The sequence below is a fragment of the Myotis yumanensis genome, unplaced genomic scaffold (genome assembly GCF_028538775.1).
Source record: "Myotis yumanensis isolate MYYU_CA2020_CCGP unplaced genomic scaffold, mMyoYum1.0.hap1 SCAF_2, whole genome shotgun sequence".
NCBI classification, from domain to species: domain Eukaryota; kingdom Metazoa; phylum Chordata; class Mammalia; order Chiroptera; family Vespertilionidae; genus Myotis; species Myotis yumanensis.
The window spans coordinates 175,152,677-175,274,572 of NW_027223753.1; the positions used below are offsets into that span (position 1 = coordinate 175,152,677).

General features: G+C 46.0%; 3 protein-coding genes, 1 non-coding gene and 2 pseudogenes across 5 annotated transcripts in view; 3 read left to right on the plus strand and 3 right to left on the minus strand.

Annotated features, from left to right (window-relative positions):
- The window catches only part of LOC139002666 (5-hydroxytryptamine receptor 3C-like), a 5,886-nt gene extending 5,484 nt beyond the window's left edge, over nucleotides 1-402 (minus strand). The window contains exon 1 of the mRNA XM_070403780.1: nucleotides 336-402. Coding sequence (XP_070259881.1) covers nucleotides 336-402 — 67 coding nt within the window. The remainder of the gene's footprint in view (nucleotides 1-335) is intronic.
- Nucleotides 403-4,308: 3,906 nt separating this feature from the next.
- On the plus strand, nucleotides 4,309-4,698 carry LOC139002238 (small ribosomal subunit protein eS24 pseudogene; annotated as a pseudogene).
- Nucleotides 4,699-10,754: 6,056 nt separating this feature from the next.
- LOC139002239 (5-hydroxytryptamine receptor 3C-like) lies at nucleotides 10,755-16,888 on the minus strand. The gene is made up of 9 exons (XM_070403616.1): nucleotides 16,822-16,888; nucleotides 14,941-15,107; nucleotides 14,533-14,577; nucleotides 13,975-14,084; nucleotides 13,539-13,708; nucleotides 13,184-13,344; nucleotides 11,725-11,929; nucleotides 11,328-11,543; nucleotides 10,755-11,197 (listed from the first exon to the last, which is right to left on the minus strand). The coding sequence occupies exons 1-9, from the start codon at nucleotides 16,886-16,888 to the stop codon at nucleotides 10,968-10,970; spliced, it is 1,371 nt and encodes a 456-aa protein (XP_070259717.1). The 3' UTR covers nucleotides 10,755-10,967.
- Nucleotides 16,889-23,266: 6,378 nt separating this feature from the next.
- LOC139002667 (spindlin-2-like) lies at nucleotides 23,267-27,086 on the minus strand (annotated as a pseudogene).
- Nucleotides 27,087-29,194: 2,108 nt separating this feature from the next.
- Nucleotides 29,195-120,419, plus strand: ABCC5 (ATP binding cassette subfamily C member 5). 2 transcript variants are annotated; one of them, XM_070406703.1, is made up of 30 exons: nucleotides 29,195-29,291; nucleotides 32,004-32,181; nucleotides 60,842-60,999; nucleotides 61,190-61,345; nucleotides 62,024-62,171; nucleotides 66,932-67,165; nucleotides 67,300-67,473; nucleotides 70,004-70,151; nucleotides 72,309-72,457; nucleotides 72,913-73,020; nucleotides 79,425-79,781; nucleotides 84,257-84,328; nucleotides 85,538-85,662; nucleotides 85,782-85,854; nucleotides 87,674-87,877; nucleotides 88,717-88,860; nucleotides 92,336-92,438; nucleotides 95,080-95,264; nucleotides 95,657-95,803; nucleotides 96,087-96,216; nucleotides 97,913-98,066; nucleotides 98,156-98,284; nucleotides 100,643-100,829; nucleotides 102,674-102,763; nucleotides 106,582-106,771; nucleotides 110,044-110,203; nucleotides 115,289-115,367; nucleotides 116,615-116,728; nucleotides 117,114-117,278; nucleotides 119,009-120,419. In XM_070406703.1, the coding sequence occupies exons 2-30, from the start codon at nucleotides 32,059-32,061 to the stop codon at nucleotides 119,108-119,110; spliced, it is 4,308 nt and encodes a 1,435-aa protein (XP_070262804.1). In that variant the 5' UTR covers nucleotides 29,195-29,291; nucleotides 32,004-32,058; the 3' UTR covers nucleotides 119,111-120,419. The 2 variants fall into 2 exon arrangements, with proteins under 2 accessions (XP_070262804.1, XP_070262805.1); XM_070406704.1 differs by lacking the exon at nucleotides 29,195-29,291 and adding an exon at nucleotides 30,828-30,931.
- LOC139004705 (small Cajal body-specific RNA 24) lies at nucleotides 48,637-48,767 on the plus strand. The gene has a single exon (XR_011470545.1). It is a non-coding gene; the product is annotated as a small Cajal body-specific RNA 24 (non-coding RNA).
- Nucleotides 120,420-121,896: the final 1,477 nt, after the last annotated feature.

Sequence of the window (121,896 nt, forward strand, 5' to 3'; positions counted from 1 at the left end):
CATCCTCTCTTTTCATAGATACCATATCAAAGGAAAAAGAGATAGGGAGAGTGCGATGACACACGGTGGAAGGAGCTCTGGGGTCAGTGAGAAGATGGAATTGGAGAGATGGTGAAATGGGACAACTTGGTAGATCCTTATGCAGGTAGGAATAGAGGAAGGCTGTTCTCTGATCAGTGGATTGTCTTTCTGTCACCAAAAGGAAATCAAAACACAGACATTATGGAAGAAATATTTAACATCTTAATTCTGAATGTCCTCCAAATACTAGAGGGGAATTCTTAGATATCCTTCAGAACCACACTCTGGTCTTCCCTGTTTATGCCCCGTCTTACCTTGAAGCAGAAGGCTGACCGTGAGGTAGAAGAGGAGTTGCCCTCCAGGGGGCCACTCCCCTTCCATCTTCTCTTCTGGACTCTTCTCTGGGGACTCACCAGGAGCTCCCAAATCCCTTGGGCTTAAAGGAGCTCAGACCACACCTTGGATCCTGGTTTTGAATACTGCTTATGACCACTCCCTGGTGAGAGGCTGTGCCCAGAGAGGTCACAACAGTGTTCTGCTTTGCCCTTGTCCAGGTATGCCTTCCGGGCTCCAGGCAGGGAGGAAGTTGGGCCAAAACTAAGGGAGAAGGGCCTGTGTGGCTACTCTGTGCTGAGATCAGTAACAAAATAACTTGCCATAGTGAGGAGTGTGGGCTGGGGAAATAAGAATTATGTTCTTGTAAGACCAAGTAATCTGCAGATTTGGAAAGGTGACAATATTTAAGGATTTGATTATGTATTCACCAGGTTTAAGTGCAAATACCAAATTATAATTTTGACTCATATCTTCATCATTGATTATCTTTCCCCAAGACCCCTTATCTAGGTTTTCTCTTTCCAATCTCTCTGCCTCCCTGATTCATTCTCCCCCAAATCAATGTCCCGAATACATTTTTTTACTCTATGCATTAATTACATGATAATAGAAGTCATAAAATTAACAGATAGCAGAGCTGTTTTTAATGTTTTATGTTGTTAATAGTGTTATACATTATCATAAACTAGTAATCTCAGATGATACTCATATTAATGGCATGTATCAATATTATATCTTATGTCACACCTCTATAAAAAACAATCAGAGAGTGAAAGAGTGAATTGAAGCATTGTTATGTTACATTAGTTACATTTCCAGAAAGACTTGGAAATTTTTTTCTTGCAGAAGGGTAAAGTTTCTTTTAGAATACAAAAGAGACTTTGTTCAGAATGAAAGATCATGACAGCCCTAACTAGAAAGTGCTGAGGAAGGTAGGAACGAACGACTTAGGGGCCCAGAATAGGAAAGTACAGGAGAGAGGGGTGTAATAGCTTCCATTTGAGATTTGCCACATGCGTAGTCTTTCAGCCCACAAACTCTCTACATCATTTCTTTCCTTCCTTAGAAACTTGGTCAAAAGATTGGGCCATCGTGTCATTTGGACCAAAGTCCTGCTATGTCTGTATCCACATGGACACATACATGTGGCACACTGGACTCCTGGACTGGCTAAGAGAGGAGAACTTTTAAAAAATTAGTTTATTTATTTTTCTATTACAGTTTGCACTCAACACTATTTTTTAAAAACATTTTTTAAATGATTTTTAGAGAGAGAGGAAGGGAGAGGGATAGAGAGATAGAAACATCATCCCTCAGCTGCCTCCTGCACGCCCCCTACTGGGGATCGGACCCCAAACCGGGTATGTGCCCTGATCAGGAATGGAACCATGACCTTCACGGCTGAGCCACACGAGGCAGGCAAGAGTGAAGGACTTTCAAGGGGTGCTTGAGTTCTGCAGGTAGGCTAGGCTACCAGATTTTGGATCCAGGAAAGGAAGCTTAACATCAAGCCCTGCTGGAAGTGCCTGAAGATGGTTGATGCACATCTTGTTTTTATCAAGGTTGGCTGAAAAACTGCACCTAAGTCTATGGGTTGGATTCTAAAGTAAATTTAGCTGCCAGGGGATGGAGATGATAGGGGCAGGAGAAATAAAGTAGTAAGGCCTGGATTTATCCTACCTGGGGAGTTAGAGTTGCACCTCTGGGATCTGGAAATCTCAGGTAATACTGGGCTGGTGGTAGTAATGATAGCGAACATTGGGTACCTTACCGTATGCCAGGCATTGTGATGTCTTTCTTACCTACCTTATTTTATGTATGCCTCCCAACAATCCTATAGCACAGATATTAGGCAGGAGTATGCGGTAAAAGCAATGCAGCCAAGGAAAGAGATGGCTATTGGACCTTATATTTTCTGACCATATTTTAAAACAGTAAATTTGAGAAAAAATAAATCTTATCATTAACAAAAAAAATGAACACCCCCAATTAATTGATCATCTTTTATAAGAAACACCTAAAATGATGAGTGAGAGACCATATTCAAGTAAAGCAAGAAAAATGGTAGTACTTAAAATAACCAGGGTTGCAGGTTTTCTACTGCTTACAGCGTATAGCAAGCCATATAAGACTCACATATAAGTCTCGGCATGGACATGGGATCTCTTTCTACCTTCAGAGTTCTTTGGGTGTACGACGTACTTCCCACACTGGCCAGCCCTCCGGCTCAGTCAAATAATTAAGCACCTGGAATGCTTGTTTGGGAGGCCAGCTCTCAGAGTTCATCCCAGGACAGAGTTCCTTGTTAAAAATGTGCTTTGGACATTCCTCCTGGGTGTGCCTGCCTCCTCCTTCCCTTCTCCAGTCGGCTCTGATATTTAGACAGAGGTTCAGTAGCTGGGTTATCATTTTCTAAGGCCATTAGGAATAGCTTTACCCTACATTCCCAGGAATATCCTGGGGAGTCCCTAAAATTCCCATTTTAGCTCCAGGCACATGTCTGTCCTAAGCCAAGCCGTGGGCTTTTATGGTGACCTGGAATTAGGAGGTGGTTCTGAAACTCTCAGCTGATTCAGGGGTCATTGTGTGAGGGTCAGGGACTTCCTCCACACGCCCTGCTTTCTCTGGGCGTCTTTGGAGTCTCCATCTTGGTTCACATATCTCTAGGATTCTTAGGCACTCAGCTGGGACAGCTATAGACAGAGGCTTTGAATTTGGACTGTAACTGCCTCCTTGGGCCAGTTAAGGGCTCCTGTGAGCCTGGGATTGCCCAGAGCAGAGATTCCCATCCTTGGTACTGTTGACATTTGGGCTGCATAATTCTTTGTTTGGGGGGCCGTCCTAGGATTGTAGAATGTTTAGCAGCATCTCTGGCCCACCAGATGCCAGTAACATCCCCTATCCCAGTTGCAATCATTAATAATATCTGCAAATATTGCCAAAGGTCCAGCTGGGGGTAAAATTGCCCACTATTGAAAACCACTGGCAACTTGGATTCCTAGGGATTTAACACCTTTCTTTATCCCAAACAATTATAGGATGGCCACCATGTCCTCTCTTCTTATTCCTTGTTCTGACTGGCAGGACAACTTCTGCTCTGTCTCCATGGAACTTCCAGGATGTACAGTGAGCAGCCACCTGAGCATCCTTTCCAAGCTTCTTGGTATTAGTATCTGATGTCTCCATGGCTGTGCTCTGGGGATTCAGGAAAAGTGAGGTTGGGCAAGAGAGTCCCTGAGGCTTCAGGCTACTGAGGCCAGAGGCACAGACACTGGATTTAGGAGCCCAGGTGAGCTACGGTGTCTGAGGTCCAGGGGCAGGGGCCCAGTGTCCAGGCCAGCCAGCAGGGGCTGTGGAAGGAGGCTGGAGAGCTTGCTCCCCTCTGAGAGGTGGGCAAGTGTCATCTTGTCCAGTTACGTAGGCCCTGTGGAGGCACCAGATGGGTATTGTCCTTGCCCGGGGCACACATCTTGTTCTGGCTGAGGGCTACTCAGGGTGTCTGAGCAGAAAGGACCACGGAGCTGCAGAGGGGCCAGAGGCTGGGCATAAAGCACTGGGCCCGGAGCACTGGGCATGCCTTCAGGCGTTAAGGGAAGTCGGCAGTGGTTTGAGTCAGTGCTGAGGACACGGCTGGGTTTCTGAGTCCTTCCTGTTTGGGAGCAGTCTTAGATCTATTGGAGGATACCATCAGCCTAGAGGGCAGGGGGTTCCTAGGAATCTTTGTTTTCCCCTGGGGTTTCCGTCACTTCAGTTGCAGCTCAGCAATGGGCACCCCGCCTGGAAAAGCATATCCTTCATCCTTGTGCAGCAGCCTCATGCAGCATAAGCCAGCCTTCCCAGGAGCATAGAAAGCCAAAGTAAAGAATCTCTCGTTCCGTACGCGTTGACATGATTGGCCAAGGAAGAGTGGCTCTCTTTTCCTCCCTGGCTGCTTGAAGATCAGCCTTCATTATGAATGACACAGTAACTATCCGGACCAGGAAGTTCATGACCAACAGACTACGTCAGCGGAAGCAAATGGTCATTGACGTCCTTCACTCTGGGAAGGCAACAGTACCCAAGACAGAAATTTGGGGAAAACTAGCCAAAATGTATGAGACCACACCTGATGTCATCTTTGTGTTTGGATTCAGAACCCACTTTGATGGTGGCAAGACCACTGGCTTTGGCATGATTTATGATTCCCCGGGTTACGCAAAGAAAAACGAACCCAAACACAGACTTGCAAGACACGGCCTAGATGAGAAGAAGACCTCAAGAAAACAGAGACAGGAACGCAAGAACAGAATGAAGAACGTCAGGGGGACTGCAAAGGCCAATGTTGGTGCTGGCCAAAAGTGAGCTGGAGATCGAACAACAGAAGGAGTGAAGATTCTTCAGTGACTTTATCTGTGGTGATTGTGCAGATTGTTCATGAGAGGATTAATGAGCTAAACTTTCATGTGAAAAAAAATCTCTCTAGAAACTATGTGGTACCGTCAGTGCCCTCTGGCTTCACACCTGGTCACCTCCTTCGTGATCTCACTCCCAGTCTGGCTTCTTCTAAATTAGCCGCCACTGTGCAGCCTGTGCGATTTGTTTGAAATGCAGATGTGACTGTACCCTTCTTATGTTTGAAATCTTTCCATGGGTTCCATTGTCTTTAGAGTTATGTTAAGAACGCCTAGGCTGAAAATTTCTGGGTGATGCTGTGGCCCCATGTCCTGGAACCACATTCAGAAAACCCCTGGCCCACAGGATGAAATCTAGCTCCTTAGCTTGACTAAAAGGCTCTTTGTGACTTAACTCCCACCTCTCTTTCAATTATTTTTGCCTTGGATTTTATATTCTAAAAGAATTGTTCTTTAAAAAAAAAAAAGGAATTTTTCTTATCTTTAGTATGTATAAGGGTTAGCTTACACATGTGACCCTCACCTCTTTGGCCCTAAATCAGAATCTTAGCCCCATATCAGAATTGCAGGCAGTAGTGATCAAGAATTTACAGTTTTAACTAGATCCACAGCTGATTCGAATGCTCAGGGGCCTTGGACTAACATGAAAAAACACTTCGTATTACATAGCACCCCAATACTCAATATGTGATTTTACTCCTCCATGTTCCCTCAACCTAAAATATATCTTCTACCATTGATCACTTGTTCCACTAATAAATTCTTTTTTTTTTAAAATATATTTTATTGATTTTTTACAGAGAGGAAGGGAGAGAGATAGAGAGTTAGAAACATCGATGAGAGAGAAACATCGATTAGCTGCCTCCTGCACATCTCCTACTGGGGATGTGCCCGCAACCCAGGTACATGCCCTTGACCAGAATCGAACCCGGGACCCTTCAGTCCGCAGGCCGACGCTCTATCCACTGAGACAAACCGGTTCGGCACCACTAATAAATTCTTAAAGATTCAGCTCAACTCAAGCTTCTAGTCATCTGTGAATCTCTCTCTCTCTCTCTCTCTCTCTTTCTCTCTTTCTCTCTCTCTCACACACACACACACACACACACTGCTGAAGTCTGTTGTGATCCTTCTATTGGAAACATCTCTTTATATGTGCACCTTCCCTCTTGCTCTGGAACCTCACTGAGAGCAGAAAGCATATTTTGTTCCACCCCCACCTTCCCTCAGTGTGTGGCATACAGTGGTGTGTAGTCAATAAATGTCAAATACCTGGTTGTCAGTTCACCATGGATGCGGAAAGAACACAGGCACCTTGGACAGAGGTAAGAAAGGTGGTTGGGAACCTCAGGGGAGCCCTGAGGCCAAATCAGAGAAGTCACTTGCTGTTCCCCCGGTGTGGCTGAGGTGTGGGCCTCCATCCTGGTGCAGGTAGGTGGAGGTGGGGGCTGGCAGAAGCACAGCAGTCTGAAGCAGGTAGGATCCAGAGGGCAGGAGCCAGGGCCCAGCCCTTTCTTTCTGACTGCTCCCTCTAAGTTTCCAATCAAGGGCAGGCTCAGAATAACTTAACCAGAGCTACCATTTATCGAGTTTGTGCTATGTGCTCTATAGTATGTTAGGCATTTTATTTATAGTACTCATAGCTTCACAACTGCTTTGAGAGGTAAGCACTGTTACTCCCATTTTACAGATTAGGAAACTGAGGTGCGGAGAAGTCAAGAAATCTTGCTCAATGTCCACCTATGTGGGAATTGGTAGAATCCAGATTCAAATCCAGGCCAATCTGATTCCATTGCTCTCTCCTTGCTATTTTCATTGCTCTATAGCTGGGAAGTCTGATGGACTGGATCAGTAGACCTTCAGGTTTCCCAATGAAATCCGCAGGCCTAGACAATGCCTGAACCCAAAGTTCAACAGTAGGGTCAGGAGCTATACTTTTGCAAGTCACAGACAGCAACACTTTTCTCCTTAGCTTATTCTAAGGTGGTGGTGGTGTGTGTGGGGGGGTGGGGGGTGGGGAGAGACGGATCATACTGCATGGCTCTCTGGTGGCCCCATTCACCTGAGACCCTGGGGGATCAGGTTGGGAAAATAGCTGTAAACTGGCAAGGACAGAATTAGTTGATAGACAGGGGAAGTGAGAATCATTTTTTTGCAGCCCAAATGTATGGCAATCACATGCAGAGACTGTTGGCCAGGGCTCAGGACTTAGGAGTCCAGGAGGCAGCCAAAACATCCTGCAGGATGGGGTAGTAGTTGAGGTCAGACTGACTATGGTGCCTGGAGCAGGAGAGACGGAGGGTCTTGAAACTCTTGAAAGGCACCTGGGAAAAGAGTCCCACAGACAAGCACTCACCAGGGCTGCTACTCTGACAGGCACAGCCTCTGATCCCAGGTTCTCTTTAAGCATGGCAACCCATTATTTATCATTTTACTTTTCTCCACTTCACTTTTCTCATCTAAAAAATGAGAGGATTGAACTATAAAGTCTGTAATTCTTTATGTCTATTACCTCCCACCTAGAAGTCAATTTTGCTCTTTAGGTGTCAGCCTGCATGATAAATAGGTGTTCTTTAGTGCGTCACATTTGGCTTTCTAGTTTCTGTACACTTAGCAATGATTTATAAAAAGTATTTTATTGCTGTCCAGCCAGCGTAGCCCAGTGGTTGAGTGTCGACCTATGAACCAGGAGGTCACAGTTCAATTCCCGGTCAGGGCACATGCCTGGGTTGTGGGCTCAATCCCTAGTGTGGGGCATGCAGGAGGCAGCCGATCAGTGATTCTCTCTCATCATTGATATTTCTATCTTTCTCCCTCTCCCTTATTCTTTGAACAATAAAATATTGATAGTATTACAGATATCTCCCATTCCCCCCTTTTCCTCCTCCCAGTCCTTACCCACCCCCCAGGTCTGTGGGCTATGCATATAAGTATATAAGTTTTGTGGTTTATCTCTTCTTGTCCCCTCAACCTCACATCAAGGTATGTCAGTCTGTTCCATGCCTCCATGCTTCATGTCTTATTTTGTTGGACAATTGATTTTGTTCACTAGATTCCACAAATAAGTGAAGTCATGTGATAGTCTCAGTGTGGCTTATTTCACTTAACATAATATTTTCCAAGTTCATTCATGCTGTCCCAAAGGGTAAGAGAACCTTCTTTTTTATAGCTGCATAATATTCCATAGTGTAAATGTTCTATAGCTTTTTTATACATTAATCTACTGATAGGCACCTGGGCTGTTTCCAAATATTAGCTATCGTAAATAATGCTGCTATGAACATAGGGGTGCACATGTTCTTTCTGATCGGTGTTTTGGGTTTTTTTTTAGGATATATTCCCAGAAGTGGGATCGCTGGGTCAAATGGGAGTTCCATTTTTAATTTTTTGAGGAAACTCCATACTGTTTTCCACAGTGGCTGCACCAGTCTGCATTCCCACCAGCAGTGAACTAGTGTTCCCTTTTTTCCACATCCTTGCCAGCATGTGTTGCTGTTGATTTTTTTAATGATAACCATTCTGACAGGTGTGAGGTGATATCTCATTGTGGTTTTGATTTGCATTTCTTCAATGATTAGAGACTTTGAGCATGTGTTCATATGTCTCTTGACCATTTGTATGTCCTCTTTGGAGAAATGTCTATTCAGGTCTTCTGCCAATGATTTTTGTTGTTGTTGTTTTGTTAATCCTCACTCAAGGATATTTTTTAAAAATATGTTTTTATTGATTTTAGAGAGGAAGGGAGGGGGAGAAGGAGAGAGAGAAACATCAATTAGAGAGGAAGGGAGAGGTAGAGGGAGAGGGAGAGAGAAACAACAATGATGAGAGAAAATCATTGATTGGCTGCCTCTTACACGCCCCCTACTGGGGATGGAGCCCACAACTCGGGCATATGCCTTAACGGAATAGAACCGTGACCTCCTGGTTCATAGGTCAAAACTCAACCACTGAGGCACACTAGCCGGACCCCTTCACTGCAGAAATATTAATGTTGGATTATAGAGTGCTGTACCATATCCTACTTGGGTGTTTGAAATACACAGCACATGCACAATTGTTACCTTTTTAGAACCTGAAAATATTTGAACTCCAAAACATTTGACTCCAAGGGTTTGTGGATCTGTAGTACTCATTTCATTGGGTAACTGTAAGGATTAAATGCCACATATTAATAACTTAATAAATGTTGGTGACTAGTATTACTAGTATTACTGTGTCCTTTCTAAAGGCCCACTTTGTAGAAAGCTGTGAGTTGAGGAAGTGCCAAAATAATCACAGGTAGACTAATTTATGTAGGTGAATGTCAGGGCTCCTGATTTGAGCCTAGATTGTATGCACTGGGTCTTGGTCATGCCTGGAGGACTGGTGATGGTCAGGGGAATACTTGACAGGGTTCTGGAAACTGAGGAGCCAACACCTTCTTGGAAAAACAATGCAGAGAGGGGAACAGGGGGCATTAAGGGATACAAGTTTAAGGGAAGACCAGGGGCTTGAGTGAAAGGAGAGATTCAGAATACAGAAGAGTATTTCTGCCTCCATACTGCAATTCCCAAGGACTTCTGCCTGCAGAAGGGGACTGCAAGGCAAGAGCAAGTAACAACTGGTCCTGGCAACTCAGCATCCAGCTGGGAACATCTGCACTCCAGGATTCTGCCCTCCAGTGGCTTGGGCTCTGGGAGGGCAGGTGCTCCTGCAGAGAACACTGGGGTAGGACTGTAGGCCCACACCACCACAGCAGCACTTCTAGTGGACGTGGGTGTCCTTGCCACTTCTGGTCATCTACAGCGACTGGAGGGAGCCCAAGGCGTTTGAGGAAGAATAGTGAAGAGGAGGAGTCAGGAAAATACTGTTTAATGAACAATATTATGACTCTCTTTTTACTCCTAGCTGGTTGTGATCTGGGAAATTTAGGCTTCAGATAGAGAATAGAATAAACGAAAGAAAGGACAAGAAATGGTTGTAAAAAGTAAAGATCATGTTTGAGTTGTAATTAAGTTGCTCTCAAATCTGTCCTTTTCTGAACCTGGGGTGTCCAGCAAATTATGCCACAGTTCTCATGTACAGCGACACAGTGGGGTCTCTACTTTCCCAGGCAGCTAGTGGGAGTGATGGCCAATAGACAAAGACTCTCAAAATCATAAGGCAAGTGCTAGGAAGGGAAATTTTCCAGTTTCATTTGTATAACTCCCAAATAAAGCAGATGACATTTTCAAATGTGCTTTTCTTGGTCTAATGTTCTTTTTTTCTTTTTCTTTTTTAGCACGATTAAGGGCAGATCAACTCATTGCAGCATAGTTAACGTTAATTTGAGATTATGTTAGCACTCTAAGTGCTTAATGATGAATGACTCATATGTCAGGCTGTGACAAAAGCTTCACTCTTCAAGTAAGAGATGTCTGGTTCTAGCACATTATTAATTTCTGAAGCTTAAATCCAGGATAAATGGATTTAGGAGGTTAATTCCTCTTCTATTATAATTCCTTGTAATAAATTTGGTCTCTTCTCTCCCTTCTTCCACTTCCACATATTGTCTCATATAGGAGAGAGAGAGAGAGAGAGAGAGAGAGAGAGAGAAAGAGAGAGAGAGAGAGAGAGAAGAAAAACACTATTTTTGTAATGAGAAGTTTCTTTTTTTTCTATATATAGATTGATTTTTTTACAGAGAGGAAGGGAGAGGGATAGAGAGTTAGAAACATAGATGAGAAAGAAACATGGATCAGCTGCCTCTTGCACACCCCCTACTGGGGATGTGCCCACAACCAAGGTACATGCCCTTGACTGGAATCGAACCTGGGACCCTTCAGTCCGCAGATCGACGCTCTATCTACTGAGCCAAACCAGTTAGGGCTGTAATGAGAAGTTTCTTCAAGAAGACTCATGTTTAGTCAAGAAGACTAATCCCAAGATTTTTTTTATACTATAATATAATTCAGGGAAGAACCAGTGCTTTATGCAAAGGGGTTTATTGGGGTGATTCAATCAATGAAGTATTCCTGAAAAGTCAGGCAGGCAAGACTTATGGGAAGGCTGAGGGGGTTGATGGCATGCAGGAGCAAAGACCTAACTCTGGGAGGGTATAGGAAACCACCCAGGACTGGCCTGACTGCACAGAAGGACTAGATTAAAAATAAGGTGAGGCTGGGGTATGGATGGGCCTGAGAGCCTCTGGTTTCAGAGGCCAGAGAAGCTCCAGGTTGGAGCTTGCAGATGGGCATCTGCCTAGGTGCTCCAGAGGACAATGACCGTGGTGAGGGAGGTGGCCATGAAGAGCAGGTAGAGGCGGAACAGCAGGGTGTCCATCATGTAGCTAAACTGCACCCACAGGCTGACCAAGTGCTGCTTCTGAGCCTCATCTTCCTGTTGGCCCCTTGTTGACTCAGGGCACCCATTTAACTCTGCCTCTCTGGGACCTGGCACCTTCCAAACCAATTCCACAGGCTCCTTCAGACCTAAGGAGAGACAGAGACTCAGACATGGGCTGCAAAGGTCATTTGAGGATGGAGAGGAACAGGGAAGGAGGCAGGAGCAGAGAAGTGGAGGTGTTGCAAGAAGAAGTGAGGACAGTGCAGACTTCGTTACCAGGCAGTTGGATGGGGGTGAGACGCAGGCCCTTGTTTCCCTTCTGGGGTGCAGTGAGACAGCGTTCCCTTGGGCTGGTGCAGTGCAGAAGCAGAGAATGGAGCCATCGGGGCATGGGTGGGGGCTGGGTGGTGACCAGGTGCAGCAGGTAGGTGATGAAGACGGTCTCCAGCAGGCTGAGCACCATCAGGGAGAGACACAGGGCAAAGTAGACACCTGGAGGGAAGGCAAGCCTATGTGAGAGCCAGTGGCAAGTCCCAGTACTTCTTGTTTCCTATTTTCTTAAAATACCCTTTTTAAAGATTCCTTTTCACTCTGAACTGGTTCCACCGGTCTCTCTCCCCGCCCCATCCCCCCAGCCTTGCTTTTACTCTCCTGAAAGAGGGAGGGGCCATACTGATGAGGGGGGTGCCAGTGTCCGGGAGTAAGTCATTCATCATGAGCAGGAAGACATTGTAGCCCAGCAGAAGGGTCATCTTGAATGGGGCACGGCTCTCGCTTTCTGCAGGCAGGAAGAAGCTGAGGGCATCAATGGCCATCAGAAAACCACTGGGCACCAGAAGGTTTATGATGTAGAGGAAGGGCCTGCGCCTGATGGCCACCTGGTAAGGAGAGAGGTAGCAAGTGAAGCGTAGGCTGCGAGGCTGCCAAGCAAGTTAAGAGCAAGAGTTGAGATTTGACCTGGTCAGTGTGGCTCAGTGATTGAGCACGGACCCATGAATCAGGAGGCCACAGTTCAATTCCCAGTCAGGGCACATGCCCGGGTTGCAGTCTCGATCCCCAGTACAGGAGGCAGCTGATCAATGATTCTCTGTCATCATTGAGGTTTCTATCTCTCTCTCCCTCTCCCTTCCTCTCTCTTTGAAAATGAATAAAAAAAGTGTTTTGTTTTTTTAAAGAGTTGAGATTTGTCCCAGCACAAACTGTCTAGTAAGGAAAATTCACATTCACTGTCTCTTCAACAAAGTCATCTTCATCACCACAGCCTGCCTTCCCAGGGCTTGATTTTTCCATACTGGTTACTACTGAAACATATCTCATTCCTTCTTGGCTCAAAGTGTCAACTTTTTCCACTTACATTTTTGTCCCTACCAATGTGCTCTTGGCAAGATTGAGGGACCAGATTCTTAGATTATCATGTGCATTTTATCCTTGTTTTTCTGCTTGCTCTCCTCATCAAGGTTTAATACCAAGTGAATTTGCTAATAGAATTTAAGACCAATGGGAGGGAAAGTAAGACAGTGGCAGATTATTTTGGGGTCACTAGGATTTGGAATCATATCCCCAAGACAGTGTTTCATAACTTTCCCACCCTCTCTTTTTATTTTTAAAAAAATTTTATTGACTTTATTGGCTTGACATAAAATTATATAGGTTTCAGGTGTACAATTCTACAGTACATCATCTGTGTGTTGTATTGGTTGTTCATCAACCCCAAGTTAACTCTCCTTTCATCACCATTTACCCTCCCCCGCTTTACTCGCTTTTACCTCCCCTCTCCACTTTCCCTCTGGTAATCACCAAACTGTTGCCTGTGTCTTCCACCATCTCTTTAAAAAGGTGAACATAAAAATTCCAGCCCTCCAAAAAGTTCTGATGTCCCTAGGGGTGGGACACTCACTCTCACTGCAATCACTGTCTTAGGAGCTTTGTTTCTTCGTCAGGGAGGATTTATTCCATCAATATTTGCTGAGTGCTAGATACTGGGCTAGGTACTGGAGATTTATCAGTAAAAAAAAGTGATAAAAATCTCTGCCCTCATAGAGTTTATTTTCCAGTGGGAGAGCTTAAGCTCTAGTGAGGGACGTAAGCTATGCATCTTAGGAGAAAATCACAACCGGGGCCCCTGAGCTCACATAGAAAGTGATTTGGTCGTACTGGCTGTCATCCACAGCCATCCTCATCATGGTCTGGCGGATATCCAGAAGTATCCACTCCCCCTTGTTCTGCATGAGGTTCTGTGATATGTTAGAAATCTCCTGCACATCCTTCTCCAGGCCCAGGACCATGGTCTCCACTGCAAAGAGATCCAGACAACTCAGCCTCCCCAAATGCTCCCAGCCTCTTTGCCCAGACTGTTGGATTTCTTGTCACTTAGCTTCCACATCACTTTCGGTGAGATTCCCTTACTGCTCCCAGCTTTCGGTCCTCTCCTCTTCCAAAACCCTTTCTCTGCCTCTCAACAGACTACTGTATATGAGCCTCACTCACCTGTGTACAAGAAAGAGGTGAAGCTGAGCGTGCAGTTTTGTTCATCAAAGGGGAAATAGAAGATGTCCATGTTACAGATGCTGGTCACCTTCATTGGTTTATCATATCTGATCTGCCCTTGACTGGTGACATAAGCCATGAGCCCTGTAGGTGTTTGATCCACATCCATGCTGTACATGAGGAAGAGGAGGAGGTGGGTGCTGTGGGTTCCCCATTAGACGTGGCCTTCTTTCTCAGGTCCCCTCATTCCTGTACTCCAGCCCACTTGTCTGGTTCCCCCCTTCTACCGATCTCCATGTTCTGGGGATTTTGTAAGCTCCTCAGTTCAGATTCTGCTCCTTTCTAAATTGAGTCTTTGGGTGGCCCCTATGAACTACATTATGCTCCTCTGTGGAGATATGGTTTCCTTCTTGCCTTTTTCATCCCTGGTACTCACAACTCATTGATGAAGATATCTGGAAGCCACAGGTTCTCAGTTGCAATGCTGAGCTTACTGATGCCCCCACATTCCTCCGGGTTCCACCTGATGAATGGATTGTACCAGATCTAAAGGAAACCAGGACATGGGCAAATGGGATGGGAACTAGTTTTAGTCTTGCTCTATCTCCTGCACTTTACATTCCTTTTTCCACTTTCCCACCCCCTCTCTAGTGAAGCTGTCACAATGTCACTAACAAAGCCTTACTTACGTCCACTTCTTTCTTAGAGCTTTCAAGGAAGACCTTGAGCTTGGCTCTGGATTCCGTTGGGTGGAGCCATTTAAATCTTGGCTTCCATGACCTTGGTTTATTCTACCTTCTCCCTGTGCCCCATCTCTTCCCTCCTAAACTGGCAGAATAGTCAGAAAGCTTTGTGCTTTCATTGTTGGTCTTGCTCTGTTTGAACTTTCTAATTCATGGGTATTCTTGGCTTAATACATTGTAATCTGCAAAGTTGGACCAAGGAGTAGAAAAAGGAAGGTACTATAATAAAGAGGAAGCTTAGAATATCATACCAGATTTAGCCACAGGAATGATGTCATCAGTTGAAGCTGTGCATCCTGGAAAGACAATTTTCATCCAGGATCATTAGATCTATGAAGTCAGGTCCAATGCCACCACTCACCTCCTACTCATTTCCAAGGCTGTTCTGTGTGGCAATTATGATTTTTCAATTATAAGCCACTGAGAAATGTAGGTTAAATAATCCAGGGCACATGGGAAACATAAGTAAAAAAAGCAGTATGAGGCCATTGGAATTATGTTTCTTGTGGAGTATTCCAAAAAGGGACAGACTTTACCTGCAGTAATATTGTATGTCATGTCCCTCTACCCATAGCAGAATGAGCTCTTAATTTTACAAAATACAATCAGGAGACCCACAACTTATCACTAGATTATTGCAGTGTTGGGTCAGGACTTACCACTTCCAGGATGGCAGACAGGGTGAAGGAGATGTTGACTTGAGTGGGAATGCTGTAGTTGATGACTGGACGAAAGGCCTTTCTGTCAAACACTGCTTGGAAGGCAGCAGGATCCACCCCATGCTGGTCAAACCCTGAGCAATTGATGGTAAAAATGTCGGCTCTTCCTATAGAGAGCAGAGACTCTGTGAGAGAAGTGCCAGGGCTGGGGCCTGGGAGTGTTTCTGCACAGTGAAAAAATAGGAGGCATGGGAGAAGCATATGAGCTCCTCCTTCCTGAGCAGGGAACATGGGCTGAGCTAGTAGGCAAATGGTGGAAGTTGATGAGGTGAGCTGAGTCAGGGCTCCATCCTTAATTCCATTGTTTCTGTCTCCATGCAAAACTTATCCAAAGGTGCATGCAAATTCAGCCCTGACCACTGCTTTTCAGTGTCCTGCTATGTTCTTAACAATATCACCACCAACCTTCCCACCTTCACGCAATTTCCTTCCACTGCTCATCTCTGTCCTTGAGCCATCTGGGTGATGTCAGTGACAAATTTTGCAACCACAGTTCTCTTCCTCACTATATTAATAAGGCATAGATGATGATAAATTAATGAAAAGGAGAGTAATCAGATAGGTGGTGTGAGATCAGGCACGTTCAGGGTGGTATGGCCTTACACATGTTGGCATCAGGTAGGTAGTATGAGATATGCAGGACCTTAAGGAAGGAACCCAATTTTTCAATTTAATGAATATTTAAATGAGTTTCTACTATGTGCTGTGATTGTTCTCTTCTAAAACTCAGTAGTCATCACCACTGAGACTACTTTTGTATTTTTTGTTAATCCTCACCTGAGGATATTTTTTCCATTGATTTTTGGAGAGAAAGAAAGAGAGAGGAAGAGAGAGAGAGAAAGAGAGAGAGAGAGAGAGACATTTGAGAGAGACACATTGATTGGTTGCTTCCAGCACGGGGGATTGAATCTGCAACACAGGTATGTGCCCTTGATTGAGGATCGAACCCAAGACCCTTTGGTGTGAGGACCGTCACTCTAATCACCGGCCAGGGCACCACTAAGACTATCTTTTTTTAAAATATATATTTTTTATTGATTTCAGAGAGGAAGGAAGAGGAAGAAAGAGATTGAAACATCAATGATAAGAGAGAGTATCATTGATTGGCTGCCTCCTGCACTCCCCACACTGAGGATTGAGCCTGCAACCCGGGCATGTGCCCTGACCGGGAATCGGACCATGACCTCCAGGTTCATAGGTCAATGCTCAACCACTGAGCCACGCTGCCTGGGCTGAGACTATCTTAAAGAGAGTTCCTTGATACCAATCTTATCCCCAACCCCTTCCTAGTCATACTTTGTGGAGTAGAAACAGAGAATGATGTGGTAACATCTATATTTATTTATCTCTGATGTTGTACTATTCCTGGTTGCTCATTTTCAATAATGAGCAGAAAAAATACTCTAGACTGGGAAAAATTATACTGGAAAAGTTTCCCTCTTCATGATGTGTTATTCACATTCTTTCCCTTAGCTTCCTTCCTGTTCCATTTCATTTGTTTCAAGAGAGCTAAAAGGAATTCTCTTCTTAACATTACCTGATATCCAGAAACCATGGGGATGGATTATATGCTTGGAAAGAGAAAGACGCAGGGAAGAAGAGGCCAGTTGAAGAAGGAGAGTGATGAAGTAACTAAAGAGAAGAGTGAGCTAACTTTTAGGATCCTAGAAAGAGGTACAAAGCTGTCAGTGTTATAAGTTTCTGTTTTTACCAAAATGAATATCCAATCATTGGCTGCCTTGGAATAACAAGAATTAGCCTGGTTTCTCTGTTCCCCAAAAGCTATATGTCTGCTTTGCTCCTGCCCTTGTCCCATCTTACCTTGAAGCAGCAGGTGGAGAATGAGGCAGAAGAGGAATCCCTCCCCATGGAGCCAACCTCTTTCCATCCTCCTCTTCTTGGCTCTTCTCTGGAGACAGTGGTGATGTTGACCTTAAAAGACCAGAGGCCACACCTTGAGCCCTAGCTTTGAATAATACAGGTGTCGGGTGGCATTAGCCACCCCTCTAACAAGCACCCTTAGTGCGAAAAGAATGTCATGGAGGACTACCCACCCTGTGACCTAATTGGACCTGAATCTAGTCTCCAAAATTAATCTGGGAAATCAGTTTGGAGAGGAGGAAGCAAAAATATTTGGTCACTGGAGCAGTGCCAATGACTTCCTCATACTGAGGAGTCACTTTGGCATACAATGCATCCCACAGAAGAAACACAATGACCGCCACTGTCTTCAAGTGACACATGCACTTATTTTAACCCTCTTGCCATCTTTAAAAAAAAAGGGGGGGTCTCCTTGTTTTTATAACCAACTTTAGACTCTAAGGTTTTAAACATGACTCCAGTACTGACAGGTCTTAACTTTTAATTTTTTTGAGTGTATCAAAAACAATGTGGACCCAGGTCTACTGGATGGAGGGAGTGATCAGTGGGGTAGAGGGGAGGTGGCAGAAGTAATATTGTTTTTAGTAGAAGTTGACTTATGAGATTATGAGCGATCAGCCTGCAATTTTATGTTGTTTTGGGCAGTGCCAAAGTTTCAATGAAATTAGTTGTTGCCCTGCCAGTGTGGCTCAGTGGTTGAGCATCAACCTATGAACCAGGAGGTCAAGGTTTGATTCCCAGTCAGGGCACGTGCCTGGGTTGCGAGCTCGATCCCCAATAGGGGGAATGCAGGAGGCAGCTGATCAATGAATCTCATCACTGATGTTTCCATTTCTCTCTCCCTCTCCCTTCCTCTCTGAAATCAATAAAAATATATTTTAAAAAAAGAAATTAGTTGTCAACATTTGGGAGATTTCACATAAAAACTGTGTTTCCGGATTCATTTGAAAAATATACAATAAATAAACAATACTGGGCTCACGTTTCTGCTTGACAACAATGTGCCAAAGCTAAGAAACAGTTAAGCCCTTTGGTGGAGCAATCACAGTTTGTCACCAACTGTTGTCTTGTTCCTGACCAGCTCCCCTCCTTCATGTTATCTGCTTGGCCTCTACAGGTGTTTGAGTTGGTTTTGACTGTTAAGATTGATTTTCATGTGTGATTCTTTAAAACAAAAAAAAATCTTTTTTTTATTGAGGAAAAGAGAGATAGAAACATCAATGATGAGAGAGAATCATTGATTGGCTGCCTCCTGCAAGCCCCACAGTGGGGATCGAGCCCGCAACTTGGGCATGTGTCCTGACCAGGAATCGAACTGTGACCTCCTGGTTCATAGGTCAATGCTCAACCACTGAGCCACACTGGCTGGGCTTGTGTGATTCTTAAAGAGCCTCGAGAAGTAATTTCAAAATACCATTTCATGCCTAGGTAACCAGAGGTCTCGTCAGATTTAGAATGTGCAAATATTTGGTTCATAGAGGAAAGCAGACATGGTATAGTAAGTGGCCAAAATAATCAGTGGTTTAACCTGTTTTCTCTAGAATTATTTCTGTTAGGGAAGACTCCAGAGAGGGTAATCAGTGACTTGGAGAACAAAGGGAGAGCAGTGGCGTCAATGAAGAAGCTTCAGACTGAGCTGGTATGGTGCAGTAAGATGGGTCTAAGACCAAATCCTGTTTCTGCTGGGATAATTTCACTTTTTCTCAGCCTCAGATTCCTTATCTCTAAAATTTGGAGGATGCTCCAGCCAGCGTGGCTCAGTGGTTGAGCGTCGACCTATGAACCAGGAGGTCAGTGTGGGGCATGCAGGAGGCAGCTTGATCCTCAGTGTGGGGCATGCAGGAGGCAGCTGATCAATGATTCTCTCTCATCATTGATGTTTTTATCTCTCTCTCCCTCCTCCTTCCTCTCTGAAATCAATAATTTTTAAAAAAGTAATTGTTAAAAATAAATAAATAAATACAAATAAATAAAATGGGATGAAACCTACCTTGCAGGAGTTTTATAAGGTTAGAGATAATGTATGTATAGTGCCTTCCATCCTGAGCAATTAACAAATTGAAGCAGAAATAATGGCAGTAACAGTTGTTACTGTTATCCTGGCTCATCTGAGATTGCTTGGGTCACTTCAGCCGGATCAGAATCTTCTGGACTTAAGCTGTCAGTTTGACTGAAGCCACCCTGTTCCTATGAGCCCTTTTCAGTCAGCCTCACTCAAGTAGGTACTGATAACGTTCATCCCTCTGCTCTTCACAGCAGGCGTCCCCTTCCCTTTGTTATTTCACATTCAAATAAGTCTGAGAAATACTGGATTAAACGAGGCTAAATAGGGTTTTTTTGTGTGTGTGCTTTCGGTTTTTATTTTTTGGTTAATCCTCACCAGAGGATACTTTTTTCCATTGATTTGTAAAAAATATATATTTTTACTGATTTCAGAGAGATAGAAACATCAATGATGAGAGAGAATCATTGATCGGCTGCCTCCTGCACGTCCCCAACTGGGGACCGAGCCCACAAGCCAGGCATGATCCCTTGACCAGAATTGAACCCAGGACCCTTCAATCATGGGCCGACGCTCTATCCACTGAACCAAAGTGGCTAGGTCTAACTAAATAGGCTGTATTTCTCAGAGTATTTATCTAAAATTTTCATGTGAATTGAATACCATATACATAATTTTCCACTTAGTTGACTTTGAAAATTTCTGCTTCTCAGAATATCTTGCAGGACTAGCACTCCCTTGATTATTTGGGGAAAAAAATTGCATTAGTTAAACAGAATAAATCCAGAAGAAAATAAAATTACTACAATTTTGAAAAAATTGTCTTAAACTTACTACAGATAGAATAGAGCATGCAAGTTGCATATGTATAAATAAATAACTAAAAAATAGATAAGTATTTTATTATTATTACTAGAGGCCTGATGCACAAAAAAGTCATGCAAGAGTAGGCCTTCCTTCCCCCAACTGCTGGCACTAGCTTCCCTCCGGCACCCGGGACCCAGGCTGCTTTGCTCCGGCCACCATTGCCAGGCACCCGGGACCGGACCAGGGGCTGCTTCGTTCCAGCTGCTGCCGCCGCCACCCACCTGAAACCAAGCTGCTTCTTTCTGGCTGCCGTTGCTACCCACCCGGTTCCCTGTGGTTCCCCGTTTGCCATGCTGCGATCGGAGCCTGCGGGCTGATGGGGAGGGACCGAGAGGTGGTCAATGCACCTCACAGCGACTGGTCGCGTGGTCATTCCAGTCGTTATGGTTGCTGGCCTTTTATTATGTAGGATTATTTGTTAATCTCACCCAAGGCTATTTATCATTGGTTTTTAGGGAGAGTGAAAGAGAGAGGGAAAGACAGAAACATCCATGTGAGAGAAACACATGGATGGGTTGTCTCCTGCATGAGCCCCAACCAGAGCCTTGGCCAGGAAGGAGCCTGCAACCAAGGTACATGCCCTTGACTGGAATCAAACTCAGGACCCTTTGGTCCACAGGCCGATGTTCTATCCACTGAGTCAAACCAGCTAGGGCTAAATAAGTATTTTAAAAGCTGAAATTTTATTTGAGCTATAAAAATCTACAAGCAAATACAAAGTAAAATATTAATTAAAAGCTGTTTCTGAATCCCTAGGCAATATAAACTTAGACTGACTCAAGGAGAAATATTTTCTCTTTTCTTTTCCTTTAGATCAACAGGCTGTCAGCTGCAGGCCACATATCATCCACCTAGATCCACATCTAATTTTAGGATAAGAGTTTTAAAAGATGCTTGGGTATTGTTACTTCTCAAATGTACTCAGTAATATTTTAGTAGCTGAAAAGTAACGGGAATTTTTCTCATTAGTGGTCTTCGAATCAATAAAGCAATTTTTGTTTTAAGAATACATATTATTTCAGCCTGGGACTCCATAAATGAACTATTTTGAATGAAAATTAAATGCAGCTTGCATAGATTTTTAATTTTTCTGAACTGACATTTATGCCCAAAAGGTTATCACCAATGTAGACCAAAGTTGTTTATCTCTTCTTCTGATAAAAAGCCAGTATTTATAAAGCAAAACATTTGGGAAGTGCCTAGTCCTGTTTTGGGCAGAAGGTTCCATCTTGGCTGGATTACTGCCTCCCTTAGTGTGACCCTATTGCATCCCATGTTGTGGCCTTACAGGTGTCCAGCCGTACTTTTCAATAATGGAGGAGAGTCCTCATGCGCCTGTGACCATTAGAGATGCTAGACATACTGTATCATTTTATTCATTTGGGTAAATAATCCTTAATTATCACTCTGGGAGGATTAAAATCCCAACACAATGTCTATGGGCTGTGATGCTTGTTGTTTTAGCTGAGTAGATTTAGATGGCTTGTTCTGGGTGGAGGGAACAGCTAGGGTAAAAACATGGAAATTACAGTGTTGTCAGGACCTCAGATTTGAGTAGGAGAGTGGCAGGAAATGAAGCTGTGGTATTATGTGGGGCCAGATCACGGAAGGTCTTGTAGACCAAACTAAAGTTGGTTTAATGCCCAGTGTCTCCCAAACTTGCATAAGGTTCAGACCTATTTGAAGGGAAATAATTATCCTAAAGCCCTGATGTTTATTTAAATTTATATTATAATATTACTCGAATATGTACTTTCATGAATCCATGTATAAAGTCCTTCTACTTACAGCTCTTATACTACTATAAAGTTAACTTTAATGTACAAATTATGTACATACAAGACTACAGAATCAGCACAACACTAATTTAATGTGGTGGATAATATTATTTTGTTAAAATTAGATAATTGCTATAAATTATTTTCTTCTTTTTAATAAGTAACTAAGTCTTGAACACCTCTGTTATATTTGGGGCCAATTTGATAGTGCATCTCAATATAAGTACTTCAAAAAATTTTTAAAGCAATACTACCTTTTATTCTAACTATCAACTTTACTGCTAATGAGCTTGGAAAGTTATTATTACAAAGATGGTAAGTGTGTAATACTTTCCTTCATAAAATGAATGTGTGATGTGACTTGTAATGTAACCATACTACTGTGTAATGCACGAACACCCAGCTAATCCCACTGCAGTTCTCTACTAATACTGTGAAACCTTTGTGTGCAAAACATGATATGATGTTTCCTAGCTGGTTTGGCTCAGTGGATAGGGTGTCAGCCTGCAGACTGAAGGGTCCCAGGTTCCATTCCAGGCAGGAGCACATGCCTGGGTTGCAGGCTTAATCCCCACCAGGGGACATTCAGGAGACGGCCAATCTATGATTCTCTCTCATCATTGGTGTATCTCCCTCTTCCTCTCTCCCTTCCTCTCTGAAATCAATAAAAATATTTTTTTAAAAAAAAACACGGTATGATGTCATTTGGCCTTTATTTGGCATTGTTTACATCATAAATACTCTTCTAATTTTCCTGAGACCATTGAAAAGGTACCTTATTCTGTCACACTATACTGTTTCCATGACGTCAAATAAAAGATTTAATTAATTATTTTTTTAAAGCCTTATTTCATGAAAATTACTTTCATGGCAAAATTGATCTTCAAAAGAGACATTTTGTCTTTATAACTGGCAGAAGAATTCAATGTGAGTACCACAGCAGATGTGGGGTGACGGTTACCACTTGACATTAATTAGCTCCTGACAAGCTGGGTAGAGGAGGGTGTCAGAAGGCTATTGTAGTAAGAGCTTCTCAATGGACATAGCACCAGAAACCTAAGTGTTTTCCTTGACACCTCTCTTTCTCAGCCATTACATCTGATTCATCAACAAGGTCTGTGATTTTATTCCTTAAATTGCTCTCAAGTCCACTTTTCTCCCTTTTTTCCACCACAATCTTAGTCCAAGCCAGCACCCTCTTTCCTGGATAACAATCACTTCTAGCTAGACTCTTCTCTTCCATTCTAGCTGCCTTATTCTTTCTCCAGTCTCCCAGTGTCTCCCAAACTTGCATAAGGTTCATATAAATTGAAGTGAAATAATTATCCTAATGCAAATTTGATTTCTGAATGCTTAACTAAGCATTCACCTTTAAAAAAAATATTCTGTTAAATTGCACGTATCTCCATTGAGAGGAGAAATGTTTGTTTCTATTATATTAAAACTTTTTTCTATGATACTAGCTGAACTTTACTCAGCTTGAATTTACAGCTGTACCTTTCTTTCATGCCCCACCCACCAAACACACCCAATCTGTTCAACATGATAAAGTCCTTACACACAACATGTCATGTTCACATACATTTGTTTTTGTTTTGTTTGTTTTTTTTTCAAAATAAAACAACAGTTATGCTGGCAAGGGTGTTGAAATAAAGGGGACCCTTATGTTCCCAAAGCAACATTATTTTTCATGTCTACAAAGTATACATTTATTTTCACAAATGTGGCAAATTGTACCCTAACAGGACTTTTTCACCAAATCATAGACATAGATATGGAAATCATCATCGAACTTGATGAAATACACAGAGGGTTTGGCTTCCACTTGGTGAATGGTCATGCCAATCCATTTGGAACCATCTTCTTTGGTAGATTCCACATGCTTGCCTATCAGGCCATCTACAGCTCCTCCTGGCTCCAACTCTGCTGGAGGAGACTCACTGGCATGATACGGAGGTCTCCTTTTTTATACTCATCTGAAAGCTGACACAAGACAGGTGCATGTACAAGACAGGAGCCTTATCACTGGTGATATAAAACCAGGCTTTCATTATTGGTGCTTGGGCTAAGACCACCCCTCTCTATCCACCCTTAGAACCATGCTAGTCCTCAACCATATGTTCCACAGCTTTACCAATTATGGTATTTGCAAGGTTTGCATCACTGAGTTGAGATGATGCCACCCTGTCAGAAAGAATTTTAGGAGACAAAACTCTTTCATCTTTGTGAAGTTCCAGTCCATAGACACAGTCAATTCCATCATATTTTTGTGAGATAAAGAGAGGAATTTATAGGCACCTGATCCAGAATGGCTCCTTTCCACTGGGTGAGGTGATAGGTTCATTGCCTTCCTTCCATCTGTGCGAAATTCTGTAGCCCATGATGTGCCTGTGGGGCTGGGATGAAGGTCTGCCCCTATGTTTCTTTTGGAGGTTTTTTGTTGTTGTTTTTTAAATCGTGTTTGCAGACCCAGTGGCCCATCCTGCTGGTGACCTGGATTGTTTCTCTTTGGCTACCTGTAGGTTGGGGGTCTTTATGTCTCTGTGACTTATTTGTGGTCATTTCTTCTTCTTTTTCGATATTAAAACTTTAAAATTATGAAATACTTAAAGGCTATCCAACACACAGCAAATGATATTTGAAGCACTCATATACCCACCTCCAAGCTTTGTTAAATTTTAATATTTATAAGTCATTTTAAAAAGAAATAAAATAAAATATTACAGAAGCAGGTGATGTCCTTGCATGTCCCTCTTTTATCTTAGGCTCCTTCCTCCAATGGTAGAGTTAACTATCTATACATTGAAAGTGTTGTTTAGCATGCCCAATACATGTGCGTATCCTTAAACAATGTATCACATGTTTATAAAATTAATACAAATGGAGTCACACAATTTGAGTCTTTTTGTAACTTATTTTTACTCAACATTGTTCTTGAGATTCATTCATATCTACACTAATAAGAGAGAAACATGGTAATTAGCGTACGACCGCTACCCTTCCCATTGGCTAATCAGCATATCCTTATGCAAATTAACTGTCAGCCAAGATGGCAGCCGGCAGCTGTGCACTGAAGCAAACAGGGAGGCTTTCTAGGTCCAGTGACTGCGGACTCCAACGTTCCCCGCCTGACTTGCCGACCTCTCAGCTGCAACTCTAAGCAACTATGTTGCAAATATAGAAGCTAAACAAAACCCTAGAAACCGGCTTTCAGTCAGCCAGGCCTCAGCCAGCCTGACTGCAACATTGTATCAATGTTTTCAGCAGCGAGGGCTCAGAGCTAAAGCTGGCCCAGAATAAAAAAAAAAGAAAGAAAGAAAAAAAGGAGCAGTTGGGAGCTTCAGTCACCCGCCAGCTGGAAAACAGCCCTCAGCCCCTCAGCCAGCCTGGCCAGGCACTCCAGTGGAGACCCCCACCCTGATCCAGGACACCCTTCAGGGCAAACCAGCTAGCCCCCACCCATGCACCAGGCCTCTATCCTACATAGTAAAAGGGTAATATGCCTCCTGGCACCGGGATCAGCCTGACAGGGGGCAGCGCCCGAACCCCCAATCGCCCTGTGGCTCTGTGTGTGACAGGGGAAGGCGCCCCCAACCCCCTGATCGGGCCTGCTCTGTGCCTGATAGGGGGGAGCTCCCCAACCCCCTGATTGCCCTGCGACTCTGTGTGTGACAGGGTGCAGCGCCCCAACTCCCTGATCGGCCCTGCTCTGTGGGTGATAAAGCATGGCGCCCCAACCCCCCTCCAAGGGCCTTGCTCTGTGTGTGACAGGGGAGAGCCATAACCTCCCCATTGGCCCTGCCCTGAGTGTGACAGGGTGCAGCGCCCCAACCTCCTGATCCGCCCTGCTCTGTGTGTGACAGGGGGCGGTGCCCTAACTCCCCTATCGGCCCTACTCTGTGCGTGACAGGGGGGAGCTCCCTAACCCCCTGATTGGCCCTGCTCTGTGACAGGGTGCAGCGCCCCAACCCCCTGATCTGCCCTGCTCTGTGCATGACAGGAGGTGGCGCCGCAACCTCCCCATCGACCCTGCCTTGAGTGTGACAGGGGGCGGTCCCCCAACCACCCAATCGGCCCTACCCTGAGTGTGACTGAGGGTGGCATCGCAACCTCCCGATCTGCCCTGCTCTGTGCATGACGGGGCGGTGCCCCAACTCCCCAATCGGCCCTGCTCTAAGCCTGACCAGGGGCTGCACCTAGGGATTGGGCCTGCCCTCTGCCACCTGGGAGCAGGCCTAAGCCAGCAGGTCATTATCTCTCGAGGATCCCAGACTGCGAGAGGGCACAGGCCGGGCTGGGGGACACCCCCCCCCCCCCCGAGTGCACAAATTTTTGTGCACCGGGCCTCTAGTCTATATATATATAAAAGCCCAGTGACCAGAACGGCAGAACGACCAGAACGACCAGAATGACCTGTGGCTATGATGTGCACTGTGGCAGCCAACCAGCCTGATCCAGTCCCTGTCGGCCCCCAGTACGCCGATCAGGGGTGGGGCTGGCTGACCAACTGCCTGTGGCCCCTCCCTGCCCCTGCCGGCCTGCCCGATGAGCCCCCACGAGGGCAGGCTGGATAGACCCCACCATGCACAAATTCATGCACCGGGCCTCTAGTTGATACATAATAGACCTTGTCCTTTGACTGCTATATAATGTCCCATTGTACAAATACCATAACTAGTTATCTATTCCTTTATTAGTGAAATTTATATTCTTTCTACTATTACAGACCATGCACAATGAAAGTATCTCCTTGTGCAGATGTGTGAGAGACCCTTTGGGTCACCTTTTCTCAGCTAATTGCATTAAGCCCTAATGTCCTAAGGTATTCATTGTTTGTAATGAATTCACTTCTCCCCTGGGCATCTAGAATGATACGAGCTATATGCTATCCTTGGGAGAAATAAGAAAATAGTCACTCAAATAATTTTGTGTAGGGTTCAATTCAATTGCAGAAGCTCCTGCTGATAAAGGTTAGTCTAGAGCCGTGGTCTGCAAACCGCGGCTCGCGAGCCACATGCAGCTCTTTGGCCCCTTGAGTGTGGCTCTTCCACAAAATACCACATGCGGGCGCGCACCCACAGTGCGATTGAAACTTCGTGGCTCATGTGCAGAAGTCGGTATTTTGTGGAAGAGCCACACTCAAGGGGCCAAAGAGCTGCATTTGGCTTGCGAGCCACGGTTTGCTGAGCCACGGTTTGCCAACCACTGGTCCAGAGCATATATGCAAAAGTGGAATTGCTGGGTTTAAGAATGGGCATTAAAATCCATTAGCTTTTACCAAAATCTCTTCTTTTCTTCTGTCATTTTAATAGAGTTGTAGATGGCTCATACCTGCCCTGCTGAGCATTGCATCCCCCAGTTTTTTCTCAGATGTGACCATCTGACTGAATTGTCACCCATAGAATGTGATTAGAAATGAAGTATGCAGCTTCCTGGCTGGTGCCTGAAGACCAGCTCACACCTCCACACTCCCTTTTCCCCTCCTCCCACCTGGGTGACTGGTGGTAGCAATGAGCGGAGCAATGTAGGAAGCCAAATGTTGAACCTGAGAGAGCCATGTTCACCTTGGGTCTCTGACGGACTGCAAGAAGCAGAATTGCACTGCTGATCTGGCACCCTCACCTAGAAATGAACTCCTAGCACGAGAGACATAAACTTCTTGAGTTCAAGCCACTGAATGTTAGGGAGCTACTTGAGGTCTAACAATGCATCCCACTTCCATCCCACTAAATTTGCCAAATTGTTCCTTAATGTGGTTCTATCAATGGATACGAACTCTACCAGCAAGGTGTGAAATATCCTGTCTCTCCAGATCCTTGACAACACTTGGTGGTGTCAGATTTTTGGTTTCCCAGTCAGATGGGCATAAAATGGCATCTCAGCACTATTTTAATTTCCATTTCCCTGATTATTAGTGAGATTGGGTGTCTTTTCAAACATATTTGAATGGCTGTTCTTGTTTCCTTTCTGTGAACAGCTTGTTCACATCATTTCCCTGTTTTCCTATTGGGTTATTTGCCACTGCTTGCTGATCCGTAGAAATTATTTGTATATTGTACATTTAAGAATGTTGTCAGTTATAACTTGTGCTTTGTCTTCACTTATGGCATCTTGTACAGAAAGTTAAATTTTAATACAGTAAAAATTTATCAATCTTTCCTTTCTTATTTGTTTTTGTATTGTAAGACATTCTTCTCTACTCTCAAGTTCACATGGATATTTCACCTTTTCTTCTAAATGTGTTAAAGTTTTCTCGTTCACAGTTTAGGTCTTTGATCTACCTGAAATAGATTTTTCTGTGTGGTATGTATGAAGTAGTCATCACTGAGTATTTTAAAAATACGGATAACTATTATCCCAGCACTGTTTATGGAATCTTCTTTCTCTCCCTACTGATTTGTAATGGTTGTTTCTTTCCTGTTACAGATCAAGTTTACATATATGCATTAATCTGCTTCTAGGCTCTTCATTCTATTGTACTTGTCTATCAATCCATCTTTGCCTAAGCACACTATATTAATTACTTTAGCTTTATGACACCTTAGTGTCTTCAAGTCACTTTACCTTCATTTATTTTATATATAAACCGCGACCTCCCCTTCATAGGTCTATGCTCAACCACTGAGTCCCGCATGCCCGAGGGGCTTCATTTTTTAAAAAAATTTAAATCAGCCCTAACCGGTTTGGCTCAGTGGATAGAGCGTCAGCCTGCGGACTCAAGGATCCCGGGTTCAGATCCGGTCAAGGGCAGGTACCTTGGTTTCGGGCACGTCCCCAGTGGGGTGTGTGCAGGAGGCATCTGATCAATGTCTCTCTCACCGATGTTTCTAACTCTCTATCCCTCCCCCTTCCTCTCTGTAAAAAGTCAATAAAATATATTTAAAAATATTTAAATCTCTTAAATGGATCATCATAGTACCTACACACAGGGTTGTTATGGAGAGTAAAAGAAAGAAGAATCACATGTAAAGCACCAGATAGAGTAGGTAGGCACTCAAGAGTAGTTATGTTATGATCCTGTTGAAGGTACAGATGAAACAGAGGTAAAGTGATCGATCTTTTTGGGAACCTGTTTCATGTGTAAAAAGAAGGGGATGAGTTGGCCGACTGTGCCTATGGCTCTTGCCACTCTAAAAACGGTGATCCTGGCATTTTATTATCTAGAAACAGGCAGCACACACTACGCGTTGGGCAGTGGGATAAAAGAAAGAAAGGCGGTATCAGAATGCAGGGTGGATTCCCGAACGAGCGCTCGTAAAATGCCAAGTGCACGGCAGATAAGGTTTGGGACTGGCTGGCGACCAGGGCAGAGAAGCTGCGGTGACCTTCACCGTGTTGCTGGTGCACACACGACCGCACACCGTCCGGATCACCTGCCTGCAAACCCTGGGCTGCCGGACCCCACGGGGCTCCCGTCCACCCTCCCCGCCGCCCGCCAGGGCACTGGGCTTCAGGGAGGACTGCAGACCGGGTCGCAGGAGCACGGGGAGCGATGGTGCAGCGCTAGGAGCGCGGTGGAAAAGCACCCTGCACCTCCCCCAGGGCGACTGCAGTGCTTCTGGGAAAGAGAGTCCTTCGCCGCGTGCCCAGCCTGGGGCTCCTGGCAGGGGGACTACAATTCCCTTCAGTCTTGGAGATTCTTTGTGCAGCACGCCTGCGCAGTCTGGCAGCCAATGCCGCTATAAAGGCTTGTTTTGCCCCGGAGCTGATGCTCGGGAGCGTGGTCGAGTGGCCGGCGCGGCGGTCTGGGACCTGGGGCACAGGTAAGTCGCGGCCGCCGCCGCCCCCCTTCCTTCTCCCTCGGTTGTCACTTGGATCCCTCCCCTGTGTTTCCTCCGGGGCCGGTGGGCTGTGATCGGGATACGGGCAGTTCGGGAGAAGCCAGACACCTGAGAAACGGGGCCTGGCCTTCCTCAGGTCTCCCGCCGCCCCCTCCTTGGGACGCGACCCCTCGGGGCACGTGGGGAGGTGCAGGCCTGGGAAGGCATGTAGGGTGGGATGAGTGGTCGAGTGCTGGCTACACTCCCTGCTGCGGCCACCAGGGGGTGCTGCGCCCGCAGCCCGTGGGTGTGGGTCGCTATCGGCTCGCCAGGCCCCTACTGGACATGGGAACGCCCTAGAGTCCAGGGCATCCCAGGCGAAGCTGGCCAGAGAGAAGCCCCCATCCTCAAGTTGTGGGGAGGACGGCCTGGGACACTCCGGCTCAAGCCACACACCTGACACTCTGAGCTGCCAGCGACCTGAGAAGCCATCCTCTCGGGTTTTTGGTGTTTTTTTGTTTTGTTTTTGTTTTTGCAAATGGGCAAATGAGGTTCGTGACTTAAGCACGCACAGCAAACCCTGGGCAGAGCCCAGAATGGAACCCCGATCTCTTGACTTTCATCTGTGCCCTTTCCACTTCCACCACACAGAGCTGCATGATGCTTTGTATTTATTACACAGGGCCCTTTTGGTTTCTGCACAGACGTGGGGAGGCAGGAGGCACGGGAATGGTTGGCAAAGTTTCAGGTTTTGATGGAGGAGATGGGTAGGTTATACTGGGGTCCAGAGTAAGTAAAAGGTGCAGAAGGTTGGCAACACAACAAGTGGATTGGAAGAGGGTGGTACATCGGAATCCTCCTTGTAGCCTCAGGTCGGGTTCTCTTATGCAGTTTTAGGGCCTGGAACCAGATTTCCTGAGATGTTGGAAACCTAAGTTATGAAGGCAATTTGGAAACCCCAGTCTGGCTAATTGAAGTTCTTAATCCTGTGCAATCCCCATCCCCCGGGCAGTGTCATCTGTTTCACTGTACACTTGTATCACTGGAAGGAGAGTCTTGATACAAAACCAAGAGTGTCAGAGGTGATGGGAAACTGCTCCCCACGTCCTTCCTATGTAGAATGAATTGAAATAAAGCGACTGAAAGAAACTTTGGTTATTGTGAGTTCTTATACAACTGAGGTGGTCTTCATGTTCCTCTTGACATGGCATTTGATCATATAAATGAGTTCCTTTGGCCTCCTCCCTCCCCTCCTCCTGCCTTTTTTTCAAAGTAGGACTAATCTTTTCAGCTTCCAGAAATTAGCTCGGCTCCGGAACCTTTGGAGGGGAAGGTTGGACTTTTGTGACCCTGGTAACAAGAAGGATTTACTATTATCTGCATCCAGACACTGGGGACGCTGGCAGGTGCCAGGTCTGTTTATAGTTTAGGCTTAATGAGGTCTCAGTGACGTGATTGCTTATCGTGCAATTTGTCATTGGACAAGGTGACCTTTTTTTTTTTTTTTTAAGATAAGGAAATAAGTAGTATCAACTCCGAGTACTCAGATCAGACCTCTGAAAGGCAAGAAGTCAAGCTTTTTTTTTTTGTGCTGGAAGCACTTACCGATGGAGGAAATTTAGTCCTTCTTGTTTAGAGGATTAGTAAGTATCCTCCTTTTTTCTGATACCTTAAAAATGAATTGTAGCTGTCAGAATTTGTCAGAGTAGTACTTTTAAGTTGCAGTGATTGCTAGCAGGAGTTGATGGAATTTAAAAGGCAACATGGCTACACTTCTTTAATTTCTAGTGAGGCTGGTATGAATGGGGTTTTCTCAGCTTGTATCTGGGAAGGTTTGAACCATCATAGGGTGGGAGAAATGTTTCAGAGAGGTGTGTATGTGTTTTATTTTTTCAAAAGTAATGGAAGTTGATAACTGGTTATTGATTAGAATTAGGACAGTTTCAGGTCATAGTAGGTAAGCCTTCACAGGGCAGGGTGGGCAGTTTGCTTTGGTTATTGTTTTTTAATAACAGCTTTGTTGAGATGTATTATCATTTATAAACCATGCATGGAAATTCAGCCTTTTGAAGTGTTTTGTTAGTATAGTCACAGAATTGTGCATCACTACTATCTGATTTTAGAACACTTTCATATCCCAAGGGGCATTTGTTTTTTAAAGTGAAGGCATAATATTGTTTTGTATGTTAGCTATGTAACTCTATGGTACTTTAATATCAGCTTCTTCACTATCTAATTATAAAAATGCAAAGATGGAATAGATCATTGGTAGAATAAGTGTTTTGTAAGTTTTCATTTAGTAAAACTTAGTAGGAGGAATAATGCCCATTTTTAAATTGCGAAGTTTATAATCCTTAGAACAAACTTAAATTGCTTCCAGAAAGTCTTTTTTTTTTTTTTTTTTTTTTTAAAGACCTATAAATACTCAGGTTTGAACCTAGGTGAAGAAGTTGGGTGTCTCTTTACCAGTGTGTCTATTTTTCTTATCTTTTTTGTTTTCCTTAGCAGTGGGAGGACATAATTCTTGATCCTATTACATTGATTTTTTTTTTTCTCTTGAAAACATGAAGTACTTGAAAAAGATTTTAAATATTTTTTATAGATATAAGGGTAGAAAATCTCAGTGCTTTGGCCTTTTTCCCTATTTAAAACATTTTTGCATATTATTAAGCACAATTTAGGAAATGTCTGTTCTTGGTGAATTTTTAATTTCAGAAATTCTCAAGTAGAACCAGGAGTCTGTGAGCCCTGGCGTCTCCAATCAGAGAAGATGAAGGACATCGACATAGGAAAAGAGTATATCATCCCCAGTCCTGGTTATAGAAACGTGCGAGAGAGAAGCAGTACTTCCAGACAGGACAGAGAGGACTCCAAATACAAGAGAACGGGGCTGGTCAGTATGTCCTTTCTGAGTTCCTTGTCTTAGCTGCTTGTTATACTAGACCACACCTTCTTTTTTCATGTAATGCATAGTTTAAAAGAAGTTTCTTTTTCTTTATTGGCTTTAGATCACTGTTAAGAATTTATGGGGAGCATTTGAGATCTTGTACCCTGGCATGTCAATTTGGCACAGATAAACTCATTTTAAAAAGAATTTATGGTTCCTTACGAAAGAGGAGAGTTTGGCTCTCCGCCTTCCACCTATTTCTCCCTTTGCCTTCTCTCTGCCACTTATGCTCACCTTTGGTGCCTTCTGCAAAGGCTTTGCTTAAGAGAAGACAACTTATGGGAGGGGAGTGGGAATGGAGCATAGGAAATCTGAACCATTAAGCTTCCTTCATGGGCTTAAAATTATTTTCTTCCCCTCTGCTTCTGTTGTCTGTGTTTAAAATGACTCCTTTGGAGAGACTCATTCAGAATTTAGACAGTACTTGGGACAATTCTAGATTGTTGTAGGATAATTAGTAAGCTTTTCGAGTAAATCCATGTAATCACGTCGTTTCTCCTAAGGGAAATAATGAATATACATTTTAAACAGGAGAAGAGATAATGCCTTTTCGTGACTTGCAAAACTACCGAAAAGGGGATGTGGGGGATAACTGGGTTTAAGAAGTCATGTAATTGTGTTTGTGTATTTGTTTTGTGAAAACTTGAGAAAGATGTGGGCTTTGCAGCTGACACTGGAGTTTCATTAGCCTAACATTAGCTGTCTCTTTGGCTGTCTGATTAATGAACATTTTCTCACTAATGGGTGTTTTCTGTCCCCGCTATAATCTATACAATACTTTCCCACTCAAGCTTAACTTTGGAGAAGCAGAGATTCAGTGTAATCAGTGTCAAGTCCTTAAGGTGTCAGCTTTATAACTTTTTTGTGTCCTTTTGTGTAGACCTTGTTAAACATTTTTTAATATCTTCTGAGTTTTTGACACTGTTAGTATAGCACTTACATCTAGAAGAAGTCACAAAGGTAACATTGGAGCAGGGCTTGAAGGATGATTGGTTGGTGATGCTATCAAGCTACTTACATCATCTGTGCCTTAATGGTTTATGAATAAAATAGCATTGACAGGCCTTGGCCAGTGTGGCTCAGTTGGTTGGGTATGTATGGAAAGGTTGCCAGTTCGATTCCCGGTCAGGGCACATGCCTGAGTTGTGGGCTTGATCCCTGGTAAGGGGTGTGCCGATTGATGTTTCACTCTCACATCGATGTTTCTCTCTCTCTCTTCCTCTCAAAAAATCAGTTTTAAAAAATCTTTGTAAAAAATTTTTTAAAATAGCATTGATGGTAGAATTGAACTTGTGGGATCATCGAAGATTAAATGAGATAATACATATAAAATGCTTAGAATGGTGCCTGCCACATAGCCTGTGCTCAATAGATGTCAGCTCTTGGAACTAGTTGTCTCAGTTGTAGGATGTGTAAGGGAAATTCTGCATGCCATGCTTTACTACGGGTATTAGGGAGCTATTAGATGTCATTGAGGAGGGTTTTTCCATCTTTCAACTTTTTATTTTGAGATAACTGTAGAGACACATGCTGTTGTAAAAAATAATGTAGAGAGACCCATATGCACTTTATCCAGCTTCCCCCAATGGTAACTTCTTGAGTAACTATAGTAGAATATCACAATAGGAGATTGATTGACATTAATACAGTCTATCCACCTGATTAAGACTTCACCAACTTTACATGCACTCATTTACGTATGTGTGTGTATTCTGTGCAGTTTTTTCACATGTATAGATTTGTAAGAACCTCTACCACAGTCAAAATATAAAACACCTCCATCCCATGCTACCCTTTTATAACCACAGCCATCTCCCTATCCTCTCCCCTAAGCTCTGGCAACCATGATTCTGTTCTCCATCTCTATTTGTCATTTTAAGTATTGTATATAAATGGAATCTATACTATGGAATCTTAGAGATTGGCTTTTTTCATTCAGCATTAGTCCCTTAACATCCATCTAATTTGTCGTGTTTCAATATTTCTTCCCTTTTAATTGTGAGCAGTATTCCATGTTATAGATAAACCATAGTTTGTTTAACCATTTACCTGTTGAAGGACATTAGAATTACTTCTAATTTTTCACTATTACAAATTCAGCTGCTTTGAATATTTGTGTGTGGGCTTTTGTGTGGGTAAGCTTCATTTCTCTGGAATGCCCATGAATGCGATTGCTGGGTCATATGATAAGTACATGTTTAGTTTCGCAAGAAACATCAATACCCTTTTTCATAGTAGCTGCACAGTTTTACATTCCCACCAATAATGTATGCATCCAGTTTCTCTGCATTCCTACCAATATTTGGTGTTATCATTATCTTCATTTTTTTTTTAATTTACATGGGTTACGTTGGTTAATAAAATTATATAGGCACAATTCTACAATACATCATTTGCACATTGCATTGTGTACTCGCCATCCAGAGTCTAGTCTCTTTCTGTCACCATTTATCTGGTTTACCTTCTTCCAGCTGACTGCCCCCCCACCCCATAAACTTTATTTTAGCCATTCTGATAGGTATGTCTGCTATCTCACTGTAGTCTTAATATGTGTGACCTAATGACTAATGAGGTTGAGCTGATAAGGGATTTTTAAGACTTGATTTTATCTTAGGAAGATTAGTTTTGAGGCAGTTAAGGAAAAAATAGCTGTACAAGGAGAGGGAGAAAATACAGGGAGCAGTCGGGAGGCTCTTGTGCTAGCCCACGTGAGAGAGGCCCCGGGTCTGTTTTCAGCGTAATAATGAGGTGGAGGAGATGGGAGAAATTTAGGGGCATTTCTGGAAGGGGAGGGACACATTGGGGTGCCTAGGATTACTGGTAAGAATGAGTTTGCTTTTAAGCATGTTGAGTTTGAAGTGCATCCAGGTAAAATGATCAGTAGATGGATAGAGCAGGGCAAGAAGGAGAACAGGAAACAAATTTAGAGTCATTAGTGCGTCCATGTAGATCAGGGGTGGGGAACCTTTTCTCTGCCAAGGGCCATTTGGATATTTATAACATTCATGGGCCATATAAAACTATCAACTTAAAAATTAGCCTGCTGCCCAGCCAGTGTAGCTCAGTGGTTGAGCATTGACCTATGAACCAGGGAGTCATGGTTTGATTCCGGTCAGAGCATATGCCCAGGTTGCAGTCTCAACCCCCAGTGGGGGCATGTGGGAGGCGGCCGATCAATGATTCTCTCTCATCATTGATGTTTCTATCTCTCTCCTTTCCTCTCTGAAATCAATAAAAGTATATTTTTTAAAAATTAGCCTGCTTGCCCTGACCGGTTTGGCTCAGTGGATAGAGCGTCGGCCTGTGGACTGAAAGGTCCCGGGTTCGATTCCGGTCAAGGGCATGTACCTTGGTTGCGGGAGGCAGCTTTTCGATGTTTCTCTCTCATCGATGTTTCTAACTCTCTATCCCTCTCCCTTCCTCTCTGTAAAAAAATCAATAAGACATATATTTTTTTAAAAAATTAGCCTGCTATATTTGGTCAAATATTTGGTGATGTTCCCCACCCCTGATGTAGATGAGGCCTTGGGAGTGTGCAGGCTTGTCCAAGGATGGTTTGTTGAGCAGGAAGAGGTCGAACCTGGGAAGCTGGGGTGTGGTCCTGTGAAATTTCTGGGGACAGGGTCCCTCCCAACTGAGTAGAGAAGCATTGACATTGGGATGTGCAGTAAGCTTTTTCTTTGTAAGTGGAGAACTGGAAATAGAGTCACTGTTGTACCTTTTGTCCCCAAAATTAAAGTTAGGCATCAGACAACAAGTTTACTTTATGTGATTGAGCCTTATCTTAAAGAAACAGGAAGGCTAATACCACTTTTATAAAATTTCAGGAGTCTCTATGAATTTCATTTTTGTTATCCTTTTATCTTTCTTAAACTTTTAAATTTGAATCCTGTGGGTTTTTTTTTTTTAGTTTGTTGTGTGTGGTTTTTTCGTGTTTTTTTTTTTTTAGTTTTTACCACATCCTTGTACCCTCTGAACTTTTATTACTTAAAATATTTTTCATTAGTTTTTTTTTTTCTTTTTGCTTAGCCTTGACCTAAGCAATGAAATCATAGGTTTATGCAACCAATAATTTTATACACACTAAAGTGAATACATCAAATGTTTTTACAAGTTTACATACCACCTAGAATGCTCTTGCATTTAACCTGTCAAAAGCCAAATTTTCTTAAGATTTATTGATCTTGAATTTGTCTACTCTGTTTAACAGTTTGCTGATAGATGGAACCAAAAAGATGACAAAAGATTTCTGGTTCAGAGATGATATAAAAAATGGATACTTTAAGTAGTTGGGAAGCAAAATGGCTATGTACAGCGTATCGCTTTTTAAAATGTAAGCTGGTAATTAGAGATTAAAATTTCATGTCATATAATCATAACCATCATTTCTATATTAGTTGTTAGAGAAGAAATCTGGGACCAGACATTCCAGTTGCCAGGTATAGTTACTGTCCCTCAGAAAGAAAAAAACTACTCCAAGTAACAAAAGATCAGAATACATCTGTGACTCTTAATTGAAAAACAAGGTTTTGCTCACCTCCATTAGCCTTTGATAGGCCCAGCTGACCTGAAACTGTGTTAAACAGAAGTCAGAAGCAAAGCGCCAAGGAACAGATTCTGATTTTAAACAGGCTGGTGATTTTTTTTCCACTCTGTAAGCAAAGTTGCAGAGTGCACAGTTTGCCCATTCCTCAGTATTGTGGTCAAATCTTTCCTTTGAAATACTCTTTGGGAAAATTGCTCTAATCAGTCACATCTCCAGATATCTGTATCACATCTGCTTAGAGATAATGAAGGTAAAATAATGTTAGTCACCCTAAAGGTAGGGTGACTAACACCTACTTTTGTTTAGGACTATTGAGTTAATGCTGTGGCCACACACAATTCCATGCTTAGCAGACATGCTTTAATCCTGAAGTGCTAATAGGGTGCCTTCTGTTGCTGTTAGTTCTTTGGGCCTAAGTACTAACATTGGCTGGCATTATTTCAATAAACATGAAGATTTATGACTAGACCACTCCTTAACACTGTTTCTGTGTCTGAGGCATGGTTCAGGCACAGCTGCTTTTCTTACGATTGCACTCATATATATATATATGCATATGTACATAACATAACTCCATGAGCCCTGGTTTGTTTGTTTATTTTAAGATGTGATGCTTATTCATTTTCTTAATTCAGTGAACATCTGAGCACTCTCCAAGATACATGCACAACACGGAATGAAGTGGTCTGATGCAGATAAAGATAAATTGATGCTGGGCTTGCCTGTCCTCCAATAGAAGCTTAAACTCGGAAGCGTGTACATAGATGACTGTAATTTAGATGCTATGGAAATTAATATGAAAAAGAGAGTTCAGTCTTTGAGGTCAGGGAAGACTTCAGGAGGAGGTAACATTTGATTGGAGATTTGAGGAATGGGTAGAATTTGAGAAAGGAAGGGCATGCCTGGCAGAAGAAAGGGTTGTGGATAGGGCCAACTAGGACTCCGTTGGCTTTGAGCATAAAGTGTGAAGTCACAGATGTAGAGGGATAGGTTGGTGAGTTTCAGATGCTGTGTGTGTTCTTCAGTAATAGGCCAGGGAATTTGGATTTTAGTTGCTTTAAATTAAAATTTAAGCGAAAGCAAGACAAAGCTACTTAATGCTTTATACACTTTTTTATTATGTAGTTGTTTTCTTACTGCTCCCAGACCAGAGTTTAGGGTGACTTGTTTTTCATTAGCATGTCTAATCTAGAAAAGGAGGAAGAATGGAAAATAAGCAGAAGTCAACCCAAGTTCATGTGCCCTTATGACTGCTCTCTTTTCCCCCTTCGCTCAAAAGTGTTCCATTGGTGGAATTTTCTTTCTACCGTGTTAGACTGTTCTGCCGCTAGGAAGATGAGAAAGCAAGCATTCACAAAGCCCAGTGACCGTCACCTAGTATTTCCTTTAGTTTTGTGTTGGGCTGACCCTTTAACCTTGGTTGGAGTTTTCATAATTAGTGAGTTGAAATATTCTGAAGCTATACCCTAGAAATCACCCTTATCCCCTCTACCCAGAGACAGTTATTGTTATGAAGTAGTTTTGTTTAGTGCCTTACATTTTTGAGAGTTTGACTCTGAAAGCTTTTCTTTAGAGACTAAGGGTGTGTGAATTTGTCCATGCCCTAGTGTGTTCAGAGTTAAGAGTATTACCTGTGAGTCTTCTTGCTGTTAGAAAGGCGGAGGGCAGGGTGAAGGAGATTCATATTTGCAGTCTCTGCATTATTTTACTCTTGATTGGTACTCAGTGATTCAGCACATTTTCTCAACAACCAGTGACAGGATGAGTAAGAACACCTGCTCTCTGCGGCCCCCTCTCACCCCCCACATCCGTAAAGCTGTATAGAGCTCGGTGTGTATGATACGGGTATCTGGCCTGGTGCCAGGTGTCGGTCTCCAATAGCAGTCCAGAGCTCTCTGGTAGAGATGACAACAGTGCTGCTATTGGTGCAGAGCCCAAGTGGCTTTGCTGGGTGGTGACTGAACCTGCAGCGCATGGGTCTCCTGAGGTTGTCGGCCTTGATCATGAGCTCTTTTACGCCATCTGCAGCAGGGCTGCTGCTGCTCTGCTAGGAAATGCTGCCTAAGGGAAATAAATATAGCCTGTTGGCATGAGTAGTTAAAGGAGCTTCTGTTAAAAAGGAAGAAAAGTATTGGAACTAGCTTCCTGTTTCTTTTTTTTTGTTTTGTTTTTTAATATGTTTTTATTGATTTCAGAGAGAGGAAGGGAGAGGAAGAAGGGGATAAGAACATTAAAGATAAGAATCATTGATCGGGCCCAGCCAGTGTTGCTCAGTGGTTGAGCGTTGACCTATGAACAAGGAGGTCACGGTTCCTGGTCAGGGCACATGCCCAGGTTGTGGGCTTGATCTCCAGTGTGGGCATGCAGGAGGTGGTTGATCAATGATTCTCTCTCATCGATGTTTCTATCTCTCTCCCTCTCCCTTCCTCTCTATAATCAATTAAAAAAATATTTTTTTTTTTTTTTTTTTTTTTTTTTTTTTTTTTATAATTTTTATTTCTTAAAGTATTACAAAGAGTATTACATATGTCTCCTTTTTCCCCCCCATGACATTCCCCCGGCCCCTACCCCCCGCCCCCCCCCCGCCCCGTGTCCTGTGTCCATTGGTCAATCCTATATGCATGCATATAAGTCCTTCAGTTGGTCTCTTAATCCCCCCCCCCCCAACCCTCCCCAGGCTCCCCATTGTAGTTTAACATTCTGTTCAATGTTGCTCTGCTTCTGTATCTACACCTGTTCATCAGTCCATACTGGTCCCCTTTATTTGTCCCAACCTCACTGGAGTAGTCTCAACCTCACCAGGGCCGTCTGAGCCTCACCAGGGCCATTTCAACCTCACCGGGGTCGTCCCTACCTCACGGGGGCCGTTTCAACCTCACCGGGGTCGTCCCTACCACACCAGGGCCGTTTCAACCTGACTGGGGTTGTCTCTACCACACCGGGGCTGTTTCAACCTGACCGGGGTTGTCCCTACCACACCGGGGCCGTTTCGACCTGACTGGGGTCGTCCCTACCTCACGGGGGCCGTTTCAACCTGACCGGGGTTGTCCCTACCACGCCGGGGCCGTTTCGACCTGACTGGGGTCGTCCCTACCTCACGGGGGCCGTTTCAACCTGACCCGGGTTGTCCCTACCACGCCGGGGCCGTTTCGACCTCACCGGGGTCTTCCCTACCTCACGGGGGCCGTTTCAACCTGACCGGGGTTGTCCCTACCACGCCGGAGCCGTTTCGACCTGACTGGGGTCGTCCCTACCTCACGGGGGCTGTTTCAACCTCACCGGGGTCGTCCCTACCTCACGGGGGCCGTTTCAACCTGACCCGGGTTGTCCCTACCACGCCGGGGCCGTTTCGACCTGACTGGGGTCGTCCCTACCTCACAGGGGCCGTTTCAACCTGACCGGGGTTGTCCCTACCACGCCGGGGCCGTTTCGACCTGACTGGGGTCGTCCCTACCTCGCGGGGGCTGTTTCAACCTCACCGGGGTCGTCCCTACCTCACGGGGGCCGTTTCAACCTGACCGGGGTTGTCCCTACCACGCCGGGGCCGTTTCGACCTGACTGGGGTCGTCCCTACCTCTCGGGGGCCGTTTCAACCTGACCGGGGTTGTCCCTACCACGCCGGGGCCGTTTCGACCTGACTGGGGTCGTCCCTACCTCACGGGGGCCGTTTCAACCTCACCGGGGTTGTCCCTACCACACCGGGGCTGTTACAACCTGACCGGGGTTGTCCCTACCACACCGGGGCCGTTTCAACCTGACCGGGGTTGTCCCTACCACGCCGGGGCCGTTTCGACCTGACTGGGGTCGTCCCTACCTCACGGGGGCTGTTTCAACCTCACCGGGGTCGTCCCTACCACACCGGGGCCGTTTCGACCTGACTGGGGTCGTCCCTACCTCACGGGGGCCGTTTCAACCTCACCGGGGTTGTCCCTACCACACCGGGGCTGTTTCAACCTGACCGGGGTTGTCCCTACCACGCCGGGGCCGTTTCGACCTGACTGGGGTCGTCCCTACCTCACGGGGGCTGTTTCAACCTCACCGGGGTCGTCCCTACCTCACGGGGGCCGTTTCAACCTGACCAGGGTTGTCCCTACCACGCCGGGGCCGTTTCGACCTGACTGGGGTCGTCCCTACCTCACGGGGGCCGTTTCAACCTGACCGGGGTTGTCCCTACCACACCGGGGCCGTTTCGACCTGACTGGGGTCGTCCCTACCTCACGGGGGCCGTTTCAACCTCACCGGGGTTGTCCCTACCACACCGGGGCTGTTACAACCTGACCGGGGTTGTCCCTACCACACCGGGGCCGTTTCAACCTGACCGGGGTTGTCCCTACCACGCCGGGGCCGTTTCGACCTGACTGGGGTCGTCCCTACCTCACGGGGGCTGTTTCAACCTCGCCGGGGTCGTCCCTACCTCACGGGGGCCGTTTCAACCTGACCGGGGTTGTCCCTACCACGCCGGGGCCGTTTCGACCTGACTGGGGTCGTCCCTACCTCACGGGGGCCGTTTCAACCTGACCGGGGTTGTCCCTACCACGCCGGGGCCGTTTCGACCTGACCGGGGTTGTCCCTACCACGCCGGGGCCGTTTCGACCTGACTGGGGTCGTCCCTACCTCTCGGGGGCCGTTTCAACCTGACCGGGGTTGTCCCTACCACGCCGGGGCCGTTTCGACCTGACTGGGGTCGTCCCTACCTCACGGGGGCCGTTTCAACCTCACCGGGGTCGTCCCTACCACACCGGGGCCGTTTCGACCTGACTGGGGTCGTCCCTACCTCACGGGGGCCGTTTCAACCTGACCGGGGTTGTCCCTACCACGCCGGGGCCGTTTCGACCTGACTGGGGTCGTCCCTACCTCACGGGGGCCGTTTCAACCTGACCGGGGTTGTCCCTACCACGCCGGGGCCGTTTCGACCTGACCGGGGTTGTCCCTACCACGCCGGGGCCGTTTCGACCTGACTGGGGTCGTCCCTACCTCTCGGGGGCCGTTTCAACCTGACCGGGGTTGTCCCTACCACGCCGGGGCCGTTTCGACCTGACTGGGGTCGTCCCTACCTCACGGGGGCCGTTTCAACCTCACCGGGGTTGTCCCTACCACACCGGGGCTGTTTCAACCTGACCGGGGTTGTCCCTACCACGCCGGGGCCGTTTCGACCTGACTGGGGTCGTCCCTACCTCACGGGGGCTGTTTCAACCTCACCGGGGTCGTCCCTACCTCACGGGGGCCGTTTCAACCTGACCGGGGTTGTCCCTACCACGCCGGGGCCGTTTCGACCTGACTGGGGTCGTCCCTACCTCACGGGGGCCGTTTCAACCTGACCGGGGTTGTCCCTACCACACCGGAGCCGTTTCGACCTGACTGGGGTCGTCCCTACCTCACGGGGGCCGTTTCAACCTCACCGGGGTTGTCCCTACCACACCGGGGCTGTTTCAACCTGACCGGGGTTGTCCCTACCACACCGGGGCCGTTTCAACCTGACCGGGGTTGTCCCTACCACGCCGGGGCCGTTTCGACCTGACTGGGGTCGTCCCTACCTCACGGGGGCTGTTTCAACCTTGCCGGGGTCGTCCCTACCACACCGGGACCGTTTCAACCTCACCGGGGCCATCCCAGCCTTACCAGGGAAACAGGATGTTTGGTCCTCTGTCCCCTGCCGGCGGCTCCCCACTAGACAAAATCTCCAGGCATTCCTGGTGGTTGCACATCCAGCGCTCCTGCCCTCCACCAAGTGCACAGACTGCCTGTCTGCTGTCCCGCAGTGCCCCACCAGAGACTGGGACCAGTGGGCATGTTTGTGCGCTTGCTGGTACAGCAGTTCCACAGTGCCAGCCGAGTCAGGCCCAGCCCTGGCCGGCCCCGGACCCGACTCTGCCCCCCCGATTGCATCCCTCCCAGATGCAAGGAGCTGAAATCTGCAGCCTGCTGGGATGGGCTCTGTACTTGGTGCTTCAGCACATCCTACTCAGTCTCTATGCGCTTCTTTCTATGCGAGGAGTTGAAATCTGCAGTTTGTTGGGTTGGGCTCTGTACTTGGTGTCACATCCTACTCAGTCTCAATGTTCTTTCTCTCCTTCCAGTTGTAGAGCTACCACTGGGCCAAGTTTCCCATGGTTCTGTATGATAGGTGTTTATCTGATATTTGGTAGTTTCGATGTTGTTGTGCGAGGTAGCACGCACAGGTCTCTTCCTTATGCCGCCATCCTGGTTCTCCTGGGTCTGCTTCTTGAGTGTGTCTCTCATGGCTGCGAGCAGTTGAAGTCTGCAATTTGTTGGGACAGGCTGCAAAAGCGCATGTGGGTCTTTTTGTGCACCTGGCACAGCTTGGATGGGGATGTAAATTGATTAGGGCTGAGACTCAGGGAGTCGCCATGGCGGAGCAAATAGCACTGGCTGAGTCTCCGCGGCCCCTTGACTCTCTGCCAGGGCTTTGTGTCCCCCAGTGCCGGCGAGCAGCTGTGCAACAGAGTCTCCCTCGCTTTCTGATGGCTGCAAGGCCGTGCTGCCTCTCCCCGTAGGGTCTGGTGCTTCATGATCCCGCCTGAACCAGCTCAGTGGATTTGAAAGTTTGCAGAAGAAAAGGCGCTTCTACTTGTGGGTCTGGCCCAGCCCAGATGGGAATGTAAATTGCGTAGGGCGGGGTCACAGGGAGTCGCCGGGGCGGAGACTCAGCGGCCCCTTGCCTATCCAGGACTCCAGGACTTTGTGTCCCCCAGTGCCGGCGAGCAGCCGAACGCCAGAGCCTCCCTCGCTTCCTGACCGCTGGAAGGCCGTGCCGTCTCTCGCCTTGGGGCCTGGGGCCTCAGAGACCCGCCCGAACCAGCTCAGTGGATTTGAGAGTTTGTAAAAGCACAGTCATTCCCTCTTGTGCCTCTGGCACAGCCCTGAGGGTAGGGCGGGGTCACAGGGAGTCACCAGCATGGATGAAATAGCGATGGCGGCGTCTCCGCGCCCCTCGCCTCCCCGGGACACCAGGACTTCTTGTCCCTCGGTGCCGGTGAGCAGCCGCGTATCAGAGCTTCCCTCGCTCTCCGACCACTGCAAGGCCGTGGCCGCCTCTCCCTGTGGGATCTGGGGCCTCAGAGACCCGCCCCGAGCAAGCCCAGAGGATTCGAGGGTTCGTAAAAAACCGAGAATCCATTTGCAGCCCGCGTGGCGTGTGACTGCGTACCTCTGGTTTTGGTGCCTCCGTAGCTCCCACTCAGTCTCACTGCGCTTCTTTCTTTTCCTCCAGTTGTAGATCTCCCACTGGGCCAACTTCCCCATGGTTCTGAGTGGCGGTTGTTTACTTCATAGTTGATAGTTTCAATGATGCTGTGAGAGAGCAGCACACACAGGTCCGCTCCCTACGCCGCCATCTTGGTTCTACCAAAAAAAATATTTTTAAAAAAAAGAAGAATCATTGATCGATTGCCTCCTGCATACTCCCCCCACTGGGGATTGAGCCCGCAACCCAGCATGTACCCTGACCGGGAATTTGAACCTTGACCTTCTGGTACATGGGTAGATGCTCAAGCTTTCTGTTTCTTAAGCAGTTTTAAATACCTCAGTCATTATTTTGTTGAGATAGATAACTTGGAAGTTACAAATGGTTAATGAAAACTTTTTCAATGACATCTTGGTTCTGCTTTTAGGTAGCCTTCTGCGAATTTTTCTTTAATGCCTCACTATTCATTTCCTCTCTCTTAATCAAAAATAAAAGGTCGATGCCGGAACAGGAAACCAGCCTGCAGAAGGTTTTGCAATGGTTGAACCTGTTAATATCAAAATTACAGACTAATGTGTGCCCTGGCCGGTGTGGCTCAGTTGGAACATTATGCCGAGCACTGGAAGGTCTCAGGTTCGATTCCCGGTCCGGGCTCTTACCTAGGTGGTGGGTTTCATCCCCAGTTGGGGTGAGAGGCAACCAATCAATGTCTCTTTCTTTCTCCCTTCCTCCTCTCTAAAATTCAATTAAAAAAGAATTGCAGCCCTAGCCGGTTTTGCTCAGTGGATAGAGCGACGGCCTGTAGACTGAAGGGTTCTGGGTTCGATTCCCTGGCCCTGGTCATGCATGCAAGAGGCAACCAACCAATGTGTGTCTCTCACATTGATGTTTCTCTCTCTCCCTCTTCTTTCCACTCTCTCTAAAAATCAATGGATCAAAAATATGATTAACAAAAAACCAAAAAAATTTGCAGACTAATGTTAAGTTAATTTGCCACAATGAAGCTCACTGATTAGCAGAATTAAGCTTCTCTCTCCCTTTGTTTTCCACCCCCTTTTTAGGGAGTTAGCCTATTTAGATAAGTTGATGTTATATACATTTAAATTATAAGATTATTTTTTAAATTAGCTGTTCAAAGAATCAATTTAACTCTGTTATATCAGATGAAAACTTCTGTTTGCCAAAGCAGACATGCTGTTTAGTGATCACTTAGTTTTCTTAAATGTTGTCGTCTCACAGTAGAAAAATAGCCAAACTGCTCATACCTCCACCTTTGTGGTTGCTTCTCACCATTGTCAGCAGTTCCAGCCTGCTCTGCAGTCCCACGGTCACATGATGGAACCACATGTCTTATACTAAGCATTTAACATGAGCATACACATGACACTAGGCACTGAAGAAAGTTTCATTTATAAATTTTTTTTTTTTAAGCCAAAGCCTGAACTTAAGGGATTTTTGTCAAATGCAAAAGACCAGTATTCATCTATCTAAATCTGTGGTTCTCAGCCCAGGCTGCATATTAAAGTCATTTGAAGAGCCTTTGAAAAAAATACCGATGCAGGACCCTATCCCAGACCAATTAATCCAGTCTCTGGGGTTGGAGTCGGGCTTCAGCGTTGCTTTAACGCTCCCCTGGTTATTCTGTTGTGTAGGCAGCTCTGAGAACCTCTGCCCTGAATCCCTTGGGATAAAATCTCTTCCCCTCAACCAATGGGGCTCCAAGTGTTCCCTGTAAGGTTTTTTCCCCTGTGACTCAGGTTCAGTGTAATCTTTTGAAACCTTATCATTGTAATAACAAAGTTAATCTCACGCACCAGTGTAATAGGAACTTTGAATAAGTTCCTTGGAAGTTAGCGTATTTATAAAACAACTAAAAGCCCTCAAATTTCTGCTGATTATAGAGTAATACCAGATTATGAACTGTGGGAAAACACCTGTTTTGCTATGGTGATGTTGTGCAGTTATATCCATTGGTATATTAATAGCTGATCCTCAGCACCAGGCACTACAACATAAGGAGTGAACAGGTAGTTACCGATGAGATGCATGAGTTATTCATAGCTGCTAAGTCGGAGAATTTTGCTGTCTCTTTTGATTGAAGTGGTCACTATTTGGAAGTTCTTAAGGGAAGAGCTTGAGATGGTCAGGATCATATAAATACTCATTGGAGAAAGGATGTGTTGAGAATTGGGAGAGGAAATGTCCTTGGTAGTTTCTTTAACTTGGGGATAGGGACGATGGGAAAGCCTGATGTCAGCTTGGGAGGACATCATCTTTTTTAATTTAAAAGAAAATTTTAATTTAGTTTTTAATATTTTGAGTCTCCTGAAACCTGTATCTAAAATTGTACAGCAGTTCCCCTTAAAAAGATGTCTCCCAAGATGTTCGTCATAAAGGCAGCTATGGGACTGGAACATGTACAGAAAAGCTTTGACTTGGGCCAGAAAGGTTGATGAGAAGAGGCTGCCCGTTCCGTGTCTGTGTTAAGACCTGGTGATTACGGAGAGGGGAGGGGAATACCCTGTAGGATCTGAGGCCTGTACTTTCTGGTCATGCCCCAGGGGGTGTGCCAGTCAGGAGAATTGCAGCTTTCAATCTGCCTGCCATCTCTGCATCCATAAGAACTTGGATGAATCCTCAGTCTTCAGGTTTAGGAAGGCCACCCTGCTGTTGTCCTGCTGTCAGGCAGGGGCTGTTCAGCCCGGAGAATGATTTCTGGCCCCTGTTATCTTGTCCCAGAGGCCTCCATGCAGGGGAAAGCCCATGTCGCCCTGTCAGCAGACATTCCGCTCTGGCAGCCTGAGAAAATGAGATGGGACAAAGCAGACAAGCGGTGGCCCGCGGTGTGGTGGGTGCACCAATGAGCACAGCCACGGGGGTGGTGTGAATGCACGCAGCAGGGAAGCCTCTTGCGCAAGCATGGCTGTTTGCTCCTGGATCGAATGTTCCTTGTTTCCCTCACCAGATGGGCACGTAGGTGACTGTGTGCTTCCCTGACCTTGGTGTGAACCGTAGCAGAACCTGAATTTCATTGTCCCCTATTAGCTCTCCAGGTGTCCCCACCCTGCCCCACCTGTGTCACTTTGGTAGGAAAAAAAAATACTCAGTGTCTCCTAGCCATATAGTCCTCAGGAAAATATAAATAGCAACAGTATTTCCTTGTTTAATGTTTTCTCAGCTCTGGATCAAACAGTATTTCCCCTTTGGAAAGAATGAACTGCTGCGGACACCTCTCCCTGTGTGTGTCTGTGTCATCTGGCCACGGAGAGGCATTCAGTCTGTAGATAGTGCCCCTTGAGAGAAATAAAGAGAGATGGGGGCCCTCCTCCCTTCTCAGGAGAGGCTTTAAAAAGTTACTTCTCACAAGAATTTAAAGCACCATAGCTTACAGAACAGGCCTCCTAAAATACATCACCTAGACCAGCGTACAAGCACTGTCTTAGCTGTGTAGCTAGCTAGAGCTACCTTAGCACGACTGACGTTTGGCCACAGACACTCCTCTGTTCCGGGGGCTGTCCTGTGCGTCCTGGGATGTTCAGCAGTGTCCCTGGCCTCTACCCACTAAACCAGTGACGGCGAACCTATGACACGCGTGTCAGAGGTGACAGGCGAACTCATTATTTTGGTTGATTTTTCTTTGTTAAATGGCATTTAAATATATAAAATAAATATCAAAAATATAAATCTTTGTTTTACTATGGTTGCAAATATCAAAAAATTTCTATATGTGACACGGCACCAGAGTTAAGTTATGGTTTTTCAAAACGCTGACACGCCGAGCTCAAAAGGTTCGCCATCACTGCACTAAATGCTGGAAGTGACAAACGTCTCTAAACGTTGCCAGATGTGCCCTGGGCAAGCAAAATCGCCCTCCCTTCAGAACTGCTGGGCTACGCTGTCCAGGACTTTAGCCGTGAGCCACATTAGCTATCAAGCATTGGGAACGTGGCCAGTCCGAATTGAGATGTGGTGTATATATCAAATACACACCGGATTTCCCCTGATGATCCTATTGTGTAGCCAGCCAGACTTAGTTTTAAAAAAAAGTGTAAAATAGCTCATTAATAAGTTTTTATTGATTACATGTCAAAAAGATAAGATTTTGTATAGGTTGGGATAAATATACAGGGTGTCCCAAAAAATGTATACACACTTTAATAGCTGATAGCACAATTTTGAAAGTGAAATGTATTTTAATAAACACTGCCTTTATCATTATTTAAAGTGTATGTATACACTTTTTTGGGACACTCTATATTATTAAAATTAATTCCACTCAGAGGCAGGGGTGGGGTGGGGACTGGGGGGCGGTGGGTAAAAGGAGGGAGAATGGGGGACATCTATAATAGTGTCAACAATAAAAAAATTAATTTCACCTGTATCTTTTTCTTTCTTAATGTGCATACTAGAAAAATTTAAATGACATTTGTGGCTTGCGTTATACTTACATTGGGCAGCACTGAGGTGTAGTTAAACCATTAATCTTGTTTGAGGCATTTAGTTCCCAGTAAAATACTGGATTTAAATTCTTTTTTGTCTTTGGAAAATTTTCCTTCATATAGTGGAGTTATGGAGACAGTATTTAAAATGTTACATCTCACCAGTTGGTTTTTCTGAGTACCCACTAGTGGCATATTACAAATTGGGGCAATGGACATTTACTTTTTATTCAGTTTCTTCTCAAAGTGGAGAAAACTCTTTGTAAATGTCCTAAAGAAATATAGTAGCTTTCTGTTCACCCTTTGCAAGTAAAAAGGGTGGATCGTTCCACTACTGACATACACACATCCTTAATAAAAGCGTAGCCCTAGCCCGTTTGGCTCAGTGGATAGATCGTCGGCCTTCGAACTGAAAGGTCCCAGGTTCGATTCCAGTCAAGGGCACATGCCCGGGTTGTGGGCTCGATCCCCAGTGGGGGACTTGCAGGAGGCAGCTGATCCATGATTCTCTCTCAACATGGATGTTTCTATCTCTCTCTCCCTCTTCCTTCCTCTCTGAAATCAGTAAAAATGTATTAAAACAAACAAAAAATACGAACAATAATAAAAGCATAATATGCTAATTAGACCAGACAGCTGAACGACCTTCCGGAGGTCCTTCCAGATAAAGCTGCGGTGGCGGGGGTTGAGGCAGAGGCAATTTGGGGTGATCAGGCAGGCAGGCAGAGTGGTTAGAGGCGATCAGGCAGGCAGGCAGGTGAGCCGTTAGGAGCCAGCGGTCCCAGATTATGAGAAGGATGTCCGACTGCCAGTTTAGGCCCGATCCCTGAGGGGTCCCGGATTGCGAGAGGGTGCAGGCCGGGCTGAGGGACCCCCTTCCCCTGTGCACAAATTTCATGCCCTGGGCCTCTAGTATATATATAATTGGTGCAGTGTTCAGATGATTTTATGTTTGTCTTACCTTTTCTCCTTCATGTATTAGATTTTATCTCTATTTTTATTAAGGTATATTTAATTTAATTTTTAAATTTAACATATTTCTTGGTTGGTAACATTGAATTGAGAGTTTGAGGGAACCAATTTAGAAGGTTATTCTGGATTTTGACCTTTTAGAAATACTAGAATGTACTCAGCATTAAGGCGGTGATTTTGAGGTGGGGGTCTGTTTGTTTACTCCTGCATCCCCAGCACCTGCAGCAGAGCCTGGTCCTGAGCCCCTCAACAAATACTCATTGAGTGATGGACTATAAAATCATGTCTTTTTCAGAAAAGCTAGCTGTTCAAAATATATTATATAACCTGGTCATTTCTTTAGCTTTATCCCCCTTCCTTTTAATGCTAATTTCATTATACAAAAAGTTTTCCTCTTTATATTTAAACTCATCCATCTTACCTTTAACAGTTCCTGGCTTTGGGGGAAAATGGAGGCGATCCCCCTTCCATAGCGGGATTAAATATGCCATTTAATTTTCTCTGTCCTATTTATTTGATCATTTTTACGTAACTTTTTGGGGTTAATTCCAAATGGATTAATGTATGTGTGAAACCTGGATATCAATGAGTTCATCTCCAGTCAGTATTTATTGGTCCCCAAAATAGTCTCTGACTCACGTTTCTCTACCCTGTCACGTTATTCATGTCTTTCTATGGTATAGCTTGAATAAATTACGTAAGTCTTTTCTTTTGGTTCATTTCTATTTTTAATTCATTCACCCTTAGCATATTGATAACTCACTTTACAAAATGTTAATGTGGTAGGATACATTTATTTTTACCTTTAAACAGGAATCCTTTTTTTTTCTGGCATGCTTGGCCAGGTAAGCTTTTTTAGGAAGCCTTAGAGAGGAAGAGAAATTAGGCATCCAACCAGATAGTTACAAGCGTGGGACATCTGTGCAGTTGCTGATGTTTTATGCTTTGCTTGCTTCTATTTTATGTTTAAATTCCAGTCTATAATGTATCTATCTTTTAGCATCTGCTCATCTTTGGCTTAAAAACTATCAGGAAGTACATTTTTGTAATTAAGTAAAAATAGTTCATTTACATCCTAGTGTTCTAGTCATGTACTTGTGACTTTGACTCTGGAAACTACCATTTGCTTATAATGAGATTAGTTAGGAGAGTCAGAGATAGAGAGCCATAGTTTACTTTCATCTGATACCCGCCCCAGGGAGGAGAGGAGAGCGGTCTAAAAGGGTGCATATGAGGTCATTGTGTACAGTCATGATTTGTTTGCTTATCTTTTTCTTTTAAAGGCACATAACTAATGGTTAGGAGCCTCAGCTGTGGAGCCTGGATTCAGACCCCTGCTGTTGTGTAACATGTGTGCCTCAGTGTCCTCAGCTGTAAGATGGGGGTGATAATAGTACCTGCCTCATAGGGTTGTAATGAGGATTAAGTGGGTTAGTGTCTGTAAAGCATTTAAAACAATGCCTGGTGCATAGTAAATGCCATGCCGGTTTGTTACAAATTCGCTGTCATCTTCGAGGAAGCAGTTTACCTTTACAGTTTACCTTTACATGATAGTCATGAGATCTGGCTATAAACAAGGAAGATTGCCCTTGTGGCGGGGTGGGGTCTCAGGGAGTCAGCAGAGTTCATCAGGCCAAGCCAACCGAGATGTGGCCGCGTGAAGGGAGAGCGCTGCATTGAAATGGTAGCAGCAGTCGAGGGTGCAGGAGAAAATGGCCCCACCTCAGAGCCACACAACTCAGTCTCTCCCTCCTGGAGAGACCTTCAAGAGCGTCAGTACCAAGGGCCTGCGCTGGCCACAGCCAGCTGACTGCTCCGTAGGGGCCGCTGGGGGGTAGGGAAAGGGGGGCCTGGTGGATCTCCCATGTGCGGCTGCACTGGGCCAGGTGCTTGCAGAGGGAGGCATGGCCCCTGTCCAGAGCCTGTATCCAGCTCAGTCTCTGACACCTCCGAATTCACCCTCAAGGGCCTTCCAAGAAAGTCTACCCCGTGGGCCCAGGAAGCTGACTCCCTTGCAGAGCGTGAGCTCAGCAGGGTGATGACAGGGAGTTGGGAGTATGGGCTGATGCCGTATGGAGGGGAGTGCTCAGCTCAGGTAAGATGGCGAGTGTGGGAGGGAAACAGCACAGGGACCCTGGCAGCTGTCCCTTCAGCTCTTTCCCTGGAGCCACACAGCCCGATCTGTCCTCACAGAACGCCAGTCCACTCCAAGCCATCCTCCCTCTGCTGGAGCCCAGGGTGAGTGGCCGCAAAGGAGATTTGGTGCAGTGGCCCTTTAAGAGGGCGCCTGGGTTTCTAGCAGACTCGTCTCTCCCTGAGAATCCCTGCTGACTTTCACAGCCAGATGTCTGTGGGCTCCTCTCTGGCTCTGGTGCTCTAGTCTGGGGAGCCCGCATGGAGCTGCGATCCCACGCTCCCCACGGGGACCTTTGCAGCCGAGCTATCCCTCTGGATTCTGGATTCGCAGCTGCCACATGTGGGGTGGGGCCAGCCCTTTCTGCCTCTCCGCCTTCCTACCAGACTCCATGTGGTTTCTTTTGTAAATTCTTGGTTACAAGACTTATGTTCAGCCTTCACTTGGTTATTCAGGTTGATTGTTCTGTATTTTAGCTGTGATTCCAGTTTGGACCTGGGAGGAGGTGAGTGTAACTTCCACCTTACTCTGCCGCCATCTTGGATCTCCAGGCTAAGCACTTAAAAAAAAAAATATATATATATATATATATATATATATATATATATATATATTCTTTTATTGATTTTAGAGAGGGAGGGAAGGAGGGAGGAAGAGAGACAGAGAGAGAGAGAAGGAGAGGAACATCAATGATGAGAGAGATCATTGATTGGCTGCCTCTTGCACGCCCCACACTGGGGATCAAGCCCACAGCCCAGGCACATGCCCTGACTGGGAATCAAAGGGGCTCATAGGTCGACGCCCAACCACTGAGCGTTTGAATTTCGCATTCTCCAATACAGGAAGTGACTTACTACCTGGGGATGGCAGAACATGGCATTGTTATATAGAGTCAAAGAAACAAACTTAGGCAATAAGAAGATTTCGTTGTTGTTAAGTTTGTTCACTTTTTTGTTCCTGGGGTTCTTGTTTGTTTTTATGGCCATTAGTAGTCTTTATTTTACTTTTGTACTTTGTTTTTCGGAAGAATGTACCAAGAATGCTTTAGTCTCCCCCTCATAATGTGTTTGTGTTGTTTATCTCTGACATATACTCGCTCACCACAAACCTCAGTGCCGGGGAGCCCTATGTGGGAGCTGGCCCTTCAGTCTCCCTGCTTCCCCAGCTGCCTCTTCAGGCTCCACCTAGAGCCCCTGGCCTGCCTTCAGACAGGCCCTGGAGGGTGGGTTCCCGCTCCAGGCACTAGAGCCTCTGCCCTGGGGTAGGGGCACAGCTCCTAGATAGCCACTGAGGTTTCTTGCAAGAAACTGGCTGGGGGCCCAGTTGGAGCGTCGTTCCGTACACCCAAAGGTGGCAGGTTCGATTCCGGGTCAGAGCACCTACCCAGGTTATGGATTTGATCTCTGGTTGGAGTTGGGGTGCATGTGGGAAGCAGCCAATCGATGTTTCACTCTCATGTTGATGTTTCTCTCCTTCTCCCTTCCTCTCTAAAATCAACAAAAGCATTTCCTCAAGTGAGGATATATAGATGATAGATAGATAGATGATAGACAAATTGCTTTTAAAAAAAGAAAGGAACTGGATGCTTTGGAGCCACGCGCCATCATTGTGTGTGTTGGGATGGGCTCGAGCCATCCAGGCGTTATCCAGGTGGGGTGCCCTGAGTCTCTTTCACACCACTGTATTCTGGTGGGTTTGATTTCCTTAGCAGTTGGGCTCCCAAGATCTTGGCCTGGTTTGCAAGTCAGGCTTGGGTGTGTGGGGACGATTCTGGAAGAAGGAGCTGGGCCAGCCACTCATTGCTGTGAGATAGGCCCAGTTAGGTTTTTCAAAACAGGAGGCGCAGGCAGGGCAGGGCTGGGCGCCACGCAGCCCTCAGGAAGACAGGGTGAGGGAGCAGAGGAGCCGTAGGCCTGCCCTTTGGCCCCAGAGTGAAGGAAGGGTGGACTCTGCACTGGATCTGCCAGCAGGACCGAGTGCAGGAAGGGAGGAGAGGCCACCTGGGAGCCAGGCCATGGAGATAGCTGGTGGTGAGGGCTCAGGTACTTCACAGGAGCCCCGGTCCGGTGTGATCCCCTGGTGGGTTTCCGTCTGCAATGCCCAGGCTGTCAGAGCCACCACGGGGCCTTTGCAGCCAGAGACCCTGAGTCCTTCCCCTTGGTGCTTCTGCCTGAGGGGGAGTGGTTCCCACCTGTTTCCATCTCTAGTTGATTTTCTAATGTTTGCGGTTTTATGTTAAACACCCACTCTCTCACCAGCAAGATAAGTAATGTGACATCTGTAGGGGATTTATGTGCATCTGCACCTGGATGTCTCTAGGGGGGAAGTACCTGAGAAATTTGGGCAGATAGATGTCCCTTTGCCTCGTGACATAATTTTACACTTAAAAATGGCAAATTTTATGCGATATATATTTGCCACGATTTTAAAAATGCCATTTAATTCAGCCATTCAGTAGCTTCCACCCAACTTTCAATTAGAAATGATTAATCTGCAATGTAATCCTATATCATAAAAGCCTAATATGCAAATCCACCGAATGGAAAGACCGGTGGGGGGGGGTGGGCAGGGCCTGCGATCGGGCGGATGCCAGGCCAGCCAAGGCGGGTGCCAGAGGGCAGAGAAAGGCAACCAGGCACTGCCGCGCGTTCCCCCCCCACCCCACCCCACCCCCCCCCCCCCCCCCCCATCGCCCGCCGATGGCCTCCCGTAGAGGTTTATTCAGCTCGGCTGTGCTGGCCTTTCTACTTTATATTCCAGTTCAACCACAGCATTTGTAAGATGGGGTTGTGGGGAGCAAGTGCCCTTCCCGCTGGACGCAGGGACTTGAGTGCCGGCCTCATGTGCGTCCCCAGGTCGCCAGCAGAGTCCCCAGGTCAGCAGAGTCGCCAGCAGACCTCGGCCACGACGGGTGCCCTGCGCCCTCCCCTCCACCTTCCCCCTCGGAGCCGGAGCCGGAGCCGGTGTCCCTGACCGCAAAGCGGGCTCCCGAACCCCCCCCCCCCCCCCCCCGCCCCTGCCAGGTCCCTCTCCCTGGCCGGCCCCCACCCCCCCTCCCATCAGCCCGCCAGGGACCCTGACAGGAGGAAGGAGGGAGCCCGATTCCTCCTGGCCGATTCCTCCTGGCCGGCGTCGGTGACAGAATATGTCTGAAGACCAAATGATATATGTAAATTTGATTTATTTGCAAAGTAATAGCTAAAATTCATGTCATTGAATTTCAGACACACTGACTGCCTCATGCTCACATATTATTGATATTAGATAGCGAATCCAAATTACGAACGGAAGATGACATTGACCATATAGTTAAGGCAGAAATTCCGGATGTAGACCAGTGTCCTCGACTTTTTCAAATTGTAAAATCAAATATGGTACATGGGCCATGTGGAATACAAAATCCAAATAGTCCATGTATGGAAAATGAAAAATGTTCAAAGGGCTATCTGAAAGAATTTCAAAATGCAACCATTGGAAATATTGATGGGTATCCCAAATACAAACGAAGATCTGGTAGCACCATGTCTATTGGAAATAAAGTTGTCGATAACACTGGGATTGTCCCTTATAACCCATATTTGTGCCTTAAATATAACTGTCATATAAACATTGAAATCTGCGCATCAATTAAAAGTGTCAAATATTTCTTTAAATGCATCTATAAAGGGCACGATTGTGCAAATATTTAAATTTCTGAAAAAAATACTATCAATCATGACAAAGTACAGGATTTCATTGACTCCAGGTATGTGAGCGCTCCTGAGGCTGTTCGGAGACTTTTTGCAGTGTGAATGTGTGACCAATCTCATGCAATCACAAGATTAGCTATTCATTTGCCAAATGATCAGAATTTGTATTTTGATACCGATGATTTTGCTGAAGTTATAGATAGGGCTAAGAGGCATAACTTGACTTGGATGGTTTGGTTCTTATTGAGTAGAGAAGATTCCGACGTGCGTAATTATTATTATTATTAGGAGATTCCACAGCATTATGTGTTTAATAATTCTTCTTGAAGAAAATGCCACAAGGGTGGGAATAAAGTATTAGGTAGACTGTTCACCGTGAGCTTTAAAGAACCAGAACAATATTACCTTAGACTTTTGCTTCTGCATGTAAAAGGTGCGGTAAGTTTTGATGATCTGCGAACTGTAGGAGGTGTAATTTATGATACATTTCGTGAAGCTGCTAAACATCGAGGATTATTAATCGACGACACTGTCTGGAAAGATACGATTGACGGAGCGATCATCCTTAATATGCCCAAACAACTATGGCAACTTTTTGCACATATATGTATGTGTGGATGTCCTTCTGATGCAGACAAATTATGGGATGAGAATAAATCTCATTTTATTGAAGATTTTTGTTGGAAATTACACTGAAGAGAAGGTGCCTGTATGAACTGTGAAATGCATGTCCATAATGAAATTCAAGAGGTATTCACATTGCATGGAATGAAATGTTAGCATTTCAAACTTCCGGACTATCCTATATCAGCGGTTCTCAACCTGTGGGTCGCGAACAATGAAAATACATCCTGCATATCAGATATTTACATTACGATTCATAACAGTAGCAAAATTACAGTTATGAAGTAGCAACGAAAATAATTTTATGGTTGGGGATCACCACAACATGAGGAACTGTATTAAAGGGTCGAGGTATTAGGAAGGTTGAGAACCACTGTCTATATAAACAAATACAAATACATGTGATGAATCGTACTAGCGACAACAGGCAGAGGTTTTGATAATTTCTCTGAATGATGAACAGTTGGCAGCCTTTCAGACTATAACTTCAGCCATCGAAGATCAAACTGTACACCCCAAATGCTTTTTCTTGGATGTTCCAGGTGGTAGTGGAAAAACATATTTGTATAAAGTTTTAATACATTATATTAGAGGTCGTGGTGGTACTGTTTTATCCACAGCATCTACAGGAATTGCTGCAGATTTACTTCTCGGTGGAAGAACCTTTCATTTCCAATATAAATTACCAATTCCATTAAATAAAACTTCGATTTCTAGACTCGATATAAAGAGTGAAGTTGCTAAAACCATTAAAAAGGCCCAACTTCTCATTATTGATGAATGCACTATGGCATCCAGTCATGCTATAAACGCCATAGATAGAATACTAAGAGAAATTATGAATTTGAATGGTGCATTTGGTGGGAAAGTTCTCCTTGGAGGGGATTTTCAATAATGTCTCAGTCGTGTGCCACATGCTATGTCATCAGCCATAGTACAAACAAGTTTAAAGCACTGTAGTGTTTGGGGATGTTTCAGAAAGTTGTCTCTTAAAACAAATATGAGATCAGAGGATTCTGCTTATAGCCAATGGTTAGTAAAACTTGGAGATGGCAAACTTGATAGCAGTTTTCCTTTAGGAATGAATATTATTGAAATCCCCTGTGAAATGATTTGTAACGGATCTATTATTGAAGCTACCTTTGGAAATAATATATCTATAGATAATATTAAAAATATATCTAAATGTGTGATATTTTTGTCCAAAAAATGAGCATGTTTAAAAATTAAATGAAGTAAATTTGGATATACTCGATGGAGATTTTCACACATATTTGAGTGATGATTCCATCGATTCAACGGATGATGCCGAAAAGGAAAATTTTCCCATCGAATTTCTTAATAGTATTACTCCTTCGGGTGCAATCATCATGCTACTGAGAAATCTGAATAGTAAATGGGGTCTTTGTAATGGTACTAGATTTATTATCAAAAGATTACAACCTAACATAATCAAAGCTGAAGTATTAACAGGATCTGCGGAAGGAGTGGTGTTCTGATTCAAAAATAGATTTGTCCCTGTCTAACACTGGCCTCCCATTTAAATTAATTTGAAGACAGTTTCCTGTGATGCCAGCATTTGCGATGACTATTAATAAATCACAAGGACAAACTCTAGATAGAGTAGGAATATTCCTACCTGAACCCGTTTTTGGACATGGTCAGTTGTATGTTGTTTTCTCAAGTTCAAAGAGCGTTTGACGTTAAAGTTAAAGTTGTAAATACTTCATCACAAGGGAAATTAGTCAAGCACTCTGAAAGTGTTTTTACTCTTAATGTGGTATACAAGGAGATATTAGAATAAGTTTAATCAATTTATCAGTCATTGTTTGTATCAATGTTGTTTTTGTATAATGTTTTTATAGCATGTTTTATATCAATGTTGTTTTTATATCATGTCTTTGTTATATCATGTTGTTATTGTTTATTTATTAATAAATTTATTACTTTCATATACATTTTACTAATTTTCTTTCATCTCTGACACTTCTATTATAGAGAAAGGGCAAATAGCAATATTAAAATATGTCTTCTAATTAATTCACTTTCAATGTGCATGAATTCATGCACAGGGCCACTAGTGTCATGATAAAAGCAGATGTCAAGAGAAAGATCTAATAGAATTCTATAATGCCTTCCAAGAGGTAAATATGTTCAATTAAAGTCATATACTCATGGGTTGCTTTTCAGTATTTGGCAGTACTTATCTGTGTGAAAAGACATTTTCAAAGATGAAATTGTAAAATCTTGTCACAAATCAACATTAACAGGATGATTTGTAACTGATTTTGATGAAAAGGAAAACCATTTTAAACTCCAGTTAAGTGGCTGCTTCCCTGTGTTTGTTTCAGTGTATTAGGTAGAGCTGCTATGTCTCCTGGAATTGATAGAGTGGCCTTGTGTAGTAGGTGTCTTGTAGCGCCCAGTGGCTCAGCCTCCCCGTCACCTGAGCTGGGCCCTCTAGGTGGGCTGTATGCACAGTCTTGTTGTAGTTGAGCCTTGATTGCTGTTGGCATCACTGGGAGGAATTGACCTTCAGGCCAATGGGAGAGCTGCTGTGCAGGAGGCACCCCTGTGGAGCAGGACTTGCTTCAGTGGGGCTTTGGTGCTCACTGAGTCTGCCCCCTTGAGTGTGTCACCTGTGGATGTGTACAGTTGTCATCTGGTATGGACTGAAGCTGTCCACTTGGTGCACTGGCTCTGGAGTCTCCTGGGAGGTGTAAAGTCAGCCACTGCCTGAGGCCACCCAGCAGGAGCTACAGAGAGATCAACAGATGGCTGCTATTTGTATTGGGTTGGAAGTGCCCAGGCGAGGCGGGGCTGTGAAGCAGGGCAGGCTGGTGCTAGTGCGAGGTCTTGGGCCTCTTATTGATAGGTTTGGAGCATGCTGATGCCAGCTACTGCTTGTTTGAAAGGTTTTAGAAAAGTCTGAAGTCTGAGCCAGGATGTCCATTCATATGCAAAAGCTGCTGCAAACAGCTCGGGTGAGGCTGAAAATTGGATGGGATGGGGTCTCGGGAAATCACCAGGGTGGAGCAAACTGTGGGTCATGCTGATGGAAACTCAGATATGGCTGCCAGTCAGCCCTAGGATGGGAGAGGTCCCAGCACAGGAACAATGATCCCTATGAGCACCCCCATCTGGGAAAAAGGTGCCCCCAAGTTCCTGCCCCATGCCTTTATTTAGTTCATTATTAGGTTCTATAGTCCATACCCACTAAATAAGTGTTCACCTTATGCCTAAGGACTTGGTAGAGTGATTAATTCTTTTCTTGGTGTTGACTCATTTGTCATTGTGTTGTTACTCTCTTGAGATTGATCTGCCTTGCCTTTGACAAAGGAAAAAATGTGCTTCCCTTTTGCCTGGACTGTGTAGTTTCCTGATACTAAGCAGCAGCACCTCGCCTGTGAATTAAAGCTATTGTATTTGAGGAACAATCCACTGAGGCGCCCACGCCTGTGATCCCTCTGCATGAATCCGGCTCTCTCAGTTCAGCTAATATTTGGCATCTGTTCTGTGTGGAAAGGAGTTGGGGGTGTAACAATACTTTGTGTAAAGCGCAGTGTGTTAGGTGCTGCAGCCCTTAACTCTCGATTTGGGGAAATATTTGTGATGATGTGAGAAAAGGATGATGTACTTAAAATCCTCTCTTGAGGAAAAATGCTCTGATTCTGCAACAGGAAGGCATGCGCTTTCGTTCCTTTTAGAGAAAATGGGGATAGCTTCTTGGCCACCCTCTTCTGCCACAGTCAGACATTGAACTTCATGCATTTCTGTTCATCCGATTAATTGATATTTATAAGCTTTATAGCAAATATGTATAACTTTGTATTTCAACTCCTGAGACCCTCGGCTTCATGCTGCAGAAATTTGGGTATGGAGCTCTTTAGCTGTGCAGCCAGGGCGAAAACCCTGTCCTGCTCTCCCTGTTGCTGATAAGAGGGAAGGACAGGAGGCATGTGTCCATCTTCTTTCTGCGTGACGGGGCTGCCTAATTGGGGGTGATCTTTAATTTTTTGTCATAGAAAATGAGCAAAAGAATTTGCAGTTATTAGTGAAGTAATTGTCTCTCAGCCCATATTGGGAAATGAAAGATAAAGCATTTTGGTGACAAAAATATAAATTTTAGAATGTACAACACAAAGAGTGAATTCTAATGTAAACCATGGGCTTCAGTTCAGAGTAATTGTGTCAGTATTGGCCCATCAGTAGCACATGAGCCACACTAATGCAAGAAATGGATGGGAAGGAGAGAGGGCAGATGAGAAGGTACATGGGAACCCTGTACTTTCTGTTCAATGTTTCTGAACCTAAAAGTGCTCAGAAAAATAAAATGAAGTCTATTAGTTTAGAACAGCGGTTCTCAACCTGTGGGTCGCGACCCCTTTGGGGGTTGAACGACCCTTTCACAGGGTTCGCCTAAGACCATCAGAAAACACATATATAATTACATATTGTTTTTGTGATTAATCCCTATGCTTTAATTATGTTCAAGTTGTAACATTGAAATTGGGGGTCACCACAGCATGAGGAACTGTATTAAAGGGTCACGGCATTAGGAAGGTTGAGAACCACTGGTTTAGAAGTTTTAGGTGTCTGGTTTTTAATGCTCCTAAACAGGTTCATACCATACAAGATGTTTTACCCATGGACCTTTTTTTTTTTTTTTTTTTTTTTAATATATTTTTTATTGATTTTTTACAGAGAGGAAGGGAGAGAGATAGAGAGCTAGAAACATCGATGAGAGAGAAACATCGATCAGCTGCCTCCTGCACATCTCCTACTGGGGGATATGCCGGCAACCCAGGTACATGCCCCCCGACGGGAATCGAACCTGGGACCCTTCAGTCCACAGGCCAACGCTCTATCCACTGAGCCAAACTGGTTTCGGCGAACCCACGGACCTTTGGAATGTCTCAGTTGAGATGCATCTGGCCTGCAGTTTGATCTGTTATGTTCCGATGTTGTGATGTCTTCTCTCCCTATCTGCTCACACAGTTGGAATGCCAGGATGCCTTGGAAACCGCAGCCCGAGCTGAGGGCCTTTCCCTGGATGCCTGCACGCGTTCTCAGCTCAGAATCCTGGATGAGGAACATCCCAAGGGGAAGTACCATCACGGCTTAAGTGCTCTGAAGCCCATTCGGACCACCTCCAAGTAAGACGTTCTCCTGGTGACTTCTCTGTGAAGCACCAAAAGCAGTGCTGAAAATGCGGGCGAAGACTAGACCACTTGGGGAGCCCCGTTTCTAGTCCAGAGCTCTGTTTACTAAACAGCGTTATTATAAGTGCCGGCTGGCCTCTCGGTGTGTGTTGACAGTTTTGTGCTTTGGGTTTTCTCTCCTTAGACACCAGCACCCAGTGGACAATGCTGGGCTCTTCTCCTGTATGACTTTTTCCTGGCTTTCTCCCCTGGCCCGCCTGGCCCACAAGAAGGGAGAGCTCTCCATGGAGAACGTGTGGTCTTTGTCCAAGTACGAGTCTTCCGATGTGAACTGCAGAAGGTAGGCGTCTCTGGTCCACCCCGGTGTCCCACGTACTGGATGCGTAGGGCCTGAGTTAGGGGTGTGGGTCCAGCAGTGTGAAGTCCTCAGCTCTGTCCTTTTAAGATCGGGGCTAGTGGGTGGTGGGAGGGTAGCTGGGATGACTTCCTCTTTGCTCTTCTGCTTTATCTCCTATTTGACCTTTCATCCTGTTTTAACCACGGGCTTTCTCTCTCTCTCTCAGCCCCGCTTCTCTTCCTGAGTCTACAGGGAGATAATGTTGCTGCCTTGTGACAGAATACATTTTTATGGTAGCTGATTGTCATGATTAAAATCTAGTTTACAACTCTACATCTTACCACAGGATCCTTCAGAAAGCGTTAGTGATCCCTGAGAAAGGAAGTTCTTATCCACAAACAAAGGCTATGCAGGGATAGTCTTTCTGGGTGGAAGGAAAGACTTTTGTTCTCATCTGTATTTTCTGTATCCCGAGAGGCTCCCTGTGCAGGGTAAAAATATAGGCACCGAGGAAGGGTACTTTTTTTTTCCCAGAAGGTGAAGGCTAGGTGCATAATTTGAAAGGAAAGACTCCTGTGAGTGGTGTCAAAGCCTGGAGACAAAAAGTGATGGCAGGAGGGAAGCGAGGGTGTGTCTGTTCCCTGGGGAGATGTGTAACGGAGGACATGTGCCCTTGTTAAGACTAGAGAGACTGTGGCAAGAAGAGCTGAATGAAGTTGGGCCAGAAGCTGCCTCCCTCGGAAGGGTTGTGTGGATCTTCTGCCGCACCAGGCTCATCCTCTCCATCGTGTGCCTGATGATCACGCAGCTGGCTGGCTTCAGTGGACCAGTAAGTTCTAACCATCCTTTCCGACAGTGCCCAGGGGCCCGGCCACGGCCAGCTCTAACACTCTTGTTCTGTTGCAGGGGTTGTGCTCACCTTTGGGCTAGTTAGCAGCCTTAGAGATGCCTCCAGTTCTAAGGAAAGGGAACAATTGCTTTTGGAGTGAGTGGCTTGTCAGCAGCTGGAAGGATGTGGGGGCCGAGTTGCCAGATAAGAAACAGAACTGGTTTGCTGTCCTGGGGCGGAGGGGAAACTGAATGAGTCCAGCTCCGCACAGGACTGTGCTGCTTTGCTGTGTGTCGACATGGAATGACAGTCTTGGTTTGGGAAGGTGTGTCTCTCAGTGCCGTGTGTGGGCGAGAGCAGCTGGTATGGCATAGGCTGTTGAGCTAGTGCCGGTGGACGCACCAGACACCTGGAGGCAGAGTTGTCACATGTTTGATGGTTCCGTAGCAAATGAGTCCTGAAGAAACTAGAGGACTGTGGGGGATTTTTAGAGTGTAATCTGGAGTCCATTCTCAGTTTGGTCTATATTGTAAACTGCGGCAAATGTCGGGGTGGCAACTGTGGGTTTTTTCCTGGTGTATACTGAAGCAGAGTAGGTAAGAGTGACGTTCACCTGTCTTCTGAACACCTGTTTCTTACACCTGCTGTGCTGCCTTACACTTGAGCCTTTGATTAAATCTATTCTCTACATATTTGCCTTGAGGCATCGGAGCAGTAGTGCTACTATACTGTGCATTTTCCGTGTGTGGGTAAGCTGGAGGTTCATGGGTTGGGTAAGTATGTGCCTAAGATGCATGGTGATTAGGTAAAGCTAATTTACAGTTTTTCTGCTTTTTTAAAAAAAATGTTTGATGCCTTTTAAAAAAAAGTTTTGACCTCATTTCTGAAGCAAAAAACACTACTTTTCTGGTATTGGGTTTCTCCGTTTATTGACCAACTAACACATTTTTGTGTAAGTTTTAAGTAAGAGGGACTGTGTAACTGAATATTATGTTATTGACCAGAATGGCAAACGTTTTCGTAGGGCCAGCTTCCCCCAAGAAGAGCTTCTGTCATTGTTTCACTACAGGGCTGGTGGCTGCTCTGATCCTTCATAGAATTCTTTCAACTGGGTAGCACGCTCTTCAGGCTTTATTGATTACATTTGGCCAATGCAAGAACTTCTTTGGTTCCTCTCACCAAAAACTATTATTCCACAGATGGTTGGGATTTTCACTTTTTACTTGGGAAAAAAATTACCTATGCATGTTCACTTTGGGGGCCTACAGTCACTCCCTTGAGCATCTGAGTATTCCTTAATCTCTCTTTCAAAGCACAGCTCACTGAAACACTAATCTTTAGTAAATTCTCCTAGGTGCCAGGGAAAGCTGAGAGAGTCTTCCTAAAATAGGAGAACAGCAGCATGCTTTCCTTCTCTCTACCCTTGGGGAAGAGCACCATAAGGCCTGTCTTAGTTCATGGGATTCGTCCTAGAACAGTTGAGAAAGCAATGGTCCCGACCACAGTCTCTCCCATTGACAAAAAGATTAAAAATTGTAAACAATGCAAACTTCTTTTTTTTGGAGCGCCAATTCTAATAACTTCCTTTTCAATTGGAAATTGAAGAAACAGGCTGGCTTTGGGATTAGTACCAACCAGGCTTAAATCCTTTTGAGGAACATCTGTTTTAGATTTTTGCACATTTGCTAATATGACACAACTTTCAAACTGAATTAGTCTGTTCTTACAGAAATCTACGTAAGAACCCCCTCTCCAAATATGGCATATTTCGTATCTCCCCTCAGGCCTCACTGACCCTTGCTGGCCGTATGCAGAGCAGGTGAAACACAATCACGTTATTGCGTTTTGTTTTTAAACTGCTGGCCAGCCAGGACTGGACATCTGTGATCGAGATGATCCAAGGATTCAGTGATGCCAGTGGACCAGCACTCTGTGCAGGGTGTGTCCAAGGGTCGCCATAACATTAATGGAATACCAGAATCTATAAGGATATGGTCCCCTCCTAAGATGAGGGGCCAACTGGCTGAATTTACAGAGCTGATTTGTGTGGCCTTCTTGGATTAAGAGTTTAAAAGACCAGGCCTGACCTATGATGCGTGTGTAAAGAATTAGCATCCTCCCTGTAGATCTGCAAGAGAAGGCTACCTCCTGCAGAGCTATCTCTTGGTGAATGCTAACTCAGCTCAAGGGCCTTTTGGGGAAAGGACAGTGAAAAGCCTCTAGAGAGGTAAGTTTTCCACCCTTCCGACCTCTCTCCAGCTGCAGCTTGCTTGGTGCTGTCAGAATCTGGATTTGGGGGGAGTCTCTCTGTAGTGGAACCAGTGACAGAAGCTGTTCTTTAGAATTTTCAGGATTGGCTGTATTCTGCGGTCAGAATGAGAGAGTCAAGCTGGGCAGAATCTCTCGCCAAGAGTTCAGGTAAGGTAATGTTTATTCACTGGGAATGTTTTCCACAGCCAGACAGCTATGCTGACAATCTCACATTTTCTCCCAGTTTGTTTAAATTTACATGATAAATGTGTAACTCTTTTTAAACATAATTTTGGTTGGATTTGCCATGAAAAACTTTTTTTTTCTTTACCCCATACAAAATGGCTTGAAATGTAATTGTTTTTTAAAAACCGTATTGTTGGAAATGCTTTAATCTGCTCTGCTGTTTCCTCTCCTCCCCTCCCCCTTTGAAAGCTTTGCATAGTGTAAGCATTCATTATGTCTCTTACCTTCCCTGGCTCCTCCGTGTGGGAGGTAGTAACGCTATTACCGGTGCTGAACATGGCACTCTAAAGGGATGGGAAAGAAAGAACCCCAAACTGCAACCTGCTGTCTTTTCACGCCTTCCTTTGGAGACTGTTCCTTCGGGTGCCAAGGTGTATGAGAAAATGCTTTACTGCATCGCCATCTTGCTGAGTTGCTTCACGTGAGGAAAATGGGGTTCTGACCCTGCCACTCAGCGACTCAGTTCCACATTTTGGATTGCATACTGGAAAAGAAGCCAATCTTCTTGCTAGTAAACCAGCAAACCAGCTGTATGCAGTGGTGACCCACACAATGGATCTAAACCTAAAAATGAGGGAGGGGAAGGGTGGAATACGATAGTTCTTGCAATCTGAAATCTCCTACTTATTAAATCAGGTTATTTACTGAGACTTGACGTAAATCTGATCGGTGGGGGATCTCTTAGGATCTAGTGGACATCTGGTATTATTTTCCTCTCAGGAAAAATGAGAAATGCCAATTAACCCAGAGAGAGTCTGCGTTCTGGGATCAGCGTTAGCTTCTCAGGACAGTGGTGCCTGGCCTCCATTTTTGTCTGTCGTTCAGAGCTGGTTTCCAGCTAGAGCCCCCTTCGCTGGAAGGATCTGGGGTAGGTGGGTGGATGGGTTTCTTGTTAAATGTTTTTTTTTCGTCCTTCTGGGTGGGGGATTGGTTTGGCTTTCTTTTGCTGTGGCTTTGTTTTGTTTCATTTTGGGCAAGATCAATTTTAGCCGCAAGGATCTGAAAAGACGGAAGGATGCCACCCGTTTTTCCTTGAGGCCTAGATTTTGTATTCTGTCCTGAGCAGAAGTCATTCCTCATAGCCTAGCGAACCAATAGTGTCAGCGATTTTAAGTGGAGTTGCCTCTTTGGGGAGGTTGGGGCTTTGTTTTGTTTTAATTCTCTTTCCTTAGCAGCAAGGTCTTTATTCCTGGAGAATCTACTCCATTGCAGACTCCCTGCAGCGTCAGGAGCACTGGTCGATTAAGTGCTGTCAGCTTGATGTTCTACTCCGGACTCTGGAAGCAGATAATGGTTCTATTCTGTATTTCCACCGTGTGTGGCTAAAACAGCGGCCAGTGGCCAGATGACCTGTTAGATGGCTAGCCTTGTATACCTCGACTCTGTATGTTCCCATGTATGTTACCGCAATGCTCCTCCTGTTGTACAGTGTCTGTGAGATGCTCTTTGAAGATGGTACTTTTTTTTTTTTTCCTTTTTCAATAAAAGTACATTACCTCCCACTTCCTGGTATTTAATCCTGTTGCTGAATGTGCCTTGTGTGAGTGTGTGCTCCGGCGTTGCAGGACCTCAGAGCTGGAGGTGGCACTCGGTGGTCTTGGGGGCTGGCTGCCTTCCTCACTGCAGGTGGTGTTAGACATGTGCTACCTGAGGTAACATGTTTTTGTTTTCGGGAGGGAGCTGGGAGCGGGGAGGGCCCGCGGGAGGGTCTCTGGATTTGTGAAAAGTCTGCTTTGTTTGCTCCCTTCTGTGCTATTAAACTGCGGATGTTTATTTTCAGGAATGTTTTGCAAATGCACTTCTCACTCTTCCCCAGTCCAACTGTAGGTACACTGTTCCTTTTTATCAAATAAGCACGTTTGAACCGATTTCCCCCCCCCAAAAAAGGTCTTCATTTCATTTAAAGAAATGTATCAATGTGTGGAGCTGCTGGAATAAGGTCAAATATATACTTTTTAATGACTGTGTGTTGAGAATTAATTTCAGCTCATGGACAGGTTTATGTTACATTAGAAAGAGTAACAGTTGTGGTGCTGTCCTTAAGGAAGAACTTTTCAAATTAGAACTCCCTCCTGCAAGACGCCCTGAGGAAATTACTGCAGGCAGGCGTCAGTGATGTTTGGGCCTCCGAGGAGGTATTTCCCTGCCTCTACGCTGGCCACTGAACAGTGGAGCGGCCTCCTCTTTCTAACTTAACATAAAGCTGTGGCGTGGTGTGTGGGTGCTGTGCAGGTGCTGACGGCGGTGTGTGTTTCTCCCTGTAGGCCTTCATGGTGAAACACCTCTTGGAGTACTCCCAGGGCACAGATTCTAACCTCAAGTACAGCTTGCTATTAGTCCTGGGCCTCCTCCTGACAGAAATCGTGCGCTCCTGGTCACTTGCAATGACTTGGGCATTGAATTACCGAACTGCCGTCCGCTTGCGGGGGGCCATCCTCACCATGGCATTTAAGAAGATCCTTAAGTTAAAGAGCATTAAGGAGAAGTCCGTGGGGGAGGTGAGTAAGGGTTCTTGGCTTCAGGGCAGAGAGAAAGCTCCCTGCTTGAGCTGTTTCGTTCCTTTAGGTCCCCACTTTGTCCTGTAACCTCCTCCTGAGACAAGAGGGCACTCACTGCTCTCCATGTCTCCTAGCTCATCAACCTGTGCTCCAACGACGGGCAGAGGATGTTTGAGGCCGCCGCCGTGGGCAGCCTGCTGGCCGGAGGACCCATTGTCGCCATATTGGGCATGATTTATAATGTAATTATTCTGGGACCAACAGGCTTCCTGGGATCAGCTGTTTTTATCCTCTTTTATCCAGCAATGGTGAGTAAGCCTCCTTGCTGTATTTTGGCAGCGTCTTGTTAGATAAGTTACTTCCATTGGGTTATGTATAGCAGGCACCACTGAAGTTTCACATCTCTTATTGGAAATTTCCTCAAAGCTGTTCCTACGTTGGAAAAGTTTAGGAGGAGCTAGACAGTGCTCAGTCCACACAGGCAGAATCTGGACTTTGAATAGGAGCCTCATTAGCAGTGGCTCCTAATGAGATTTTTTTTTTTTTATTAGTTAAGGTATTACAAATGTGTCCTCATCCCCCCCGTTAACCCCCATCCTTCCCCCCCTCCTAATGAGGTTTTAAAGAGAGAATTTGAGTGAAGCAGAAAACCAGCAGGTGAACCCTGCCCCCAGGTAACACAAGAGTGTTTGAGTCACTCCGTCTCACGTTGGTACTGATAGGGTCCTCCTCCTTCCGTTTGGCAGCACTCAGTATCTGTGATTACTGTGAGAACAAATATTTGTCTTAGCTTCCTTACAAAGGGATAAGACTTAAATATTTGATTCTAATTTAAAGGGTCACTTTTATTGAAGATAGTATAACTACATGACCCTCATTTCATTTATAATAATCTTTTTTTTTTTTAAATTAAATCTTTATTGTTCTGATTACATTTGTTCCTCTTTTTTTCCCATAACTCCCCTTCTCCCAGTTCCCGCCCCACCCTCCGCCGTCACTCCCCACCCACTGTCCTCATCCATAGGTGCACGATTTTTGTCCATTCTCTTCCCGCATCTCCCATTCCCCTTCCCCCCCCCCGCAAGAATAGTCAGTCCATTCCCCTTCTATGTCCCTGATTCATTGTAATCACCAGTTCATTCTGTACATCAGATTATTTATTCACTTGATTCTTAGATTCACTTGTTGATAGATGCATGTTTGTTGTTCACAATTTGTATCTTTACCTTTTTCTTCTTCCTCTTCTTAAAGGAAACCTTTCAGCATTTCGTATAATACTGGTTTAGTGGTGATGAACTCCTTTAGCTTTTCCTTATCTGTGAAGCTCTTTATCTGACCTTCAATTCTGAATGATAGCTTTGCTGGATAAAGTAATCTTGGTTGTAGGTTCTTGGTATTCATCACTTTGAATATTTCTTGCCATTCCCTTCTGGCCTGCAAAGTTTCTGTTGAGAAATCAGCTGACAGTCGTATGGGTATTCCCTTGTAGGTAATTGAGTCTCTTTCTCTTGCTGCTTTTAAGATTCTCTCTTTGTCTTTTGCTCTTGGCATTTTAATGATGATGTGTCTTGGTGTGGTCCTCTTTGGATTCCTTTTGTTTGGGGTTCTCTTCGCTTCTTGGACCTGTAAGTCCATTTCTTTCACCAGGTGGGGGAAGTTTTCTGCCATTATTTCTTCAAATAGGTTTTCAATATCTTGCTGTCTCTCATCTTCTGGCACCCCTATTATTCTGATATTAGTGCACTTGAAGCTGTCCCAGAGGCTCCTTGCACTATCTTCACACTTTCGGATTCTTTTTTCATTTTGCTTTTCCAGTTGGGTGTTTTTTGTCGAATCTTTGGTTTGATTCTTGTGCTCCTCTGGTCTGCTATTTGGTATAATATTCTTTATTTCAGTCCGTGTATGCTTACTTTCTAATTTCTTTATCGTAGCATCGAGGGTCTCATTAGTTTTCGTGAGGCTCTGCTCAAGTTTATAGCAAGCCCTCAAAATTGCGATTCTTAGCTCCATATCCTCCATTTCTGTCATGTTTTTTTGTCTCCGCATCTTTTATGCTTTCTTGGTGCACCCCCTTGTGGTCTTTGTGCACAGTCTTGTTCTAGCCAAGCCTTAATTGTTGTAGTTAACACTAGAGGGATTTGACCACCAGGCCGACTGGCTGTAGGAATCAGCTGTGTGGAAAACGTCTGTCTTCTGGGGAGGCGCTAATCCAGCCTTTGCCTGAGGCAATCGGCAAATGGCTGTGTGCAGGGTTTGGGCGGGGCGGGATCAACAGGGCTGGCGGAGGGAGCAGTTATGGCCACTCTCAGTCCCGTTCCCAGAGGCTCTGCTTCTCAGAACCCCGACAGCCGCTGCAAACCTCGGAGAGAAAGCTGCCCTCAGGTTCCAACTGATGCCGGATAATCCCGCTTCTCCCGTTTGAGTCTGAGTCCCTAGAGACTCGCCCGGATCTGGAGCCCAGAGTCTGAGACTCCCTCCCGACCGAAAACGACAGCCGCGCCCTCAGCCACCAGCCCGCTTTCGTGCGCACCTCGGTACCTTTGTATTTTCCACACTGCGCCTCCTCTGAGCCTCGGTTTGCTGTTCTCTTTCCTTTTAGTTGTAGAGTCTCTCTTCAGCCAGCCTTCCTGTGGTTCTGGGTGATGTCCGTTCCGTCTTTTAGTTGTATTTTTGAAATGGTTGTTTGCGGCAGCGGTCTCCGGTGTTTACCTACGCCGCCATCTTGGTCTCTTCTCTCTATTTATAATAATCTTAAACAGATTTATTCCCCAGAGAGACTAGACAGCTCTTAAATTGGATAAGCTCTGATTTTGGCATAACATCTCTTTTTTCTTTCAGATGTTTGTGTCGCGGATCACTGCATATTTCAGGAGAAAATGTGTAACTACTACAGATGACCGTGTTCAGAAAATGAGTGAAGTCCTCACCTACATTAAATTTATTAAAATGTATGCCTGGGTCAAGGCATTTTCTCAAAGTGTTCAAAGTGAGTTTACAGACTTCATATGTGCATGTGGTAGGAATACTCCGGCTTCTCTGCTTCCAGATCACTTGAGCTACTAGGAACCTTAAAGTCATAGGATCACAGTAACTTAAGTTCTTATAGTACCTTATGAACTTACACTGATAGGGATCTTGGCAACTTGTACCCATGACTTCATCTCACCAATGAGGAAATTGAGACCTGAAAAACTATGATTTCCCCCCACCCACGAGGTAATTCAGCTAGTTATATGTATTTCATTCAGTTTCAAAGATCCCCGTCTGTACTCTCATCCTGCCCGTAATTTTCGGGTCGGGTCATGGGCACATCACAGAAAACAGTATGCAGTGGCTGCTGAGAGCTCCGCCTCTGCCCTCTGCGCTCTGTGGGTGCATGTGCACCAGAGGTAGTTAGGCATGAGATCCCGGGGAAAGGGGTGCTGGGCGAAGCGCTGGGCGAGAGGTCAAGACGGCTGGACCCAGCTCTGTTACTCACTCATGGGGTTTCTGGCCTGTTGTTTTATTTTTATCTTTTCAAGCAATTTATGTCGAGTCACAAGGTTCTCGGTGCCTGGCCCTATCATGATCCATAAATTCACTGCAGCCATAAACGTGTTATCTGTTAAGCCACAAAGCTTGGAGGAATAATTAGCCTAGACAGGGCATTCAAAGAGATCTCAACAAAAGTTGGAATGATGGGCCTTTAAAAAAGGTGAAATTTAAGAGGGATATATTTAAAGACACTTTAGAGTTTAAAAAAAGAAGATATAGTTACACATAAACTTAATTTAAATATAAAAGCTCTGTTAATTGACCATGACCTCAGAGTGAGCTAACCTGAAGACACTACAGCTAAAAAGTTAAATGCAGTTTTAGGTTGGATAGAAGTACAGTGTTCAGATCGAGGAGGCTGTTTAATGTTCACTGCTTGGTTTATTGGTTAAACCTTCAGGAACCTTATGTCCAGTTCCTATTTATGTGAGCAGCGATCAGAGCAGGACTACTCGGAAGTGTGCAGCACTGGATTAAGCTGCTTCATTAAGTAGTGACTTTTTTGCCTTTAAGATGGAACAGATGGATGCTAAGTGGACGTCTGCCAAGCATGTTATTAGCAGGGTGACCGCTGATGGGCCCTCTGACTCTCAGGTCTATCGTTTTATAATCTTTCTGATATTCCACTCACCCTTCAGCCCCTGACTTTGGTATCTTTATCTGTGTGTGTTGGCTTGAAGAGAGCATTCTTGCTCATTATAGATTTGGACGAGGTGTATGATAAATGTTAAAGCAATGAGTTGGATTTTTTTTTTAATATGACTAATTTGCTAGCTGATGGTAGTTCTCAATATGGCTAATTTGCTAGCTGAAGGTAGTTAGTTTCCAATGTCTTCAGCAGTGGTCATACCTTTCAGGTCAGTGCATAGCATCTCAAAAGAATTTCTTTAAGTTTAAAAATTTGTTTAAAAATACCTCACCACTTGATTATCATACTTCCTATGTCATGGTCTCAGTACTCTGGGGTTGCTCTGTGATTAAGGGTGTCAAGTTTTGCAAATATTTAAGAAAACCATTCTGCTACAAAAGTTGTATTCCACTCATCCTGCTTTTTGTGTGGAAGTCTCTATCCCAGTGTCAGCTTACAGTAGGCTCTCTAGCAAATCTTAGTTCCTTTTCGTCCTGCCTCACTCTCCTCCCCTCCCCTTAAAAAAAAAAAAAATCTTAGTTCCTTTTCATTCTCCATTACTATTGTACTGTCTTTTCTGTAAGTACCTAGACAAGAAATAAACAACAGCCAGGTCAGCAAGCAAAACTGCCAATTGCAGATAGAATTAATGTGTTTATCTTTATAACAGAAGAAATTTGCAAGGAGAATCAGACTTGGGCAGAAGATGATCATTGTGATAATATATAGTGCTGTTTGTTGTCAGATTTATTCCTGTGATTTGATCCATTTCAAACCTCAGGCTTGTGTGCCAGCGTTAATGATAGGAATCAGTAGTCCTAGTGACCTGGTCTTTGCATCGAAGGTGTTAGCAGGTTGTTTTAAATCTTGTGTGTGGCTAAAGACCTCCCATGTCTTTTTTTGGTGGCAGAGGAGCAATATTGCAGGGTTGTGTGTTTTTTTAGCTTGCTTTTTAGAGATTGGCTTCCTTTTTATTCTTAGAAATCCGAGAGGAGGAGCGGCGGATATTGGAAAAAGCCGGGTACTTTCAGAGCATCACCGTCGGGGTGGCTCCCATCGTGATGGTGATCGCCAGCGTGGTAACATTCTCTGTTCACCTGACTCTTGGCTTCGATCTCACAGCAGCTCAGGTCAGTGAGCCCTCGGGGCTTGGGGAAATTTAGGAATACCACACACAGAGATGCTCTCATCCTCTTGTTTCTGGATTTGGGAGTTCCCCCAATAATCAGAAGGCATTTTTTCATTTGTGTGATTAAACCGAGAAGTGGAAGAGTGAAGATTCAGCCGTAATACACGAAGAATGGATGGGCTGTGTTTAGTCAACTCAACTTTGGGTTTAATTCTGAAAATACAGATCACTCTGCGGTTCAGATTTACTGAGAATTCTAATTGAAGGTCTCATTAAAACTCTACCTTTAAGAAAGGTGTCTGTCTCATACCAGCATTTGACAGTCAAGCTGCAGCCTTGCTTAACTTGAAGGGAAATTGATGGTGTCTTGTGATTTGGGTTGCATGAAGAAAAATTGATGGTGTCTTGTGATTTTGGTGGCATAGCCTAGTAAGGCTCAGTGTCTGCTCTTTTCAGGCTTTCACAGTGGTGACTGTCTTCAATTCCATGACTTTTGCTTTGAAAGTAACTCCGTTCTCAGTAAAATCCCTCTCAGAAGCATCGGTTGCTGTCGACAGGTTTAAGGTAAGTGGCTCCCTCTCCTCCTTCGCGTCAGGAGCCGTCTCTGGCAAAACTAATTGCTTTTATTCCAGTGGGTCACACAGGCTTACTGCCCTTGGCTTTTGTTCACCTTCAGCCTTTTGGCAAGTTGGTAAGAAAGGGGCCATTGGGGGGGGGGAGGTAGGCGGGGAGGGGGAGAAAGGAGCCAGTGGAGAAGACTGACTTACAGGGTGGAACTAGTTACCTTTTCAGATAAATGAATTTGTACCTTGTGTGGATGGCCCACCTAGGTTTGGGTTCCCAGGATTTCAGTGTTTCTCTTCAGAGTTAGTCTCTTCTGCCTGGACCTGACATGGATATATGTCATAATTTACTGGGCCTTTCAGTGATTCAAACCTAGAGGATCAGAGCTGTCAGGAGACTCAGCTTTTTCTTACCTTGACCTACCATTTACCTCTACCAAAGTGCTTTATTTTGATTGGTCAATATGCTAAGCCCTTTTAAAATTATATATATACTAGAGGCCCGGTGCACAAAAATTTGTGCACTCGGGGGGGAAGGGGGGGTCCCTCAGCCCGGCCTGTGCCCTCTCGCAGTCTGGGACCCCTCGGGAGATAACGACCTGCTGGCTTAGGCCTGCTCCCGGGTGGCAGAGGGCAGGCCCAATCCCTAAGTGCAGCCCCTGGTCAGGCTCAGAGCAGGGCTGATTGGGGAGTTGGGGCACCGCCCCGTCATGCACAGAGCAGGGCGGATTGGGAGGTTGTGATGCCACCCTCAGTCACGCTCAGGGTAGGGCTGATTGGGGGGTTGGGGCACCGTCCCTGTCATACACAGAGCAGGGCAGATCAGGGGGTTGGGGCGCTGCCCCCTGTCACTCACAGAGCAGGGCCAATCAGGGGGTTGGGGCACTGCCCCCCCCTCGCCCCCCCCTCGTCACGCACAGAGCAGGGCCCATCAGGGGGTTGGGGAGCTCCTCCCTGTCACGCACAGAGTAGGGCCAATAGGGGAGTTGGGGCACCGCCCCCTGTCACACACAGAGCAGGGCGGATCAGGGGGTTTGGGCGCCACCACTGTCACACTCAGGGCAGGGCCGATGGGGAGGTTATGGCTCTACCCTGTCACACACAGAGCAGGGCCCGTGGAGGGGGGGGGCGGGTTTGGGCGCCGCACCCTGTCACGCTGATCCGGTGCCAGGAGGCCTCACTGCTCCGCTGATCCCGGTGCTGGGAGGCATATTACCCTTTTACTATATAGGATAGAGGCCTGGGGGCCGGCTGGTTTTCCCTGAAGGGTGTCCTGGATCAGGGTGGGGGTCTCCACTGGGGTGCCTGGCCAGCCTGGATGAGGGGCTGAGGGCTGTTTGCAGCTGGTCACACACCCTTCAGGGTGGGGGTCCCCACTGGGGTGCCTGGTCAGTCTGGGTGAGGGGCTGAGGGCTGCTTTCAGGCTGACTGAAGCTCCCAACCGCTCCTTTTTTTTCTTTTTTTTTTTCTTCTGGGCCAGCTTTAGCTCTGGCTCTAGCTCTGAGGCTTCCACTGCTGGTTTGTTTGCCGTTCTATAATCGAAACAATGTATAACTTCAGCTCTGAGATCCCAGCCGGCTATATTTGTTAGAATGTTTCAAACTGCCAGCTCAGAGGCCTGAAAGTCAGGCGGGGAACGTTGCAGTCTGCAGTCACTGGAGCAAGGAAGCCTCCCTGCTCGCTTCAGTGCATGGCTGCCGGCCGCCATCTTGGCTGACAGTTAATTTGCATAAGGATACGCTGATTAGCCAATCAGAAGGGTAGCGGTCGTATGCCAATTACCATGTTTCTCTTTTATTAGTGTAGATACTAGAGGCCCGGTGCACAAAAATTTGTGCACTCGGGGCGGGGAGGGGGGTCCCCCAGCCCGGCCTGTGCCCTCTCGCAGTCTGGGACCCCTCAGGAGATAATGACCTGCTGGCTTAGGCCTGCTCCCGGGTGACAGAGGGCAGGCCCAATCCCTAGGTGCAGCCCCTGGTCGGGCTCAGAGCAGGGCTGATTGGGGAGTTGGGGCGCCACCCCCTGTCATGCACAGAGCAGGGCGGATTGGGAGGTTGCGATGCCACCCTCAGTCACGCTCAGGGTGGGGCCGATTGGGGGGTTGGGGCACCACCCCCTGTCACACTCAAGGCAGGGTCGATGGGGAGGTTGCGGCACCACCCCCTGTCACGCACAGAGCAGGGCAAATCAGGGGGTTGGGGCGGTGCCCCCTGTCATGCACAGAGCAGGGCCCATCAGGGGGTTGGGGAGCTCCCCCCTGTCACGCACAGAGTAGGGCCGATAGGGGAGTTAGGGCACCGCCCTCTCTCACCCACAGACAGGGCCGATCAGGGGGTTGGGGCGCCGCCACTGTCACACTCAGGGCAGGGCCGATGGGGAGGTTATGGCTCTACCCCATCACACACAGAGCAGGGCCCGTGGGGTGGGGGTGGGGGTTGGGGCTCCGCACCCTGTCACACACAGAGCAGGGCCCATCAGGGGCTTGGGGCGCCTTCCCCTGTCACGAACAGAGCAGGGCGGATAGGGAGGTTGTGGCCCCACCCCCTGTCACACACAGAGCTGCAGGGCGATCAGGGGGTTTGGGCGCTTCCCCCTGTCATGCTGATCTGGTGCCAAGAGGCCTTGCGGCTCCGCTGATCCCAGTGCTGGGAAGCATATTACCCTTTTACTATATAGGATAGAGGCCTGGGGGCCGGCTGGTTTGCCCTGAAGGGTATCCTGGATCAGGGTGGGGGTCCCCACTGGGGTGCCTGGCCAGCCTGGATGAGGGGATGATGGCTGTTTGCAGCTGGTCACACACCCTTCAGGGTCGGAGTCCCCACTGGGGTGTCTGGCCAGTCTGGGTGAGGGGCTGAGGGCTGCTTTCAGGCTGACGGTTGTTGACTGAAGCTCCCAACTGCTCCTTTTTTTTTCTCTTTTTTAAATTTTATTCTGGGCCAGCTTTAGCTCTGGCTCTAGCTCTGAGGCTTCGTATCTGGTTTGTTTGCCATTCTATAATCAAAACAATGTATAACTTCAGCTCTGAGATCCCGGCAGGCTGAAAGCTGGTTTCTGGGGTTTTGTTTAGCTTCTTATTTGCAACATAGTACATAGTTGCTTAGAGTTGCAACTCAGAGGCCGGCAAGTCAGGCGGGGAACGTTGGAGTCTGCAGTCACTGGAGCAAGCAAGCCTCAGGTTCACTTCCAGCTGCCTGGCTGCCAGCCGCCATCTTGGCTGACAGTTAATTTGCATAAGGATATGCTGATTAGCCAATGGGAAGGGTAGCGGTCGTACGCTAATTACCATGTTTCTCTTTTATTAGTGTAGATAATTGATTTGGGAGAGGGGAGAGAGAGAGAGAGAGAAACATCAGTGATGAGAGAGAATCATTGATCGGCTGCCTTGTGCACGCCCCTTACTGGGGTTCGAGCCAGCAACCCAGGCATGTGCCCTTGATCAGAATTGAACCCGGGACCCTTCGGTCTGTGGGCCGATGCTCTATCCACTGAACTAAACCAGCTAGGGCATGCTAAGCCCTTTTTGATACTTTTCCTGTTCCTGGCCTGTGGTTGCCACTCATGATGCAGGGACTCCAGTGACATGAGAGTCATAAAACTAGATCATGTTGAGAAATGAAGAAGTACCAGGGTTTTTCTGGTTCGTTGATCATGCCTTGACATTTTTTGTGTGCCTCCAGAATAATGCAAGAGGGAGGTATATTGGGGAGGGTGGGGGGAGATAGATGTTTGAAAGTGGGTAATACTTTAAAAAAAGGAAAAGGAACAGCACCGGTATGGGCGGGGATTCCCGGACAGAGCCACTGCCAAAAGCAGCTCTTGCATTCCTGCAGCAAAACAAGTGGCATTCGTGGCTAGAAGGCGTGAAGCTCAGGCATTTGAGGGGTTCATATCATCACCTTAGATGTTCAGGAGAAAACAAACTGGGTTTACCTTTTAAGAAAAATGAATCAGAGCTTCCCAAATGATATTCTACTCATTTATGGATAACTAGGTGAATTTTGTTTAAGAATGCACCCCAGCCCTTGCCCTCCCTCACCCCAGCCTGGCTGCTAGAAGGCTAAGAGCCAGAGCCATCTAAAGAGAAATCGCCTAATTGTAACTAGAGTTTTATTTTGCTGAAACGACAATATTCAGTCATGGAAGAAAGCAAATGATTCGACTATCAATGTGTCCCACCTCCTTGTTAGTGAATGGGTTTGGAGGCATTTTGGATGAAGATATAGGAGTTTGTGGTATAGATTTGTTCGCTCCTTGTTTCTCGAGAGCTCTCTTCACTTATTAGCGAGGACTTGTATTAGCAGGTGGCTTTTCTCATAGCTCTTTCCTCTATCCAGGAAGCTTCAGAGTTAATAAAGGAAGCACAATCAGCCACAGCTCTGTTATATTCCCCATGAGACTTCAGTCCCTTTCTATCTTATTCCTCTTGCAGTTTCCTCCTTTCCAACCTCCCTCTCCCACTCCCCTCCTCCACTATTCCCTCTCCCTCCCCCTTTTCCTCCTTCTAGGATGATAACCTGTAGAAAGGTAATGAGAAGCCATCTTGTGACTGTCCTGATAAGATTGTCACCAGTATAGGGTTGCCAGCTTTAGCAAACAAAAACACGGGACATCCATTTAATAATTGCATGAGACATACTTAACACTGAAAAAGTATTCATTGTTTATCTGGAATCAGAATTTAACTAGGCATCCTGTGTGTTACTTGGCAATCCTATGAGCAGTCCCTTCTTCTGCTTAACGGATACATTCTGATTTGATTCTTCTGGTCAATAAGAGTAGTATTTTGATGGTCAGTGTCCTGTGGTAAAGTTGAGGTTCATGGTTTCTGTACCTCAAAGATTCTGTTGTCCTGGCAAGTGCAAATCCAAGTAGATATAAATTCAAGTGTTGCGACTCAGCACCTCATGGCAGAGTGGCCCGAAGCTGAAATCCTCCTGGGAGGAGTGCGGGGCAGCAGGGAGCCTGTGGGAAGGAACCGTGGGGAAGGAGCAGTGCAAACTAGCAGCATGAGCATGTTTCTAAATAGCCCACTGGGGTTTAAGAGGTCCTTTAGGAACTCTCCAGGGGAGAGAGATGATGGAACATACGGTTTACTGTGTGAAGGCGGTAACGACTTGGACAACTTATTCTTAGCTCAGTCTTCTAGGAAGGCTGTGACCAAATGAAAGCAACAGCTGTGTTCAGAGACGAAACCTGAGGGTGACGACGTGTGAAGATCAGCTAGGAGACTTAGAACCATGCCACTTCTGGGAAGGTTAGGGAATAGGAATAAGTAGGAGATGTGGCAATTTAAGGGAGGAAAAGAGCAGGCTCGGAAGTTTCGGATCCAACAGAAAGAGCTTGGGAAGGGGATCGTGTGGTGCATTTAATGGCAGGGGGTTCTCAGTAACTGAGTGGAGAGTTCTGGCCCTAAAAAGTCATCTTTTCTCTAAAAAATAAATACATAAAATAAAGACTTTCTAATGTTTTTACATTTTTTTACTTAAAAAAGATTTTTTAAAAAAACCATCCCAACTGGGATACTATTCTGTAGAGACCACTGGTTGAAGAGAGTTGTCAGAAGTGGGTTCGAAGTCATGGACACATCGAAGTCCTGGGCTGAGATTTGTCTTGGTCAGTGTTTCAGGTCTGACTTCAGAAGTGTTCCAGTTTTCTTCCCCTAACAGAACTCAGTGGGACTTGGGGGACACATGGGGAAAGAGTTGTATTCTCTTCCCAAGGATGTTTCTGAGGGAAATAACCTTCACTTCCACGCAAGTCCCTACCTTTGGTGGTTTGAGTTTCCACAAGTTCCAAGGCAGGATTCTGAAGACCTGAGACTTATTGGCAAGAAGGAGTACTCTACCGTCAGTAATGCTTTAGGCCCTCCTTTCTGACCTCAGTGTGCGAGGCCTCGGCACTGTCTCAGCTCAGCCTCTCCCCCAGACATGTGCCATGTTGTGGGTGAGGGAAGCACACAGGCTTTGAGGTTCTGCAGGGGTGGTCTGCAAGGGAAGCAGTGATGAGGGTCTGTGTAGGCAGCAGCACGCCCCGTGGTTTTTCTGCTTGCATTTTCCCACTGCTACTCAGCAACTCATGGGTGGGAACAAGGGCTGGCATATGGGCTAGTTAAATGCTCTTGGTCACATAGACTGGTAGAAAGCGAGGAACTAGTTTGGCATGTAATTGGTAGTGTAGAGTGTTGGGCCATTGACAAGGTCCTGTTCCTCCTGAGGGTGTCCCCACACCCCCGTGACCTCTCGCTGGGCCTGAGGCAGGGCTACACTAATGAGCTACCTTTTGCCCTTCAGCTTTCTTCCACTGTATAGCCTGATGTGTTTTGCTACGTGAGTGTACGCCCTAGGCTTGTCTCCCTGGTCTTGATCCAGTGTCTCATCTTTGCACCTCTCTCACAACTCCTATCAGAGTTTGTTTCTGATGGAAGAGGTTCACATGATAAAGAAAAACCCAGCCAGTCCTCACATCAAGATAGAGATGAAAAATGCCACCTTGGCATGGGACTCCTCCCACTCCAGTATCCAGAACTCACCCAAGCTGACCCCCAAAACGAAAAAAGACAAGAGGGCTGCCAGGGCCAAGAAAGAGAAGGCGAGGCAGCTGGAGCGCACCGAGCATCAGGCGGCGCTGGCGGAGCAGAAGGGCCACCTCCTCCTGGACAGCGACGAGCGGCCCAGTCCCGAGGAGGAAGAGGGCAAGCCTGTCCACCTGGGGAGCCTCCGCCTACAGAGGACACTGTACAGCATCGACCTGGAAATCGAAGAGGTAACCGCTGGGCCTCCCCAGGCCCTGTCCGCCTCCCAGGTGTCCACTGTGGCACAAGCAGGCAGCTGCCGTTCCTTTTAGCAAAATTCTGTTTTGTGGCTGGGAGTGGTTTTGAATCAATGAGCAATTCTAGCCAGCTCCACCTCTAAGAGGAATATTTCGGTATTTAACAATAGATATGAATAACAACTAGTCTCATGAGATACTCATTTTATAAGCAAGGAAATGAAACATTCAAGTGGGTTTTCCAAGATTTTGCCCTGAGTAGGTTTCTGGTGATTGTAGTTGTATGTGAGCTGTAATAATTATTTCTGGTTATTATAGCTCTGTGTAAGCTTCTCATTACCCATAGGCTATTCACAACACAGAGCCTGGAACATAACAGGAATTCTCAGTGTTGTTATTATTGACAATTTGGTTATAGTTATTTATTTTTAACGCAAGTAAAGGATCGTTGTGGTGTGTGATCTCACAGCCCAGGCACACAGGACTGGCATCTCTCAGAGGCCCTCCTTTAGAGAGTGGCTGGGACAGACAGTCCTGGTTCAAGGCGTTTAAAGCACAGAATATGACTGGGAGTCAGAACCATGTTGAGGTTACTTCATACACAGGGTCCCGGATGTAAGTATACATTCACTCATTTAACAGCCATTTTTTCATGGCCAACTCTGCCGGCACTGTTGCAGGGCTGGGGTCTAGCAGGGAAAATCCAAACAGTCAGACACCTCTGCCCTCTTGGAGCTTACATTCTAGTGGCAAAGACAGCAAACGAGTGGGGAATGTGTTCCAAGAACCTGTAAATTCCCGAGCCCACGTATAGTGCTGAATCCTGGTAATTTTTTCCTGTACGTACATACCTATGGTAACGTTTAGTTTATAAATTAGGCACAGTAAGAGACTAACAATAATAACTAACTAGAGCAGTTATGCACTGTACTCTAATAAAAGGTAAGTGAATTAGGTGGGTCTCTCTCCAGTAATTTTTCTATTTTTTACCCCAAACCTATTCTGGAATCTATGTAACCATCCCTTACTTGTAGGAAATGGCTTGGTATCCCTTGTTTCAGGGATCCCTTGCTGAAGGCTTCATGTGGCTCAGTGCTTTTTGGCGCAACACTTTGCCATTCAGAATACGTTTTCTGTTCATGTCTTCCATCCACAACTTGAATGCCTCTCCCATCTTAACTAAGCACTTATCATGCACTTGTGGCCACAACTTTTACAGTTTGAGGTGGGACGGCACAACTAGCATGAATTTCTTTTTCCTTATTCAGTTTCAAGGATGGAAGATTTGCTCTTACTGTAGATTTTAGTAACCTCTGCATACGATTTTTCCTTATTAAGTCGAGAATTTTTGCCTTTTCACTTACAAGAAGCACTTACTTTACAGCTGCTCTTGAACATATCTAAGTTGCCAGCACCACTACTCTTGCACTTTTTAAGTAAAATAAGAGAACACAAGCACTTTGATATGGAAAGAGACATGAAAAGAGTTGAAGTGACTAATGAACAGGGAGTGTATACAGAGTAGATCTCAGCAAAGGACTGACTCATGTCCAGAGCAAAACAGAGCAGGACTGCATGAGATTTCATTACACTAGTCAGAGCGCCACACTGTTTAAAACTTATGAATTGTTTATTTCTGGAATTTTCCATTTCATACTTTTGGACCACAGTTAACTGCAAGGAACTGAAACCACAGAAAGTGAAACCATGGGGAGGGGAGAATACTGTATATTGTCTGTCAAAGGGTGATAAGGGCTGTGAGAAGAGGTGGTAGAGAGTGCTGGGACAGGGAGCAGGTGGTTGCAATGTAAATAGGTTGCCTGAGGGAAAGGCTTCCTTTAAAAAGTAATATTTGAGGAAAGACCTGCGGGGGTGAGGGAATGAGTCATGTGAATATCGGGCGGAGAAGAGCATTCCAGGCAGAGGACAAAACCGCAAAGACCCTGAGGCCTGTTACTGGAGCAGAGGGAGCAAAGGAGAGAGAGTAGTAGATGCCCAGGGCAGACAGGGAGCTAGATGCAGAGCCTCCTGTAACGACTTCGGCTTGACTGAGTAGGACGAGAAGCCATTGAGGGTTTGGAGCAGAAAAATGATGTGACCTGACTTATATATGAGAGCAACCAACATTCTAGCTTCTGTATTCAGAAGAGTTTGTAGGGAAACAGGAAGGAGGCAAGGAGAACAGTTAATCCAGGAGAACATTAGGGGGCCTGGGACTGAGGGCAGTGGTAAAAAAATGTTTACCTACATCACTGGAAGTAGGGAGTGCTGGGTTCCAATGTGTTTATCAAGTCAGCAACTAACTAGAAACACGTCACACAGACCCAGAGCTAGACTGCAGGGAGAATGAAAAGCTCCCAGCTCTTGAAAGCTATGACCAAGAGGGGGAGATGGTCCCAGGTGAGACCACTGGAAACAACTGGTGATTGTTTGGAGGGCATTCAAGTCACTTAAAAAATGTGTGTGCGTGTGTGTGTGTGTGTGTGTGTGTGCGCGCGCGTGTGTGTAATTATATAAATTGATTTCAGAGAGGGAGAGAGAGATAGAAATATCAATGATGAGAGAGAATCATTGTTTGGCTGCTTCCTGTATGCCCCCTCACTAGGGCTCGAACCTGCAATCCAGGCATGTGCCTGATTGGGAATTGAACTGTGACCTCCTGGTTCATAAGTTGACACTGAAGCACTGAGCCATGCTGGCTGGCTCAAGTCACTTTTTTACTTCAGTTAACTCTTAACAGGCTTCTTATTGAATAGCGATGATCTTGTTTAGTGAGGCAGCTCTATCACACTGCTAATCAGCTCTATTCAAGGGTTAGTCCTTATAGTCAATGGATGTTCACTCTCCTACTTTCTATTGATCCTCGTTCTGCCCTTTAGAGCCCACATTCACAGAACTAGACCTCTTTGAAGAGAGACCATAATTCTCCAGACCCCCCCTTTAGGGAGGGGAAGGGAACTTAGTGTCCTCTGATGTCTCACTTCACTGTTGATGTCTCTTTTAGTCATCAGTCCATTATCAGAGCAGAGTTTTCTTTGTGGAAATCTAACTGACCTGAGCAGAGACTGAACCTGTGATTTGGTCTCCTCGTTACTACCAGGCTATAATCTTTCAAACTCGTGGACCATATCAAAAACTTTGTCCCAGCCCTAACCGGTTTGGCTCAGTGGATAGAGCATTGGCCTGCGGACTCAAGGGTCCCAGGTTCGATTCCAGTCAAGGGCACGTACCTTGGTACCGGGCACATCCCCAATGTGTGCAGGGGGTGTGCAGGAGACAGCTGATCGATGTTTCTCGCTCATCGATGTTTCTAACTCTCTATCCCTCTCCCTTCCTCTCTGTAAAAAACCAATAAAATATATTTTTAAAAAAACAACAACAAAAACTTTGTCCCACATACTTTTATTAAGTACTGGACACTCCTTGGTTCTACAAGGATAATTCCTTTCCTCAAGTTGCTCAAAGCCCATTGAGAGAGACAGTATTCGTTTAAGCAACAAGGCCAAGATCCAACAATTGTCAAGTGCTGGTGGAGTTGGGATTCAGATCGAGACCCATTTGCCTCCAGAACCCATGGTCTTTCTACCCCACCATTCTTCACTCCTTCCTTTCTGTGAGCCTTCATCCAGTACAAGGTTCTAAACTAACGGCCCTGTGAAATCATCTCTGTTCTTAAGAACTTTTAACACTGCCCATTATTTTGCCTGAGGATATTCAGTTAATCACAGGAGTGGGTTCCCCTTTTATGTGGGATTGGTGGTATAGAGATTCCTCCAATTCTTGGGAATGTTTTGTAGAAAAGTGGGAGCAACAGTAAACAGTTTTTATTGAAAATAATGTATAGTCTGTATAGAAAAAAATCATAATAAAATAATTTTTTAAGAGTTCTGTTCTCCTAAAAACAACAATAAAATAAACAATAAAAAACCATTCATTGCTGCCCTAGCTGGTTTGGCTCAGTGGATAGAGCACTGGTCTGCGGACTGGAGGGTCCCAGGTTTGATTCCAGTCAAGGGCACATGCCCAGATTATGGGCTTGATCCCCAATGTGGGGGATGCAGGAGGCAGCTAATCAATGATTCCCTCTCATCATTGATGTTTCTATCTCTCTTTCCCCTCTCCCTTCCTCTCTGAAATCAATAAAAATATATTTTGAAAAAACATAGATTACCAACAAAACAGGAAAGGGGTTGGGTCTTTTTAAAAGTGATATAGGATACCTTAGCATCTTTCATTTTTGCAAAAGCTTACACATCTGTTATCTTAGTGTATCTCCACAGAAACCCTATGAAGTAGGTGGCTGACAAGGGAGAAAAGAGTTCAGTGACTTGCTTGGTGATCAGGAAGGCAGTTTCCATATTGATGGACTGTAGTTGATGTGTTTTTCCTCAAAGAAATAGGAAGTCCCTGGAGGTGAGTGGTCAGTAGTCCTTTAATGACCTTCTCTCTTGCTCTGTGTTTTATTCCAGGGTAAACTGGTTGGAATCTGTGGCAGTGTGGGAAGTGGAAAAACCTCTCTCATCTCAGCCATTTTAGGCCAGGTAAGATTTTGTTATTGTCCTTGGCATTTTTTTTGCTTCTTTCTCTGGACTTTACTTAGCAAAGGCCTCAGAAAAACTGAATTTATTTCCTGGAGAGGATCAGGAAAGGTAGAAACAAAATGAACCCTTCATCTGCATCTCCCTGCCCCAACCCCATCCCCCACTACATTCCCACCCCTTCACAGCATTGTGTCTGAAGGGAGCTTAGCGATCACCTGTATGTGGACACTGTATATTACAGTGTTTGAGAGAACAAGCTTTATGTGCAAGGACTGCACAGACTGGTCAATGAAACTTTGTTCCAAGTTATAGCATCCCTCACGCAAGACAAATTGTCAACAATCAGTCCCAAAAGGAACCCTGAAACAAGGTAAAATGGGGAAATCAATTCATATCAATTACCCTGACTGAAAACAATTCGAAGTGAACAGGTCATCATGCAGTTTCTTCGTGTTGGAGGGGAGGGTTCACCATCATTGTATGGGTACTCTGTAATACCAGTTGATGTCGAACTGGGATTTTCCCCCCCTTTGATCCTCATTTTACAGAAGCAGCTGATCTAGCTAATAGCCTGGATTAATTCTGTAGATGAGCTGGCCTGCCCTAAAATTGAGGCTGTAAATCCTTACAGCATCCTCCCCAGGGGATTCTGAAAGGGCCTTCCGCTTGTGCTTCCCTTAATTAAAACCGTTTGCCTTTAGAACAGTGGTTCTCAACCTGGGCTGCACATTAGAATCACCTGGGAATCTTTTTAAAATCCTGATTTCTGGGCCTCATCCTCCGGAAATTCTGTTTCTTTGTTATGGGATGGGGCCACATTAGTAACAAAGAAACAGAATTTCTGGAGGATGAGGCCCAGAAATCAGCATTTTAAAAAGATTCCCAGGTGATTCTAATGTGCAGCCGAGGTTGAGAACCACTGCTTTAGAAAGAAAGGATGTAAAGTAGCCCATAGGTTGCTGAATGAAGTGTTGGTTCATTCAAGTCATGGGTTGTCTGGGCTCCCATCGCACATAAGCAAGGAGACCTTTGATTTTCTTTGCTGCTGAAGCTCCCTGTGGAACAAAGGTGGGGTCTGGTTTTGGGTCCAAAAAGCAACCAAGGAAACTGCCAAAACTTCCAACTTCATTGTGGAATGTGGGGGGTTCTGTTGGCTTTAGGGGGATGGCTTTGCATTGTGATGCTATTGGATGATGTCTGTCTCCCTAGATGACGCTTATAGAGGGCAGCATTGCAGTCGGTGGAACCTTCGCTTATGTGGCCCAACAGGCCTGGATCCTCAATGCCACGCTGAGAGACAACATCCTCTTTGGGAAGGAATTTGATGAAGAAAGGCAAGGAATGCTTGGTTTCTGTCATGCTTTCTGTCTAGGCTGTGTGAGATGCAGGGCACCCAAGCCACAGGCTCAACTCCAACCATGTCCCTGACGCTAGGTCTCTTTATCTTCTTCAGATACAACTCTGTGCTGAACAGCTGCTGCCTGCGGCCTGACCTGGCCATTCTCCCCAACAGTGATCTGACTGAGGTACAAGCCGCCTGCTCCCGATGGGGGTGTCTATGTAGCAGAGAGGATCCTGGGAGATGAGTGGCAGGGCTCTGCTGGAGCCACCTCCTAGGAGTGCATCTTAAATGCGTGGGAGAAAAACCTACACAGTGAGATCCACTTTCACTGGTACTTTATGTTAGGAAAGCATTTATGCCTTGGGGCAGGCGTATCAACACTACCTGTTTTAAGCATATAAATATTTCATATGTCAGGTGGATTTTATATTTTTTATATATTTTTTTAATATATTTTATTGATTCTTAGAGAGGAAGGGAGAGGGCTAGAGAGTTAGAAACATCGATGAGAGAGAAACATCGATCAGCTGCCTCCTGCACACTCCCCACTGGGTATGTGCCCACAACCAAGGTACGTGCCCTTGACCGGAATCGAACCTGGGACCCCTGAGTCCGCAGGCCGACGCTCTATCCACTGAGCCAAACCGGTTAGGGCTGTCAGGTGGATTATAAACAAAATCCCATTTTTGGTCCAGAGTTTGTGTTCTCTGCGCTACTCATCTTTAAAACCATGAGTCAAGCATGTGCACATTGAGCTTCTTCCCTGAACCTCATTCTGCCAACCTCCTTGCTCCGATGCAGTCTGTAGAGAGCCCTCCCCCATCAGAAAGAAAGAGACCGCTGCACAAATCCCTTTCTTTGGTTCTCTGCCCTGGAGCAGTTTCCAGAGCTGTGTCTTTGGAACTGGCTTTTTGAGTCCTGAGACATCTCCCATGACCTGCCCGGAGGTCTCTGGGCTTGGCACTTGTGTTTCAGCTGACGTCAGTTAAATCCCTCAGGTTTTATGAATGGTTTAATTAGTTCACCGGCTCTCAAATCAAGGTGCCCAGATCAGCAGCATTCGGTGACACAGGGAACTTGTTAGAAATGCAAGTTATTAGGCCCCACTCCAGACCTCCTGAATCAGAAACTCTGGGGGTGGGGCCCAAAAACCTGTTTTTACAAGTCCTCAGGTAATTCTGCTCAAGTTTGAAAACCTTTGCATTAACTGAATGTTTTTTTAAGGAAAGGATTTTTTAAAATTACAGGGCCCATTACTATTTTACAATGGATGTATTCACTTATCCATTTAGTAATGTTTCATCAGGTGCTTGTTGTGTGCCAGCTGCATGTGCAGACACTTCTGGGTGTTGGGAACGTAAAGGAATAAGACAATAACTTGCACCCTCAGAAAGCTTAAGTGGAGAGGATAGGACACCCACACATGAGGCTCAAAATAAGCTGATGTTAGTAAGGAAGAGATGGGGGAGGATTTTCAGAGGAGAGGATGCCAGAACTGAGCAGGAATAGTACAGGAGAAGGTGTGACATTAGTCGTGTGTGTTCATAATATATCCACAATTTAATGGCTTCTATCCCAGGGTGTGCTGGGAGATTGGCAATGGACGCTGAGAGATGCTGGGAACCTGCTTTGTATGCCGAGTTTGGTTGTTTAAATTCTATCCTTCAGGGCTTTTGAAGAGTTTAAGGAAGGTTGTTCATGGTTGGCTTTATGTTTTGGAAAGCTGATTCTGCCCATAGAGAATGGGCTGGAGTAGGGTGTCCAGGGGGTGGCAAGGCCAGATGAGGATTGATTAGTAACCAGATGATTGAGGGAGCGAAGGAGGTATCTAGGCCGACTCCCCTCTGTGGGCCCCGGAGGATCATAGTGGCCACTCATCCAGGCGGGGAATTCAGTAGAAGATGCCGCTTTGGGTGGAGGAGAAGAGTGGTGACTGGGGTAGTCACTAAACCCAGTTCTGGACTTGAGCTGGCGGCTCCACTATGCTTTCTGGGCTCCTATAGATTGGCGAGCGAGGAGCCAACCTGAGTGGTGGGCAGCGCCAAAGGATCAGCCTTGCCCGAGCCTTGTATAGTGACCGGGACATCTACATCCTGGATGACCCCCTCAGTGCCTTAGATGCCCATGTGGGCAACCACATCTTCAACAGTGCTATCCAGAAGCACCTCAAGTCCAAGACGGTTCTGTTTGTTACCCACCAGCTACAGGTATGGTGCTTTCTTCCTTCCCCAGGCCACCCACTGTGTCCTGAGAAATCAGACAGGAAGGGGGCTTGGTCCTTCTAGGTACCCTGTGGTCTTCTAGAAGTTCCTGGAACCATCAGTGTTCATTTCCTCAGCAAATAGCCGCCTGGCCCATTGTAGCAATAAAGCTCGTTGTACCACTGTACCAGGTTGGCTATCTGCATCAGATATCCTTGGAGCGTGTTAGCTTTTACATACAAATCAGTAAGTGAAGGAAAGGGTAGGTAAAGCTAGTATGGAAAGCTTTATGTTAATTTAAGCAGGAACTGTTCAGGGAAAACAAGGTCTTCTCCCTCTGTCACTCCATGACAAGCAGCCACTTTGGAGAGCAGCTCAAGAATGTTGCCATCTATTTTGCATATGTTGTCAGGTTTGGGGGTTAACTCCCATCCTGCCACAGAAAGTCAGTAATTGTGTGTACTTCTGACTGTAGTAACAGGTGAAGCCTAATGCAAGGCTCCTGTGGCTCCACCAGGAGATTTACATCAAAAACTGGAGGAACTGTACTGGGAACTACATTCAATAAACTAGAGCAGAGGTTCTCAGCCTTGGCTCTGTTGACACATGGGCCACATAGCTCTTTGATGTGGGAGGCTGTCCTAGGCCTCCCTGGCCTCTGTCCACTAGATGGCCAGTAGTACCCCTCTCCCCAATTATAACAACCAACAGTGTCTCCAGATATTGCCAGATGTCCCCTGGGGGGCTCAATCGCTTCTAGGTGGGAAGTGCTAGACTAAGGTAGGAGTGATTGGAATATTTGCACAAATATCAGTAACACCTGTCATCCCTGCCTTTGTCTCTAGTACCTGGCTGATTGTGACCAAGTGATCTTCATGAAAGAGGGCTGTATTACAGAAAGGGGCACCCATGAAGAACTGATGAATCTAAATGGTGATTACGCTACCATTTTTAATAACCTGTTGCTGGGAGAGACGCCCCCAGTTGAGGTAAGAGTTATGTGGCGTTTATGCATCTCTCCTTTCTAACAAGGGAGGCATGACCTTACTGAGGGTTGACCAGTCTCAGCTGAGTTCGGTGCCTGTGTTTTACTGGCAGAGGCCCTATTTTCTGATGACCAGACTGCTGTGCTTTGGCTCACATACTAGTTCTACTCCAGGAGAGCAGGACTGTGGGGCTGGTGAGCCAAGGACTTCTGTCAATGAGGACTTATTAATGAGGTCATGACAGGGAGAACAATACGGGCTCTGTGTGTTGTCAAAGTAAGATACGCCCAAACCTGTAGAGAATTCTTATGAATTTATTTGAGCCAAACTGAGGACATTGCTGGGAAGCGAGATCTCAAATGCTCTGGAGAATGTCAGTTTGCAGATCCTTTTATACATTTGGAATTAAGGAGGGAACTTAAGGAAGATTACATGGAGGTGGGAAAAAGCAGGGCAGGGATTAGATTACGTGACAGTTAACAAGAAGATGTGCTATCTTGAGGGTGGTTAAGCTTTAGAGGGGTCTGGGAAAAGAGATTACTCTGTCATTTCAAAGGTTTATTAACCTAGATGCACAAGAATAGGACTTGCTTAAGGCAAAGATAAACCTTCTACTAAGGAAGTTCTAGGCCTGGGGCACCTCTACCCACCATGACCTGTCCAGTTAGGGATTAATGTTTAGATCACCCTGTGGGGTTACTTTCATATGAAGCTCCTTTTTCAATAAACAAGTGAATAAGGAACCGGGGAAGAGAAATTCATCATTGCATACATTTGAAAATGATCCGTGGGACCCTGGCTGCTGACTTTTCACTCATTAACTGACAACTATTATGTCCTAATTACTGGATTAGACACTTCATAGATGTCATCCTATTTTTATCATTTAAACAGAGTTCTGTGACAAAATATGATTATCCTTTACTTTTACAGCTGAGGAAATGGAAACTCAGAAAAGTTAAACAGCTTGCTAATGTTAAACAACAAAATTCAACCGTGTCAATTTGAAGATCTATTTGGCTTTATCAAGTGATTTGTGAATCGGACAGCGTCCCTTCTAGCAACTAGAAGGGCAGAAAGAGGGTGGGAAGAAGAGATTTAAAAAGTGGATTATTTCAGGCGAAGTCATCTTCCCTTTAGGGGAAGACGGGGGGCCTGAAGAGGCAGGTTACTTCACTAGTGTTGGTCAGGAAATTCTAGACTGAGGGATTTATTTTATTTTTTATTTTTTAAAAATATATTTTATTGATTTTACAGAGAGGAAGAGAGAGAGATAGAGAATTAGAAACATCGATGAGAGAGAAACATCGATCAGCTGCCTCCTGTACACCTCCTACTGGGGATGTGCCGCAACCAAGGTACATGCCCTTGACCGGAATCGAACCTGGGACCTTTCAGTCCGCAGGCCGACGCTCTATCCACTGAGCCAAACCGGTTACAGCTAGACGGAGGGATTTAAAATTGCACTCCTGGGAGAGGCTGAAACTGCAGTTAGGTTAGTACTAAGTCTTGGTGTGGCTTAGCAAAAGTGACTCCATTTTGGGCCCTTTTTTTTTTTTTAAATACTAACAAGGGCACTTTGACTCTAAAGTGCTCTTTCTGGCATGCTGCCTGCCCCCTGTGGCAACACAGAAAGATGGCAGCTTTCCATGGCTTTACTCTCGGCTCCAAGTTAGGCAAATCCAAGGGAGCACTTACTTAGAGCTTGCCAAATCGCTTGTTCTTCCTTCTTGCCAACCTGCTCTCACGCAAAGTCCTTATTCTTTGGGCACCTTGGGTCCTAGGAGTACACTCAGGCTGGGCTGTAGGCTACTTCTTAGCTACCAGATCATTTTGATGTCTGTGAGGCTAAAAGCAGGCGGTTATTGGGATCTTTTCTGGGAGTTGTTGGATTTCATCCTGTTTGATTTCGGGTGCAGTACAACTGTTCAAGACCAATTTGTTTTCGGCCTTTTGGGATAACTCAAGTATTATTCCAAGTGTCATCAGTAACTTTCATAGAGACACCCTAATGCGGTTTTGGATTTATGATCTCCCCCTGTGACCCTCAGAGTACTTACTCTTCAGATCATTTCCTCCTCACTGTAGATTCAGAGGAAAATGAGAAGAAGAGAATCTGAAGTACGAAATGTCCAAGGAACAATAATGACTTGGACAGTCTGTGCGTGGTAGCGGAGGAGCACTTTCAGTTTGTCACTTAACTCTCCTGAGCTTCAGTTTTTCCGTCTTACAAATGGAGATGGCTTCTGCCTCTTGGAATTGTTGCATCAGTTACATGAAATACTATGTAATGTTCTTACCCGAGTAAGTGGTCAGAAAATGGACGTATTCTCTTTAGACCAGTGGTCACCAACCGGTGGTCTGTGAGGTCCAAAAGGTTGGCGACCGCTGGTTTAAGGAAACCTTTGGAGCAGCAGTCGCCAACGGGTGGTCCCGCGGACCACTGACGGTTCGTGAGATCTGAAAGGTTGGCGACCACTGCTTTAGACAGTGCATTTATGCATGTATGCACTAAATAAAGAATTTAAGGTCCTGTGACGAGATAAGAGGAACTTGGAAAGGAGAGCGTTAAATGGTTTCTAATCTCCTGGGTTCAATTTGATGCACATTTACCAAGCTCTTCTGTGCCCTGTTATGGGAAGTTCTGGGTGTTAGGCCCTGTGGGGTTCTAACCACGAGTGAGATGTCATCTCCCTCCTGCGGGACTCGCGGTCTCAGGGAAGACCCGTGCACCATGCTCTTCACCAGGTCCCATTTACAGCCACTGTGCTGTCATGGAGTGCTACTAACAAAGTGCCTGGGGGGGGCGGGGGGGGTGTGGGGGCTGAACTCGAATCTAGACAAATCTGAGTTACCTCAGGGAGGGTGTAAGATTTGAATCTGTTTGACTGAGGACAACTGTGACTGTGTTGGGACGAGAGGAGGGCATTCCAAGTGAAGGACCAATATGGACAAAGTGGGAGGTAACAGTGATACAAGGAATGGCAGGAAACCCAGTTTGGCGTGAGAGTGGGAGCCCCAGGAATGGGAGAGGGACTTGCAGTTAGGCCGGGGCCAGGATGTGGAGGTCTTACAGAACCAGGCTGAGGAGTTAGAGGCTCTCCTCTGGTCGCAGCGGGAAATGATCAGCCCTCTGGTTTTATTTAGGGATGTGGGGATCAGAGGTGGGAGGGATGGAAATGGCCCAGCCTTAATACTTGGGACAAGTTGGAGTGGATGAGAACATAAAGCCGACTGTGTTTGGAATTAAAAGTCTTCAGTGACTTTGGGAGGGGCGATGTCAATGGAATAACAGAGCTCAAAGATTGAAGTAGCTGAGGAAGTACAAGATATGAATATCGGTGGCCCTTTTAAGAAGTTGGAAGGATTGCTGTTCAGTAATACCAGCAGCTTGACATGATTCTCTCATATGTCGCGTGGACATTTGTCTGAATGGCCATATCATAAATGGAGACACTTTTTTTTTTTTTAATATTAGATTAATTCAAAAAAGGAAACCAGTGGTTCACAGAAGAAGTCACAAGACAAGGGTCCCAAAACAGGATCAGTAAAGAAGGAGAAAGCAGTGAAGCCAGAGGAAGGTAATGACCTTTTTTTGAGATTTGTCATTAAAGTATATCAGAAATTATGCCATGTGGTAACCCATGATGTTTGATAAGACTGTGGGTGTTTGATAACACTGTGAGTGGTAGAGTATCTGGCCTGATATGCCTGGAACAACAGCATTCTTATGTAGTATCAGGAGACTGTGAGGCACCTTCTGTTTGCTTAAACAGACCAAGGCAACAAGAATGGCCTTTGGTCCCATCCCTTCCTGTGCAGGGTGGGGTCAGGTATAGGTAATTATAGCTGAATCATCCTGAGTATGAAAAAAGGGAAAAGATATACCCGTCCTTCCGTGATTCACCTGTGCTTTTTTTTTTTTTTTTTAATATATTTTATTGATTTTTTACAGAGAAGAAGGGAGAGGGATAGAGAGTTAGAAACATTGATGAGAGAGAAACATCAATCAGCTGCCTCTTGCACAACCCCCAATGGGGAGGTGCCCACAACCAAGGTACATGCCCTTGGCCGGAATCGAACCTGGGACCCTTCAGTCCGCAGGCCAGTGCTCTATCCCGGTTAGGGCTCACCTGTGCTTTTTAAAAATCGGTGCCCACCACGGCAGAGGCAGTCCAGCTCCAGGGACGCCTGTGTTCTCCCTGTTAGAATGGGGCACTCCTTGGAGATGCCCCAGCACTGTGGCGAGGTCACACCTGGGTTTCTCCCACCGACTTTCCCTATCCAGAGTCCTGTTCTTTCAACACTTTATCTTATCAATTGAAACAAATCTTGGGAGTTAGAAAAGCAATTTACAATACTTCAGGTGTTTTCACCTTGGTGAATTTTAAGCTGCAAGTCAGTCCCCCCTTCTTCCCGCGTGCCGCCCCCCCCCTTCAAAAAAAAGAATGCAGTCCTGGTTTAAAGCTCTCTTTCTGTTGTATCATGTCCTGACCTGAGGTTTTGAATCTGAGGTTTTGAATCCTGGGTTTGCCTCTGTTTTCACTTCCTGGGTCTTAAAACTGCAGCAGGTGTTCGGTGTTAGGAGTGGACCATCCTGGTTTACCACTCCCTGCCTCTTCTTTCTTTTAATAAACCAGGTAACAATTTTGAATTCTGGTGTGATTTAAGATAGCTTACTCACACCCACTAAACAAACACAACCCAGCCGGCTGAGACGTGTGTCAGTTCCTGCCAGAGGCAGTTCAGAAAGCCAGAATGTCCTCAGGGAACATTTGTTCTCTGCAGAGCTACCAACCTGGAGATGGGCAACTGTTAAAGTGCTCCTGGCCTGTGTGGCTTGCTCCACATAATTCAAAGTGTGTGATGAAGAGGAAGAGGTGTCCTGTGAGGCATCAGTCACCTGACCCTGCCAGGGAACCCCTGGGTGCTACCTTTGAATCTTCTCTTCCCCTACGCCAGTGGTTCTCAACCTTCTGGCCCTTTAAATACAGTTCCTCATGTTGTGACCCAACCATAAAATTATTTTCGTTACTACTTCTTAACTGTAATGTTGCTACTGTTATGAATCGTAATGTAAATATCTGATATGCAGGATGGTCTTAGGCGATCCCTGTGAAAGGGTCGTTTGACCGCCAAAGGGGTCTCGACCCACAGGTTGAGAACCGCTGCCCTACGCAGTCACCACATCCTACTGAACTTACTCCCGAGACTCCATCCCTATTGCCACGACCCGGTTCTGGCCTTTATCATCTCGTACCTAGGTTACCGCTGTCCGTCCTCCATGCAGGCAGCTGGGCGATAGAGTTGAAAACAGGAGACCAACCAACTCACCTTCCTGCATGGAGTCTTCAGTGGCCTCCTCCCATTGTCAAAGCAGTGTTTTCCAGCCTTTTTCCCTGATACGGCACACACAGAACATGCCATTGTTTGCATGTGGTGCTGGGATGCATGGAAGAGGCTGCTGTCTGCCAGAGGTGACTGGACTGGCCATCCCAGGCCCATCTAGCCCAGTAGGGCTGGGAGTCAAATCTCCACACACCTGTAGCCCGTTCTCGAGAAGTTCTTGTCTGAAGGGTAACGTTCAAGTACCTCTGACAGAGCACAGCCTGCCTAATCCACCTGGTCCCTTGCCACTCCACCGGCACACACACTGCTCAGGCCGCGCTGGCGTGGTTGTCTGACTTCCTGTCCTGCTGTTTCCACACCTCTGTGCTGCTGCTCACATATCTCTTCTGCCCATTGTTCCCCCGACTGGCCGACTCTGGCTTACCTTCAAGGTGCTATATGGACTACACATAAAGTCCTCCCTGAAACCTCCCTGCTAAGCACTGCACAGCTTCCCCAAGTCGGTTAGCTATACCTCCTGGGCGTCCCATGCTGCCCTGCATGTAACTCTAGCATTGCATCTAACACATTTTATTAGCATCATGTGTTTATTTACCTGTCTGTCCTACCAGACCGTGGAAGGACCCTCAAAGGCAGGAACCTGGTCTTACTCGTCTCGACTATTCCAGGGTCTCATCCTGGCCTGTTTATAGGAGATGCTTAGTAAATGTTAAGTGGATGAATGACTGCTTCTGATAAAGAGGAAGTAATTCTGAACTAGAGTAGAGCCCCGTGAAGCTATAGGCTCTTTGATTTCGCTCTTCTATATAGGTGCCTTCGTTTTGGAAAAGTAGCTTTTTCCTTCTGAGTTCATGTTTCTTTTTTCTCCCCTAGGGCAGCTGGTGCAAGCGGAAGAGAAGGGGCAGGGTTCCGTGCCGTGGTCAGTGTACGGTGTCTATATTCAGGCTGCCGGGGGCCCCTTGGCTTTCTTGTTCATTATATCCCTCTTCACGTTGAACGTGGGCAGTACCGCCTTCAGCAACTGGTGGTTGAGTTACTGGATCAAGGAAGGAAGTGGGGTAAGGTTCCTCATTACTGGGAAAATTACATGTCTAAGAACATGGCCATCTCTCCATATTCCCTGGCCATTCTTAAGGAAACTAGTTTTCGATTAAAAGACACAATGAACAGGGGTCACCCAGGATGAGAAAGAGGGGTCCCTAATGTAACCTCACAATACAGTTGCTCCCTGACCAACTCAAGACGCGGTGGAGCTTACCGCAGCACACCTGTGGGCTGTCTGCCCTCGCCCATTAGAAAAGAGCGAAGGAGGGACAAAGCCCTCCTTGTGTTTGCCACACCAGGTCCCAGAGTCCTTATCCTGCGCCCTCCCCTGAGCTGAGAGTGGCCCTAAGCAGGGTTCCTGGCCATCCCTGGGAGTCTTGCCTCACAGAGCCCTGCCTCCAAACAGAACAGCACGGTGAACCACGGGAACAGAACCTACGTGAGCAGCAGCATGAAGGACAATCCTCACATGCAGTACTACGCCAGCGTTTATGCCCTCTCCATGGTCGTCATGCTGATCCTGAAAGCCGTTCGAGGAGTGGTCTTTGTCAAGGTACGCAGTGGTGGCCTCTGCTCCTGCTCACCCAGCTGACCGGTCAGGCTTCGCCCGGCCTGTCCCAGGTTCATCCTGAGGAGGGAGCTCGTTTGAGACACAGTGGCCTCCACTGGAATGACCTGTATCCCATCAGCCCCAGCCTTTCCCCGTTAGCCGCCTCCTCCCTCCGTGGCCCTGGGCCCCTCTCCGGTTTTGGGAGTGGACGGCCTGTGGAGGAGGGACTGAGCCTGCCTGAGTGCCGGGTCCCCGGGCCCTGCTCACTGTGCACTCTGCTCCGTAGGGCACGCTGCGAGCCTCCTCCCGGCTCCATGACGAGCTCTTCCGAAGGATCCTTCGAAGCCCTATGAAGTTTTTTGACACCACCCCCACGGGGAGAATTCTCAACAGGTTTTCCAGAGACATGGATGAAGGTATTTCTCACCACGGTTCTCGGTGCTCTCCAGCCTTCTAGTTGGCATTCCCCGATAATGCAGGTCTGTGCAGCCGTACACTCTGAGAGCACAGTGGCTGCTCGTGCTGGTACCAGGAACATTTTAGTTTTGGCATTTTCTTCAGGTTGCAACTTATATTTATACAAAAGCCCCATCCTATTTTTTACGTTTCATCTAAGTTTTCATTCGATCTTATTTTAACCTGAAACAAATTCAGAGGCTTGAGTTAGTATAAAGGCTTTGGACCTTTGAGGCTCATTTGAGACTCCAAAACATTTATTTGGAGGGCAGTCCGTTGCTTTTTGGACACCTGCAGCCTCTAGCAGGTTTTCTGGGTGTTGCATGGGCTGTGCCAGCACCAGAACTTAAATACTGCCCAGAGCCCAGACTACTATTAATGCCACCTGCCATTTATTGAGGGCTTCCTGGGTGCTGAACGTTCTACACGCCCTGTCCTGATCCTCACGGCAGCCCTACAAGGTGGGTATTGTTTCACCCACTGAATACATGAGAAAGCTGATGCCTAGAAAGGTTTGCCCAAGATTGCACAGCTATTAGAGAGCAAAGTGGGAATTGAGCCCAGATCTTTTTGACCCAGAGCTAATGTTTTTGCTGCACTGTGTTGTTCCATAGAGGAGTTTATTACAGGTGCTGATAAGCAGGGTAAAGCCATGGCCACAGGTAGCAAGGGCTCAAGACCATCACTGATACACAGAACTGATGCGTAACATGATCCCTTTTCTGTTAAACACACACACACACACACACACACGGAGAAAAGACTGAAATTTAAAAAATCAGTGGTATCAATATATCTGAGAGTTGTATGAAATACTCCAACCCCTCTCCCCTCCAAAAAAAAGTAGGGGGAGGAGATAGTCAAAAAGGAGTGAAGAAAATGTTGATAAGTTTTCGAGTTTCTATACTCTTGACTTTTGGGCATGTTTGACTTTTCATCATGAAAATTTTCTTTTCTTTTTTTTAATTTGTCTTTATTGTTGAAAGTATTACAGATGTTCCCCTTTTCCCCCCACTGACCCCTTCACCCCCCACTCACCCATCCCAAGCCTTCACCACACTATTGTCTGCATCTATGGGCTATGCGTATAAGTTCCCGGTTCATCTCTCCCCACCCAACCCCACCTTCCCTCTGAGATTCGCCAATATGTTCCATGCCTCTATGCCTCTGGATCTATTTTGTTAACTGTTAACAGCAAATTCATTGTTTTTGGTGAGAATGAAGATTATATGTAATCTTTCTTTGCATATTTTCAAAATATTTTATAACAAGCATATATTACTTTGTAAAAGGAGGAAGTGGTTTAAAGGGGTTGGGCAACACAGTGAACTAAAAAGAGGGCATATGCCCGGCTGGCGTGACTCAGTGGTTGAGTGTCGAGCTATGAATCAGGAGGTCACTGTTGGATTCCCAGTCAGGGCACATGGCCAGGTTGTAGGCTTGATCCTCAGTATGGTGCGTGCGGGAGGCGGCCGATCAATGAGTCTCTCATTGTTAATGTTTCTCTCTTTACCTGTCCCTTCCTCTCTGAAATCAATAAAAAAATATTTTTTAAAGATATTGGGGAATGTATTTTTGTTTTTTTAATTTTGGGCTCCGTGCTTCCTGTTTGCGGATCCCCACAGCCTGACACTTCTTTCTTTACGGTTTCCCCAGTGGATGTGCGCCTGCCCTTCCAGGCCGAGATGTTCATCCAAAATGTCATCCTGGTGTTCTTCTGTGTTGGGATGATCGCAGGGGTTTTCCCATGGTTCCTGGTGGCAGTGGCGCCCCTTGTCATTCTCTTTGCAGTTCTGCACATTGTGTCCAGGTAAAGCGGAAGGGTTCGTGTCTTCCAGGGCAGAGGATGGGGCCGGAGTTGCTGTCCACCCTCTGACCCAGAACTCGTTCTCTCTCCAGGGTCCTGATTCGCGAGCTGAAGCGTCTGGACAATATCACGCAGTCACCTTTCCTCTCCCACATCACATCCAGCATACAGGGCCTTGCCACCATCCATGCCTACAACAAGGGGCAGGAGTTTCTGCACAGGTAAGCGCGAGGGGGGCCAAAGGGCTCAGAGCATAGCCAGCATCCCTGAATTTAATCAGAGTCAACAATAGGGGATTATAACACTCATCACCAGTGATTTAATTGTCTCTGATTAAAGTTCACTTGCTTGGTGGAACTCCCTTCTGAGCAAACGAGAAGACAAAAACACAGATTTGGAGTCGATTGGCTTTTGGTCCTGAATGACCATATTTGATGGAGTTTTGTTGGTTTTTTTGGAACTGTAAAAGACAGTCATTGATACTAGATCGACATTTTATTTGGTTGAATATTGTTTCTATGAGATCTTTATGTACCTAATCATTGTGGAGATTTGTATTAACAAGAGGTTAGAACTAACTCAGTGATTTCCAACATGGAGCACACGCCCCACAGGGGGCAATTTGATTATTAAGGGGGGATTTCGAGAATGAGTTATTGACAGTGAATTTTTTGCATTCCTTATGATTCTAGGGGCCTCATATACAGTATATAAATATATGACATATCAATGCATTTCAGTCATCTATATGTTTTGAAACTTTATTTGCTATTTTTTCATATCACTTCATACTATTATTTTTTTTAACAATTTCTTAGTGATTTCTTCCTCAGTACTTCAACTGTCTTTTCGTTCTTTTATTTTTCTCTTTCATGGATACCATGTTCTTTGGAAACTTGTTTAGACCAAGTTAATGGCCTTTTAGGCTTCCTCCATGTGAATAGGAGTTCACTTTTTGAATAGTAGGAATTATATGGGGAGCATCAGGATTTTAGAGGTGCTTAGGTGGGGCATGGCCAAAAAAGGCTGGGAACCACTGAACTAACAAAGTCATTCAACAGAGGACTGGTTAAAGGAGCTACAGTATCCTCGTAGAGTGGAATATCGTGTGGCCCTTCAAAAAATGAGATAAGCCCTGCCACATAGCTCAGTTAGAGCATCATCCCAAAATGCCAAGGTTGTGGGTTCGATCCCCAGTCAGGGCATATACAAGAAGCAACCAATGAATCCATAAGTAAGTGGAACAACAAAATGATGTCTCTCTCTCCTTCCCTTCCTTTCTCTCTCTCTCTAAAAATGATAAAACAAAACCAAAAACAAATGAACAACAACAACAAAAAACATGAAGCGGCTCTAAAGGTACTGAATTAGAATGATTTCTAAGATATATTAGTGAAAGAGCAAGGTACCGATGTGTGTATGCTATTCTCCCTTTTAAGTGTGTTTGTATATATAACATTTAGAATATCTCTGAAAGGATACACAAGAAACTATTAGCTACTGAAGAGGGGAATGGAGTAGCTGGAGAATGGACAGGAGAAAACTGACTTTTCATGGTAAAACTTGTGTACCCTTTAAATAGTCTGTCCTGTGCATATATTGTCTATTCTAACAATTAAGCAATTGATTTTTTAAAAAAATCTAGAGTAAAAAGATTAGGGTAAACAATGTAGAAAACTAACCTTAACTTTAGGTGAAAAAGAAGAAAATATACTATGTACAAGTGTGTTTATGCATGTGTGTGTATATATACATGCACATGTAAGTGCATTGAAAAAATGCTGGAAGGAAATGCAGCCAGATATTAACTCTGGTTTTAACTGGTAAGATTATGGACTTTTGCATTTTTCCCTTTATTGCGTTTTCTAATTTTCTCTAAAGAGCACATATCTTATTGTAAGGAAGAAATGTGGGTTTTTTTTAAAGCAAAGCACATTTGCTAGAAAGACTTCCTGCTCTGGAATCCTGGTTGTGGACTCCAGATGGGGTCCCATCTGCTCCCTAGGACCCCTCGTGACAGTGGTGTCTCCCCTCCTTCATTGGCAAAGGTTGTCTGTGTATTTTTTTGCTGTGGTTCAGCTCCTGGCTCTTTGTCCCCTGGCCGTGGGAAACAGTGCCATTCTGCCCAACGATGGTGTGTCAGCAACAAGTTCCACTTTACTGTGTTCAGTCTGAGGCTTTCCTTTTCCTGGCTCTGGGCCATTTCCGCAGTTTGCCTTGTAACCTTTCTTTCTTTGAGAAAATGACCCCTAACCTACGACATGTTTTCTGACGTTTAGCACAGCCTCTTTATTTGGTCTCCATCCCCCTGCTTCCCCTATGCTGTTAAAGTAGATATTTTCCCCTAACATCTTCAGTATGTTTCTTTGAAAGGGTAAAACTAGAAAACCCCATGTCCTCCTATCTGTGGAGCCTGGAGTACTCCGTACTCTTTAAGTTTCCATATCATTCTCTTCATTACAAGCAGAAAATACTGAAGTATTAGCCCCCGTCCATAATTCACCAGAGCTTTGACATCATCCATGACCTGGGTCACCTGGTACCTTATTTGCCTATTAGCTGTTCTGCCTTCCTCACAGGTACCAGGAGCTGCTGGACCACAACCAGAGTCCTTTCTTCCTATTCACGTGCGCAATGAGGTGGCTGGCTGTGCGGCTCGACCTGATCAGCATCGCCCTGATCACCACCACGGGGCTGATGGTCGTTCTCATGCACGGACGTATTTCCCCGGCCTACGCTGGTCTCGCCATCTCTTACGCTGTCCAGGTCAGTCTCTGGGATGGGGCATCACCTTCGCTTCTTTGAGTCCCTCCTATGTTGGCCTAGGAGAGTCATGATAGGGGCCTCTACCCTAAGTCACTGTTTCACCTCTGATTCCTAGAGTGCCTTGCAGACTGCTTTACAGTAACCATCTGGGGCGGGAGAGGTGGTATCTATACTAATAAAAGGGTAATATGCTAATTAGACCAGACATCTTCCTGACGACCATCTGCACATCCTTCCTGACAAAGCCAGGCCCAGGCGAAGCCGCCCACCTGCGGTCCTGGGCACCAGCACCTGTGGCCCAGGTGAAGCCACCTGCCCACCGTCCCCTGCAGCTGCAGCCAGCCTGGGTGAAGCCAGCCCAGGTCCTGGTGCCTGTGGCTGGCCAGAGGGAGGGAAGCCCGGGTCCCAGGTGCCTGCAGCCGGCTGGAGGAGGGAATCCTGGGTCCCGGTTATGGGGCCAAGGCAGAGGTGGTTTGGGGCGATCAAGCCAGCAGGGAAGCAGTTAGGGGTGATCAGGCTGGCAGGCAGAAGCGGTTAGGGGCAATCAGGCAGGCAGACAGGCAGGCAGGCAAGCGGTTAGGAGCCAGCGGTCTCAGATTGTGAGAGGATGCAGGCCGGGCTGAGGGACACCCACCCACCCCCAACCCCCACCCCTGTGCACGAATTTCGTGCACCGGGCCACTAGTGTAGGAATAAAGGGATTTAAGGCTGTTGCATATGTTTAAGAAATAGGTGCTGTTTTCTTCATAAAGGTGCTTTTGAAAATAGTTTCTTAATGGTAGGTTTCTGAATTCACTATCCTATCATCTCTGGCCTTTTCATAGTCTTCAAAGAAATACTCTATTTGCTCCTTATGTGCATTTTTTTCCCCAGGCTCCTGCTTTTTTCCCCCAACACTGTTACATGTGGAAAGCTTTCTGGTCTCTAGAAATGGTTTATGGTTTTTAGCTCAAAAAACAATTGGGAACTTGAGCTCTGACTAGGTTTTTGAAGATGTTAAGGAATTATTATTAATTTTTTAGATGTCATCATGGTATTAAATAGTGGTATTGTGCTTTTAAAGATTTTATATTTTAGAGAGATACAAGCTGGAATATTTATGGATGAAATAATAGAATAGCTTGGATTTGCTTCCAAATAATATAGAAGGATGAGGTGATATAAAGGAAACAATATTATCTGTGAGTTGACAGTTTTTTAAGACAGATGTTTGGTACATGGGAGTTTATTATAATGACCTCTCTCTTGTACATGTTTGACCTTTTCCCATATTGGAAAGATAAATTAAAAAGTAGCCAAAGAATCCTGAGAAGAGATATGTACATGTGTCTGTACAGATCCCCCAACGCTGTCCATGCTCTGCAGACTTCCCTCATCATTGGATGGGCAGTAGTAGAATCCTTTGTCTGAAGTGCACAGGGGCTCTGACAGCACTTTCTGCTCAGCCTTCTTTCCCTTTGTTGACTTTCCTGGAAGCCTGCCCACTGGCTGTCAACAGGTTGATACGTACCTCCATTGGCTGTGACTGCCACAGCAGGTGCAGGTATAAGGATGCAGCTTCAGATATGTGTTACTAGACATGCAAAGATGGGTGGAAAGCCGTTGGATGCAGGAAAGTTAGTGCCAGCAGTACCACAATGCCACCTGCGCTCACAGAGAATTACAGATGACTGGGGGTAGGGTGTAATGGGCATTGTCTTAAATGTGTAGAGAATGACTCCGTTCCTAAAACCAGCTGCTGTATGTGCCCAGTTCTTACGATTGAGCTGTGGTCCCCTCGATGAAGGAGGCTTTCAGCGTAGACATCAATAATGAACTCTCGCGTTTCTGCTTCTCACCATCAGTTAACAGGGCTGTTCCAGTTCACCGTCAGGCTGGCCACCGAGACCGAAGCTCGCTTCACCTCAGTGGAGAGGATCCACCACTACATCAAGGTCAGACTGCGCTCTCACCCTCCATGGAGGCGTTTTCCCTTTATCCTTTTCCTGCCGCGGTGGATGTGCAAGGAGGCGGCATGTCTTCTCGGCCTTCTCGGCCCTCAGGAGAGGACCGCCAGTCTCTCCAGCAGGCGTGGAGTGGAGAAGGAATTAGCATAAGAGTTTCTAAATCTATGTGTGAATCATCTGGTTGAGAACTTAGGTTCATCAGCTCATTTCCAAAATGTTTCAAACTTCGTTAGTTCAGTTAGGATGGCTAATGTAGCATTTTTCTTGCACCGTATAAAACTATGTATTGTTTTCTTTCTTTTTTAAAAAAAATATTTTTATTGATTTCAGAGAGAGGAAAGGAAAGAGAGAAATATTACCAATGAGAGCGAATCATTGATTGGCTGCCTCCTGCACGCCCCCTACTGGGGAGGGAACCCACAACCCGGGCCTGTGCCCTGACCAGGAATCAAACCGTGACCTCTGGGTTCATAGATCAACGCTCAACCACTGAACCACACAAGCCAGGCAAACCATGTATTCTTTTCCATCTTCGTCTGGTTCGCTTGTTCTTCACCAGGAGGGCCATCAGGACCCCTGTGGTGCTTTAGGCAAAGACAAATATGGGGCGCTCTCTGGAGATGATCTTGGTGCAGTAGGTCTTGGGTGGGTCCCTGGCTTCTGCAGTTTTAAAAGCTCTGTAACTAATTCTAAATTGCAGTCATCGCCCTAGCTGGTTTGGCTCAGTGGATAGAGCGTCAGCCTGTGGACTGAAGGGTCCCGGGTTCGATTCTGATCAAGGGCACATCGTGGGGTTATGGGCTTGAGCCCTAGTAGGGGGCGTGCAGGAGGCAGCCTATCAATGATTCTTTCTCATCATTGATGTTTTCTATCTCTCCCTTCCTCTTCGAAATCAATAAAAATACATTAAAAAATAAATTGCAGTCATTGTTTAAAACCCAGTTAATATAGTCAATACTGAGACTATCTAGCTCTTCCCACATTCCCTTAGGAACCCTGCAGTCCTGCCATGGGGCAGCGCCTAGTTGGAGCTCTGAAAGCAATTTTCTGTAGAGAGAAGCAGAGCCGTGAGTGGTTAGGATCTCAAATTTAACTCAGTTCTCGGGAGTTCTGATCTTGTGAACTGCCAGAGACTTTGTCAGCACTTATTTTTATTTTAAATATATTTTTATTGCCGAAACCGGTTTGGCTCAGGGGATAGAGCGTTGGCCTGCGGACTGAAAGGTCCCAGGTTCGATTCTGGTCAAGGGCATGTACCTGGGTTGCGGGCACATCCCCAGTAGGGGGTGTGCAGGAGGCAGCTGATCGATGTTTCTAACTCTCTATCTCTCTCCCTTCCTCTCTGTAAAAAATCAATAAAAAATATTTAAAAATATATATATATATATATTTTTATTGATTTCAGAGAGGAAGAGAGAGATAGAAACATCAGTGATGAGAGAGAATCACTGATCGGCTGCCTCCTGCATGCCCCCTACTGGGGATCGAGCCTGCAACCCAGGCATGTGCCCTTGATTGGAATCGAACCGAGGAACCTTCAGTCCACAGGCTGGTGCTCTATTCACTGAGCCAAACAGGCCAGGGCTTTGTCAGCATTTATATCATTGTTTACATGGGAAGAATACATTCCAAGTTCCAAATAATGACTTACAAGCATAGTGTTGAATAAAAAAATAAATAAGTAAAACAAGCATAGTGTTGAAAAACTTGCCATTCAGTTGCGAACTAGTGTGTTATGTAAACTGCATTTTCTCGAAGAGACATGCTTTACTGGCTTGCTTTGACAATGGACCTCATTAGTCATAGGATATTTCTCAGACTTACGAATGATGATTCTGGGAAAGAATGGCACAAAGCAGTCTGGTATGCCTGCTAATAGCTGTTCCTTCGGTTTACCCACTAGCCTCTTTGCCCAGTGCTCTGGTCTGTGGATGGCCCATGGTTGTATATACGAATATGTAGTGTTTGCTTTACTTGCTGTTGGTGAGAGTCTCTGGCTGGAGAGCTGAGGGTGGGTAGTCGGCCCCAGGTTGGGGACTGGCAGTGGTACAGCGTAAATCCTGCACAGACCAGTCATATTTCTGAGGACTGGCTCCCCACTGCCAGTCCTCAACCTGGATGCCTGTCCCAACACGGACCCTTCCAGCTTGGAGCGTTCAATTTCAGTCTTCACCCCCCAGAGTAGTAGACTTTGGCCCTTACTTCCCTGTAAGGCTGTAAGCCCCATGACTAGTCGCTAGAAAGTTTTAAAACATTGCAAGGTTTAACTATTGATAACAAAAATTACAAGCCATTATATTAAACACAGAATTTTAAAGCTGGAATGGATTTCCTAGATTATCTAATCCAGTCCCCACAATTTGCAAATGAGAAACTAAGACCTAGAGTGAAGAAGTGATGTGTCCAGTCACACAGCTGTTAGTAGCAGGACTGGGATTAGAGTCTATTTCTCCTGGATTGACTGAGATATGTCAGAATGCCAGGATCTGATTACATGTTCAATATTATTATTATTTTTTGTTAATCCTCACCCATGGTTACTCTTTCCATTTATTTTGGAGACTAGTGGCCCGGTGCACGAATTTGTGCACATTGAAAGGAAATTAATTAAAATAAATATTTTAATATTGCTATTCGCCCTTTCTCTGTAATAGAAGTGTCAGAGGTACGTTGTGCCAATAGTTGGTCTTCAGACATATTCTGTCGACGACACCACTTTCTTTCATCTTCAGAATGTCAACAAAAACAATCAAATTCATGATCGTCGACAGATCAAAGCTCATGCGAGCGATTGGCGCCAGCGAGAGCTGTATATGTATATGTATCGTGCATGAAAAAGTCAACGTTTATTTTTAAATTGCCAGTGCATGTCATATGTACCGGACGGTTGGGCAGACGTACAGTTGGTCACTTAGTCTTTTTTTTTTTTTTTTAATATATTTTATTGATTTTTTTACAGAGAGGAAGGGAGAGAGATAGAGAGTCAGAAACATCGATGAGAGAGAAACATCGATCAGCCGCCTCCTGCACATCTCCTACTGGGGATGTGCCCGCAACCCAGGTACATGCCCTTGACCGGAATCGAACCCGGGACCCTTCAGTCCGCAGGCCGACGCTCTATCTACTGAGCCAAACCGGTTTCGGCAAGTCACTTAGTCTTTTATATGTATAGGTAGTGGAAGATAGGGAAGGAGAGAGAATGAGAGAGAGAGAGACATCGATGTAAGAGACACACCTATTGGTTGCCTCCTGCACATGCCCTGACCAGGGTTGGGATCAAACTTGCAATCCAGGTACATGTCCTTGACCGGGAATCAAACCTGAGACCCTTTGGTGCATGGGCTGACGCTCCAACCACTGAGCTGCACCAGCCAGGGCTGATTACATGTTCAATAAATGTTACCTTTCTTTGGGTTTAAGTCAGTGGTTTCCAAATGGCAGAGTCCTGTTTTGAGTGTAATATTTTCAAACAATTCCAATAAGAACTGCAGGGTTGAAGAGGAATAGAAGGGCTCATGACCCCACCCTTGGCCTCCAAGGCAGTTTTGTGGAAGAAGTCCTTAAGACAGGAGGCAGTTTGAAGGTCAGTGCCCTGCTCAGCTGCTGCATAGCAGTAGCCACTGCAGAAAGAGTAGCCCTGGTGCTCTGTCCCTATCTAAGCATTTACCGCCGAGGGAGCTTTCACAGCAAGGGGCCCAGGCTCCCACTGCTCCTGTGTGGCGGCTATGGCTGTCCTGGTTTAACTTCTCTGTGACAAAGCGCCCGGCATCTGGGCCCGGCTGACCTGGCCACCTCTGTCTCCCCAGACTCTCTCTTTGGAAGCACCTGCCAGAATTAAGAACAAGGCTCCCCCCCCTGACTGGCCCCAGGAAGGAGAGGTGACCTTTGAGAACGCGGAGATGAGGTACCAAGAAAACCTGCCTCTGGTCCTGAAGAAAGTGTCCTTCACCATCAAACCCAAGGAGAAGATTGGCATCGTGGGGCGGACGGGGTCGGGTAAGGGCCCTGTCGGGGTTAAGTTTGTTGCCCACGCTTGTTGCTTATTGACTATGACTCTCCTCCCTTCAGACCAGGTCCCCAGTACATGCATGATTAGTGTGTCAGGTCTCACTGAAACCACTTCTCTAGGATTATTTTCAACCCTGCTTTTCTAACACTTCGTGTTTTTTCCGGTCATAAAAGTACACATTCTCACTGTGGAATACGTGCAACATACGGCAAATTACAAAGGCGAAACGCGCCCATACCTCCACGGCGCGGAGATAATTACTGTTAACATTTTAGTGGATATCTTCCAGGTGTTTTCTATCAACAAATACGTTTATGAAAAATGAGGTCATTTTACACTCACTGTTTCATGGCCTGCTTTCAAAAGCAGCAAGTATTTTCCATGTCAGTTGCTGCTCCTGGCGTGTTGTCTATGCAGCATGATATGGAATCCTGTTTTATGGGTCCCCGAGGTTTATATTGAGTAAGCTCCAGTCGTGGGCACTGAGGCTGCTGCCAGGGCTTACTGTTCTGAAGAGCCGGCAGTGGACGTCTTCCTTCTGTGAAGTCGGGTGTTCGCGGTCTCTGTGATGTATGGCCCCGGTGGCCTCCTGTATATCAGAGGCCAGCCCAGCTCTAAACAAGGACCCTCTGTCCCTTTGAAGACAGAAATTTGTTTCTTGTTCTGACATCAGTTGCAAATAACTAGAAAATAGGCCTTCCTTTTAGGCGTTTCACTTCACTCATGCTTAGAAGTGCATTGACCCTCGGTTTCTAGGGTCAAGACTTCAGTAATTTATTTCTTTCCTTCCTGAATAACGTTTCAGAATTGTGTCTTGTCTCCTTTCCCCTTTTGACCCTTGTATAGGGGTCTCTCTGAGGCAGTTCTCAGTAGCTTTCTGGGCTCCATGTTCCTTTTCATCAAAATTCTTCTAGCTTTTTTCCTGACCATTAAAAAACAAAACAAAAAAACACCTGGCATCTTTTCTGGCCAATTTACTTTAAAGAACCTGCCAAGAAGAAGAGAAAAAACCATTTCCTGCTCCCTGTTTGAAGGAATTACTTCATGTCAAAGCAGGAAGGTGTTTTGCACTGGCAAGAGCATGCTCCGCAGGGAGGGCGGCTACCCACGGCTCTCACTCTGCTCTCCCCCTCGGGCTCCCGCGGGTGCCCTGCTCTCCTGAGCGCTCTGACTGGTGACCCTCCTGTGACTTCCCTTTCACACGAGTAAGACAGACTGAAAATTTCACCAACACTTGAGTAAACCATAAGTAGTGACAGAAGAGAAACAAACAAAAATAAAATAATCATAAATAGCCTGACTTACAAAGTCTAGACTTTAATCCCAGTTCGCTTCTCCCAAGGCCCCTAGACCCTGGCCCTGCTGTGGTTGTGAGCACTTGGTTGCCTTTTTCACCAGCACATTCTGTCAGAGATTCAAAGAACTGTAAAGTCTCCCAGTCCAGGTGCTCCGAGCCGAGGCATCTCTTATTAGGATGGAACAAAATAACCTGTTATTTGAGCCCCATTCCTTTCTAAGCTTGGATCTTAAACTGCTCCCTTGGCACTGAGGGAGAGTTGCCCCCCCCCCCCCCACTTCCTGGGTAAGGGGCCACTCACCAGGCCCCCCCAATCCTGAATACAGCCAGTCACTTTTAGGAGGAGATGGCCTCCTTAACATCTGTCCTGCTACATGGGCTTAGGCTCCCAACTCATTTCTGGTAGATGGAATGGAGGAGTCCTGCCTTAGGAAGGGGAACATTTCTCTAGGTTCCCATTAGGAACAATATTGACAGCAGGGATGGATAGCTGTACACTCAGTGACCACTGAGTAGATGAAGTCTTAAGGCTCTCGTGAGAGGTCTTCCAGAGCGTGGAGACAGGAAGAGGGTGGGCATCTTGCAGCCAAGGAAGTGTGGTCTAACAGCTGAAACCCTGTAGTTCTCCATCTAAACCATGGGCCTGAGCTGCAAGGAAGTAGGTAGACAGCACTGTGTCAGGCTATTTCAGGGGTGCAGGGGACATTAGATAGAGCTTTTTAATGTTTATATGTTTTGACAGAGTCGTTTCAATTCTGAGAATCTATCCCAAGGAAGTCATCTGAGGTAGGAGCAAAGTTTGAGCACTGACACACGCCATCCTATATAATAAAAGGCTAATATGCAAATTTCCCCTTGACCGGGAGTTTGACCAGGGGGCGGGGCCAGCTGGCCAACCACCCTCAGCCCCTTCCCCTGGCCGGCCTGGCCCAATCGGCCCAGATCAGGGTGGCCGGCCAGACCCCACCCATGCACGAATTTGTGCACCGGGCCTCTAGCAACATTATAATAATACGTTTTAAATAAACTACACATCCAACATTAGAGGGCCGGATGAGTTAGAGTCATCCACAGGATGGGCTGTATTGCAGCCACCAAATTTTTATCTTGACAAGTTAATAATATGGTTGAGTGCTTGTTATGTCATGTTCACTGGGAAAAGCCATTACAACATCATGTCTCTAGTATGCTCTAACTCTGAGAAAAAGACTAAAAGGAAATGTGTCATAAATAACAGTAGGCATTATGAGAGATTGATGTGATCTTCTTGAATTACTTATATAACTTAACATGAAGATTCAAGTAAGAACAGCTGTTCTGCTTATCACAGTGACACTGAACTCATTGTTTTAGCCCCCAAACCTGCTTTTCTGCCACAGTTCCCTGTCTGGGCAGAGTCACCTCCAGCCGCTCATTGGCTCAGTCCAAAGCGTCCTTCCCATGTGTGTTTACCCAGCTCCTTCCATCCCCCAGCTGTTGCTACCGTGATGGAAGGTCTTGTCTTTTCTCTCTCAGCTACGTCAAAGGGACAAGAGAGAGGGCATCCTGTCCTCTGGTTTGCCCTCGCTCTTTGCCATGAGACCTCTGTTCTCCTCATTTTGCTGAGAAGCAGTAAACACTGTGCACCTGTTCCTAAGGTGAAAAGGAGGCATTTTTCCATTTTACTCTCATGGGAGTGTATGGGTCCTGCCCATTCCTTCTCGGACTGAGCTGCGTGATTTAAATGTATATGCTTAGTAGTTCAGGAAAATTCATCGGGTTTTCTGTTTGGTGGTGGTGGTGGTGGTGGTGGTGGTGGTGTGTGTGTGTGTTTCTGTCTCTCGCTATCATTTTATAATTTCTTGAGTTACTCAGTTGCAGTGATGACTGCATAGAAACGGAAAAGTAGATGATTCTGCCCTGAGAATAAACCGGTTTCATAAGTTGCTAATGGGCTACTCTTCTGTACGTCTCACTCATCAGGGAAGTCCTCCCTGGGCATGGCCCTCTTCCGCCTGGTGGAGTTGTCTGGAGGCTGCATCAAGATTGACGGAGTGAGAATCAGTGACATTGGCCTTGCTGACCTCCGAAGCAAACTCTCCATCATCCCTCAAGAGCCAGTGCTGTTCAGTGGGACTGTCAGGTGAGGACCCGAGCGCCCGTGTGTTTGTGCCTCATTTCAGGGCCAGGTGGGCATGTTAGAGCCTCCATCTGGGACCGAGATCTAGTGACCTCCCAGTCTAGTGCTTTTTCCACTGCGAAGGGCACCTCAGTAACACAACAGGGCGCGGGGGCCTGTCGCATGCTGATGGGGAAGTCAGAGGGATTGGGGCTCAGATCTTTCTCTGCTACTTCGGACAAGCTACTTGACACTCCTAAACTTGTTTCCTCATCCATGAAATGGGGATGTTATTAAGACCTGTTATTGTCAAGAGTGAATCAATTCATACAAATTATATAAGCACAGAGCCTAGCAAATGATGAACATTCAATAAACGGTAGAGCCATTACCACCATCGCCACCATCTCCCTCCATCCTTCACACACTCCTCTCCTCGGTGCACTCTAAGTCGCAATTCCACGCATTATTACTACTCATGTTTTTCTGTTTTCCAGTATTTTTCCCACCTTTAATGCTCTGGAATGATGCCTCTCTCTCTTGCAATCTGCCAGCATGCCAAAGATAAAATTCTTCTTGACCTGTTAAAATCGAAAGAAGGAAATACTAGTATATTGAATCCCATTTAATTTATCCTACCCTTAGCCTTAAGCTTTGCATCCTAAAAACAATGGGTTTCCATTATTTGTGTCTATTCCTATTCATGTTGCTTCTCTTTCTAAATAAAACAATTTTAACTATATAAGCAACCCAGATAGGACTTCATTTTTTTTATAATATATTTTTATTGGTTACAGAGAGGAAGGGAGAGGGAGAGAGAGATAGAAACATCAATGATGAGAGAGAATCATTGATCGGCTGCCTCCTGCAGACCCCCTACTGGGGATTGAGCCCACAACCCAGGCATGTGCCCTTAACCGGGAATCAAACCAGGGACCTTTCAGTCCGCAGGCCAACACTCTCTCCACTGAGCCAAACCAGCTAGGGCAGAACTTTTTTTTTTAAATCACTCTGAAAGTAATATTACCATTTCCTCTTTAATTTGAGCAGTTTCTCTTCCCCCCGCCCCCAAAATGGTACTAATCTAATTTAGAATAACCAAGGGCAGGGTTCACACTTGTCTGAATGGCATTTGAACTCACTCATTCAGGAGGTTTGGTAGATAAACTGAATTCTCACCTACTTTCATGTAGGGTCAACACTCCTGGGTGCGTTTATTTTGGCATTTCTCTAGAACACTGATGAATTTGGACAGTACAGACTGGACCTGTTGATCCAGTCATTCCCTTTGGGTGCTGAGATAACAAGGTCAAATAAGCAGTGTCAGGAGATAATTAGAATTTATTGAAGACTCAGATCTAAAATTAAGAAATTAGGAGTTATTGCCAAACCTGCTCTTCCTTCCTGTAGACCTCTCTATTTTTAGACGCTGCAGGAGCACCTTTGTGAATAAAATTGGCCTTATACTTTTTAGCTCAGGACAAAACCATACTTTTCTTAATGTTTTAATCATCATTTGGAAGAGCATTAGGATATAAGGCATGTTAAACTTCAGACTTCCCTTGAATATGCTGGCACCAAGAGGCCTGTGTTCATTTGAGAATTTGACAGCCCTTCACATGGGTCTGGAATCGGGGGCTTCTAGAATTCGTGGTAAAGAACTGACCTGCTGGTGTGTGCAGCTGGTGTTTGTAGAACATCGTGGAAGCACAGCTTTTGCGGGAGTCGGGGCCATTTGTTATCAGCTCCAGAGACTTGTTGCTCCTTGATGGACAAGCTCAGTAGTTGGTGTGCTAATGCCCTGAGTTTAGTTACTGAGCTCAGAGTGCTGCTTCTGGCATCAGCTGAGCAAACTTAGGAAATCATAAGTTTCACTTCTGCCATCTGTAATTTTGGTTTTCTTTTTTTCTTTTTTAAATATATTTCTATTGATTTCAGAGAGGAAAGGAGAGGGAGAGAGAGATAGAAACATCAATGATGAGAGAGAATCACTGACCTGCCGCCTCCTGCACCCCTACACTGGGGACCGAGCCCGCAACCCAGGCATGTGCTCTGACTGGGAATGGAACCGTGACCTTCTGGTTCATAGGTTGATGCTCAACACTGAGCCATGCTGGCCAGGCTGTAATTTTTTGCTTTTTAAATCAGTGATAGATACCGAGAACTTCTATCCTCCTCTAATCTCTCAGGTTTCTTCTAATTCCCAAACAACATTCAGCTTTTGGAGCTCTTTTGCTTTTCTCAGAAAATTAGAAAGCCTATGCCAGCGATGGCAAACCTTTTGAGCTCGGCGTGTCAGCGTTTTGAAAAACCCTAACTTAACTCTGGTGCCGTGTCACATATAGAAATTTTTTGATATTTGCAACCATAGTAAAACAAAGATTTATATTTTTGATATTTATTTTATATATTTAAATGCCATTTAACAAAGAAAAATCAACCAAAAAAATGAGTTCACGTGTCATAGGTTCGCCATCACTGGCCTATGCAATGAGTTTCGCAGAGCAAGGGAAGGATGATCAGCTGTTTCCTCAGCTTCCTCCTGAGACTCCGAATTTGGAGATATATCTCCACCACCATTAACCAGCATTATGGGTGAGAACATCTCCTTGAGATGCCAACATGCAGTTAAAACATATAAAGAACACTTAGAGGGGCCGGCCAGTGTGGCTCTTGTTTTTCTTTTTTCCTTTTGACAGTCTTAGTCCCTGTGGAACTGTTGTATAAAAAGGCAATTTCACAGTTTTAGATGATCAACAAACCGCCTCTCCTTTAATTAAGAGGGCTCTTCCTAGCTGGCATCCCTGTAGAGATCAGTCTTCCCCATCCAGACCATTCACAGGTAGGACTTCATCAGAACGATTTCTGGTCCTGGTGTTCCAAGTTCCTGGGATGATTGTGTCCCTTGGAAATTGCATTGACTATATGGGTTAGAAACCACCAATACTGGAACCAAGGCATCTGATGTGTCCACATGGACCTTGGCAGTTTAACAGCTGCCAGTTATTGAGCATCCTCGCTGTTCCAGGCACTGTACGCATACTCTAAACCTACGCAGCCATTTCACTATGTCCCTGTTATACAGAAGAGGAAACCGAGGAGTAATTTGTCCAAAGTCACGCAGATGGTAGGAGGCAGAGCAGGGGTTGACCCCAGTCTGTTCGGATTCTCTGTGTGTACACACTCTCTCTCCACGAACTGCTCTTTGTCTCTGTTATTACTGAAAGTACTTAAAAGTTGTGACAGCCTGGCTCAGTGGGGGTTGAGCATCAACCTATGAACCAGGAGGTTCAATACCTGGTCAGGGCACATGTCCAGGTTGTGGGCTCGATCCCCAGTGTGGGGTGTGCAGGAGGCAGCCAATCAAAGATTCTCTCTCATCGGTGATGTTTTTATCTCTCCCTCTCCCTTCCTCTCTGAGATCAATAAAAATATGCAGTATTTTTTTTTTTAAGTAGTGACATAGTAATACCTCTTATTAGGAGTCAGATAATGATAGGAATAAATTTTTTTATTTATACAAAAAATAGATGGTGTACATGGGATACAACAGTGAACAAGATCCAGACAGGGATTCTGTTCGGTGTGCAGAGAGACAAAGGGACAGGGTGATGCGTGCCCTAAGGGTGAGCATGGAGACACCTCATCCAGGCCTGAAGGCTCAGGAGACACTTCCTAAAGGCAGCATCTGAGCTGAGACCTGAGGGACAAGAAGGAATCATAGCCAAGAAGTAAAACCACGGTCATGATAGCTGTCACATACACAGTGCCAGCCCTCTGCAGGCCCTCCCACAAGTGCTTTACGCACATGAAACATAGTAATCCTCACACACACAGTCCTCACAAAGCCTTTTGAGGAGGTGGTCCTTTATCCTGTCTTACACCTGAGGAACTGGGACGTAGAGTAGCTAGGCTGACTTGGCCAAGTGCACACAGTTGTGATTGATAGGCTTTGTATAGGAATCAGGCAGTCTGGCTCCAGAGTCCTTGCTTTTACCAGTGTCTCTCCAGCACAAGGGTGAGGAACGGTGAGCATGTCGCAAGCGGAGGGAGTGCACCTGTGCAAAGGGCCCGCGGTACAGAGAGCAGGGTCGGGCAGAGCCTCCCAGCGACGGCCCAGAGGACACAGACGCGGTGTGCGCCTGCCATCTCCTCTGCCCCAGCAGCGCTCCTCTGTGATGTGAGCCTGCTTGCGTTCGCATGCCTGGGGTTAGTGGCCCTAGACATGGGCACAAACATGGCACACATCTGAGGTTCTCCCAGGGATGTTCCCATATGCCAAGCAAGATTTAGGAGCAAAGCAAATTGTACCTTAATCCTTTCCGATTACCAGACTTACAAAACTTCATGTTGGGATTGAGACGAGACTCCCCACATCAGTGTAACATCCCATTTCCACCGAATTCCTGTTCCACCACTGCCCTACCCTCGTCCTCCAGGACAGAGAATGTCTGTAACATTCCCTGCAATGCCTAGGCCTATTTTGATATCCGTGATTTCCATGCGGCAGATACTGTGGGGACAGTAAACAGGAATAGACCTCAGGCTGGTTTTCTGAACAGGAGGAAAGGAAGTCCTTCCTCTTCGCTTGCCCTTTCCTCTCTCATTCCCTCCGCCTTCCGCTGGGTCAGCTCGTTTTCCCGGTCAGCTAGCTGTCAGGTCCCTGCTCTCCCCCTGGTGCGTAGGAAGGAAGAGAGCGTCTCCCTGTGCATGCAGGGAGATGTATTTTAACATGTATGTGCTAGGGAAAAATCTGGCATGTATGCCGAAGTGCTAACACCTTTTGTTTCTAGGGATCTGACTAGAGATGATGAAAACACATATTGGCTTGTGTTTTGTGATTTGCATGTCTATATTTCTTAATTTTTCTATATAACTGTTATAAAAGTAAAAATAACATTTTATAAAGAAGAAATTCTGTTCTCAGAGATCGTCCTGCCTGGGGCAGGCATCAGCGTCCACCTCTGGCTGCTTAGGGGATGAGCCCTCTGTGACCTTAGGGGGTGTAAGCCCTTTTCCCGTGCTTGTTTAGACTTTTACCCCGACAGCCTTCGCAGGGTGGTGCGTACATGAGGGATCCCTGACACGTTCCTCTGTGTTTCTCTCTAGATCAAACTTGGATCCCTTCAGCCAGTACACAGAAGACCAGATCTGGGACGCCCTGGAGAGGACGCACATGAAGGAATGTGTAAGAAGCCAGGGCGAGCGATGCTGTGGGCACTGCCCAGCCTGCCCGGCTGCTTCCGTCCAGCCTGGTCTGTCCTCCACCGCCAGCGTATCTGTGGAGGAACACTCTTGAGCAGGACTTCTCAGACATCCCAGAAAGGGCATAAAAGTGGATATTTCCTGCCCCCCACCTCCTCCCTCTACCCCCACGCCCATGATCATATTACCCTTTTCCCACCCATTGACCGAAGACATGTCCATGACAACTACTCAGAATTCAGTAATGCTTTTACATTAACTTCTACTTTATTAATCGTAACAGTACAGCCGGCTTTTGGGGTTTTTTTGTGTTTTTTTTTAAATATATTTTATTGATTTTTTACAGAGAGGAAGGGAGAGAGATAGAGAGTTAGAAACATCGATGAGAGAGAAACATCGATCAGCTGCCTCCTGCACATCTCCTACTGGGGATGTGCCAGCAACCCAGGTACATGCCCCTGACCGGAATCGAACCTGGGACCCTTGAGTCTGCAGGCCGACGCTCTATCCACTGAGCCAAACCGGTTTTGGCTACAGCCGGCTTTTGAAGTATCTTTCTGTGTGCAAGAGAGATATCATTTATTGAGTCCGCAGAAAGCACGCAGTAGGCTCGTGGATTCACAGATCTCTGCAGGGTGCTCGGCAGGCCCCTCCAGGGGCCACAGTCTGCAGATGGACATCCCTCCTGGAGGAGGGTGTGCGTGCCTTTGCTTAAGTCAAACTCAGGACCCCTTGCCCTAACTCAACTAGATCAGCTCTGCTTTTCTCTCTTTTAGATTGAGCTTTCTCAAATAATTTCATTTGAAGACTAGCTTGCGTAGCTTACAAAAAGAAAAGTTTGATAGCCATGGGCCTAGAGCTTTAGACTTAGGAAAGACAGCAGTTTTATTTTCCCCATTTCTTATTGCACGACCAACTTTTCAGTGGCTCAAAAATTAGGACCACTGTCTGCCAGGATTTGGGGACATGACAATATTGGAATTTCTGGGGCATTTTGAGAGTAGGAGACTAACAGAATAGTATATTTGAAATAGGGGGTCCTAGAAAACCTGGGTCCTGGTCACGTGACCATCACACCTGCACCTTCTTTCTAGGTGAGCCAGGTTCTCAGCTAGTATTCCTCCTTCTGTTCCAGAATAATTTACCTTTGCTACTGGATTTTTGGCAAAAGCTAGGGTGTTTTCCCCCTCACTTTTGGACCCTTCTCATTTCTACTTTCTTTCTTCCTAGATTGCTCAGCTACCTCTGAAACTTGAATCTGAAGTGCTAGAGAATGGGGAGAACTTCTCAGTGGGGGAACGCCAGCTCTTATGCATAGCAAGAGCCTTGCTCCGTCACTGCAAGGTGCGGCGGTTTGGTGGGAGCTGGGGGAGGGAAGGGAAGGGACAGGAGAGAACAGGGAGGTGGAGGAGCACCCTTCCCTGTGGCACGTGGTCTGAAGGCATTCCTGGCTCCCAGCACTGTGCACTTTTAAGAGAATGCCCAGAGGTGTTTCTTGATTAACCTTGACACAATTTGGGTATATGGGTGGGTTTGTTTTTTTTTAAATATGTTTTTATTGATTTCAGAGAAGAAGGGAGAGGGAGAGATAGAAACATCAATGATGAGAGAGAATATAAATAATGTATGGTATAAAATTCAAATGCTAAAATACTTTTTAGGAAAATCTAAATTAACCAGAATGCTTAAGGAACTGGTTGGATCCTCTTTCTCCTCTCTTCCCTGGCAGATTCTGATTCTAGATGAAGCCACAGCTGCCATGGACACGGAGACAGACCTACTGATCCAAGAGACCGTCCGAGAAGCGTTTGCCGACTGCACTATGCTGACGATTGCCCACCGCCTGCATACGGTCCTAGGCTCTGATAGGATTATGGTGCTGGCCCAGGGACAGGTACTGAGGCATGTGGCCTTGTCTGGGAGGACGGGGCTGATTGCCTCTGAGGGTGGTTCTGAACATTTAGAAAAGCACCCATAGCAGCTCTAGTCCAGTCTATTTGGAGAGAGATACAGCCTCCTCCCAACAAGGCACTGAATTTGAGGCACTCCTGGGTTCTTGTTTTGCTTTACTACCTGTTATTTTGTTGCTTGAAAATAGGGGCACACTGACTTAGGTCAGCGAGCAAGTTTAGTTAGTAATTAATTCACATAGATAACAATTGCCCAAGGCGTGTTGAGACCAGCCACCAGGTGTCGTTTGCTTTTTGCAATCACATAGGGGTGCCAAACTTGTATCCTGCTATTCTAAGCTTCCCCACAACCTGGCCCAGCCATGCCTTCTTCATTTCCCTCTCGTTCCTTGCAAGTGCTGTTAGCCACAATCTTGCATCCCCTAAGCTTTTCCATCTTCTGTGTCTACGCATACAGTTCCACCTACCTAAAACGTCCTTTCCCCTTCTTTCCTTTCCCATATCTACCTGCTTACAGCCTGCCTGTCTCAAGAAAGCCAGTGTCTCCCTGTCCACACATAGTGCAGTATCTGCTCTAGCACCCAGCCTCCTACCCTCCTGCAGCCAGTCCGAAGGAAGGATGCTTTGTCCTTAGGCCTGTCTCCCCTGGGCCGATCCTTTCCTAGAGACCTCCCCTTTCATCTCCTGGCAAAGGTGTGTCCATGCCTTTGCCCTGCAGAAGGGAGGCTGGGAAGTATGTGGCATTTTCAGCCACATCCTGGGAGGCAGGTCCTGCCAGGATGTCATGCACTTTCCTACTGCAATATGGATTCCAGTGGCTGCATAGAAGTCCATCATAGGACTGGATAATTGACTGAGTCTATCCTTTACTCACTTTTTTTCTTTTTCTGCTTTTATTGATTGATTTCAGAGAGAAAGGGAGAGGGAGAGAGAGATAGAAACATCGATGATGAGAGAGAATCATTGATCGGCTGCCTCCTGCATGCCCCCTACTGGGGATCAAGCCCGCAACCTGTGCCTGTGCCCTTGACTGGAATTGAACCTGGGACCCTTCGGTCGCAAGCTGATGCTCTATCCACTGAGCCAAACTGGCTAGGGCTTCACTTCTTTTTTTAAAATTACTGATTTTTAGAGAGGAAGAGGAAGGGGGGCAGAGAGACAGAGAGAGGGAGCGAAAAACATCCATTTGTTCCACTTATCTATGCATTCATTGGTTGACCCTTGTATGTGCCCTGACCGGAGAGATCGAATCCACAACTTTGGTGTATCAAGATGACGCTCTAACCAACTGAGCTACCCGGCCAGAACTCTCACTTCCTTTTATTTTTCTACCAAGTAGGTCTCCTGAGCTGTTCCTTTTCCATCTATAGGTTTAGATCAGCTTGCATAACTAGATGCCATTTGCCTGCTAAGCCTTTGACTTGTGCTGCCGTGGGTTCCCCGACAGCCTGTACTATCTTGTCGATCGATTCCTGCATACCTAAGGCTGAAAGAATTAGGCGAAGGGGGTCTAGAGGTGTTTCTCTCCAACCTTTCCCTGGTACCCTGGTTAGTTTAAAAAAATAAAAATAAAAAGGAGCCCATTTGGACACGGCAGAGCTCGTCGCATTGTCACCCTGATTCCATCCTCAAGGGGCTTTTGGGCTTGCCCCGCTTCCTGAACAGTGTGCCCTCGAATCACATCCTGATGCCATGCCCTCTCCTTCCTTTGCAGGTAGTGGAGTTCGACACCCCATCGGTCCTTCTGTCCAATGACAGCTCCCGGTTCTATGCCATGTTTGCTGCTACAGAGAACAAGGTCGCTGTCAAGGGCTGACTCCTCCCGCGCCGCCTCAGTCTCTTTCCTCTGGAGCGTCGCCACCCCGGGGCCCGCGCTCGCCCTGTCCAGCCGAAACCTTGCCTTTCCCGATTTTACCTTTCGCACAGCAGTTCAGGATCGGCTTGTGTGTTTCACTTGTAGGGAGAGTCCTATTTTGATTATTGTATTGACTCCAGATTCACGTAAACAGACTTTAGTTTTTGTTTTTAATTGCACTCTAAAAGGTTCAGGGAACCGTTATTATAAATGTATCAGAGGCCTATAATGAAGCTTTCTACGTGTAGCTGTATCTATATATATATATATATATATATAAACCTGTACATAGCCTATATTTACAGTGAAAATGTAAGCTGTTTATTTTATATTAAAATGAGCACTGTGCTAATAACAGTGCAGATTCCTTTCTATCGTTTTTGTACAGTTTGCTGCACTGGAGATCTGGTTTTGCTATTAGACGACAGAAAGGGGAGCATATTGTTCTTTGCCAGCTGGTTGTTTCATGGCGCCAGGTTTCCTGGGTGTCCAAAAAGGAAGACGTGTGGCAATGGTGGGCCCTGCAGCGGCCCCCTCTGCCGCCTCCCCACAGCCACTCCGGGCCGGGGCGGTGCCGAGGCCCCGCTGGAGGCCGTGCAGAGCGCCGTGGATTCTCAGGGCTCCTGCCTTCTGTCCTGGTGTCACCTCCCTGTTTCCGTCAGGAGAGCAGTGGGGCAAGCCCCCCACCCCCCTTTCCCTCCCTGCCTTCCTCTTCTTGCTGTTGTTTCTAAACAAGAATCAAGTCTCTTCACAGAGTGTCCCACTGCCTCAGGTTCCGCACGCTGGCCACTGCACAGAGCTCCGGCTCCCACACCCGTCGGCTCCCAGCCCCGGGGCCGACCGCTGCTTTTTCCGGGGGTCCTTCTTCATTTGCCTGGTCTGCGCCTCCACAGTTCAGTGACAGGGTTCAGGATTTCGTGGGTCTTCTTTTCTCACTGCAGATGTCGCACAGTCTCCTCCTCTCTCCAAAGTCCGCGACTTCAAGCAGCTCTTGCTACTCAGTGTCTCGCACTGGTGTGGAAGTCTTTGTACTGTAAAGAGACCTACCTCAGGTTGCTGATTGCCGTGTGGTTCGGTGTGTTTCTGCAAACCCCCTGTGTGCCGTGGGGCCAGCAGCTCAGGTGGGCGTGGTCGCTGCTGTCATCAGTTGAATGGTCAGCGTTGCATGTCGTGACCAACTAGACATTCTGTTGCCTTAGCATGTTTGCTGAACACCTTGTGGAAACAAAAACCTGGAAAAGTGAATAAAGTTATTTTGGATTTTATAAAACTCTTGGTGTATAAACTAGTTCTCTGGGAAGGGAGCAGGGTGTCTTTGAGTGACGGGAATTCCAGAGGCGGGCTCTTGAGTATCCGGCGATGGAGTTACGTCTGAGAAGGGCCAGGAGCAGAGCTGGTTGGTTGCCAGGGACACGGGGCCCAGCAGGCCTGACATCCCCTGGTGGGCCCTGGCCCCTAAGACTGTGTCACCAAATACAGCTCCCGTGCTGCCAAGGAGCGGGTTGGGCGTGGGCAGGGCAATGCTTGGGCGAGGTGGGCGGTTGTGGTGAAATATATTTCAAATGAACAGTTGGTTAAGGGTTCTCAGCAATTCAAACAACATAACTGCCTTTTTGGCCAATTCATTCAGCTTACTTCATTGAGAATTAAGTACCCATCCAAAAGGGTAATCATTACGGACTTTCTCGATAGAGTGCATTGAATGCAGCCAAGAAGCTTTTAACCTGCTTGGTACCGGTTCTGCCGACCATCAGCAGGGATCACCCCCTGAACCCAGCCTTTTCGTAAACTGCTGTCTTGGGAACACAGAGGCTTGACTCTAAAGTTAAAATTTTCCTCCCACATTTTGAGTGCTCAGGAGCCACGTGGCCTGCGGCTACTGTGTTGGACACAGATGCAGAACATGCCCATCGCTGCAGGGAGTTCTGTTGGACGGCACTGACATGAACACGCACTTCCGTTGATGCCTGGACTTACCTTCCCAGAGGGGAACAGGCAGCGAAAGGGCCTCCTGGTCCTTGTCCTGTTCAAGCTCTGCTGCACTGGGACTCACTCCCCCTCCTGTCAGCTCTGTTCTCATCTCGGGTGCCCTCCCACCTCTCTTAACCTGCTTTGCTCTCTTAAAGGAAAGCTTTTTCCTGCCTCTGCCCACTCCCTTTTCTCTCTGCACAGATTCTTTCCCTCCCACAGGTGTAGTGACAAAGCTTCCACTGTGGGCTTGGCCCCTCCTTGGTACCAGCCTCCAGCTGCCTGCTAAGTGCCTCCACTGGGCATCACCGGTGCCTCAGCTTCTTGAAAATCAGTGCTTCTTTAGTAGTACCATTGTCCTCTGGAGTCTATCAGGCTAGAAGTCTTGAGTTAATTTACTCTCCTTCCCCTTCCCAATAAATTCAGTCACTCCAGGTCCTATGCATCACCACCACCCCTTTCTCCTTCCCTCTGTTCATAATATAATTATAGCCTCATGGTCTCCATGCCTTGATGCCCCTCTCTGAACCATTGTATTTACTACTGGCAATATGGAAACCAAAAATGTAAGTTGGTGAAATACTTTATAGCCCAAGTGCCCATTGGTATAAAGAGGCTGTGGTGCATTTACACAATGGAATACTACTTGGCCATAAAAAAGAAGAAAGGCTTGCCTTTTGCGACAGTATGAACAGACCTGAAGGTTATTATGCTTCGTGAGATAAGCCAGTCAGAGAAAGACAAGTATCATATGATCTCCTATGTGGAATCTAATGAAC

Bases quoted from the DNA above. Each gene is read 5' to 3' on its own strand.
- ABCC5 (XM_070406703.1), top strand. From the start codon at position 32,059: ATGAAGGACATCGACATAGGAAAAGAGTATATCATCCCCAGTCCTGGT. The intron at 61,346-62,023 runs GTAGGCGTCTCT...GCCCTTGTTAAG, and splicing joins TCCGATGTGAACTGCAGAAG to ACTAGAGAGACTGTGGCAAG. The intron at 85,855-87,673 runs GTACAAGCCGCC...GGGCTCCTATAG, and splicing joins CCAACAGTGATCTGACTGAG to ATTGGCGAGCGAGGAGCCAA.
- LOC139002239 (XM_070403616.1), bottom strand. From the start codon at position 16,888: ATGGAAAGAGGTTGGCTCCATGGGGAGGGATTCCTCTTCTGCCTCATT. The intron at 13,345-13,538 runs GTGAGTGAGGCT...ATCTCTTTGCAG, and splicing joins CACCTCTTTCTTGTACACAG to TGGAGACCATGGTCCTGGGC. The intron at 11,930-13,183 runs GTGAGCTCAGGG...TCTCCTTACCAG, and splicing joins ACGACCAAATCACTTTCTAT to GTGGCCATCAGGCGCAGGCC.